Source organism: Phalacrocorax carbo, chromosome 4 (assembly GCF_963921805.1).
Source record: "Phalacrocorax carbo chromosome 4, bPhaCar2.1, whole genome shotgun sequence".
In the NCBI taxonomy this organism is placed as follows: Eukaryota; Metazoa; Chordata; class Aves; order Suliformes; family Phalacrocoracidae; genus Phalacrocorax; species Phalacrocorax carbo.
The window spans coordinates 39,574,699-39,718,877 of record NC_087516.1 but is presented as its reverse complement, the minus strand read 5'-3'; the positions used below and the strand labels follow the sequence as shown (position 1 = coordinate 39,718,877).

General features: G+C 39.0%; 2 protein-coding genes, 2 long non-coding RNA genes and 1 other non-coding gene across 6 annotated transcripts in view; 2 read left to right on the top strand and 3 right to left on the bottom strand.

Annotated features, from left to right (window-relative positions):
- LOC135313266 (uncharacterized) overlaps positions 1-7,692 on the top strand; it is a 14,978-nt gene extending 7,286 nt beyond the window's left edge. Inside the window, exon 3 of the long non-coding RNA XR_010372881.1 lies at positions 6,277-7,692. This is a non-coding gene — a long non-coding RNA (uncharacterized LOC135313266). The remainder of the gene's footprint in view (positions 1-6,276) is intronic.
- Positions 7,693-30,787: 23,095 nt separating this feature from the next.
- Positions 30,788-55,476, top strand: NEIL3 (nei like DNA glycosylase 3). 2 transcript variants are annotated; one of them, XM_064449674.1, is made up of 11 exons: positions 30,788-30,990; positions 34,321-34,436; positions 39,749-39,883; positions 40,980-41,193; positions 42,399-42,473; positions 45,203-45,369; positions 48,385-48,554; positions 51,481-51,883; positions 53,865-54,039; positions 54,856-55,012; positions 55,147-55,476. In XM_064449674.1, exons 1-11 carry the CDS (start codon positions 30,874-30,876, stop codon positions 55,158-55,160), a joined length of 1,743 nt encoding a protein of 580 aa, XP_064305744.1. In that variant the 5' UTR covers positions 30,788-30,873; the 3' UTR covers positions 55,161-55,476. The 2 variants fall into 2 exon arrangements, with proteins under 2 accessions (XP_064305744.1, XP_064305743.1); XM_064449673.1 differs by having other exon boundaries at positions 30,790-30,990; positions 54,856-55,476.
- Positions 55,477-55,514: 38 nt separating this feature from the next.
- LOC135313066 (uncharacterized) lies at positions 55,515-63,445 on the bottom strand. Its single transcript, XR_010372654.1, has 3 exons — positions 58,944-63,445; positions 56,631-56,671; positions 55,515-55,869 (listed from the first exon to the last, which is right to left on the bottom strand). It is a non-coding gene; the product is annotated as an uncharacterized LOC135313066 (long non-coding RNA).
- A 10,029-nt stretch (positions 63,446-73,474) lies between these two features.
- On the bottom strand, positions 73,475-93,576 carry AGA (aspartylglucosaminidase). The gene is made up of 9 exons (XM_064449675.1): positions 93,377-93,576; positions 89,668-89,821; positions 88,929-89,041; positions 82,388-82,500; positions 81,284-81,398; positions 79,163-79,238; positions 78,229-78,336; positions 75,956-76,089; positions 73,475-75,118 (listed from the first exon to the last, which is right to left on the bottom strand). Exons 1-9 carry the CDS (start codon positions 93,525-93,527, stop codon positions 75,018-75,020), a joined length of 1,065 nt encoding a protein of 354 aa, XP_064305745.1. The 5' UTR covers positions 93,528-93,576; the 3' UTR covers positions 73,475-75,017.
- LOC135313321 (small nucleolar RNA U3) lies at positions 90,570-90,779 on the bottom strand. Its single transcript, XR_010372937.1, has one exon. It is a non-coding gene; the product is annotated as a small nucleolar RNA U3 (small nucleolar RNA).
- Positions 93,577-144,179: the final 50,603 nt, after the last annotated feature.

Below are 144,179 nucleotides of genomic sequence, written 5' to 3'. Positions count from 1 at the left end.
CCTGTGGAAATTTCTGTGGAAATGTTGCTAAAGTTTTTACCAACTGGAAATCTCATTATGACAAAAAAGAAAAATTGCAAGACAGCTTTCATTTTTTATTACTCTTTTTGCCTTCCACTTTTTCAATTTACCAACAAAGAAAGCCCACATTTTCTAAGAATACCATTTAACAGGTTACTTTTCTTACAATATTTTTCAGGGATAACATGATACAGGAAAAGTACTGTAATTTTATCCCTAGATTTCTTCCTTTTAGTTGGTGACAAAGATTATGTCCATAATATTCCTGAGGGTCATTCTAGTATAGGCATCCCTACAAGCACCTTTCCATAAAGTGTCCTTCCTGCATTCACACAGGAGACCTAGGATTTGTTCCAGTTCCAACTTTTCTACACCACAGCTATTCTACAACCCTATTATACAGCACTACATGGAGCTCTACCTTACCCCACCAGTGTCTCGTAGCAAAAGTGGTGGAAATCTTGGTCCAGAGCGGTACCTAGCAGCTATCTATACTGCCTCCCAGAGCCCTTCTACATCCTGGAAGCTGACAGCCTTCATGAGGTAGTGTGTCCCATATCTGTCTTCACAGGGCTGGTCTGTTGGAATTTCTACATCAAATAGGACAGTGTTTTCTGTCCCAATCCCAAGGTGACCCATGTCCTGCAGAGGTAAGGCATGTCAGAATGCCTCACATGCAGGCTCTTTCCATAACCTGACAGATTGTACGAGCCTGTGCCTTAAAGAGAATCTACAACCCTAACCCAGCCTCTACAGAGGTTAACAACACAGGGGTGCAGAACAGGCCACCTGCAAGGAACAAGCAGGTCTTCCTGCTTAATCCCTCTTTAGTTTATGTGAGAGGAGAGCAGTAGAATTTGGACACTGAGACACACATTTTATTCTTGCCTAAAGCCAAGAATATGCTTCTCTGTTTCCCAGGCCAAAACATCCTTCCTCAGAGTTTAAAAAGTACAGGACCTTATAACCAGCATCTAAAGAATTGTTTTCCAAGGGCCACAATATACTGCAGTCCTCCAACAAAAATCAGACAAGGAACTGGATGAGGCGACCCCATCTCTCTATTCTCAGATACTCTGAAATTAGGTGACCCAGGAGTACTGGGCTCTTGTTCCCAAAAGATGAAGACACTTTCTCAGACAAGCAACATCAAAAGGGGCCTCTTCAGCCATTGGCAATCAGTGAACAGCATTTGACTTTCAACAACATTGATTCCTACCATTGATTCTCCGTTACTGATGCTGCTGGATCAGTTAAAGCTTCAGATTATGTCTATTACAATAAACACCTACTTGGAGACCCATAAAATATTTTAAAGAAATATGCAAGTGCAGACATCTTTACTGTAAACTTATGTAAACATGTAGTGAATCTACTTCCTAGCAGTTTTAAAACCATTAACATGGCAAAAAATTCTGCTCTCTAAAGCATTTCAAAAGATTTTGCAACAGACTTTCCATTAACAAGAGCTTCATTGATCTTACTGAAATTATCTTAATTTATTTTAGATGTGTGTTAAATCCTTCATGCTCTACAGATTTATTGGGATAACTCAGGGAGAACAGTGATGTGAGAGAAAGCACCTCAAAACACAGCTAGCAGAACTTACTAGAGCTTCCTGTTGAGCAGCCACCTTATTCATCCTTTCATGACTGACAGTAAGTCAGTTCATATATCTATTCTAGCTTATCAAACAAAAAACCCAGCACATTGAATTGTAAAGGATATCGAAGCTTGTAGATATTATACAATATTACTTCATAAGCTATGCTGTATTTGTCAGGCGTCATTTTCCTAAAAAACTGCTGTGTAACTAACAACCTTTAAGAATACTTCTTTGTCTAGCTTGTAGACTGTAAACAACTATAAGATGAATACAATGCCAGGAAGAAAATTGCTACATAAGAGAGGACAGCCACTTTTAAGAAAATCACACCCATAACAGTATTTGTTTTGTTAGGACATGCAGCCTAAGATTCCGGTTCAAGTTTCTCTTTTCCTTGCACAGAACTGTCTGCCACCCTAAGAGCCTATGAAGCATGTTCTCCTCTCTGATTCCCTACAAAAGAAAATGCTTTCACATATCTGAGATAAAAATGATTTTTAAAGTTCCCATATAAGTAACAGGGAAGGAAACCTCATTCTTTCTAGTGTTTGTTTAGCAGCTAGACTTCAAACATTCTCTGAAAAGCAAACAACTCCAGGAAAAGGAAAATTGAAACACAACAAGCACACTGAACAGATGAAAGGTTTTGAACTGCATCTGCAGATTAAATAACAGGTTAACAATGATGGGAACTAAATACATAGCTACAAATCCAAGATAAAGGGAGGAACCAAACTACACAAGGTTCATGACAAGTATTAATTCTTTAACAGATAATTTTGCAGGTTTACTGTTCTTATTTTATACAGCCTAGAATAAGAAATTTCTTCTTTGTGCAATGGGGGATCGGGAAGCTTCAATGTCACACAGAGTTCATTCTTTAAACTTCTGTATATGAAACAAATACCAGCTGAAAACTTCTGCATTTTAAGGAAAATTAATTATCCTGTATCAGATAAATGAGAAAGCCAGCAAATGCCAGGATATTGTTGGGTGCTATTGCTTTAGCCTATAACAAATAATCTTCATCCTGACTCAAAATGTGTCTTTGCCCAGAAATATTTATTGCATTACTATATTGGAAAAACGAAGCAAGAGCTCCCTCTATGTAACGCCGGCTGCATTACTTTGTTGTACTGTGTTATAGATACATTTGTTTTATATTTTACAAGTCTTACTGTGAATGTGAACGATGCATGTAACAAATTGACAAAATTATTTTTAAAAATCAGAGTTCTCAGCACTAGACTGAAATAGTTTTTCCAGTAAAATTATAGAGAATAATTACAGGCTAAAAAATGTAAGAGAGTTGGTAGTAAAGGTCCATTGAAGGTACAGGGCTAGAATTTCAGATAATGCATGCCTAGTTTCTGACACACAAACACTTCTGCTTGAAAGTAAGCTAAACCAGACTAATAAGAAACATCTGAGTTGGCTCATTATTATCACTACAGTCAGATGACAGTAGAATTTAACAGTCTCAGCTGTCTTCCCTGCCTCTCTCTTGAAAGCTTCTGCTCCCACAGCAGGAACAACTCCTGAACCATCACAGATGGTTCACCATCTCACCATACCAAATTATATTGATGCTGCTTAGGATTACTTTAATATCCTGGGCAGTAAACAGCAGTTGTTCAGAACTTGTTTCATGTGTGGTTGCTCCTGCTGCAGAAGCTATAATCTCCAAGAGAATGCCAGGGAGACAAACAGTAATTGCTTCAGCCAGATGAACTGCAATCATTTGCATTTGTAAATTAAAATTCTGAGCACAAAGGTGATTCTTTAGTGATGCATTGTACAAATGGGAACTGTTACAACATTTCCAGCCTATCTTTGCAAGGATATTCCTGCCTTATGTAAACAATTCCTAGAGCTATTTATATTTTTTCACAGAATGTTGGCAGACAACTCTGCAACTAAGGGGAAAAAGTGCCTTTCTTCATGAAAAAGAATCAATAATGCATGATGATAGTGAGCACTGTTAACATATAGTCACTGTAGATATTACTTACTGCCTTGAAGCTGTATAAAATTATTCTGAATTTCACTGCGCTTTCTAAATAAGACAAAGCCATCCCTTACCCATCCTTTCCTTTCAGGAACAAAATTTTTGCCAGCACATTTCAAATTTAAGGTGGGAAATTACCTTCTATCTTAAAGTTTGTCTCAGTTCTATTTTAAATTTAGCAAGCCCTGGGACTGATGTGATTAATGTTGTAGGTAACAAACATGTTAACAGTATGAAAGTCTTACTGTTCATTCTGAGGTTTCCTCCCCTTCTCCTCAGTGGCTAGGCTGACAAAGAAGATGGAGACACCCTTTTTACAAGGAGTCACATGGAGAGGACAAGGGGGAATGGACACAAGTTGCTCTTGGGGAGATTCCGATTGGACACCAGAAGGAAATTTTTCACAGTGAGGACAGTCACCCATTGGAATAATCTCCCCAGGGAAGGGGTTGACTCGGCCACATTGGATACCTTTAAGATTCGGCTGGACAGGGGGCTGGGCCGTCTTGTCTAGACTGTGCTCTTCCTAGAGAGGTTGGACGAGATTATCCCTGAGGTCCCTTCCAACCTGGGATTCTGTGACAAGCATTTTGCACACAGAAAGGAGAACAGTGAACTCTGGTAGCACACTGATTTCAGAAATTTCTTCCTCATACCTAAGGAAAATACAAATTTTCCTTAACTTTGGAATCACTGGTTATTTAGCAGAAATACTTATTGCCTCTACACCAAAATTTAAATCAAAATGCATCACTTTTACCAGAGCAGGCAGTGTTTTGTTGTCAACCTGTGCTGTTGAGACAACTGCAACCTAATTGCTGAAGAGATCCTCCAAGAGTACTCTAAGGGCTTCAGACACAGGGCATCCTAAGGAGACTGCTTCGGGAATCTTAGGAATTAATCATAAGAACAATGGTAACCAGCCTGGATCATTTGATTACAGACTTTTGCCATGCTTGAATTTTGTACATCGTATTCCTCTCCCAAAGAACAGATTGTGAGATGCTTGGCGCTTTTAGAATCTTACCCAGATCTTCACAGCAGCAGTTTATTGCTGTGTCTCTGGTTTATATTCTAGCTTTGTAGAACTGTTTGGTTGACACATCCCCAGTACTGAATGTTGGTTCAATAATTGCTCATCTGAGTAACCCACTGTAACATACTAATGTAGTGGGTTTTCTGGACAACTAGAAATGTGTCATAAGAACTCTGACATTATGGCATGGAAAGTACTTCTTTAGATGGTACTGACAACTACGGAGTTGTAACGCTAATAAATGAGATTTCAAATATAGAGTTGTAAGACAAGGTCCAGTATGATTACAAGACAGGTGGGCATACTCCTGATAACTATAATCTGCCCAGTATTAGTAATTTGCTGGCAATCACAGTACCAGTCCTCTGGCAATTCTGTGTGCATGTTTTCTGGCTGCTTGAGCCTGTACAGTAGTATCTTCACTGCCTTTATGAGACTAATTACACTAAATTTACCTGTGATGTGATCACACAGTTATTTGGGTTGACAGGCCTAATAAAATGACATCAGTCTTTCCAACCAACAGCAGAAACAGCGTGCGGAGGGAGAGCCAACATAGTTGAATCTTCCTTAGCTGCCAGAATGGAGGGAGGTAGACCACTGGCACCTGCTGCCTGCTAGAGGAAGTAGCCTTTCATTCTCAGTAAAAGATTAAGTATTTACTTCAAGGTCTGAAAGTGTACACTGAGAAATTCTATTCAATAATGAAACTTTTAGAAGTATATTGTGTTGATTTATCTTTACTGAAAAAGGACATTTTAATACTGAATTGTATCTTTTGTTAATATTTAAATACGGGTCAGGCAAGACCACTGTGAATTTGCATTCATAATTCCTTTCTGAAAAGATAACTTGACACGCTCTACTTTTTCACTTTGCTGTGTATTCAGCTTTAGTTGCAAAGATCATTTACTGTGCTAATGTCTTTCCCCTTCAAAAATGCCTGTGCATGCCATGTCTCATGATGAATACCCATTTGTAAACAAAATAGTGATTCATTATTATAGCTGAAGGGCATCGTTTCACCTGGATGTATATTCATCATTTCTTAATGCCTCACAGCTTGATGCTTGAAATCTCATCAAGCACTCTGAAAGCTTCATTGACACAGATTTATGATCCAAACAATTAACTTAATAATGGTATCAGTAACTGGAGGTTAGTATCAACAAGAGAAAGAGCGAGCCAAGCTCATGCCTAGTGTATGCCTAATAAAATCAAAGGAGGTACGCTTGGGCTCTATTTATTGCAAACAATATATTTGACCCCTTTTTTCCTTTTCTGAGCTAATTTTATGAGTCTACCTATACTGCATTAAGTACTCTGTGGACAACAAATTGAAGCATTTTTTTAAAGGGGTAGGTACTGTTAAACACTATGAACAACACTCCTTTCTCAGAATAGTTTCAGAAAAGCTAATAATCTGTGAATATTCTGTCAGAACTCAGCTGGAGATAGCCACATCTCAGCTGTTAATTAATACACCTCACCTGAGATATGGAGATGTGGTAACTGCCCATGTACATACTCCTGGTCTGCTCTATTGCATAGTGAAACAGCATTCATTAAAACCCTCTCTCTTTGTTGTTTTTCTCGCTTGTCTAGCTAGAAAAGCTTTCCTGTTTTTCTACTATTGTCTATCCCAATGCATCTCTACATGACCTGGGAATCCACTGATGAATGTATACATCATTTGAATTCAGGCTGAACAAATCATAATTGTCTTAAGGAAGATCTTCTGCTATGGACTTTGATGGATTCTAGAAGATTGCAACCATTACAACCACCTCATTATTATATCCTTTGCTATCAATCTTTCCGCAGTATTAACCTCAGGATTTAAAGAAATCCAAAGTACTAACTCTTAATACTAGGGAACTTAGTTCTTCCCTAGAACTTTGTGATGGTTTAACAGTGAGCCTAATGTCTTGTGCCAACTGATGTAATTGTACCTGGCAAACAGTGCCTAGGAACTGCCAGTTTCAAGCTGGAGACTGACAGATGAATAGCTTTTCTTTCTAAAGAGAGCCAGGTGCTTGGAGTTAGATGTAAAGGGCTTAGGTATTGCCTTGAAGCTAAGCTGTTTCATCCTCTCTTTGATAGTAATAAATGGGAGAAATTCACGAGTCAGAGGACTATAAAACTACTCCAGATCCAAAGATGACACCTGCCACAGTCTGGCTGCCTCTTTTTTAGTTTTTTGGGGTTTTTTTTTAAGTTTTTGTCATTTTTTATAATGTTGATAATTTCTACAGCCTCACCACTCCCTTCATCTACCAGGGTTATTTTAACTCAGATTTGGAACAAATTATTCAGATATTTCATAGCAGCTGATATGTCTTTAATGGTACAGTTAGGGTTCCCATGTTAACACTAATCCTTTTCCACTTGTACATCTGGCACCACAGAAAAAGCGTGAGTGCTTAGCTAAGTAATTTTCCTACCTATAAGAATTCAGGCACAACTACACAGAGACAGCTGCTTGTATTTGCCAGGTCCATTGCATGCATCAGTGACCTTGCAGTTGCAATTTAGTTGCAGGAGCAACGAAACCTTACATGTTAGATATGAAGATACTATTCACTACTTTAGGAATACTGATTTTAGTAGTTATTAACCAAGTAAGATAAGAACTGTGTAACTGTACTAAACTTACTTGTATTAAGATGCTGGGTATGTTCAATATGGGGTTGTTTTGAAAGAAGAAAAAGTCAGATTAAAGTAATTCTAAAAAACCAGATTATTAGAGAAAACACAGCATACAAATAAAGATGATTATAATCTATACGTAGCCAAAAGTATGTATTTGTCTGCTAAAGCCTAGTGTATAAACATAATTACTGAGGAATGAAGGATGGTGACTGGTAAAGAGCAGGGACAAAAAGAGGAAGTATCAGGGAGTTATATACAGCCAGGTCAGCTGGAGGTCTAGTTATGCTCCTGAAGTATGATAAACTGTAGGGAAGACAAGAATGCATAAACATGCATATATTTTAAATTCATTTCTCCAAAGTCTTTCAGTTCTAGATGAAATTCTTTGCTATTGCTCATGATTTCTGAAAAGCAATAAATCTAAGTTGAATCTGAAGAGGTAACTGTGAACATCTATTTATCCTGTTTCATAACATAAGAACAAGGAGCCATTCAAGAAAATGGAAAGAGAACAGGCTTGAAGTTAAAATACTATTATGAAGCACATAATTAATGTGTTGAACTCTCTACCACAACAGTGATGTGATACAGCAGACAGAAAAAGCATACATTTAATGAAAATATCATTACACTAGACAGAATATTAAAATACATTTTCATAGATGTAAAGCAATTAGAATTGCTAGATATATCAGATGTTATGACAAACCAATAAAAGCAATGAAAGGAAAGCAAGATAATACCCTCAAACTTCACTGTTATCACAAATGTTATACAGAACAGATCATGCTCAACTCAAATTCTGATGACTTTAACTTTTATCATGCATCTCTTAGTCAAGATCTCCCCCTCCCTTCATACCTATTCTTTTTCTCAGAAAAATGTGTACATTTGGGTTTTTTCATTCAGTTCTGCTGTGTATATTAGTCTGGTGAAGATTTGTAAGTAGAGAATGGATAAGAAAAAGTGGTGGTTTTGGCAGGCAAAATTAATGATGTTGTGCACAGTCTGTAATGCACAACTGTTCTAAACATCAACAAAGTATTTTCTTCAAATATTGCTTAAATTGGATGAAACAGAAGCATAGTGGCTAAATATTTTGTCCACCAGCATCTGCACATGAATCTTTTCCTTTTGTTTGATGAAAATATGCAGATCCCTATAAAGAAGATTAAGTGTGTATGTACATGTGCCCAGCCCTCGTTCAGCAGATTGGCACAGCCCAAACACCACCAGTCAAGAGGGTATGCTTTACAGGCTTTGCTGTAAAGCATCTCCATTGTCCATAAGGTTTGTGTAGAAAAGTGTAGATTACTTTAAAATGACCTAAACGTAAAGTGGCCTCACATTCGTCACAAAAAAATAGTAAATTATCCATGTATCAAAGTTCTTAAGCCTGAGTTTTCTAGCACTGATACTTTTAAAGACATATCAGGCAATGTGAAAAGGAAATTTCAGCCTCAGCCTAACTGAAAAATCTTTGGGGTTTTTGTGGTTTGTTTTTGTTTTTGTTTTTGTTTTTGTTTTTAAACAGATGCCCCCACTGCACAATCTGTTTCAACTCCGCTGGAGTATTTGATGCTGGCTATTATCAGTTCCTTTAAAATAATAGGCAAAAAGACTACTTGGCTTGGCATACTAATTACTATAACAGGCTACCCTATTTTAACTCTGCAGATTTCTAAGACTAGTGTAGGTGTGATTATCAGCTTCTTAATAGGTGTTCATTAGGCAACCTGTCTTTTCTGTGTACAGAATTAAGAAAAGTGAGTACATGTCATGGTTTAGCCCCAGTCAGCAACCAAGCCCCACACAGCCACTCGCTCACTCCCCCCTGGTGGGACGGGGCAGAGAATCGGAAGAGTAAAAGTGGGAAACTCCTGGGTTGCGATACAGACAGTTTAATAGGTAAAGCAAAAGCTGTGTGTGGAACAAAGCAAAACAAGGACTTCATTCACTGCTTCCCATGGGCAGGCAGGTGTTCAGCCATCTCCAGGAAAGCAGGGCTCCATCACACATAACAGTTACTTGGGAAGACAAACACCATCACTCCAAATGTTCCCTCTCCCTTCTTCTTCCCCAGCTTTATATACTAAGCATGATGTCGTATGGTATGGAATATCCCATTGGTCAGTTTGGGTCACCTGTCCTGGTTGTGTTCCCTCACAGTTTCTTGTGCACCCGGCAGAACACGGGGAGCTGAAAAAGTCCTTGACCAGTGTAAGCGCTACTTAGCAACAACTAAAATATCTCTGCATTATCTCCACTGTTTCCAGCACAAATCCAAAACATAGTCCCATACTAGCGACTATGAAGAAAATTAACTCTATCCCAGCTGAAACCACAACAATGGTACATATACTTTTAGACTAACGCAGTAAAGGACATAGCTACTTCTTCACTAGTAACTAGGTCTTAATTTTAAAAGAGCTAGATGTGTAGCTCACAGATTTGATACACATGCTCAATGATTTATCTCAGCACAAAAATTAAAATTTCCAATATAAGACTATGCAGTTGAAAAGCACTAAATTATTTTATTTTATATATTGTTTCAACTTCTAACAAGAAGCTGGAATTAAAATGCGTGCTATTAGTTTGCATTGAGAATACAGAAAAGACCAGCAGTACAGTTTATAGACACAGAAATAACAAAAACATTGCTAAAGCAATGAGATTTGCCAACTACTAATGAGACACAGGAGAAATTCTTTTAACAGATGTTTCCTACATCAAATAGATACTTAGCCCCCTCTGATTACTATGATCTTGAGAATTCATGACTTGATTCAATGATCAACACCTCTTCGGTAGTCCCATAAAAAGCAAATTCTTGCAATAGGTTTTCCCTCCACACAGCAGCTGGGAAAATATATTTGTGGCCTTGAGTCCCTTAGAAGTTGTATTACAGCATTCTTGTGTTCATGACATAATTAGGGTTCTGTCAGCACATCAGTCATACAGTGATGAATGCACATCGCATTTTCTTTGCCATTTTAAAAGCTACTCTCCTCACAGTGACCAGTGACTACTACAAGCTGTCCTGACCACTTGCTTGCTTATTGAAAATTTCAAGTGCTGTGCTCCAAGATTATTTGTTATTAGTTACTGCAAACTTTCTTTAACAGTTGTTATTTATTATTTTTAAATGCCCCTAGTATACAATGCACTGAATACCATTCCATCTGGATAACTTCTTTCCTTTGCTTTGAGTTTCATCATTAAACATCGTTTAGGCACCTTTCAATAAGAGACAAACTCATTCTAGAGTAGGAATTCACCACCTAAAGTGAGAGCTTCAGCAGCTTGTACCAGGACTGCAATTAACAAGAAAATAATATTTTGAGATAATAGATAAGCCTGGAAATTCAGATGGTCAAATTAATATTGTTTTAACAAAATACCCAGATCTATTTGCTTCATCTTCTTTCATTTGTTTTAGAAGTCTTCAAATCTAGGTCACACTAATAATATTTTATATCTATAATATATGCTTCATCCCAACATACTTGCTCAACTCACAAAATATACATTGCACACATAGCGCCAATGAAGCACACCCATTTTTGCAAAAAAATACCTTCAAACAAATTATAGCAAACAGGCACTGAAAAGAAATTCTTGGCAAGGAGATGTGAGAAACCCCTTGATTTTTTACGTTATTAGAATATTTTTAGAGTTATAATGTAGCTTTTTGTCAAAGTCTATACATCTTCATTTTTCACTGATTTTCACAGCGCAGCTCAATTTAAGTTTGCTGCTGCTTTTCATTTCCTTTAGTATTTATCCTGTTAGTACAAATAATAACTCAGATACCTGGAATGGCATGACTTATTATTGCTATCCAGCACATGTTAAAGTTTCTTATAAATGGGATGGAAATAAGGCATCCTGGGGCAAGACAAATGACACCTTTTAAGAAATATATCTTTATAATAAGTATTTTTAATTCAGTTAAAATTTTGTATTTTAATAGGGTTAAGTCAGGAGTAATAATTCAATTGAAACTAATGGACCTTTTTCAGCACAGAACTGGCATAAGAAAAACAAAATCTTTGATTCTCAATAAATATTTCTTAATAGCAAGTCATCTCATTTGGACTGGAACACAAGAGATAGCATATCACTGAATAACTGGGTAATTCCAGCAACACAGTTTTTATAATTTTATCCTGAACAACAGTGAAATTGAATATCTGAACTTACCCTAGCAACTTAAAACATACACTTCAAAAAATATCACCTTGCCTACTTCTTGCAAATAAATCATAGAGTGCCACCTTGCCTTTGCAGCTCTTACCTTCTCAACTGCTAAAAATTGCTGGCATCATTAACTCACTTCATATTATGCTATTTCTCTTTCTGCCCAGCCTGTCACCACCTCATTTTCTCCTGCATCCCCTGGTTTGACAGATGCACTTGCAGTAATACTTTTCTAGTTTTTGACTTATTCAGATTCTGCTATATTGCCAGCTTCCTCCTGAGAGCGCTGCTGTATCAGGAGCTTGCTTCCAGTGCTGCAACTAGAACTAAAGTAGGCTTCGAAGCACCACAAGAACTGCAATACTCTGTCCTACAGATATGCTATTATTTCCAACTTAACCCACGCTGTGCCAATTTATCCACGATTTACAAAAACAACTGCCTTTTCCTAGGGAAATGCATGCAGCTCACATTATTGTGGCCTAGACAGCTCTGCCTCACTGACATGGGTAAGAAACACACTTTTATTTGTACACAGTCTATACAGAACATTACACATGAAATACAGTCACAACTTCTGAATAATCAAGGAGAGTTGTATATTGTTTGATTTTATATGCCTGATTTTTAGAGCTGCCGATCATAGCTATTCCTTTGTGTACTTTACAAGACCTAGTATAAAATTGGCATATAACAAATAAGAAGTTTCTTTTTTCTTTAAAAAGTAAATTTTAAAACAGAAACTAGATGATAGTGGTGATTGCAGCATGGATAGATTGACATGGAACCCTATCAAAATCATGAAACTGCTCATACAGCATTAATTCAGTAAGGAATGAAAGGGGAATTAATTCCCAAAACACATTATTTCTAGAAAATCTTACAATCAGAAAAGTTTGGTAACATTATTATACCACATGCAATTCTGATTAAGAGATACTTGTAAAAATAAAAAGTAAATAAAACCAACTGAAAAATCTAAAAAATAAAGTAACAAATAGAAGTTGGGGTGTCTGCAGAGGTGTCTATCAAGGGCTATTCTTAGCCCTGTTCACTTCTTAGGTGTTCTTAAAACAGTGTTTTAGGAATGGTCAAAAAACACTGTACTGATAAAATCTACACAGGTAAATGTGCAGGGTAGACAGGATGACTTAAACTTTGCCTAAATATATGCTGCAATGCACACTTTTGATCAAGTAAGAAACCAAAACATACTGTTTCTAGTACCTTATCCCCTTATTCCTGCTAAAAACAAGGAAACCTTGTATCTTATGTAGCTGTTTAATTGTAAAATAAACAGCATTTAAATTTGCAGATTATACAAATGTACATGCAGTCACGATTTGTAAAATGACCCAGATGTGGCTGTGGGCAAAGAGAAACTGTTTTCCTAAATTACTCTTTTTTTCTTAATACCCATCTTTGGTTTTAGTCTGCCTTTCCTTCTAATCTTGCTAGGATCCTAGCATTTTTTCTGTGTAATATCTGCCAATTTAATTAATGGTCTGCCTACTCCCTCTTCCAGATCATTAATGAAGATGTTAAATAAGACCAGTTCTAACACTAATCCCAGGGTGCCTTGGCAGATACCTCTCCTCACAACATAATTCATCATACCCTTTGTTTGGAGATTGTTTGGATGATGCAGCTGATGTAAAAGGAGGCTGCCCACCCGCCTGGCTGTGTTAACCACAGGGAACATATTACACCAATTACAGAAAAATTTCACTGACTTTATTTGCTTCTTGTTGCAAGCCAGAAAATGAAGAGTATCAAGAAGGTTCTAGAGAAGAGCTCTAAACTTTTTGGCTCCTGACACCTGAGAGACTGTTCAGCAACCAGATCACTGTAAATGCTCTAGATGACAGACAATTCATAGAAGCAAATCTCTACTTTTTGAAAAGAAGCATTACTGAATTAGCTGAGATAGATATAAACTCTCTATTAAAAAAAAAAAAGACTAAAAAACTTCAACTTCTAGAAGAAAGCAACCTATTTTTTTCAAAGTGCTCCCAAACCAAAGCATATTAGGCTTAAGGTAATTTATGATAAGTCAGCTTCCTCTGCATCTTTGAAGGCAAAATCTATTTAGCAGTAGCTGAGCTATATTTTAGTTAGTTTGGGCAGACTCTTCTACAGATGGAGGATTCTCAAGATAATTCTTCCCCCAGATAATGATCTAGGTGATGTGTTACCTACATGGTATCGCCAACTTTTTTAGTGGTTTGCATCCCTTCTTCTACCACGGCTTGTTGGTATAGTTTTCTTTTCTGGTAATTCAGCCTACAGATGGTCAAAACAAGGTCTTTCCCCCTTTGAAAAAACAAATATAAAATAAGACATTTAATGGTCACTGTGAGTTTCAATAGTTTTTATTCTATTTGTGTAAATATTTTATATAATCTCTTGTGAGCCATAGTGAAAGCTTCCCTCTCTTACAAAAAGAGTCCAGGGGTCTTCCTTTTCAAGACAGCAGTCTGCTCAAACCCAAGACTACTGTAATTGGTTATGTCTTTGGGCAACTTCTTACTGTGTACTTTCATGATTCAGATATTATTCATGTTGTTTGTAGATTTAAAGCCTAAAAAACTACATCCAGTGTGCTTCTGAAGTCCAGTTAGAGGCTGGTTTTGGTTTATTTTACGCAGTTCTTCCAGGTGTTTTTTTCCTCACCAGATTCTACTTAGTAGTAACCAAGGTTAATCTTTCCCTAGTTACTCCAGTGTCTAAAACATTTTACAGTGCTGACGCTTTTATTCTGTTTTACACATTTTCTCTTCTCCTTAAATCTGACTTAAGATGGGTAGTAGAACAGGCACAGTTCATAACTACTGTCTCAACAACCCTCCTTAGCCTGTGATGGGCCACACTCCATTAATACAAAATTCTCACTGTTTATGAAACCTGCATGAGGGAACTGAAGGCAAAGGTTGAAATATACCATAAAGAGAGTTCAAAATATCCCAAGGCAAAAGGAATAAATCATTCCTAGTACTGCAGTATTGCCAGCCCTTAAATTGAAAAAGGACATCGAAAAGCAAGGTTTTGACCTTTTTGAACTTTCCAGTACTCCTGTGAAACGTCTTCCTCAACAGCTTCTCTCAGGTTATACCCTGCCAAATACCTTGCTGCAAAATCAACATTCTCCCCACTTCACAAATCATAAGGAACTTTATTGCACAGAAGCCCACCTCTTACTGCTGTAGCAGTTTAATCAGTGACCCTTTACTGACAATCCTCTGCCAAAACCTCTTAGATATAGTATTTCATTATCAGAAGAGGAAAAAATATATAAGGCTGAAGCGTGTGTCAAATACGATTTGAAATTCGTTTAAGTAACATGAAGAATTTCACACATTCACAGAATTCAAAAACACAGGGAGAGAAATCTGGCTGATGAACAGCGTGGACCTTAGACTCACAGAAACACCACACAGATTGGAAGAGACCTCTGCTGTTCACCTAGTCCAACGTCTCACTGAAAGCAAAGCAATATTCAAAGTGAGATCAAGTTTCCCAGGGTTTTCCCCAGGAGTATGTGCCACGGGTGGAGATTTCACAAGCACCCTGGACAACCTGCTCCTGTGCTTAACCCCTCTTCACGAATCTCTGTTTTTCTTATAGAGTAAAAATTTCCATTCCTAAATATGTTGCATTGCCTTTTATCCTTTTGCTGTGCATCTCTGAGAAGAGCCTCTACACCCTTAACAACTTGCCCTTTCCTTAAGCAGGTGAAGGCAGCAATCAGAGAAGTGTAGAAAGCCTTGCCCTTCTCTTCTGCTAAGCACGCACTGCTCTCTCAGCTCGTCACTGTCCATCCTGTGCTCCAGCTGCACTTTCGCTAGGTTGTCATGTCTTCCCGCGCTGAGGAACCCAAACCTACACGCAGGCGCCTGGGTGCGGCGCCGCGCGCGCTAACTTGGCGAAGACGCCGCCCGTTGCCCCGGTGGGCGCGCGGCCCCGAGGCGGCCTGGCTGCGGTTAGCGCTCACCGCCGCAAGGGCGCACTGCGGCCTCATCTTCCGTTTGACGGCCGGGCGCCTGCGCAGCCGGCCTGCCGCGCTGCCTCTCCGCCAGCCGCCGCCTCGGCCAGCGCCTGTTGCACGCCGTCATGCCACCCCCGGCAGCTGAACTTTGAAAAAGCAGCATCTTCTTGCTTCTGTAGAAGCTCGGGATTCGTTGTGCCTGAGTTCCCTCATGTCTGCAAAACACACTACATCTACATGCTCTGAAACCCAACAGGTCATTAACCAGTTCTGGTCTCTGAGTCCCACATTTGTTTTCTTTTTGCTTCCTTCTGCTCCTTAGTACTTCTTACCCCTTGAGGGGAGAAAAAAAAAAAAAAAAAAAATCTTAGCTCGTCCTTCTCCCCTTTCCAAAGCTCTCCCTGTCTTGAAAGCCAGGAGCAAAATGAAAACCTCTCAGCTGCAGTACTGATATGCTGCTTCTTTCCAGCCCGGAGGAAAAATCTTTTTCCACTCTCCGCAAGGAAAGGCAGAAATTCATAAAGAGCTAAAGCTTTTTATCCCACTTCAAAACTGTCTCTAGCCTTTACCAAACTCAGCAAGATCTATCCTTTCCTTCCAATCTGTTACCCTTGACTGAGGTCCAAGAATAAAGTAGCTCTTTGGGCCTGTGCTTGTATGGCTTCATCAAGAAGCCAGATGCCATTTTTGGGCAAAATGAGTATTTTAGTAAACAAAAATAGAAATAAAGTTCATAAAAAGGGACATTCACATTACTTTGACTAGCCAGTTTGAGTTCTGTTATTGCATTCTTACACGACTTGCTGAGAGGAGTGCAAGTAATAAATATATGTATGGAAAGCATCCAGTTTTGTTTAATTTACCAGCATTGTTTGAGGAGCTATGAATCATGTCAGAGATTTAAAGGGATTAGTGATAGAGAAGAGTGTAACCTTTCTTCCAATACAACAGCTGTTCCAAAAAATTTCCATAACAACAGTTGCTTTTAATTATATAAAGAACGGCAAAGCCTTTTTAGCTTCCTATCAATAATGCAGCTTTGATTCAAAAGTTGCTAAAGAGATAATCCTCAGCCTTTTTTTGTCAAGGCCAGTTTATGAATAACAATGATTTAAATCCCAATGTCATAATTTTTTTCAAGGGAAGGAAAGAATAGTCTTTATTTCCCTGGAACTGGGACTGAAAAATTACAGACAATGCTTGGAAAACATTATTCTCATAAGAGTCCTTCAAGAAATGCTACTGATGCCTGAACACATCAATTTAAAATAAAAATATCAGAAATACTGCACAGACATGAGAAAAAAATATCCTAAAATATCTAATCCAACACTTCTGACAAGACGAAAACAAAAATCTCTGTATCTAGAATTGGTGTGTTTTACTAAAGAAGGATTATTTTTAGCGATTTTTCAAGGCCCAGAAAAGTCAGTGAAAATTTCATTTCTTTATCTTCCACCCTTCCTGCTTCTCTCTGTGATTGAATACTGGCCTCTGACTGCTTAATGCTTATTCATTCCTCATTTTCTGGGCAGATCACTAGTTTGTGAAGATAATTAGAGACCCCTGCTATTCCTTCTAAGCCTTGAATCTTCAGGCTAATTAAAGTGGAGTGCTGCATACACATATTCAGCTGATAAAGGCTTGCAGCAAGCTACTAGGAATCGTACTATTTGTGTAACAGAGAAGTCAAAACTGGTTGCACCTACTAGGACAGTTTTTGTTATGATCCTCGTTGTTATTTTGCCCAGCAAACCTCATCTTCTGTTATTAGAGCTTCACAGATCTTATAATACTATCTGTGCTTTTAAACAAATATTATGCTAATGTTTTCCAGGACCACATTAAAATACAACATCTAAACCTGAAGGAAAGATACCAAGTTCTTCGTCCCAAGATCATATTTTCCTAAATCCTCTTATTTTTCTTTGAGGTGTTAATCTTAAACGTAAAACGTCCAGGGTAAGAGAATACACCTCAGAGGACTGTACGTATAAATGCAATATTGGCAAGAAGGCTACAAAGAATGTTTCTGCCTCTCTCCAGGTACCAATTTTCTCCTTTTTCCTTTTGTCTGTTTTAGTGTGTAGATAGCCTAGAGGCACTGCTGGACACTTTTTCTTAAATATCTTCATGGCTTTACTTTTTGAATAAACTACTGCAAGTTTTAAATATTTTCCTTCCTCCTCCAGACAAATATACTAACTTCTACTTAATCTGGGAGGAGCCAATATCCATCGTAAAACCAAGGAAAACTACTTGGCACTGAACTGTGTCTCAGGATGCAGTAAAGTTATGCGCACTGTTCGTAAGTTGCTAGGTAGGTCGTCTGTACTTATCCCATGAATATCCACCTTCAGTAAGATCTGCTTTTCCCACCCTGAGGCACTTGCACATTGCTGTCAAACTTATTTCTTCAAATGAAGTTAAACTACGACTATAAATTAGGTTATGCTATTGTGAATGGGTAGAGGGACCTATGCTGATGGATCCAAGTATCTAAAAGCAAGCAGAGGATTTAACTGGGAAGGGAATAAGAGCCTTTAAAGAGCCTATAATTTTCAGTACAAATTTATAAAATAACTTTGGTTTTTTTCAATTAATTTCCAAGCATTTTCTTTCTGATTTTAGGCTGGGTCTTAGGCACCACTTCTCTAATATACTCTATAATTTATGAACTGCCAAATATGTTTTCTCCTTTGTGCATAATATTTTGGAAAGAAACATTCAGGAAAGAAACTTGATATTGCTTAATATGGCTATAGAACTTTGAAACATAATTTGTGTACTACACTGAACATTTCTGAAGGAACACATATATTTTCATATTTGTCTCCGGTTTTGCCTTTTAACACACACGCTTAAAATTATAATACTTAGTCTGTAAGAGTTTGATCTCAGAATTCTGATACTGAGACATAAGTAGTCAAAAAACTAGGGCTTCCCACATTCAACGTCAGTGCTACCTAGCCTTGAACATACCTATGTTACCAGGAAGCTGCTGTAGTTTCTGCTGTAGCCAATTTTCTCCCCTTGGGATGTGCACAAGCATCAAGACTTGACGATACCAGTTTCGTTATACTTCATACGTAGATGGAATTTACTATCTTTACATATCTCGCTTTCAGAGTCTGCTCCAAAAGATGTAGTTCCTTGTAATGTTTACCAGGTCAACTCTTGAACAGAAACATGGTGAGGAGAATATTATATAGTGGTCTCTGCAACCCTCTCTCCTTCTAGCTTAAAATATTTACACAAGGAGTAATGCAGCTAGGTCCAAAACACTCAATCTGATTTGGAGCAGCATATGGACTGTTGATCTCCCGCCACCAAAGGAACTGCCATTATCACTGGGTTATTAGGTACTCTGATGGAGAAAGGAAGAGCAGTCTCTGTAGTAGTAAAGCATTTCCCTTCAGTTAAAAAAAAAATTAATGGGTGTAGATGGATACTGAATACTTAATAACATAATTTAATTACCACACCATTAAGACGCAGATTCACTCCCAACAAGCCAAGATTAAATTCATGCTCTCAAAAGCTCCTGTTACAATTAACAACAAGATCGCAGCCTAAGATCAGAATATTCTTCCAGAGATAGTTAGAGTACAAAATATGAAGTTTGAGGTGGCTATGTTCTGCAGTCAGATACTGAAAATTAGATTTGATAATTCCAGGCTAATCTCAACGACCTTGGCTCCAGTCATTGCTCTCGTTAAAAACGAAGTATGTTATGCAAAGTAAAAGCACTCTGATAAGGGAGACAGTTAGCCTCAGTTCAGTACACAGCTTATTCTAGTCTCCTGCATACTTTCTCAGGAGTTAGACACTCTAGGATCAATTGCTCTCCATTTCCCAGGGGAAGGATGCACCACTGATTAGCCCGGTATCAACAGATTGCTATAGCAGCTTAAGGAAATTGCCACATTCTCTTTTCTGAAAAAAATTGCTTTGCTTGTATATCTAACCAAAGGGAGGTGGTTCACTGCTATAAATCCAGACTGCAGAGGGGCATCGAGGCAACTCCATGGCAATTCCAGACAGTGCCCGCATCAGCGTACAAGTGAATCACGTTCTTAGACATAACCCTTCCCTTACACTGCATAAGGGAAATAGGAGACTGCTTGAAGTTACGCAGCAGGGTATCCAATAGCAGGAACCAGCATTGTTCCCTATGTGGCTAACGGAGAGAAAGACCTAATGAGGTCTCTGCTCTAAATCACTGTCTGGTGAAGTGCCTACCTTTTGCCATTGATTAGATAGGGAGTTCAGAGTTTCCATTACCTTACAGATATAGTATAGTCGATGGACCTCAATTATTACTAAATTTTAGGGAGTATGAATAGATTGCTTCTCTCCTTTTAAGTCTAATTCCCTCTTGTGGATTTAACCCTTTGGTCTGAACAGAAGAAAAATTCAGATTTAAGACAGATTAGTTCCACTTTTTTTTTACCCTAGCAAAGGCCAAAAGATTAATACAGTACAAAGGTCTCTTAGGAAAGAAGTATGATTTTCTGTGTTTGAAAGCAATCCACATCTAATTCCTGACTGAAAATGGCAAAATTACTCTGCTGAAAACTAACATGTTAAACTAGCCACGACTTTCAAAGGTTTTTTTTCACCTCTAGGGAAATCAAGAACTGATAGAGAGATAAGCTATTTTTTCTAAAAGAGTGGTGACTTGTTTACAGCCAGTGACTGACAGGTGAATCTGTCATACGATTAACCAGTACTCAGGAAAATCCTGGTACTATTGTGACAATATTGAAATATCAGTAATTTTTTTTAATATAATTGAACACATAATTAAGTGTTTTGGTTTTGGTTGTTTGTTTTTTTTTCATCCTCTGTCTGTCTTACTCTAACTCATGTCCTGCTTTGGCAACATAAAATACAAGGTATTAAACTTGTAAATAAGAAACTGACTTTCTTGTTTAGTATATGAATTGGAACCCTAGGAATATGCTTATCTATGACCAGTTTTCAATTGGTATAAATTAGGATGGTACCATTACGTTTCAACTATCTCTTTTACTTTCAATCCATTAATCCATTAATTAGAAGTATTTTTAACATATAGTCCATGTTCAGTGAAAACAGTACATAAATTGTAGCATTTTATTGATGCTGCAACAATGAAATAAAAGCAAGAAACTCCCAACCTAAAACTGCTGTTCACCACTTAGCTGATCATTTTATATTGATACTTTACTGCAGTTTCCAAAGAACCTCCTTGGTCTGTATCTTTACGATAACTCCAGCTGTAAAATACAAAGTTACAATAGTATGCTTTCTGTAATGGAAAGTAAGGACTTTCCACCAATAAAAGGAACCCAGAACTGAAGGAATTATTTATTTTGAGATAACTGACAAAATATAATTTAATTAAGTATCCATACCAACTATGCATGAACTTCAAAAATCACTGGCAGACCAGGAATTCATAACCAGAACACATTCTCCGAACAGTGCAACTATTTGGATTAATTACATTAACAGACTTATTTAGACGGATTTGGAAATGTTTTTATGATGTTTAGGAAGGATTTCATTAGGCTTTGTCCTGGTTTTGGCTGGGATAGAGTTAATTTTCTTCTTAGTAGATGGTATACTACTGTGTTCTGGATTTAGTCTGAGAATAATGTTGATAACACACTGGTGTTCTAGTTGTTGCTAAGTAGCGCTTACTCTAAGCCAAGGACTTTTCAGCTTCTCATGCTCTGCCAGCGAGAAGCTGGGAGGGGGCACAGCTGGGACAGCTGACCCCAGCTGACCAAAGGGATATTCCATACCATATGATGTCATGCTCAGCATATAAAGCTGGGGGGAGTTGGCCCAGGGGAAAGGACACTGCTTGGGAACTGGCTGGACATTGGTCAGCAGGTGGTGAGCAATTGCATTGTGCACCACTTATTTTGTATATTCTTTTATCACTATTATTATTATTATATCCCCTTCCTTTTCTGACCTATTAAGCTGTCTTTATCTCAACCCACAAATTTTACTTTTTTTTTTTTCCTGATTCTCTCCCCCATCTCACTGAGGGGGGAAGTGAGCAAATGGCTGTGTGGTGTTTAGCTGCCTGCCAGATTAAATCATGGCAGTCCTTTTGGCACCCAAAATGGGGCATGAAGAGTTGAGATAATGACAGATCTGACCAGAGCATGTTAAAGCAAATTTGTTATAAGCATTCATTATATTGGGGTAATAGTTGCTGGTCACAATGTTGATTTATTTGACCTCAAAGTTGTTGTGCTTGCCTTCAAAATTGTGTTATTTAACATCTTACTTGCAGTACATGTTCCCTGTTGACCTGTTTATCACTGCTGGGAGCTGGATCAAGGTTATCTTTTAGCTGCACTGTGTACCACTGTTTTAAGATATGATAAAATTATTGGTTGTGAGACTAATCTGGTATTTGTACTCAGCATTGCCACCATCTCTGTACCTCGGAAGCCACCCTTGGAAACTATTAGTGATTACACTCTTTACCTTTTCTCCTCAGAGAACCAACTTATGGGGGAGACAGGAGGGACACTTTCCCCCTCTCCTTCACCTTCTCTTTCTCCTTCAGGCTAGTTACAACACCTCTTGAGAATTTTGAATATGCTTGGGATGTTCAGACTAGCATGTTCCTATTGCTACGTCTCCTGAATGTGGTTCAGGTCTTGTTTAGCTTAAATATCATAAAGCGATCTACCCCCATGACAGGCGCTGCAGCTACCCAAAACTTGGCGACAGACACTGTGGCTACCCCAACCCCTGCAACAGACACTGTGGCTGAGCCAGGGAAACAACCCATGCTGGTATCAGTTGCCCCTATACACAAGAAGAAATATACAAGAAAATCAGCTTGTTTAGTAAGGGATGAAGATGAACCACGGCCATCACGAGAACAGGAGGAGGAAGAGGCAGAACCCATAAATGAGATGGTAACCACCCAATCCCTATCCCTGAGTGAGCTGTAAGATATGCGAAAAGATTTCAGCCATTGTCCAGGGGAGCACATTGTCACCTGGCTGCTCCGATGCTGGGATAACAGGGCCAGTAGCCTGGAATTAGAGGGTAGGGAAGCCAAGCAGCTGGAATTCCTTTCTAGGGAAGAGAGCATTGACAAAGTGGTTGGAAAAGGAGCACAAGCCCTCAGCCTCTAGAGGCGATTCCTGTCTGGTGTGAAAGAAAGGTATCCCATCAAGGAAGATGTTATATGTCACCCAGGCAAGTGGATCGCCATGGAGAGTGGTATCCAGTACCTGAGGGAATTAGCCATGCTTGAGGTGATTTATGATGTCCTGAACAACAAGCAGTTATCCAAATATCCAGATAAAGTCAGGACCACATGACCCACATGGTGGAAGTTTATACAGAGCGCACCATCGTCACATGCAAACTCATTGGCAGTAAAGACCTGGAAAGATGAAGAGGAACCAATGGTGGATGAATTGGCTGGCCAACTCCGGCAATACAAAGAAAGTCTCTTTTCCTCCCTACAGGCCTGCAACTCAGCTGTGGAAAAGCTGTCTGAAAAACTGTCCCAGGAGTTCCAGCAATGCAAAGGGGATGTGCCCTACTCTCCACCGGTATGGACCAGTATCTCAGCCATTAGGAGTAAGTGTCCCTGTGTTCAAGAGAGAGGATGTAGTGGGTACACACCACGGACCACCCTGTGGTTTTACCTGCATGACCACAGAGAGGGCATGAGGAAGTGGGATGGAAAATCTACCTCTACCCTAGAGGCACGCATACATGAACTGCAAGAGAAAACAATCACTCTGGGGGGATTCTTCCAGGAAAATTGCTGCTCTAGTTTCCAGGGAGCAGGTCCCCAGACAGAGGTGTAGAAGCGCTGATTTTACTTCCTATCTTAATAAAGGGACTTTTGATATGCATTTACAAGAAGTGAGTAACATATACTATGACCAGGACTAGAGGGGCCCTGTCTCCAGCCAGGTGGAGGAAAGGGACAACCAGGCATACTGGACTATGTGGATTCCATGGCCTGGCACATCAGCCCCACAGAAGTATGTTCTGAGTGGGCACCAGTGCACAGTGCACCCTAATGCCATCAAGCTATACAGGGGCAGAACCCATCAGCATTGCTGGAGTGATGGGGATCCCAAGAGCTAACTGCATTGGAGGCCGAAGTGAGCCTAACCGGGAATGAGTGGCAAAAGCACCCCATCGTGACTGGCCTCGAGGCTCCATGCATCCTTGGCATGGACTACCTCAGGAGAGGGTATTTCAAGGACCAAAAAGGGTACTGGTGGGCTTTTGGTGTAGCTGCCTTGGAGATGGAGGAAATTAAAGAGCTGACCACCTTGCCCAGTCTCTCAAAGGACCCTTCTGTTGTGGGGTTGCTGAAGGTCAAAGAACAACAGGTGCCGATCGCTACCACCACAATGCATCGGCAGCAATATCGCACCAACTGAGACTTCCTGATTCCTATCCATGAGCTCATTCACTGACTGGAGAGCCCAGGAGTGATCAGCAAGGCTCACTCACTCTTTAACAGTCCCATACAGCCAGTGTGAAAGTCTAATGGAGAGTGGAGACTACCAGTAGACATTGTGGCCTGAACAAAGTCACTCCACCAGTGAGTGCTGCTGTGCCAGGCATGCTAGAACTTCAGTACAAACTGGAGTCCAAGGCAGCCAAGTGGTATGCCACAATTGATATCGCTAATGCATTCTTCTCAGTCCCTCTGGCAGCAGAGTGCAGGCCACAGTTTGCTTTCTCTTGATGGGGCGTCCAGTACACCTGGAATTGACTGTCCCAGGGGTGGAAACACAGCCCTACCATTTGCCATGGACTGATCCATAATGCATTGGAACAGGGTGGATCTCTGGAACACCTACAATACATTGATGACATCATCGTGTGGGGCAACACAGCAGAAGAAGTTTTTGAGAAGGGGGAGAAAATAGTCCAAATCCTTCTGAAAGCTGGTTTTCACATAAACCAAAGTAAGCTCAAGAAACCTGCACAGGAGATCCATTTTTTAGGAAAGAAATGGCAAGACGGATGTCATTAGATCCCACTGGATGTGATCAACAAAATAGCAGCCATGTCTCCACCAACTAGCAAAAAGAAAACACAAAACACAAGCATTTTTGGGCGTTGTGGGTTTTTGGAGAATGCATATTCCAAATTACAGTCGGATTGTAAGCCCTCTCTATCAAGTGACCCAGAAGAAGAATGATTTCAAGTGGGGCCCTGAGCAACGACAAGCCTTTGAACAGATCAAACAGAAGATAGTTCATGCAGTAGCTCTTGGGCCAGTCTGGGCAGGACAAGATGTAAAAAATGTACTCTACACCGCAGCCGGGGAGAATGGCCCTACCTGGAGCCTCTGGCAGAAAGCATCAGGGGAGATTCGAGGTCAACCCTTATGGTTTTGGAGTTGGGAATACAGATGGTCCGAAGGCCGCTATACTCCAACTGAAAAAGAGATATTGGCAGCATATGAAGGGGTTTGAGCTGCTTCAGAAGTGGTTGGTACTGAAGCTCAGCTCCTCCTGGTACCCCAACTGCCAGAGCTGGGCTGGATGTTCAAAGGGAGGGTCTTCTCTACACACCATGCAACTGATGCTACATGGAGTAAATGGGTTGCACTGATCACCCAGAGGGCTTGAGTAGGAAACCTCAGTTGCCCAGGAATCTTGGAAGTGATTATGGACTGGCCAGAAGGCAAAGATTTGGGAATATTTCCAGAGGAGGAGGTGACACATGCTGAAGAAGCCCTGCTATCTAACAAACTGCCAGAAAATGAGACGCAATATGCCCTGTTCACTGATGGGTCTTGTCATCTTGCAAGAAAGCATCGGAGTTGGAAGGCTGCTGTATGGAGTCCTACATGACAAGTTGCAGGAACTACTGAAGGGACTGAATCAAGTCAGTTTGCAGAGGTAGAGGCCAGCCAGCTGGCCCTAGACATTGCTGAACAGGTAAAGTGGCCAGTGCTTTATCTCCATACCAACTCCTGGATGGTGGCAAATGCCCTGTGGGGCTGGTTACACCAGTGGAAGCAGAGCAACTGGCAGCACAGAGGCAAACCCATCTGGGCTGCCACACTGTGGCAAGATATTGCTGCCTGGGTAGAGAACCTGGTTGTGAAAGTAGGTGATCACATACCCAAGAATCAGGCCACTGAAGAACATCGGAACAACCAGCAGGTGGATCAGACTGCCAAGATTGAAGTGGCTCAGCTGGATCTGGACTGGCAGCATAAGGGTGAACTAGGTAGAGCTCAGTGGGCCCATGACACCTCAGACCATCAAGGGAGAGATGCAACCTACAGATAGGCTTGTGATCGAGGGGTGGACTTGATCATGGATGCTATTGCACAGGTTATCCATGAATGTGAAGCATGAGCTGCAATCAAGCAAGCCAAGTGGTTAAAGACTCTCTAGTGTAGAGGACAATGGCTGAAATATAAATATTGGGAGGCCTGGCAGAATGACTATATCACACTCACACAAACCTGCCAAGGCAAGTGCCATGTGCTTACAATGGTGGAAGCAACCACTGGCTGGCTGGAAATGTATCCCGTGCCGCATGCCACTGCCTGCAACACTATCCTGGGACTGGAAAAACAAGCTCTATGGAAACATGGCACCTCAGAGAGAACTGAGTCAGTCAACAGGGCTCATTTCCAAAACATGGAAATGGACACCATGGGCCAAAGAGCACGGCATTGAGTGGGTGTATCGCATCCCCTGTCATGCACCAAACTCTGAGAAAATCAGATGATGCAATGGACTGTTAAAGACTCCACTGAGAGCAATGCGGGGTGGGACGTTCAAACATTGGGGTACCGATTTAGCAAAAGCCACCTGGTTAGTCAACACTAGGGGATCTGCCAATTGAGCTGGCCCTGCCCAATCAGAACTCTTACATACTGTGGAAGGGGATAAAATCCCTGTAATGCATGTAAAAAATATGCTGGAGAAGGCGGTCTGCGTTATTCCTGCCTCAGGCAAAGGCAAACCCATTCATGGGAATGCTTTTGCTTGAGGACCTGGATGCACTTGGTGGGTGATGTGGCGGGATGGAGAAGTCTGATGTGTACCTCAAGGGGATTTGATTTTGGGTGAAAATAGCCAGTGAACTGAATGGTATGATGTTAATTGCTATACAATACTGTATATCATCACTTCTATGGTGGACATATGCCATATCAACAGTATTACAGTAAGAATCACCCAGATTAATGAAAAAAGAACTTTGATTAAACCGAGCAAAGTGCAGAGATGATGGAACCAGACAAGTGTAGCAGTGATGGAACCAGAACTGGCTTCAGTGTGAAACAATCCAACACCACACACCATCTCTCCTGCCCTGAAGGATTACTGTGACAGATGGAGCCCAAAGTCATGGACTAAATGAACTCAAAAAACCTTTTATAGGTATGGCCCATGGACTAAGGGAATGATATTTGCCTGTATATATCAACAGACAGGAAAGGTGGTGATGGTTAATTGGCATGTATTAGAAAGCGTGGGACCTGGCAATGACATAGATAGTATAAAATAAGGGGTGGATACTGTCCTGGATTCAGCCGGCATAGAGTTAATTTTCTTCCTAGTAGCTGGCATAGTGCTGTGGTCTGGATTTAGTATGAGAATAATATTGATAACACACTGATGCTCTAGTTGTTGCTAAGTAGTGCTTACACTAGTCAAGGACTTTTCAGCTCCGCATGTTCTGCTAGGTGCACAAGAAGCTGGGAGGGGACACAGCTGGGACAGCTGACCCCAGCTGACCAAAGGGATATTCTATACCATATGACATCATGCTCAGCATATAAACTGGGGGCAGCTGGCCAGGGAGCAGCAACGGCTGCTCGGGGACTGGTTGGGCATCAGTTGGCAGGTCGTGAGCAGTTGCATTGTGCATTATATTTTGTATATTTTTTTATTGCTATTATTATTATTTCCCCTTCCTTTTCTGTCCTATTAAACTGTCTTTATCTCTACCCACAAATTTTACTTTTTTTTCCCGATTCTCTCCCCCATCTCACTGAGGGGAAAAGTGAGCAAATGGCTGCGTGGTATTTAGCTGCCTGCCGGGTTAAACCATAACAGATTACATGATGAGCAATTTTGAGTGTGCTTAACTGTTCACAGTAACTGTCTAGGCAACTATGAAACAGATCAGTCATCCACTGCCTATTAATTCTCATCCAAGATTTTGTCACCATAAAGGGAATGTCTTTGTAGTTCACTGTATACTTCAACCAGCCAGAAGAAAAAAAAACAACTATGCCTTAGTGAGAATCTCAATGCTGACATTGTTCTTTGGACTGTTGGATTAGAAGAACAGGATGTGCTTCTGTTCTGCGTATTTCTGTTCTCTCATGTTGCTTTCAGAGAAATGTAACTTTACTATTTGGTCTAAAATGATATTCCATTTAAATTAGTCTATATTTGCTAGATGATAATATTCCTTGCCAACACCTTTTTTTCAAAGCTTTGTTAATTGCAAATTTAACTTATGTATTTAAACTACACACCAATATTCTAAGACTAACACATTAATCCAAGGGAGAAAATGTGCATAAAACAAAGAGTTCAAGCAATTGGATGCTGGTAGCTCTACTCTTGCATATTAACCACATCAATTTTATGCCAAATGTCCTGCGACATGAACTGGACAACAAAGCAGGGAATTGGGGCTGCTGTATAAATTCTGGAAAATGGAATTTAAAAAAGTATGGTATACTTTTCATAATTCTGGGAAACCTGAAATTTTTGAAAGAAATGTACCTTTTTTTTTCTAATGAGATCACAACTGCAATAATACACCAGCTATGTCAGCAAAAATACAAGTGTCCAGTTCTGAGCACACTGTCCTACTGTATGCTATTACCTGAATGTAAATATTGCAAATGCACAAACAAATGAAGAATTGGTGCCTGAGAACACCACTGAGAAAAATAACAAAGGCAGCTGTGCATACAGCTACAACAACAGGGGACAAATTTATGAGCATATGTAGATTTACTCCATTTCTGGTTTAAAAATAGATTTCAGCTTTCACTGCAGGTGACTTGCCATTATTTGCTACATCAATTATCACAGTACAGCAGAATGCTATGATTTTGTTGCTGTAACAGCAGACAGGAAGTAAAAAATAGTAAAATGTTAAACTTAAGTGAGATTTATTTGCTTGTTTGTTCTTGAAATTTGCACATTTAATTACCAATGGGAGAGATTATTTCTTGTGGACATTGGATTTTTCAAAGTCCATATAAGGTATGAACTATTGATGGAACTACCTGCCAGGAAATGTTATATTCTAATAGAGAACCCTGAAATAAATTTAACGAAAGCTTTTACTTTGTAAGCAATTCATCAGCCTCCTTTTAAAACTTGCATCTTACAAAATATGTTCCCTTGTAGCTTGGGAATTGCAGTGTTGAAACTGAATGGCAACAACTGAGACTTCCTGACTCAAGGAATTACTGTTACAAAAGTATCTAGGATTATTCTGCTTGGAATGCTGTAAAACAGTTATATATTTCTGTCTTTGCTGCACTACTAGATCATTAAAAAAATGTATCAGCAATAATTTTGCCCAGCAAACGTTCTTCATTCAGCTGCTGTCATTCAAGTACTTTTACCTAAAACCCATCCTTATGTAGAGTTCAGCATTGGGCATTTGTATCTAACTCTAAAACTGTCAGACTGGTATCTCTTACAGTGCTATTACCTCTCTTCCCTTTGTTGCAAATGTATTCTTAAACACTTTTCTTAAAGCGAAGAAGCTCCCAAACGTTTATCAACCACCACCAAACACTTTAATATAAAGCTCACCGACAACAGTTTGTACATACCTGGAATTCAACTTTTAGTGGAATAAAAACACATGCAGAAGGTGAGTTACTGCAGAATCTCTAGTTAAAATTTATTTTTTACTTGAGTGGAAAAAGGGGTAGAGAACCTTAAATGGTTACTATGGCAGCTTCTGATACACCTGCAGAATTTGATGTGGAATTGAAAACCTACTCTGCTGTAACACACTACACAAACCATGTACTGAAAAATACCCAGTTATAAATTCCCTTATCATGAAAAATATTTGATAGCCAAGTAACAGGAATTGTTATTGTCTGTACTTTTAAGGTGCTTACATATGAATATAGAAACCTGAGTTATGTATCAATTTCTAACTGCCTTGGAAGAACAGTAAAGGAAGACTCAAGGGCAGCAGAGAAATCAGTTTCACATACCATTTTGGAACACTGGTTGTTTCTGCTCTCTGACTAGTGAGCTTAATTCTCTGGCTAATGATTGCCTTACTGTTTTAATTTAGAATGATCACAGCAAAAACATCACCGTGAAAAAGAAAAAATAACACATTTGCGGCAAAGGGTAGCATACCCTAACTTTAGTAGCAGATCTGAGTTCACAGTTTTATTTCAGCAAACATAATGACTTTAACCTGATTTAGTCACTTCCTTTCAGGAAAAAAAAAATCTTTTAGGAATAAGACACATTTTGACTGAACCCAGATAAAAGACTGGACTGTTTATATAAGAAATAATATTAATTGAGAGATTTTGACCAGTGCAAGTATGCCTCACAAAGCAGACATTAGGAAACAGTGTCTAATGTTGTACCTTCAAACGCAAGTTCCCGCAATTTTCTTAAAAGCTTGTGGAGTTTATTACACCAGTTCTTACTTCAAATGCAGCAGGGAAAGGAGCATTTTCCTTGTTTAAACTTAGACTGACTGCAAAAAACCTATTAAACGTTGACTTTTTAAAGGCTGAAATTAGCTTCCAATTGTGAATTAAGTAAGTCTTTACAGAAGATGTACTTTCAAGGGTGTTTTAGACTATACCAGGAACCCTGTGACAGCTAACTAGGTATTTGAGGGCATGAGAAGTTCACACCTCAGAACAAAATAAAAAGGATATACCGTGTTTTCCCTGAAGGGTCTCACAAAACAAAGCTTTTTGATTAACACTCCGCTCCACGCAGAAGGCAGCCTAAGTTTAAGACACGGGCTGGCCGGACTGGAAAAGAAAGAAGAGCGGGGTTAGGCCGGGCCCGCCCCTCTGGCCTCCTGCAGGCCGGCGGCAGCCGCCCCTCGGCACCCGGGGACCCCTCACCGCGCCCCCGGGCACCCCTCAGCGGGGCCGGCCCCAGGGCGCCCGTCGCGTTTCTTTCCCTCAGTCTCGGCCTGAGCTGCCCCAGGGGCCGCCACGACAGCCCCGCGGTAACGGCCCGGCGCTCACCGAGGCGGCCGGGAGGAGGCGGGGCGGCCCCGGCGCGGCAGCGACCGCCCCCGAGCGAGCGGCGGATTTGAGCCGAGGAGGCGGGCGGGCGCGGAGCGGGTGCCGTCCGATCCCCGCGGCCATGGTGGAGGGCCCCGGCTGCGCGCTCCACGGAGAGCGGCTGCGGGCGCGGGTGCGGCGGGGCCAGGCGGTGCGGAGCGCGCGGGGCAGCGCCCCGCCAGCCGGAGCCGGCGCCGCGGTGAGGGGCCGGGGCCGGGGCCGGGGCCGGGCACGGCAGGGCAGGGTCGGGCAGCCGCCTCTGCTCAGGGGCCCCGCGGGGCGCAGCGCCGGATCCCTGGGTGTGCGCGGTGGTAGCCGCCGCCGGGTTTCGGGGAGAGGAGATTAATCTCGGGGCGCGGGAGGACGCGGGGCTGGCGGGCCGGAGCCCTGAGCGCTCAGCCGGCATGGCCTCCCCGGCCGGCCGGCCGGCCTCCCCCCCCGGGCTGCGGCAGAGGCCCGGCGCCGCGGCTGCCGTCCGCTGGGGCGGGGCCGTGGAGGCTGGTGGTTCTTCCTTTAAACTATAAAATATTCGTGTCATCAACGTAATAAATAAGCCTTAGCTGGTCGGACGTGTAAAGAGGCGCCGAAGCTGTGGAAACATAGGGGTTTGGGGAAATAGGGAAAGCTTTTAGAATCGCTCTTGTTCACTTAAGGTAAATTTTAAAAATCCCATTTAGCTTCAGGAAACCTACAATACAAGGAAGATTATAGTAGCGGTTCCTAATTTTAATTTTTCTGTAACCTCATATGTCTTCTCAAGTCTGAATGAAACATGATGTGAGGAAGGTACACATTGGCCTGCAGAAAAGGAGCTTTTTATTCTCTTTTTAAAAAATTATTTTAATTAGACCAACTACTTGCAGTGTACACAGTACAGTGGCATCTACTCGCAGTGTACACAGTACGTAATTTTTCTACTAGCTTTTAGCCTTTCCGTTGGCAGCATAAAATAATTCACCAGTATAAAACTCTACCGGGGCTCGTGAGACCTTGCGGTAGAAGGAGTTAGGATGTCAGTAAGCAGGCCTAGCTGATGAGCTGTGGAGATACGGTCCTCTGGTTTTGATTACAGAGGTGGCTAGGGTATTTTTCATGCCTGGTTTTGCTCAACTGTGAGAAATTGTGTGTTGCTTATGTCCCAAGTAAGTATATTAGATGCCTACAGACAGAAAGTTGGGGAATTTTCCCTAACCTTCAGTGTATAAAAGGCAGTGTAGGAGGGTTTGTGATTAAGGCTCAATAAGATAGTGCTTCAATGAAAGAACAATTTAAGAATGTGATTCAAGATATGCCTGTTTTAAGATAGGCAGTTAACAGATCAGTCTATAGGTTTGTATCTTTCTGGGCTAAGATTTTTGAGGTAAAGATTTATGTTCCTATGGTTTTAAAAAGAAATTTAATTCCCTCAAATATAGTGACATTCATGACTTTGGCCTGAGGGGACTTTTACTGTACAGACTCTATTCATTGGCAAATGTCCATCATACCCAGCCCAGGGTCTTAGGCTTTTTAGATTACACAGAGGCTGCTAACTATGGCCAGAGCTTTGGCTGCTGCTAAGGACTAAACTGTTTAAGACTTTGTACTGTGATGACTGTGGGGGCTCACCTGATATCAGAGTGGTATGAATTGAACTTAAAATATTTTTTTTAAAAAAGTTAGTTTTTCGTCTTGGTCACTTCTTACTCTTAAACAAACCTGAGTGGCTTAAAAGTAAAATAAGCCTTGTTGCACACCAACTTACTTTAATACTTCTATTGGAAGGGATGAACTGTTTACATGAGAGCAAAATTTTGCTCTCTTTGTACTTTGATAATAGGCAAAGTAAATGATGTTGATGTTACGCAAAAATATTTTTGTTTTTCTACTTGACAGAATAATAACCATAAAACCCTCTAAATGTATATAATTTCAAGTTAATAATACAGTAGGAGACTGCATAGAGAGTAGCTCTGAAATTTCACTAACTAGCTGAATCCTTGATGATTTGCCAGAGTCTCTTTAATGCGTATTTGCTTTGCAATTGAGTGTTGTGATTGAAGCACTGGCATGCATATCTGTGCCTTGCAGTTAGGGCTGTGACGATAGTGAATATAGTGCTTGCTGGTTTCAGCAGGTTCTGGGGAACTGGAGGTGCTAGGCACCTTTACAGGCCTTTTTTTTTTTTTTTTTTACAGGCTGAGAAAAATGGGCTGGCAGAAACTTAAGTTCATCATTTGCATGAGTTGCAGAGTCCTGCACTTAGAATAGAATAATGTCATGCAATGGCACAGGCCTGGCTGCTAGTCAGATGGAAAGTGGCTCCACACAAACGAAGGACCTAGGGTTGTATACCAGCTGAGTCCAGGTCACTAGTGTGCTCTTCCAAGGAAGAGGGCCAGCCACATACTGGGCTGTGCTAACAACAGTGTAGCCAGCAGGCTGAGGAGAGGGATTGTTGCCTCCGTTCAGCTCTTGCAAGGCTGCATTTGGATTACTGTGTCTGGTTTTTGATTCCCCAGTAGGAAAAAGATAACAACATACTGGAGTGAATCACCTGGTATGATTAGCAGGCTGAAGCACGTGATGCACAAGGAGAAGCTGATAGAACTGGGTTTTTATTGCACTCCTCCGCTACCTAAAAGGCAGGTATGGAGGACACAGAGCTGGTCTCTTGTCAGAGGTGCATGGCAGGATAAGAGGCAGCAGATGCAGGTGGCAATAGGAGAAATTCTGATTAGGTATTAGGAAAAATTTTCCATCGTGGCAATAATGAAGCCCTGGAAAAAGGGCCCAGAGAGTTGAGAGTCTCCATCCCTGGAGATACTCTGAAGTTGACTGGACAAGGCCTTCCTGATCTAAGTCAGTCCTGCTTTGAAGCAGGTGTTTGGACCAGATAGCCTGTATTGGTCCCTTCTTATAATTTGAGTAGAGTTTCATGTGCTAAGCAAGAAAAGATTATTGCTTCAATGTCACAGTTATCTTTTTCTTGTCCTCTAGTGGTGTCCCACCTGCTGCTGAATATCTTCTGAGATCAGACTTTCAGCTGGTTAGAAGAGAAATATCTCTCTGGGCTCAGTGGAGGCTTTTCTGTAATACACAATGCCCTGTGTGAAACACAGAAAGCATATTATTAGCTTGTGTAGAAGCTCCATCAAGAGGCATTTGAAGAAGGATATAGGTCAGCAAATTGCAGAATTGACACTGACAGCATTTAATATTCAAAGTGTACCTGTTTAGTTTACATCAGCCTGGAACTCCTATTGTGAATTCATGACTTGAAGGAAAAAGCATAAAATACCTTGATAGAAGAGATGTATTTTTTCAATTCGGAAAAGAATGAATTAAGTTACAACAGCATTAGCAAAAGTGACTGCTTCCTGGGTTAATGGTCTCATTGGTTTTGATAGAGCTGCCTAAGGAGAAAAGGTTTAATATTGTCCAGGTTGGAAAATCAGTTCATACAGCTACTTGCTGTATGTGTACTGATGCTAGAATCAACACAGTATAAATTCTCTTTTAATCTTTGTGTGTGCATACTCATTTTCAGACTGCTGCAAGTGAAGAGAGAACTTCTGGTCACGATTTCCTTGTCGGACATGTTTACAGGGGTGTGGAGACATTGGGAAAGGAACTTTTTATGTATTTTGATCAGAAAGCTTTGAGGTAAGAGGTGAGAAAAAGGCTTCCTATGTGTTCAGCCTGTATGTGTTCTTGGGTCATCTTTTTCTTGCTACTGTCAGTTTCAGAGATTTGAAAGTTAGTGTTACAGAGAAACTTCCCAGCAGCCTCTCTGCAGTGCTGGAAATACTGGATATAGTCACTTATATTTTCAGATCATTTATTACATTATTCTTAGTCTAAGATTCTATGTAAAGATATTTGAAAAGGACAGTTATTCCTTGAAATGCTTTGTTTCACACAGGAAGTTGCATTTTCTAGGGACAAAACTCAGAAGTGCATGCAGTTAGTTACTTAATATCTTCCGTTACAAAGTGTACTTGGAATTTCTTTTAACTTTCCTTAAGAAATTTAGATTGAAATTCTGTACTTAATTTTTAATGATTCAATTGCTCCAATAATATACTCATGTGAAAACAATTGTCAAACTTAAAATATTCTGTGTGTATACATTTACGTTGCCTTTCTTTCTTTCTTTGAACAATATTAACAACTCCTTGGTTTGGAAGTATGGTGTGAAATTTGACAGATGAATGGTTTGGGTATCATAAATGTAACTCTCTACTTTCTAGTGAAACCACATCTAGACAAATGGTAAAACTGGCAAATTGTTGTTTGTTCATGCTTTGCAGAGCTTATTAGGCATTTGTTGGCATGTTTAGGATTTTGTCATATGCTTTAACGCCTTGGACATCTTCTTGTACTGGCCATCAAGGTTGTATTTGGAGTCCAGTTTACTTTTTCTAGTTCAATATGCTTCTGTACTGCAAAGTAAACTAAAAATAAATCTAACCAAGCGCACAGTGTAATGTATTATTAAAGAATCCCCTCTCATTCTTTATTGTAATTAGTATAGAATACAAAAGTAAGGCCCTTATATTTAATAAGTAAGGCTTGCATTTAATGGTTTTCTTTTACCCTTCTACTTGCAATGTAGTTCTAGTCTTTCTAAATCTTTAAAAGGGGAAACAACACCTTTTCTACATTCAGCCTAGTCTTTGTCACCTAGTGACTGATCTTGAACAAAGGTGTAAGGTCATGATTTTTGTTCATTTAAAACTGATAATATCAACAAATACCTTACAGTTCTGTGACATAATATTTTTGTGGCACTGCTGTTATAGGATGGAGATGGAACTCAAAATGCTTGTCTGTGAGTACAACAGTTTACAGTGGTTGCATGCACATACCAGTCTTTACATGACAATCATACAAGTAACCAGTAGGACAGGACTGCATATGTGTTTAAAGCTACCCGTATTTGTGAAGGATAGGATTATGGTCCTAATCAGTTTCTCTTGCTTTGCATTATGCTTTATTAAATAGAAACAGAGAAGAAAAAGTGGTTTTAAAAAAGAAAAAGATAAGTCAGTGATAAAGGAAGGTAAAAAAAAAAAAAGGCAGGGGAGGTGTCTGATACAGATGTTAGCCTTTTTTAAATGGCTGTTGCATGTATTACAAATTGATTGGATAAACAAAGGAGTAAAATATACAATAAGAAAACATTTTTTCAACAGACTGAATTATGTTATCAGAAGAAAAAAAGCTATTATTAAGGAGAGTAAATAAGCATTTTGCAGAAGTTCTCTTCACAGTGAAAGAAAATGTGGCCAAGTTCTAGTATGGAAAATATAATCCTTTGACCCTGAAAGATCTTAAATAGTTCTTAAGCTTTCTCACCAATGCAATAACTTATTGTACTTAATGAAAACAACCTTCGCTTACGGTTTGATAATGAGCTTAAATGTTTCATCAATTTATCAGTTCTTGTAGCTCTCCAAGCTGCACTTATGAAGTCCCTTTAGTCATGTCACTTATTTGATTGGAAACATTGTAGAAGTTATGTACAGGAAAGGTCTCCTCTGCACAGGAGGCAGAAGTTGCTTACTATCTGATAATGAATATCTTTATTTTCTTTTTTTAAAAATGTATGTTGTGTATCTTAAAGATGTTGAGGGGAGGTGGAGGAAGCCTTCAGAAAATGCATCTTCCAGCAGTCTAAGATTGGCTGCCAGGATTGTTACTGGGAGAGGAAATAAGGAATATGCCTTCAGAGGATGTATTATTTCTTTATTGAAGTTAATTCTCAAATATAGGACTTTCTTGTTATGAGGAGGGTTACTGATATACAGATGCTGTAAGTGTACATAGTTTTTCAACATAACAAAACCAGCTTTTCTCATCTGCTAAGATTACCTGTGAAAAGCTGGTAGTCATACTGGAATAATGTTAGTCAGACATGTCTTATGAAAGACTGGGCCATGAAGGGTAATTAACTCATTTTATGCTCCTGGATTTTCTCAAGTGGGGAATGACTGCCTGGTCAGAGAAGATAACCTGGCCATGAAATTGTTTTATTAAGTTTGGCTACTGCTTGCCTGACTCGCAAAGGAGGAGGAGACTTCTGAAGTGTTGCCATGTTGTGGACAGCAATTAGCAAAGAAAGTTCAATTCAGTATATTTGCAATCCACGGTGGGCAGTAGAAACTTTTTTTTTTAAGAGTAGAAATGAGCAATGACACCTTCTGAAGAAATTAGTACTTCTACTTTTTGATGTCTATTTAAACAAGGACACTAAAGTCACTGAAGGAAGTCAAGGTTTTCTGGAAAATCTGAGGATTTATTTTTTTTCAATTTTGCCTTGAAAGTCACTTAAATAATGAAAGTTGAAAAAAAAATCTCTGATTCTCAAGTTGTGCTGGAGAGACTTGCATGGACTGCATGTTTTGCCATAGAAATTATACAGTTATGTGAGAGAGTTTGTCCTGGGTTTAGTTTCTGTGGTATGCTGTTAATGTAAATTTGGAGTGATAAATGGTGTAGAACAGTTTCTGAAAATTGATAATGCACATATGTTTTTGCATAACTGAAAATGGACAAAAATGTTCTTAGGGAAGAGATAATTGTTGACTCCAAATCCCTTAAAGGGAAGACATCCAATGACATCTTAGCCCTTAGAACTTCATAATGTGAATTGTTACTGGTTTTTATATCTCCGATTAATAGTTTGACTGTGTTGATACTACTCTCTTATTTTTATGGGGAAAATGTTTTAAGTAAAAGCAGATCCTTACAATATTGTGTAGCAATAAATCATTCTAAAACCTCACGTTTTTACTTTAAAACAACAAAAAATCATGAGCTCCTTACTACTAGCTATCATTGAATAACAGATCCTAGGTTTAATTAGCGTGGCTTTTCTATTTGTAATTAAAATGAGAAGATTTCTGGTTTGGTCTATTTAGGACATCAAAGGTAATGAAAGACATTGGAGTGAAAATTTATAAATTTCTTAAGGCTTTTGAATGTAAATGTGTAGCGATGACTCAAATATTTTTTTTCTAGTCATGAACTGACAAGTCCCGCTCTACTCAGCGCTTGTCAGGCCACACCTGGAGCACTGTGTACAGTTCTGGTCCCTGCTATACAAAAAGGATGTGGACAGGCTGGAAGGGGTCCAGAGAAGGGCCACCAAGATGATCAAAGGACTGGGAAGCTGCCATACGAGGATAGGCTGGGAGAACTAGGTTTGTTCAGCCTTGAGAAAAGGAGGCTTAGAGGGGATCTCATCACCATGTACCAGTACTTAAGGGGTAGCCACAAAGAAGATGGAGACTCCCTTTTTACACAGAGTCACATGGAGAGGACAAGGGGGAATGGCCACAAGTTGCTCTTGGGGAGATTCCGATTGGACACGAGAGGGAAATTTTTCCCAGTGAGGACAGTCACCCATTGGCATAATCTCCCCAGGGAAGGGGTTGACTCGGCCACATTGGACATTTTCAAGAGTCATCTGGACAGGGTGCTGGGCCATCTTGTCTAGACTGCTCTTCCTAGAGAGGTTGGACGAGATGACCCCAGAGGTCCCTTCCAACCTGTGATTCTGTGAAGTCACGAAGGTAGCTAATAGTTGCAATTCTTAATGTTCCTTTTAAACAGTATATTGGAGCTTGGTAAATGAAACCGTTCACTATTAATGTGAATGCTATTTCTTTACAAAGAATTTTCTGGAAGCATTTACTGCATTACCATTTGGTAGCAAGATGCAAAAGCCTGGTTTATAAAGAAATTTTACTAGGTTTAAGAAGAAATTTGACTAGTTAAGCCTATGCAGTACTATTCATGGCACTTGAGAATTGGAAACGCCTATTGAAAATAAAAGTGGCTGAAATAACTCTCACCTGGACTGACTTGTAAGAAGAGAGTTTTGGAAAGACAGGTTTTTAAAAATTGAAAAAAATTAATGAACAAATGCTATGAGGAAGTTACATGAAGAGCTGACTTTAAGACTATGCTTAATTAAATGTTGTCTTAACCTATCTGTAAATATTTAAAATGCCTGTCCTTCCTTAAATATAACAAAGAGAGGTTAAAAAGAAATATACACCTGATGTTTAATTTCTTTGGTCATTTGTGTAGTTTAATCTGTCAAATCTTTTTGTGTCTACAAGATAATCCACCATTCCTGATGTACAATGTATAGAAGTAGGATGCTCCTGCTATCTTGTGTTTTTTTTAGGATTTGAATGTACCAGCTGGGTTTGTAATAAATAATATGCGTGAGACCATAGTCAAAATTGTCCTTTATTTAAGTATACTGGCTCCCAGTAAAATATGTTATAAAATGTAAGACCTCTTAAACCATAGTGATCTGTAAAAGGAATGCTTGAAAGAGCCTGTTCCACTCCTTTTTCATCTGTGCATTTTTCAGTTTATTTCTCTTATTAATTTTTAATTGACCTGCAGGTTTTGCCTTGGTTGTAGGCAAGGAAAAGCAGAAAACAACATATGGCAGATGTTAATTACTTTGTTATGGCATTATAGGAAGTACCTTTGATATGATAACAGTGTTGGCAATATGGGGACTGAAATCTTTCCTTTCATACCAGGTGAATTCTGCCTTATTTAACAGAAAATTATCTGGCAAAGTAGGCTCATTTCTTTCAGCCTCCCTGAGGACTTAAGAACGTATGTTGGGAAACCAGCATGTCCAGTGCGATACACTGGAAAAGTGAGTTACTTAATGATCAGGTTTGACTTCTGTGTAATGAATTATGAAGACCACTGGAAAACTGCTGTGTTTTGGAGTGGGTTTGACTTGAGGGTTCTTCTCTAGGATTTGAGCATTATGTAAGCAAGTAGTTTGTTGCCGTGTTACTCTTAATGACTAGAATTAATGTACGTACATACTGTCTTGGTTAGTTAAGAATGGTTCATAACTTCAAAAAACAGACTAGTGTAATGCTTGGAAACATTGTTAAGCTAAAATACCCATAAGAACTCTCTTTATCTCTGAGGATTCACTTTGGTATGAACGGTTCCATGCGCATTAATCCTGATGGAAGCAAAGACAGAAATGGAGCACTACCAGTTTTGGAGATACAGCTTACAGAAGATACTGTTTGTTTTTTTGAGGTGACAGTAGAGTACAGGTAAAGCAGAAACTAACCAAATTAAATTCAATTTATTTTATAACTTTCTTTTAGTATAAGCTTTTTATAACATTTTTCTAAGAACATAGTGAAAAATCACACACAAATTGTTAAGTGCTTAGATGCCATCATAGACACAAAGAAACAAATCAAAACTTTCTAAACATATCGTATTTATTGGTATGGTAATTTAGTTTTGTTGCTTTTGTATCAGTTTACATACAGTTAAAGTAGTTCTATGTCATAGTCTCATTAGGTAGTCTCAAGGCTGGGAATGAAAGTGGGATTGAATTCCATCCTTGGATCTGAATGCGGAACCCCATCGCTCCTTTAATTTCCATGCAATTCTCGCTTCCTTAACAAGACTAAGGACCTACAATGATTAGTGGTTTCAGATTTTTATACTCCCAAGGTTGAGTTTTTATTGTTGTTCTCTTTTTGGAAGCAAATTGGTATAATTGTTTTAATTGACATTAAGTGGATGTTTTTGTCCATCAGCATTATAATTCTCACTGCTAATAAAAGTAACATAGCAAGCTTGATTTTAAAGCATTTGAGGCTCTTGAGTGAAGAGGAGCATGTAAATTCAAGTAACACATACGTGCATGTTTAATATTACAAAACAGAAAAGCTTATGTAAGCCTATGATGACTTGTACGGTATTATTTTCAAATTATTATGCTTAACCTAATAAAATCAAGATTTAAGAAAATATATCTTCTATTGTCATGTTGTAACTACTGGACCACGTAACCATACAGTTAGTTATGTTTAGGCCAGACACATGGTCTTTCCATGTCAGAAGTAATTTTAAAGCAAGGACCTGGCAATTCTTTTTCAAACTAATATGAACAAAATGAGGATGATTTATTGTATGTTGGACCAGATGCATGTTCCATATATATATAATTGACCTGTTTTGGGGAAGGGCGGTTAATGTAATTTCTGTGCCTCTTCCTGTCACTGATATTTTCATGGCTTCTGTTACCTGCGTATAATATTCTAATATACTTTCATGTGTTGTTTTTAAACCCATACTACTATACTAGCATATAATTAAAATAAAAATAAATCTTAATATATTTTCCTCTTCCAGAAATGCAGCTGAGAGTGAGCGGAAAGTGAGAATGATGGAAAGCTTGGATGTCTGTTCTCCAAAGTTTAGCTTCTTAAGAGCAGAAAGTGAGATTAAGCAACAGAAAACCCGCATGTTGTGTGATGTGCTACTGGATCAAGCAGTATTACCTGGAGTGGGAAATATCATAAAAAATGAAGCCCTGTTTGACAGTGGTCTTCATCCAGCTCTTACGGTGGGTCAAATGTCTCAAGATTGTTTTTAATGACACCAAAGCATTAAGAATGTAAATTAACATATCTACATCATTTTGACATCATCTTGCCTTTGTTTTATCATCTGTCATTTCTTAAGTTATTCTACGACACTAAATTAAACGTTTTATCATTATAACTGGAGATATTTGTCATGGCATTCCTTGGAAGCTATTGCTGCTACTCCTGCCTCACAGAGTGGACATATTTTGTGGGGCTAAGCCTTCTCTCTTACAACTTGAAACCTCTCCTGAGTAGGGAATTTATTTAACTTTCAAATCCTAACTTTTCTAGCATCCTGTTGGGCTAGCATTAAATTGTTAGCCTATAAATAAAGGAAAGTGAAGTGCTCAGGTTTTCTTTGTTCATTTATTGCCCAAAATAGTTTATGTGGTAGCATTTATTATTTTTCCAGCTGCTGCTTCCACTTCCTGTCCTGCTAGCTGGCATCATTTGCTTTTCTACCATCGTTTACCATACTTTTTTGGTTAGGGTCCTCAAGCATGCGTCTCCAAACTTTGGTTGAAAAGGTGATGTTTGCAAAACAGATTGAGATTACGTAGAATGTAAAGGAGAGCTGGTGAAGACAGTAACTGGAAGGTTCTCTAAATGTAGTATTTCTGAAAGTTCTTCCTAAGTTTAGTCTGGATTGTAAATGTGTCTGCAATATGAGCTGGCAGAGGAAAGAAAAATGTGACTTAAAATTTTGAGTTCTTAAGAAAAACGTGTTTGGTTGATACATCTTCCTAACTGTGATGCCTTTGGCTCAAGTACTCTTCCTGAAGATCTCTCACAGGAAAGAGCCTCTGATGATAGGTAGGTCGTATCGTAATCCACAAGGAAGTTGAGGGGATTAAGAGTTGTTAACTCCACATGATTCCTGTCATCTGGAGCTCTTAGATCAATATAGAGGAAAACAACTGAATTTGTTATCTAATGTTTTATGAGGATGAGGCAAAGTACATTGTTTGGTATTCACACAATGAGTTTGTGTGGTATAGAATGTGAAAATGAACTGTTTTACTGAGATGATAGATATAATGTGAAATCAGAGAATTATCATAACAGGGAACAATGCAATTCCACATCAGCTGAAGGTGTTCTGAGTGCCCCCACGTTATAGGTCTTTCTGCTGTTGTCCCTTAGCATCATAATATTCTAAAAATCATTCTTGTCTTATTTACAGGTTTGCCAACTGACAGATGAACATATACGTCGCTTGGTGAAAATGACACGTGATTTTACCCTGCTTTTTTATAAGGTATTGGCACATGTTTCTGAGAAACCTCCACAACTTGACTCTGGCATGTTAACTGTATGTGATCGTCTGGTGAAAACAGTAAAAAGACGCAAAAGGACAAGTGTTTCCATGAATAGGAATGTTGGTTTGTGTGCTTTTTATTAATTGTGAATTGTCAAATGACGGAAAGGTGGGGCAATCTAGACTGAAAGAATGTGCATAGCCTTGGCTGAGTTGTAGCAGAAGAGTTTGACAGACGCTGCCTGAGGGCCGGTACAGTTTTGATGTGCATGCGCTGTAGTGTCACTCTGAACGCATCAGAACTGATGTAGGTTAAGCACACACTTATATGTAAGATTACGTAAAGGTCACTCTTCCTACTGGGAACTAGAGATTGCCCCAGGAAAGTATGAAGGTGATTCAGGTTGCTTCCTTTACGAAACTTGAAATAGCACGTATATTTATTTGGCTAAATAGACTGTAACTTCTAAAAACTTTTTTTTTCTAACTGAAACAACCTTTTTGGTTGCTGAAGTGAAACAAATTCAAGCTTCTCCCTACTGCCACAACTTCACTAGGATTTCGTTTTTTCCCCTGTCAACTCTATAATTCCTTGTTGCTCTTTAATTTTCAAAAATAGAAAAAGAGAATTTGACCTAATTCTTGTATGTTTTTCTTCTATAAGCTGCATGCAGAGAAATGAACAGCAGCAGTGAAATTCTTGTCTGTTTCTATTGGTACTTACGAAAGGCAAGGAGCTAGTGCTGCTAAAAATTCTTTTTTTTGGTAGGCTAGGAAGAGGGCACCTAACTTCCCTAATACAGTCTTTCAATCATAAAGGCTAAAAATGTAATTTGTTTAATACTCTGTTTACATGTTTGCTTTCCCCCACCCACTGAACAGTAGTTTAGTCTGTTGGCTAGGGAAGTCTCTTCATTCTCCAAACTTCGTAGTGAAGTTTACCAGTAAAGAGATAGCATCCAGTTCTGCAACAACTATAATGCTAGGAGATGTAAATGTGTCACGGGCTTTTAGACTGACCATAAACAAACAAGTTAAACTCTCTGTATCTCAGTTTAGCTATTTTGAAAATTTATAATCTATACGTAGCAGGTATTAACCAGTCAAGTGCTTTTAAAGGGGAGCTAGCCCTCCCCCCAAGTCTCTTTAATATAAAACCATAACAAAACCAGGTTAATAAGAGGGGTAGTGCTTGATCATTTTTTTTTATAGACTCTTATAGAATGTTTGTAGTAATCATACTATATCATTTGTAGTAACACCTTACAGATGCAAACAGGAGGAATCTTTTTTGTATAAATGGTTTTGCTTTTGTCTGGTTTTTAAATAACTGGATGGGAGGAAACTACTAATAAACTATCTATAAACTGTGAGGAGAGATCTTGAGGAGGAAGCAAACTGCTTGTAAATATTCATGCAAATATATATTAGTAATTCCTTTTGATTAAATTACTGGATTGTACCGTCAACAGCATTCTCATTTAGGGAGGCTGACGAATAAGAGCACAGCAGAAGCAAATATACTGTACTGTACTCAAACACACCTGTATTTTGGGAAAACTCCAAGGGTCTTCATGCATTATGGAGCTAGAGCAATTGAACCCTGCCAGAGCTGGGCTGGTATTGCTGGGCCAGCTGTGGTATCGCTTGAACTGTGCCCAAGAAACTGTGATTGTAGTGCGGAAACTCGTGTGACTCTGCAGAGTTGGCTGCATCTCTACTGGGCTTTTCTTGTTTGTTTTTTTTGTTTGTTTTGTTTGATTTTTTGTGTGTGTGTGTCTGTTTGTTTTGTTCTTCTGCCAGTTTTAGCTGGGGTATGTCTATACTGACTCCATGTGAATTGTCTCATGTTATGTGCCTGCTTGTCAGCCCTCTGGAGGCTCTTAAGGTCACTGTGCCCATTGGGCTTGTACTGTACTTATATTAATATGACTTTGGCAAGCTCCTGGCAGGTAGTGCCAGGTGGCTTTTCATGAGCCAACTTGTCTGGCATGGCCAGTGCTTAGATGAAGCTGAGCAGCTCTACCAGGCGCTACTGGACTCCTACAGAATTGCTGGAATATTTCTGCATTGCTCAGTTCTTTAGGTTTTGGGAAGGTTGATTAACCCAGGTTGTGGTATCAGGTCTGAGGTGGCTCTGCAGGTGTTTTTTGGCTCTTTTTGGGGTGAGGGAAGGTGGTGTTGGCATTGTGTCTTCTGTTTTGTTATTTTTGTTTTCTATGCTGCATTGACTGGAGCTCATCAGCTCTTTAAGAACACTCCTGCAGGTGCCAGGACAAAGATGACTGATGCTGAATCAGAGCTAGGTGGCCCAGCTGAACTCAGGGGATACCTAGCATATATTTGCTTATACCATGCTAGTATGTTTGGTTTGTTGTTTTGGTTTTTGGGGTTTTGTTTGGGGTTTTTGGGGGGGGGGGGGGGACAGGGGAGTTTTTTGTTTTGCTTTTTTTTGTTTTCGTTTTGTCATCTTTGTGTCTTTTGTTCCATTATGTGGAGAATTCCAGACAGTGGAATCAGGAATACGTGCTTTAAAGTAAATTCTTTTCATAAAAGAGGATGAAATACAGATGATAGCCCTTATGAGTGTGCCTTAAATATCCTTATGTAGTCATTGAGCTGTCAGTTTACATAGGGGTTTTTATTGTAGCTTCAGTTGAACTGTAGAAGGACTGACATAAAATTTATACTGGGTCTCTAACTTGGGTTTTAAACATGTTCTGTTTTAGTGCTGCAAGACTGGGTCTCCACTGTACAAACACTACAAAGTATACAGGCGCCCAGCCTGTGGTCAGTGCAATGGGAAGATCACTGTGTGTCGTTTAGGAGAGAATAACAGGATGACTTACTTCTGCTCCCAGTGTCAAAAGGCAGATCCCCAGCTTGTCAATGTTAGGTATGATGGTAACTTTATAACACTTCTAAGCACTGGTGTCCTCAAAGTGCTGTTACAGTAAGAGGACCTCACTTCTCAAGTAAAATGGAACCTTGTGCATTTTGTGTCTAAATTCACTTGACTTCGCAAAAGAAAAATTTTTTGGCCACTGGTATTTAAAAATAGTTAAAAGCTTTGACTCTTTGATGCTATTTCTTTCAAAGGCCCCATCTGTTATGAAATTGCTATTACTCTAATCAAATGTGGGAATTATAAAACAATTCACAGTACTCAGAATTATTCAATGCTTTTGGAAAAATTGATGTTATCAATATAATAGGCTTGGATGTTTACACACAACTCAGTTGAGTGGCATAGGGAAGGTAGGAGTTTGTGTGTCTATTTCTTTTCATAATATAGCCCTTCTAGTCCTGAAATATCTGAACAGCTGTGTGTCTATGCAATTTTGTTTTGGCTGCAAAGTTACACTGAGGAAAACAAAAACTTCAGTAAATTCAGAGTGCAGCAAATACTGTAGGGCTTAGGACATTTTTTTTCTTCCTTCTTAACAGATTTGGAAAGCTTTTACTATAGGTGTGCCACAGAGACACTTTCAGTTCTACATAAATTGTGCTAGCAGTAGCTTTCCTCCTTTTATTTTAGAAAAGTACAAAATGCATTTGATATCAAAAAGGGTCAAAAGGTAAAAGTTCCAAAAGCACCTTATTCAGACTCTTACATACCTAAGTTGTTATTGAAAGTTTTTGTCTGAGGTTTCAGAATCTTGTGTTTTTATACTGAGCTCTGTCAATCTGATAAAAGATACTGCTTCACTTTGCAAACTTTGCCTTCATTAGTGTATGTGTTTATATATATATATATTTATAAGATTTACAGAACACACAAATCCCTCTCCCACCTCCAACCGTCTTCCAAGATTCAGATGGCTGAAGGGATTTTGGTTAAAGCTTAAATATCACCTTTGAGTACAGATGAAATATAGAAAATTCCAGCATAGAAGATAAATATTTCACATGCTGATAACCCCAATCTGCTGTATTTTCAGAAAGTAATAATGAGAAATATTTTGCAGAAGGGTAGGAAGACAGCAGTGTTCTGTTAAGTCAGATAACTAGAAAATGATGCAGGGGAAACAAAAAAAAAAAATCTTTCTCTCTGTTCTAGAACAAGTAGTGGTTTGGTTTTCTGTTGTTATGCTTTGCTTTGCCTTTTTTTTTTTTCTTTCAAAAAACCCAAATAATTAAACAGTGGTATATTTCAGTGGAAAACGTGGTAATGGTAGCTATAAAATAAAAGGTTTTCTTGTGCTGTTTTCATCCTAATGGTGGGTCTCTGTGTTCTACTGCTCTGTTTTCTATTATGCAGTAACTATTACCATATAAAAGTATGTTTAGTTCAGGCGGTTTATCTGCCATTCCAAGCTTTTCATGTTTGAAGACTGAAAGGAGCCCCTGTGATCAGACTGACTTGCTACAGATCATAAACTGTAGAATTTAACCCAGTGGTTCTTGGGTCAAGTCAAGTAGCTTATGATTTTACTCAACTGAAAAAATGAAGGAAATACCCATTATAAGCTACCTCATCAAATTCAAATGTACCTTCAATCTTTAAAATACTTTTTTTTTTCCACCACATTTCATGTTCCAAAATGGAGGGGAAGGGGAGGAGGGACAGACGACATGATGGATGGACCTGGGAGGTGACACAGAATGAAACTCCAAAGCGTGACATGCTGAATATATGTAGTCTAGTAATGCATCTTTGATAGCTGAGTAGAACAACTGATCTAATGATGTGAAAACATGCATTTTTAACACTTCCAATTTGGCTCTTTTGTTATCTAGCCACAGTATTTTGACGAATGATACTGTAATGTCTGTTCTACCTCTTGGCAGCACAGGATCTCTGGTATCTCAGGAGTTCTCATTATCCTCCTTAGGTTTTGCTGTTGTAGAAGAGATGTGGTAGGTAGTGGGTATCCCTAGCATCATCTTAGAAATCTAGCCTGTTAAGGAGAATGATAATGATGAATAAGTGATAGGAGTGTCACGACAGTCCTGAAGTGCAGCAAAAACTACGGAGAAAAGCACTTGATGACTTATCAACCATAGTACTTAAAAATTTGCATACATATCTTACTGAACAGGTAAGTTCAAGTTATATTTAACATGCTAACAGTGTTTGGATACTATGACAAAATTAGACCTTGGTAACACGTGGCCGTAAGATGGTAACTATGTTTCTGAATCAGTGTATCAACACAGGAGGTAGAATTTACAGGAAAATAAATAAAATTAAATCTATAGAGGTATCTGGAGTACAGCTTTGGCTCAGAAGTCGCAGCTAGGACACTTCTGAACTCTTTCTGATGAGGAGAAAAGACAGCACCAAAAAAACCCCCAACCCTAAATTCTGAACTGGCTCCTAAATGTTAAAAGGCTTTCCAGGAAAAGGTGACGCACAAGAAAGACTTTCCAACTTGTAAGGTTTTAAGTTCAGTTGGCTGTTACAATCACAAACTGGTCTAATGGGTACCATTTAAATGAGAGCAAAACAATTTGTTTGCTAGATTGTGTGACTTCTGAACAGTTCTACATCCAATAATGCATTTGTTTGTAAGCGTGTTGTACAAGGGATGGGGGAAAAGTACTGAAACAGTCTCCCTTTCTTGCCAAGTTTCTTGCTGCAGTACTTGAAAATGGTAGGGAATTTGAGAGAGGCTGAGGCCTCTGGGCTGGGCTGGAGAGTACATCAGTTAATTATTAACTTTCTGTCCATTTTCTTATAAATATTTTTATTTGTATTACTTGTGCAGCTTTGGGAAAGATTTGCCCTTGAGGTAAAGAAAAAAAAATAATCAAACTCTACCCATGACATGTTGTCCAAGCTATGATAGGCAGGCGAAACACCATGTGCTACTTGTTCCCTAGCCCTGTGCCTCCCTGCGCATAGCAGTGCAAGGCAATTTGTAGAAGAAACGTCACAAAAGACTAACATCATTCTTTTGTTTCACAGCAAACTGCCAACTCGAAATAGCCTAATTGGCTGGGCATGTGGCAGGGGGTCATGTTCTAACGAACATGTAGCTCAGAAATCTGAAGAGGAGTGGACGTGTATGCGCTGTACCCTAATAAACAAGCCTTCTGCTGGAATTTGTGATGCCTGTTTGACTTCAAGGCCTGAAGGTATTGAAAGGTTGTCTGTAACCTGTACTGGGAAAGGGGGGAGCATTGTGGTTTTGATTTCTAGTCTTTAGAACTATAGATCTGTTTCATTGTGAATTGTATTTATATAACTTTAGCTAACTTAAAGTCAACATATGTCTGATACAGGAAATCACCAGGGAGCAGAAAAGTAATTGTCATTCTTTCATGTGAACAAAAGCAGTGTATTTTGATACCCTTTCCAAAAGGATGTCAGCTTTCTCAGGGGCTAGGATTTATCCTCCAAGTTCAGAGTAAGGATGATTCTGGATTTTTTATACAAATTTGTTGTTTGTCTTTTATTGGAACTTTTAATGCTGAATCTAGATCTGGTGGGCAGAAGCAGCTGTGAATGAGACCTAGAAAGGGACAGGAAGAGGGAAAGAGTAACATGCTAGCTCCTCTCCAGATTTCTGTATAGAAATTTAGATATTAAGAAGGGATGAGTGAGGTAATGGACACGCTTTCTACTGAGACCTGTTTTCTGTGTGAAGAGGAGCTTTGTATTCTTTTTCACTTTCTGTAGAAAAAATGAGTAAATTATTCTGTGGAAGTATTTACAGGAAGTTATTTGGATCGAGACTGTTGCGCAGAAACATTTTGAATGGCTATCTATATTCCAAGAAACAAAGACTAGAGGTATGCACGTGTGTGCCTTTTTAGGGATAAAGCTAATTCTATAATAATTCCATATTGAAACTTCTCTACCTCAAAATCAAATTCTCCACTTATTTCACTTTGTGTAACGAATTATTCAGTGAAGTGGCTGAAATCTCTGTACTACAACTTATTTTTCTAGATCCAGTGAGCTGAAAGAAAGAAAATATATTTGTAAACAATAGAGGCTTTCTGTATCTGACAAGAATTGGATGGTTTTTTAGGCTCCAGGACCTATTGTTAAAAGTTCACTGAATTTAACTATATGGCTCAAAGTATATAAGCTGAAATTGGAGTTACAGATCACATTCCCATAGCTTTTGATGGTACTCTGAGCAGTACTTACCAAAGTGCCCCCAAATTCCCAGCCTCAGAAGTGACCATGGTACCGACCTTGGTTCTTACAAAATAAGTTCCAATGCTTTTTTTAAAGTATTGCTTCATTCTAGTTATTCCTTTTAGAAATGGAGTGATGTGTGTGAAACTCTTGTCTCGCACTAAAGTCCATTTCTTCAGGCCAGGAATCGATAAAAGTATGTCTTTGTGCCTTATGTGACACTTGTTGCCAGCAGAGGCTAATCTTACTACTTTTCCTGCAAAGCCAGCACCAGAAACCTGAAAGTTTAACCTGTCCACAGACTCAGGTTTACCAACCAACATTTATTCTGGAATTAATACTGTCAGCTGGACCTTAAAGTATATAATGGCATGTGTACAAATGCTTTATTTTAAGCATTGTAACAAAATCTTGTTCCTTCTCCTGTACTTCTGAGTTTCACTTGCTTAGCTATAGGCTATTACTGAAAACAGGCCTAGAATTTGAAGATGTGTGAGACTTGGTGGAATACTGTTACAAACATTCTTTTCAAAAAATAAGACTTACTTTTGCATCATAGGAGTGGTATTTGAGATTTTTCTTAAACATGGTTTTGCTTACCTCCCCCTTCTCATACTTTAAGATTCCTTGCCTTCTCACTGTTCATTTTGTCTTTCATGTTGTTTCTAAAATTAACTACTGTCAGCAGAAACGCTTGAATTTTTGAGGACAATACTTGGTACGTAAAGCTAGCTGCTGGCCGTACAGCTAAAATAATTCAGTCTGTAGACAGAGATAACTGTTTACCGTTACATCTCAATTTCCTTGCTCCTTTGCTAAGTACAAAGCCAAGCTCCTATTCTTTCTTAAACAAATCTGAATGCACTGGAATGTTTCACTGTGCAGCAGTGGCAAAATGGAAGGAGCCTGGAAACAAGTATTGTTGAGAGTAAACTGTAGGGATTCCCATGTTGTTTCTGAGTGAGAATGCTTTTGGAGAGAGTGCCCTTGTGCATGCCTTGTCTGCCCCTTTTTCTTCTTTGTTTTTCCTCTCTCCCCCTCCCCTGAATTCCCTCTTCCTTGTACAGAGGGGAAGATGGAGGAGGGAGACACTCGCTGGAGATGGTGGAAAAGAAAGGACTTTGTTCTTGAACACTATGGCTTCACAGCTGCTTAACAAAGATAGCACACATAGGGACTCACCCTTTTTCCGGGAAGGATTACCTACAGACTCCTTATTTATTAAGCTGGCATTAATAAATGCTGCCCACTTTTTTGGAATTATCACTGGCCACTAGGCGGGCCTCTGATTCTGTGAAGAATCATATTGCTGTTCATGTCAGGAAATAAATGCAAAGTAAATGTCTGAACTGCTTGCTTCTGAAGCCTCTTGCAGTAAGGGATTGTTAAGTTTGGATGTGCACCGTGTTTTGGAAGGGATGGCAACCCTGAAAGCACTAGAAAACCCAACAAATAAATATTTCTTTTTCTGCCAATAGTAAGACAATACTTTAAAAGTGGATAATGTATTGCTGCTGGAGGTACCATACCCTGCCATCTCCCAGTGCTGGGGTTATAAAAGGTTACTTTGAAAATTGTAAATATTTTAATCCCTGTGTTTGGGCCAAATTCAATTCTGTATGGTTAATTCTCCAATAGCTTTCATTTACAGAGTACTATTTACCTCTGGTCATATTCAAGCCATAGTAATGTTATCTTGAAACACATGTTGTACGTGACTCCAAAGGTGCATGAGCTTTTTTCTTGTAAGAAATTTCATACCATATCTAATCCGTGACAGGTTTTGAGACCTTTGAAGATGGTATGGTAAATTTACTCTTTCACTCCCTGTATGATGACTTATGAATACAGATCAGAAATATGATATATCACTCTACGCAGACATATTATAACCAATAACTTGTTTTTCCTTAGTTCCAAAGACAAAGAATGTTGAAGATTCCGCAGCCGTTAACATAAACTTAATGAAGTATCCTTGTAATGATTTCAGAAAACCAAGCACAGAAATAAAGATCAATAGGAAAGCTGCCTTTGGAACTACAACTCTTGTCTTAACAGATCTTGGTAACAAAAGTGTTTTGAGAAATGATACCCCGATATCCGACGGACACTCTCAGTGTGTTGCTCCAAAAAGCAACTTTAATCAAATCCAAAACAATGCCTACCAGTCAGGGGGAAGCAGAGACAAGGATTGCTCAACACACGTAACTGCTATGGCTTTGTCCTCCTGTCAGCAACCTCTCACTTTCAAACACATACAAAAGAAACAGAAAACTGATCACCTCCCCTCTGTTTGCCAATATAATATAGCGGTCAGGTATGTATTCTAAAATGTAAACAAGTCTCTTTATAATCCCATAAACCAACTTTATCCCTGAAGATTAATGGAATGCTGTGCTGTTGGGTTCAGACAGTGTTGTCTGTGGATTTCTGCCAGAGGTAACTTATTCTTGGGTAGCTAAAAGTACACTCAGATTTCAGAAGCACTGAGTGACCTAGGCTGTCACCAGAGGAGTCCTGGCTTTGGCACCTGGCCGGCACTGTTAACAGCTGTTAACTAAACAGCTGTTCAGGGTTCTGCTATTCCCATGGAACAGGACAGTATAGCTCTAATAGGTCAATGAGCACAGGTCTACCTAAGGAATTGTATGATCTTAGCACTGTGGTTGCTATCTGCTTAGAGAGATCTTGAAGTCATTGTGAAAGATGACAAAGGGAAGTACCTGAATTAATATATTCTGATTGAAGTTATTTGTCAACTAGCAGTTTTCAACATTCTTCCATGATATGAAGCTCTGTACAGGTACCTTGATGAACCTCCCGTCACTATTTTCTCTTAACTTTCCTCCCCATCCTATATGTAACTACTTCAACATGCTACCTGTCCTGAATTTTTATTTACACAGCCCTATTCAAGCACACCCATTGCCTAGTTAAAGAGAAATGTGAGAACGTGTTAGGGTTGTTAAGGAAAAGTTGGGCAGACATACACAACAGTAATGGTAGTGCAAGGTAGATGTCACTTACAGTGGTAAATTATGCAGGGTGAATGTGAAAGATATTAATGATATGCTGCAGAGTTCTTGATCATGTGTCTGTCCTGAAACACAGAAATTATTTCTTGCATTACTGAAGGACCAGTTTTGAAACAGGATCTCAGTGGCTAGCCAGGCTACTTTTTCCTTGCTGTCTCAGTAGAGGACTGCAGAGAACTGAGGATGTAGGCAGGATAATTGAGAATACGGAGGAGTGCAAAGAAGAAATAGAATCATAGAATTGTTTAGGTTGGAAAAGACCTTTAAGATCATCAAGTCCATCTGTTAACCTAGCACTGCCAGTTCACCACTAAACCATGTCCCTCAATCGTGATAACACGTTGTTATAGCAAGTCATCAACCTAAATATTTTTTAAAAAAACCTAGAAAACCAACAGAAAACAAACCCAAACACTTCGTCACAAAAAGCAACAAAAAATTGGGTATTTTTCTTTTGTTTTAATGAGGTGTTGGAAGAAAACTGCTGATGTCTGCAGGACTGCACTCTTCCAGACATAAAAGAGAACATAAAATTCTTAAGCTGATAACAAGAATGAATTAATCTCTTCTTTTTTCACTATGATTTCATCGCTGCTTTTCTGCTCTACAAATGTGTTAGATACATTTCAGAGCATTAATCTTTTTCATGTTACCATTTTTAAATAAAGCCTTGTTTATTGCATTCATATAATCTCTGACTATCTCAGTCATGAGGAAGAAAGAAAGAAACTTTACCCCATTCAGAGAACACAGTTCCACGCCCTCAGCTGGATTACTTCTTGTCTGGATACAATTTGGAGCATTACTCTCAACTTTTTACTAAATAGGGTGGGAGGCTTTTCTGTGAAGCATGTAAATACCTTCAGCCTGGAGTAATTACTTGGTATTGGTCTTTTTCCCACTGAGAGTAGAATACTGTTTTAGAGTATGTTGGAATTTGGTGTGGGCAGTATGATAGCAGTGGTAATATTTATTTTGTTTTGCAGATTAATCTGAGTACTTTGAAATAATGTAAAACACAGGCTAATGCTGGGGGAAACTGGTATAATACCAGCAAGAAAAGCACACAGCTTTGTTTGTTCACTACTAGCAGTCATTCAGCTTCAAAGGTGCGATAGGGTGCGCGAGAGGAGTTCGTTCTCCGGCTGTTACTGTGTGTAGAAGTATGGAGTGAGTCGTAATGGTACGAGAAAGCTCTTTGGCTGTGGTGTTGGTAACCCCGTTAACGTTATGCAGGAGTAATTTTGTAACCTGTCATTACAGCAAACCTCAAGCTCACAAGGCAGATGATATTCACACGTTAAGCATGGGCCATCCTCGCTGCAGTAAACACAGCCGTCCCTGCAGCCTCAGGGTTGTGAGAAAGGATGGAGAAAACAAGGGCAGGCAGTTTTTTACCTGTCCTCTACCCAGAGAAACTCAGTGTGACTACTTTCAAGTATGTATAAGACTTAAGGGCCTGTTTTCTAATAAGCATTTGTTCCTGCAGCCTCTTTGCCCCTAGTAATCTGTAATTATGGACAGATATGATCCATTTAAAGTTTAAAGTAATTTTAAATAACTTTGCACACTGAATGGAAACTAAGATTGTAGTAGTTAAACTTACAGTTGTAGTTACTCCTCTTACTGCTGAGAAGGCACCTGCTTGTGCAAATGCTCTTAATCTGCTTATGTGTGATGTAAAACAGATTCACAGCAGAAATGTTGGTTTGAAGGGACTCATACAAGTCATTTAGTTCAGCCTCTTGCTTGAAGAAGGACTATGGCAAACTCTACCTCTAGACAGTAGCTGTGTTTGTGTCTAGCCAAAATCTTGAGAACCTCCAAGGATGAGGATTCTGTATCTGCCCGGGCAGCTGCTCCCACTGCTGCACTAGCACCTAACCTGACATTCCTGGCCGTTGCTCCTTGCTAGGAGTGTACGTGACTGAGAAACGTTTGACTCTGTCACCTACCATTAGGTGTACTCAATAGATGTACTCAAGACAGTGCTGACTATAGTGCCTTAATTGAAGAAAACTATGTGTGGACATCAATTAAAGTTATACTAGTTAAAATGCATGCAGTTGCAATTAATGTTAAAGAAAAATCTAAAATCAGTGATCGCAAAAGAGATCAAACTCTTTTAACTAGTAGGAAGAGTTTCTTATAGGGCCTCCCCTATAGATCTGTTTCTATTGCTCATTTTAAAATAAGGAATTCAATAGCCATCACGTATGCTAAAACCGTGCCTAAAACCTGTTTCTTTTGGCAGTGGGCTGACCTGAATTTTCCATTTTGTAACCACGGCAAGCGATGTGTGATGAAGACTGTGTTGAAGATTGGTCCCAATAACGGAAAGACCTTTTTTGTGTGCCCTCTCGGGAAGGAGAAACAGTGTGGCTTTTTCCAATGGGCAGAAAACGGGCTGGGTATGCAGGTTATTCCTTGACGTTTTTGTTCTAGTTATCTGCTCCTCAGGATGTCTTAAGTGCATACAACTTACCTAGTCATTTCTGTTTTGTTTTGTCTTTTTTCCCTGTTCACTGGTTAATCACTACAGTAGCTCCAACAAGGTGAAGAACTGCAGATCCATAAAGAGTAATTTTACATAGTCCTATAAAAATTAAACGCTGCTTGTGTGTTGTATACTATTTTGAAATAAACATCTAGCTTGCAGTATATTGTGCCATACTGTATACTGTTACATTTCTAACAAAAAAATTGAACTGTTTTCTTTTATTCATGTAAATGTCACTCAAGTTTGACAACACTGCACGCTTTCAAGGATATATGATTGATAAGAATGGATAACTTAATCTAAATCAGTATTTTAAATTGGTAGAGTATTTCATAAATGTAAACATGTATTTAATAAAAAGTGAATAAAAAGTCAGTACACTTTTTTTGATACCACTTTATGCTTTATTTCCTCAGAGCTTAATCTGAAACAGTAACGGAGTGTACTCTTTGGATGTTACCATAGTTGAGTGTGTGACCTTGCTTAGATGTGGAAAACAAAGACAAAAACTGCCCTAAAATTAATAGCATGGCTCTGCAGTTTTCTTAATCACATATTTTAAGTCCAGGTCTTAATGTTTTATTCTAGTTGCTGCTGAACTTTTTCCCCTAATCCACGTGTAATTCATAATAAAACCATACATCTTATGTGGTGAAAACTCAGTTTCCATTTGCTTCTCTTACCACTATCTGACAAAGCAAGGGGGAAAGGAGTAGAATATGCTAAGCTATCACATGTGAAGTAAAGCAGGAACGGAGTTCTTCAAATCTGTGGAAGTAGATGAAACTAATGAAGATATGGCCATAGCTTCACAACTTGTTCAGCTAACAATCAGTTTTTAAAGAAAGTAATGGGAAGTAGCATTGCTTCCCACCAAAAAAAATGTGTGAGATGAAACAGGTTTAAAAGCTTCTGTGAATGGTCCTTCAGCCTGTGTAAATACTTGAGAATTAATTGTGTCACTTCTGAGAGCTGACTCCCTCCTTTTTTTTTTTTTTTTTTTTTTTTTTTTTTTAGCGGGAAGGACTACCTAATTTTCCTGAGAAAGCTGTGGAACTTCAGTCCAATTTAAATCTTCCATGCCATGGTGCAAGTGAAACCAATTAATGCTTGCCCAAACCAACACAAATTCAGAGGCTTTTTTCTTCCTCTTTTCAGAAGTGTTTGATACCTTTCAAATCTTTTAAAACTTGGCTTACATGAAAGAAATATTTTCTAATTAGATTCTAGAAACTATAATCCTTATGTTGCTCATTGGACTCTTTCCAAATAATACACATCTTTCATGAAGCCAGTTTTTTAAAATGGAGTACAGAACTCCACCTGAGAACAAAACAAGCTACTTCACGTGGTGAAGGCTGACTTACCATTGCCATCTTTTTATACGATGCTTGTTACAATGATATGGCACTGCTAGCTTGTGCTCATACATCTAAATCTTTAAAAATGCTATCTAACCAGTTCGTCACTTGCATTTGTACAATTGATTACTATGATAAAGTATCTGATTATTTTTAAATTGTACATACTTTTGGATGTTTTGCACAGGGATAAATCTTCAGTATTTCACCTAAACATGAAAAAATCAAAAAGAAATACAACCATTTTTGATCACTTGCAGTCAACAAATGTTAGGATCTCACTGAAGCTGGATGTTAAATGACTTTTTCAAACTTTGACACTTCAAAGATAACAGCTGGGCTGTTATGTCTTTTTTTTAATCTTAGACAAGATGTGAGTATCTGTTTACATGTAACACAAGTTTTGAAGGATTAACTGCTTTTATTAGCTACTGCACCTTCCTTTTTCTGTTCTTCTATTTCTAGAACATGTAACTTCTTTAAAAAAAGCATGTAATCAATATGGAAAGTTAACCTGGAGAGTGGAGCAGTGCTGTCTAAGGTGCATTTACCCTCTGAGGATGCAAAATCCAAGTTCTTTATTGAAATGAGTAGTACATCCCGCTTAAACTAAGGACTAAACTAAGGGAAAGTGTTTAAAATAAAATATTTTGGTCTGGTTATTGCTTTATCTGTTCAACAAGTCATTTCTCCCAAAGCGTAAAAATTTAAAAAACATGAGAAATAACCTACATTAAAAATCTTACTATTACTATAGTAGAAGTTTCATCTCAAATAAAAGCTGTGTTTTGTTTTTAAAGTTACTTTTTGTATTAACTAATTCCTTTCTAAGTACTTTCAGCCTAACTACAAATGTTAGCATGCAATAACTTGTATTTATCATCTCAAACGTAATGTAATGGTCTAGCATAGCGTACCCCGCTGAAGTAACCAAAGCTGGCTGCAGGTAAGTAGCTGTAACAGCTGTACTTCACTATTTACCAGTGAGATTGCAAATTAGAGATTTTATAAAGTCTCTGATTATGCATGAAGTTGCAATAAAACCGGTTAAGAATTCTGAGCATCTAAGTCTCTCTAAAGGTGTTTCAGAATGATTGTATCACTGATTGATGATATCAGTGTTTTGGACAAACAGTTGTTTCAGGAGATGGATATTTAGCTCAAGTTCAAGCAAGAGATGTCATCTAGCAGATAAAATGTAAAATGTTTGAGAGGAATTCTGAAATGTGTAAAAATAAATTTAGGTTGTTTAAACAGGAACTAAGGCAGGAGCCACAGGGCAAGGTATGGCTATTAAAGGAGTGCAACGTGAAAGTTTTCTTTATGGAGAAATATTTATTTAATAAACAATGCTTTCAATTTAGAGATTAGATTACCACCTAACACTCAGTTTTGGGACTAGTACCTCTTCCCTAAACCTCATGGAAGTAGGGTATGCTAATATCAAGAGGAACTTATCTGCTCTTTTACATTGCTACGGCTATTATGCTATACATTAAATAACAAGATTATAAATTATTTAATTCTAATCTTATGTCTCCCTTACAAATACCACCCATTTAAGCTATAAACCTCAAAAGTTTGTGGAGTGTGTTCCCTTGGGCATCTCTTTAGAAGGAGTCATATATTTATATGAGCCTAAATTTGCTTATGATACATCCTGGTTGTATAACATCACAAAGTGAGAAAAGGCAGAAATGGAAATAACAAAGGCCACAGATGCCCTGAGCTCATCAGAGTGAACTAGCACATGGGGGAATCTGACGTGTCTCCACTCCAGTGAAGTAAGAGACTAAGCAAGAGATGGGGAATTCTAATTCACCAGCTGCCTCTGCATAACTTTATGCTTTTGCAAACACTGCTTTTTAAATTATTTTAACTTCTTTTGTTTTCTCTTCCTCATGGAGAGGACAGCACTATGTAACTTCTTTAACAAGTCGTGGCCGATAGCTGGTTACACAGGGTTTTGATGAAGAAAAAAAAAAAAAGGCTGGCAAGAAAATTTATCTTGGAATAGATCCCCCCTCTCAACCTTTCAAAAAGATTCTGCAACCAAAGCTGCAAAACAGTGGATAGTTCTTGAAAGGATCTCCTGTGTTTGCTCAAGACAAAAGTCCTGATTTTTGGCTTTTGTCCTAATAGTTTACAAATGTGTTTATTTTTTCACACTGATTCATCTATTACAGTGCAAGTGATGGAACACTTATTTCAGATTCATATCTGGCTTACGCATTTTAATGGTTTGTGTTGCGTGCCATCAACTGCGCAGACTAAAGAGAATAACAACGCCTAAGTTAAAAGAGGGAACTGTCTACCCTGAACATTTTCTGTCATTTATATTCCTCATAAAATCCAATGTAAATAGCTTTTCAAAAATACAGTCCTTTTTAAAGACCTTAGGGTTCTGACAGAGAGTTGTTGCTTTAACCTGTACCCATACACAGCTAAGAGAAATGGGGTGTCTTGCCGGGGTCTACTTACAGGAAGCTGTTAGGACTGACAGGCTCACAAGCTCCTTTGACTGGATGCATTCTGAACAAGGTGGTGATGGCAGCGGTTCTGTAATAATGTCTTCCAGTATAGCTGACTTCTAAGTACTCTTAAAATTTTTAGAAAGCTATTGTTAAACATTAACATTACGAAGTGATAGCATGACTCATAACAGAAACTTGTCTTTAACCTTATGATGAAAACACTTTTTCTGGCTTTATATACCACAAAGCAAATCTCATAAAGCTCTCTGAGCTGAGATGCTGCAAAATGCAGTTTTTTAGAGGATCAAATCAAGGTCACGCAAATTGTGAAGTAAAAATTTTAAACCTAGAAAAAGCTAATGCCATACCCAATTTCTGCTTTATGGTAGCACTTTAGTTACTATTGGAGTTTAAGTAAGTTTAGGCAGTGTGTATCTTTCACTTTCACAGTAACGTGTATTTTCCAATTTGTGACACGCCGGTTAGAATCAACAGATTTTTATGCCAGTTTTCATGCCTTTATGCCCTTATTTAAAGTACTTCTATAACCAGCTATTTGTTACAGACAGACATTCTTAATCTATACGTACGTGCACAACTACCATTTAATGGCAGTACGAATTCTGCAAATAGATTGAGGGCTGAAGCAATGGTCTTATATTAGTGGTCCACTGAGGGAGAAATAAATTTACACCGAAAATTAAATTTGGAGACATGACTATGTCACAGATCTTTACTGTAAAGACTACAGATCTTTAGAATTACAACTATTTCTGCATCCACCTTCCTGTGTAAAATGGTGCTAGTTCTCACTTGCTTTTCTGGAATGGAAAACGTAAGTAAGAGTGTTTTAGCTTGATGGGGGAAGGGGACTTTCAAAGAAGTGCAAGATGCCATCCTTTCCTTAGTGTCTGTATGACTGTTCAGCATTAGTGGCCAAATATCTTTCACAAGGAATCAAAAGGTATTGCAGTCTTTCATGGCCTTCACAGCAACTGTAGGCCGTGTTTCTCTGAACAAAATCTCGAGGAGCCTGAAAACTCTTTTCAACATTTTTCTTGTACCTTTGTGCACTGGGCAGTTTCCTTGCTGTCAGCTACACTTGTGTTGACATTTGCTGATGACAGCTGGAGTTCAGCATCTGCTGTAACTTAATATGCTGCGTGTCTGTCTTTTTATTCCTCTAATGCCTGAAAGATTGTTTATGATCTCCAATTTTTACTTGAATATTCAAAACATACATTCAAAATCCATTTACAAAAGTGTGGAAATGTGCTATACTTCATTTTAATGGAACAACAAAATAAAATCCAATCCAAGGAGAGAACCCAATGATAAAACTATTTTCCAGCTAAAAGCGTATTAAAAATGCAACAAGCGCACTTACGAGTGAGTAGAATTAAAGCATACACAGGATTGTCTAAACATAGTCAGTGCCTCAGTCATTTAGCTTATTGAACTGCCATTCCTATACAAAGTGCAGGTCCCTGCAGAGTTCGTATGCTTTACGGTTTTTATTATAAAATCAACTTCAAACATGACTGTCATGTGAAAAGGTCCTAACAACCCTAGCCTTCTTTCAGTACTAAGGTTTCAGGTGATGCCTCAACTGAGAGTTGGCCAAAAAAGACCTCTCGCTGATGAGCAGCAGAACCCAGCTTAAAGATGGGATGAAACCGTGTAGTTCAGAACACTGAAGGGAAAAGTGAAGCCAGGGTTCCTCTGTTTTGGCAGGAGAAGGCCCATTCAACTGGCTTGGCTACAAATAGAGCTGAAACTTAAGCCCTTCCTTCAGCTATCAGCTTCAGCTCTGTGGTCTTTCACACCAACCTGTGTTATCTCCATCTATATTTTAGATCAGCTGAACAAATTAACTGCAATCCAAATGCTCTGTGCTCAGATTAAATGGGCTTTAATCTCAGATTATGAGTATATCCAACTGCACTTTTCACTAGATTAAAAACTGGCCTATGCATAAATTTTGCCGACAGGTCTGTGCTCCTGGCTGATCCCAGCCAGCTCCAAAAATTCAGTACTTGAAGTGGGCCTTGCCATGCAGCTTGAACATCACATCTTTGGATAAGAACTCACCTGTATTCCACTAGTTTATAGTTTATGCAGAGCAAAAGCGGATTTTGAAGCAATCTGCATACATGTCATGCACTAGGCAGCAACTTGAATAGGAGCCGCCCTCACATTTTGATCATAGGATCCAGAAAGACAGATGAGGTAAAAGTTCATGATCACTGCAAATGAAAAATTTGTTTCTATATATTGCACTTTTGACAGAATCATATTCCTTAGAGGGATCTATTCACATATACCTGAATCTAGAAAGGATTACAGTAATCATGTAGCCTACCCTTCCGCAGAAGTCAGGTGGATTTGTTATGCTCCTTTAATCAGTTTAAGTGTATTGATGTCCACTCATCTTCCTCCAGATGCAATTAATCTAAAATTCTTTGTGGATATTTCCTTCAAACATAACTTCTCTCATTCTGGCCCAGGAAATACTTGATCATAGTGACAGTTATGATTTGACATGCAAAAAAACCCCTCATAATTTATTAAAGGTCAGGATACTGTAATATGGAAAAGGAAAAAAAAAACCACTTGAACTGGGCAAACTGGGAAATGTATTTTAATCTTTATCCGGAGAACACAATGCAGCACCACACAGGGATAACGAGCTTTGGCACCCCCAGCCCAGTTAGGCAGCATTTGCGAGGCGCTTTTGCTCCAGCTAGGCGACTCTGTTGAAGAGCAGAATATAGCCCCAAGCTAATATTATTTCAAACATACGGCAGTGTCCATTAAGAACAACTGGAGAAAAAAAACCCCAATGTATAGGCTCTCATAAAAATAATTCAGACTACATTTCTCAGGGTCTAAATAATTCTATACCAGAAAAAAACCTAAGGTTTTAACCAAAAAGAAACAAGTTGGATTAAAAATTAAGCACGTATTTAATAAAATATTAATAAGTTCTAGAACTTCAGGATGATCTTAAACATAAAAATGAAAGCTTTGAAATGTCTTTAGAAAAACACTAAAGTTACAAAATATAAATGGAAGCTTAAATTTAGATTTCCATTTTAAATCTAGACTACATTTGAAGAGCAAGCGTACAATATAAAATCTAAGCTCATCACTACAGCAGTACTGCAGAGTCTATGGAAGTGAACACACCATTTAGTGAAAGTTCCACTCAGAAGGCAAAGGTGGTGGGTTCTACTTAGGGACAGCCTTTCCACATGAAGTGGTCTTGAAGATAAAGGTGTAACTTTATTGTAACTAAGAAATAACATTTAAGCAAATACTGGGCTTTGTAGTTGAACAGTATAAAAGTAAAAAATGCACTCAATATGAGAATGCACAAGCAATGTACAAAATCCATTTGTACACAGAAGAAACTAGAAAAATAACGGACTTACCGTTATTGGCTTTCTTTACGTTACCATACATGTGGAGAGCAACGTCTTGTTTAATAAAAACGGCATGAGAAATATGCAGCTTCAGCCTGTTTGCTGAAACGGCCAAGGATGATGGATCAAAAAAAGGACACGTACAGAGCAAGCTCTGCATGTTCCAGCGGTTTGCAAACAACAGGTGGCTGGCTAAATTCCGGAGATAAGGAGCTGAGAAACAAGAGTCAAGCTCCTGCCAGAAGCAACCGAAGATAAAAGCATCAAGCCATACCGGGAACATGAATCGGGTGGTGACTGGGGAGTGAAGGGGCCTCCCCTTCACTGAAATGCTATATATAATTAGAGAATTTTATAATAAAGTGATTCTGTGCCTACACCCTGCAGAGTCCGTGTCCATCATACACCACACATATACATAGAATATATAGTTTATCCTTTGCTTTCTCTGCTGGCTCTTGTTATTTGCACTCCTCAGCTCCTCTCCAAAGTTCAGTCATTACCTCGTATTGTAACACTACACATCATCACGCAGAAACGTGTGCGGTGTCTCATGTTACACTTCATCGTCACAGGAAAAATAGGATGTGCTTATTTTTAATCAGTCTAAAATAGGCTAATAGGACAAAGCTTTACAAATACAAAATAACTGCTTTTATACAAAAGCAGCCTTTCAGCAAATACTTGTCTTAAACACAGGAACTCACTCCATGTAGATCAGAACAGAAATTTTTACTATTATAGTAGCGCAACTTCTCAAAGTTGTATTTCAATAAAACTGAATTCTTTAATTTAAAAAAAGTGATTTGTTTTTCCCATAAATTACTCAGGATGACTATAAGTACGTTAATCCAGTATCAGATTCTAGAAGTAGCAGCAACAAAATACAGGAAGTTCACAATAAGAACAGGTTTCAGAAAGTTACCTTAGAAACTTTTGTATCTCTGTCAGAGATACGCAACCACTCAAAAGGAATTAGAAATCAAAAAAGTACATAATCACACCAGGAAAAGGGTTTCCTTTTTCGCTAGAAATGTATTAAACATGTCGTCCTGATGCTGGCTGCGAAAGGTTCTTGGACTCCCCCAGAGATCAATACTGACAAAGATCAGCTGTTTAAAGCAAGGTGTAACTGTTCAAAGTATCCCTCGAAGGCCTGACTTTGCCTGTTTGTACACAGCGATGCAGAATGAGCCATAAGCATAAAAGAAATCCTATACACTTGCCATGGAACTATTCAGGTATGCAGATACTACAGTAACTACAGAAGGTTCAGCTATTTATATTTTGCTAATTATAATTTGCCTTGATGGACAGGAATTATGTAGTTATGGGTTAAAATAGAAAGAGTAAAGCAGTTATGGGACAAAACGGAAGGTGGAATTCAGGCGGGGGAAAATAAAACCCTGAAACCGTAGTGCACACAAAGGCGGGGAAGAAGGTGGTTTAGTTACTAACCTAACACTAACTTTGTTTAGCAAATCCCAGCTCACTATGTGATTGTATGGATGTAGTTTGAATGTAATAAATCAGGTGCTGCAGTACTGAACGCAGCCCCTGATAACAATAATCAACTGCAATTCAAGCAACTTTTTTTGCCCCTCGCGGCTCCACACAATCTAGGTTTGGCTGTTCCCTAGTATACGTTCATTTCAAATTCAGTTTAAAGCCTCTGATTCATTGCACAAGATGGATTAACTTTAATTTATTGTTATATCAATACATGAAGCACATGAAAATATTAAAGCACTTGAACTTTGTTACTTAAAACTCCAGAAGCCAGATAAAGCCCGTCTTACATATAGCCATTTAGCTGTATCTGTTGTAAAGTCTCTTCAGAATAACACGGTACGCAGGACTGACAGCTTTGGTGGTAATAAATACTGGAAAAGGCCATTCCTGAGATAGCACTATTAATCAAGCCACCCTCGGCTATTTTGTCAAAAATACTAGTCATTGTGTTAATTGCAAGGTTTTGGGTGACAATCAGCTAGCAGGCTCTGCTGATTGAGATGAATCCCTTAATGACAGCTTAGGTGATTATATTCAATCTATATTTGCAGATTGCTTAGGCTGCTTGATTGAAGAAATTACTGATGAAAAACTTGTAACTGAGGTTGGGATTGTTTCTTAGGAACAAGAATGACACTGGGCAGAAAACAGAATCTGCAGCGCTCAGCTTTTGCTCCTCCTCTGGCGGTCGGTCCTGCAGGCTCAGCCACCAACCGGCAGCAGGCTGCGGGGCTGCCCACGCCGAGTGAGCCGAGAACCGTTCATACTAGCTGTTCAGTGCTAAAAGGGCACAGCTGCACCAGCTCTGAAAATGAAAGGCACACCCAACTAACTCCCGCTGCTTTTAAGATCGGGTTCTTTAGAATGTTTATCTTGCTTTGTCGTGCTTTCTTGAAAGCAGCGAACTTAGGGAATACTGTTCATATCCAGTTAATATATTGTTTCCTAGATGTTGCAAGTAGTAGAAAGCTTTTGCATTGGAATTAAACAGTAAGGTCAACAGGAGTGACCTGCAAATGCCCTTTATGCCCATTCACACCTATTTTTTTGCCATAATGATAAATATATTATAATAATGATAATTTATTCTACCCGAATTTCTTCATGGGCCTGCCAACTACCCCTAATTGGGCAGTTTAATTAATTCTACTCTGGCACATGAACAATTAAAGAAATTTTTTTTTAATATTAGCTACTTTTTGAACTGATAAAACCATGTTTTTTCTAGAACTTTTGGAAGAGTCCCCAAATAAAGGTTGAGTTTAAGGCAGCCGAGATTCTGGAAAATATTTATTCAGACTGCAGAAGAAAACAGAATTCCCCCTTACTCCCTGCAATAAGAATTAATGAATGCAGCTCTTACAGTTATAAAATATCATGAAACATATATACACCCTGCGTACTTGGCCATACGATTAACGTATATGGCAATTACGATCTCTCACCTAAACCAGCGTGCAGCACATCTACTTTCCTCTTCAGGCTGTAACACTGCTTTATCAGGTAGCCTATTCTGAGGCATCGCATCTGAACACAGGTCCTGCTAAACCCTTTAGGTAAGGCTGAAGTAAACATTCTTGGATGTAAGGAAGATTTACTCTTCGCTCATTAACTACTCAGATTACAATGATATCTATTCAATTGTTCTCCCACGGATAGGCTGCTAACATTGCCAGAACTTCACTAAAAACACTGAAATTTGTCAACAGCATAAAAGGAAGAGATTTGTATTGTTCTCCACACAGCGGGGATGACACTGTGACTGCATAAAGGGAAGGGTTGTGCCTAGTGTGGTCATCTCATGTATTTGGTTTGACAATAAAATCTACTCAACTGCATTTCATAGGTATGAGAGAATGCCTAGCTTGTAACTGTGGTGCTTCAGCATGAGATAGGTATGTTGTCAGTCATTCACTGTTAAGTCATGTGCCTTTATAACATTCTTGGGAACAGACACTTACTACTGTGGAAATTTAATAGATGGGAACTTAAGGAACCTCACTGGTAGAAGGTTCTTGATGTCAGAAATCTACATTTGTTCCTTACTCACCAGAATGTTGCGCTTGATATCTTGCTGCTAGTGAACTGCTCAGGAACTTAGTCCATTTTCTGAGCTCTGCTGGTATTCAAGAAATGCTTACCAGATGCTTGGTACCATGTACTACCTGACCAATACTGGCAGAGGAACAGACATACGTCAGGATGTGTATCCTCATGGAATCTTACTTCCACCTTTCTAGAGTAGCAGATCTTTATGTGATATCTTCCTCACCATCTCATGTTTCTTACTGAAACAGTTTCACCTTGTATAAATGAATTGCTACATATTATAGGAGAAAAAAGAGGAAAAGGTTCTTTGGCCTCAGAGTCCTAGGATAGGTAGGTAGGTTACTATTTGAACATAGACTCTGTTGTTTCCTAAATAGCAGCAGTCGTCAGAACAAGCGAGTGCAAGAAGCTACAGATGCACAAATTCACTCTAGCCATCTGCTGAGCAGCACTCCGTGTGCCAGCATCCTCATCGGATCAGGCCCTCCAGTCAGAAGAATAAGAGAATGACCAGAACCCGACAGCTTGTTAGCTTCCTAACATTAGGAGTTACTGGTTTTATGCATCCCTGCTAACTGAAGCACATACAGGAGATGGGGGATACAAGTTAGAAAGCAGCACCTGAGACAAAGTACTGAGGTCCCCATAAAGGTTAAAACATTGGGCTCTGGTGCCTACATCCCCTGCAAAGGCCCTTCCCAAGAAAAGGCAACTTTTCCCTTTCAAAGGATGGAGCACTCTAATCTTTGCATGCAGAGACTAAAGGCTTCAGTAGTTCTGTATTGTTCAGTGATTTTGGTATTCACTGTGAGAAATGCTTTAGAGGCACTTAGATGAGATGGTCTATTATATAACCAGATTGCCTCGACTTCTAGTATGCATTTTAAGTTCTTCCCAAAAGCTAAGTCTGGAAAAATCACAGCTACAAAGTAGAACATCATGGTTAAGTAGGACACTGATTGGCATACCATGAATAGCTAAGACTGACCAAAGGTACGTAAGCGACAATTATAAATGCCAGTTGGAATATTTATCTGGCACTAGCAGTTACATTTGTCATAGTGAGGCACTACATTATTGTTATACAAGTACAACTTTATGCAAGATCAAACTTCTATTCTCAACTCTGAAAGAGACTTGATTTTTCAAATTAAGTTACAGGGTTATAGCTCTATTCTTAAACGTGATTGGAGATGTTATTTTAGCTCTGCTGAGTGTATTGGCACTTGTCTCTTGCCTAAACCTCTTTGTGATTCAGTAACCAGACATCCTTGTGACAGAAAACCCTGGGAGCCCAATACAGTAGTCTGTCCAAAACAGTGGTGTTAACACAAAGCACATTTCACAGCAACTTCCAACTAAATAGCCAGCCCAGGAGTCCGAATTCATGGTGCTCACATTTTCAGAAAGCACTGTAGTTAACAGCAGTTGCTCTGAAGTATGAGACCTAAGTTGGAAAGCCTCCTCAGTCAGAAGTTCAAATTCACATTTTATCAAAGAGAAGTCCATCAGAAAAAGATTGTATGGAGACCCTGTGCTTTGCCATCCTGAAGATGGGAAACCTATGGCAAATTAATATTTACATGACCGAACAGAGAATATGGGGAAGATAATAGCCTGTTGATGAGAATACTCCTGGAAGTAGCGGGAGTCCTGGATTCAACTCCTGACTTCTCATGTCTCTTGCTGAATTTTACTGGGGAGAAATAGTAGGATGGGCATCTCGCTTGGGGGTGAATCATGAAACCTGCAGAGAGACACCTTACTTCAGTCTGCAGGAAAATTTTGAAGAGTCTGGTTTTGCCAATCTAAGTAGGTGCTGTCACCAGCTGGATAAATTTCCTGTGCTCCTCAGTGCCCTATTACATATTCCTGTGGTCTACCTTGTCTTGGTATAAGCAGCTGGGTGGTTGTATGGTAAAACAGAACAGCTTGCTTACTCACACTCTGAAAAACAGATAAAAAGATTAGTTTTCAGCCAGACCCGCAAGCTGATCCATCTTGCGGAGCTGCACACTCACCAGAACCAACTGCGTAACTGAAGAGAGAACACATACTGGAGGACGCAGGTAGTAACACCCCTTTCGGGGCCACAAAACCATTATCCAGCTGAAACCATAACCCAGAGATGGACAAAGCTTAAAACAACCTTGTCTTCTGCACTTCACTATTGGCTAATTGTTCCTTGTTCAGTACAGTTGCTTTTGTGGATTTTATTACCACTGCTGTAACTATGAGCCTAGGAGCTCAATTCACAGGAATAAGGATGCCATTATATACATACCTGAGGGCTCTGATGCATACTCTCCCAGCAAACAGCTGCAGCCAAATTGCCCTGGAGCTGTTTGTTAGTGCTCTTTGATCAGAACCCCGCAGCAGAGCCAGTGGAATGGGGTGCACGCATCTGCTATTCTCAGTGCAAAGTGGAGATGGAGGTCAGAGATGTTAAACTGCTGGATCTGGCAGGAAGCTGTTTGGGCGAATGCACACACTCTGGTCTGCCAGTCCCGGTACAGGCACAGTAACCTCCAGCAAAGAGATACAGTGGGCAGGGAGGAGAAGTAGCACTGCAGAAATCAGTTACAGGCTGTTAACATCCTTAAGCCCACGTGGAAAAGTGATGTTACCCCCTAAAAACCCATTTTGTGGGGCTAGCACTTTTGCTAAGCAGTAACAAAAATTGTCCTAACTCCTGCAGATGAGTGAGATCACAGGACTTTTCACGTGGACGGATTCATAAGAATGGGTAAAGACTGAATTTAAATAGTTACAGTTTGTTAACACTGCAGCTACTCCAATGTATTTTCCACTTTATAACATACAAATTAGTCTTCAGTAACAACTAAATTAGCAAAACACACTTGACTGCATATGAATTAGACCTGTTTATAATACTTTTTACATTCACCCTTTTAATCTATAATGCTTTACTTAATTTATTACTATAAATCCATCAGAAAAAAAAATCTTGCATAGATAAAGAATTGATTATGCAACAGAAGTAGGAAACGGCCAGTTCTATGTTGCTCCTCCATGCTCAGGAAAAATATTGCTGAAATTCAGCTGAAAATATGCTGCAGATAAAAACATTAATTTATGAGAGGTTTCAGTTCCTTTGCATTTCTCTATGTATTAGCATGCCATTCCAATCTTCATCCTCACAGATGATCTATGATAATTTGCCTCGTAGTTTTTCTTGTAACAATGAATATCCAGTAGTATTAAGCTAGCAGCAGAACCATTTTTATTTTCAAATAGCCTGTCACATTGTATTTAATAAATAACCACATATACTATCAAGCATCTACTTACGAACAATAAGCATTCATGATCTGGCTAAGTATAGTCCTACATCTGTAGTGCTGTGATACTGGAATCTACTGTAATACTGCTTCTCAGTTTGAGTACCTCCTCCCTCAACCCTCAGAAATGTAACTTCTGTAGCCAGCATTTAAATCACTAACCTGCTATTAGTTAACTCAGGAGAATACAGTATTTATTATTTTTTGTACTTACAAACACAGAAAAACCTGTAAGTCCCTCCTCTCCCCCCTGCCCCCAAAACAGCAGACAGTAGGCTTCTCAAGCATCAAGAAAAATGACTAACTGCTTGAGGAATTATGTCACCTTTAAGAAGCCTTAAGATCCAGTACTTGGATCCTCCCCACCAACTACTGCTTGGTAAAATAACAGTACAATACAATAATAATACATCACGCACAAAGTAAACATCGGAAAGAAAGTTAATCAACAGTTGAACCTGGATGGGTATAGTCAGAATGTGTCAAGAAAGCTGTTACAATGACACAGGTCTGCTGTTAGCAACAAGAAAGCAAATTAATATGGAGAAAATGTGTACAAAAACAAACTACACATTTAAAGAAAGTATAAAGTACCATTAATGGCAGGAGAACAGGGAAAAAATCCCACCAGTATTCTTCTGATTTCAGAGGTGGGAGGTAGGAAAAGGAGCATGCCTATACATGCCAGAAGGCTTTAGACAAACCAGAGCGTACTTTAAAAATTGCCGTAGTTGGTGGCAAGCAATAGATCTATTTCGTCCGGAGTAGATTTTGTGAAATTCCTGTGAAATGGCTTCAGCAGTATGTGCTACTAGCCCTTAGCAAAAGTCATCCTAAAATCTACTTTAGGCCTCAGATGAAATTACTTTTGCATGGGACAGAAGCGAGGGGCAAGAAGGGGTGCAGGAGAACTTGGGTGATAAGTGAAAACAGCTTGCCTTAAAAACCTTTTTTATCCTGCAGAGCTGAAGAGAATGCAGTTTGTCAAGATCCTGTGCAGCAACAGAGAACCTATACAGCAATTTAAGTGAAGGCTATGAGTAAAATGAATGTGCTAACATCACCTGTGGAAATTAACATGAAGGCATCATTTTTCAGACTTTCAAACAATAAAACATCCAGATCCTAAAATTCTATGTGAGAGAAATTACTTAGCTTATATTTCCCATTTCAGTTTTGCAATTACAAGCTGATCTAATATTACGGTTGCTTAATACAATATTATGAAATACGACGGTAACATGTAAATGCCTATATGTAAATATGTAATTTCAGTAGGAAAAAAATTTACAAAAATCTGTCAGTCTTTGACAAAAAGCTCATCTCTCACTAAGACCATATACATTGCGAATTCAAGCTACTAAACCTTCAACAGAGAAGTATCTTAAACATTTTGATCTTATAACAATGAAAACAAAAAATTAAAGTGTCAGAGTATCACACTGCTTTTTTCCTGTTCGGTTACCCTGACGTTCTACAAAGACTAAATACAGTCTGCAAGTGCAGTCAGAAGATGAGACTTAAGTGTATGCTCTTTCACAAAAGCCTTTCTCCTGTCGGGAGGGTTAGGTTCTATAACAATCTCTGTATGCTTCTCTTGGAAAAGTAACAGTTCCAGGTTCTTCCCACCTGTACATAAGAATATTCAAATAAACCAAGGCCACTGGTTTTCTCGCTAAACTGAATTTCTTATTCCTTAGGCTCTTTAAATTACAAATACTAAGAAAGTAGAAATATAAAATGCAACCCGATTTCTCAGCTACCTTCAAGTGGCAGACCTCACTGCTTTTTATATTTTACACAACACCAGCAGTCAAAATAATAATCAGCAACAAACAGAATTAGAACTGAAATGTATTTCAGAGTCGGCCTGGAAAGTATGCAAAGGGTGAAAACAAGAAATTTCCCATTCATCCAAAACATGGAAGTTTTTTCCACACAGATCTCTGAAATCACCATTTCTAACAATAAAACCCCGAGTTTTACAACACAATTGTTTCCGTAAACCTCTACCTGGGAAAGTATCATAAAAAACTTTTCTTTCAGAGATTCTTCCCTACCTGACTAGAGAAAAAAACCACCAGTAACAGGAATTCCCTGAACTACGGGCACACTTTGAAGTCGCTATTGCTTTTATTTCACAGACCACCACTTGTCACTGTAAACATATTAGCTAATTGCACCAAGAGAGCTTTGTACCAGCAGGTGCATTTACCTACGTTGATTCCAACTGTCAGGGGAAAAAACATAAGAAGAAAATGAAAACACAGCAAATATTGTTACATGCACAAACATCTAAAAACGTCTGCTGCCTGACACAGCAGCTCAGTAATACCAAAGATAATAATAAAACCCTGAGATTCTGCCACACTTGCTCCATGGACATTTCAGTAATGTTCGTTTGCTGTAAATTTAATGGAACTTAGGGGAAGGAATGAAGAGACTCCCCCAGTGAAAGTGTCTGTAGTTCAGTGCTTAACATATAATACACTACTTGTATATTAGAGCAAAAAAAAATTAACTGTATCGGTGATGCTTCCTCACACACAGAGACTACAGATAACAGAACTGAAATCCTACACATATTCTGTTTCAAAACAAGGATGAACAGAGTAGTTAATGAGCTACAACAGTCATGCAATAACTAAACCCAAACAAAAAAATGCTACAAGAAGAATTTCTAAGTTAAAAAGCAATCAGCACCACTGTCATTTTCACCCTGTGAAAAGATAATAGATACACTCCAGTTTATGTAGTATTACTTGCAGATTCCATTTGAAAGACCAACCTTGAATTCTCTGAAAATCTGAATTATTCCTGACTGAGGCAGTTACAGATGAAGGACGTATTTCAGTGGTAACCTACAAAGAGTGAAATGCCAGGGAAGGTTTCTTCAATAAATGCATACGAAACATTGTCAGGGTTCATATAAAATTTCTTTATTAATGAACAATTCAGTGGCATGCAAAAATATGGCATAGTTGGCTTTATTAGTCAGACCACTTAGCTAAGATTCTTTTTCTGTCTACATTGGATGAAGCCATAATTTGATAAGAAGTTTTAGAAATAGGAAGAAGCAGGCTAGCTAGAAGCTAATGAACTTAAAACACAGTTGGACTTAAAAAACCCCCGACAACTTCACAGACAGGATGCGTTAACTGTACCACTAACTTCCAAATACTCATATTCTGTGTAGATTTTTCTGTTTTGTAGTAAAAGTTCAAGAATTAAAACTTAAAAATACAAAATTCCTTGAAATCAGAAACAGTAAGATTTAGGGTTTGTTTTTGGCTTTTTTTTCAACCACAGCAGAAACTGTCAGAGTTTTTGCTTACTTTTGGCAAACGTTTGTACTTGTAAAAAGCTTTCTTAAAAAATCTCATGTGTCTGCTAAGTATAAGAGAACAGCACTACTACTAACAATCTTTAAAGAACACCACTGTAAATCTTATAATATACTGTCAAATTAACAATATATTAAAATAGTTTACACAAACTAACCCATTTATGATAACTAATTCAGAATGAAAAAGCAACTTAAATTATTAAACCACAGGTTTATACATAGTACATAGGTCTCATGGAGACAAGACAAGTTCATGTATAGATGAGCTGACTACGCAGGAAGTAACTTAGTGACGTCAGGTGCACGTGACCTTTCAGCATGGGCACTCATAGCCCCTAAAGGCATACATTAGCTACCAGAGCGGCATAAGCATGCTAGAAAACAAGCCATGGGTGTTCCCAACCTCTCTCAAAAATGAATGCTGGTGGATTCAGCTGCAGCAGTTTGAGACGCTACCACTCAGCTGCCAGTACTGAACCACCTATGTTCACAATCCACCATGCTATCTCCGAAGTAACGACCATTGGGATTTTATTATCTACTTGCACTCGACTGCCTGAGTTATCTGAAGATACAGCAGTCATGGCAGAAGGGTTGTAGGTAGGACAGGTAGAAAACTTATCTTAAAGCACTACAGATATATTCAGTAAGAGCTTCTTTGACTAAAGCTTGTTGTGGCCTACAGTGAACTCTATGCTACAAGATGCTCTAAAGATCCAGTGACAGAAATGAATCACCAAATAAATTACTTTGTTGATGAAGGTCAACAGCAGACCATGAAAAATGGCTATTCTAGTTTAAACTAGTTTTTTTTCCAACTTTCAAAGATTTCAAAGGCAGCAATCATTCTAAAGCACAGTACACAAGCATCTTAAAAACCTTACTTATAAATGACACATTAAGGTGTGCTTTTATTACCCAATTATTTTATTCAAGTAGACAAAGAATAATTAGTGTTTATTACAAGACATGCTCATTTTACTTGCTCCCCCCTTTTAACTTTTCCTAGCTCAAGATTAGCAAAGATGCAATCAAACGATCAGCAAGCCACCAAGTTAAGAAAATGATCAAACAGGTCTTCAAATACCCATGGAACAATCCTCAAGATGCTGAAGTTCTATTACAATTGAATCCTGGTATCTCTGGGCACAGAAAGAGAAAGTGACAAACCAGCTTCATCAGCTGTAGGTAACTGTCATGCTCTAGGTATGCAACTGCTCCTTTGCAGGGGTAGGTGTGCTATAGGAAAGGGCAAGTGCACAGCACATTAGTGACAAGGAAATCACTGTGATTAAGATTCATAACTTCCACTGCAAAGAAAAAGGTGACAGGAAGATTTCCACCTGTCTTCACATCCAGTTAGAGTCAACGCAATACTTCTTGAAGGCTTGTACTACCAGGAGCATTTGGACGTCCTCTCCATTATAACGTATTCTCAGCTCTTGTGAAACATGTTGTGTCTACAAGGAGGTGCCCCTTATCTCTTAATTAAAGCTCTGAAATCTGCTCCACTACTCTTCAACCCTCCTTCCTTGGTTGTCAGCATTTGCATGCAATTTTCTTTTCAAGGGAAAAGAAAACCTGGACTAAATCTTAGAACAACTATTAAATATTCTCAAAGTAAGTCTCGCGTGTAGAGGCAGACCCCCTCCCGCTCCCTGCCCTTTATCCAGATTTCTGCCAAATATGTTTTTAAATAGCAAAGTGAAGGTCCAGTTCAATGTTTGCTATTCCTTACTTTTCACTACTTAGTTCTTATGAAAAAAAGACTATTAACAGCCATTAGACACTTGGTCTCTTTGCATGCATATGAGCACCTGTCCACTTTATGAGCTCTCTTTGAGAGTTTCTTTTCTAGTGACCAAAGCTCTACTTTCCCCAAAAAGCAGGTGAAACTTGGCATTACTCAGAAGTAAATACACAACAGAGAACTTTTTGTGGTACTTAGAACCACAGTTTGATTCTCAGGTTTGCAAAAGTTTAAAAATCGAGTTGGGATGTAAGGTAATGCCTACTAAATTAATGACTTGAGAGACCTCAGTAGTGAAACACATCAATTTCAGCCATTTCACTTTGATGTAGAGTTTTAAACAGAGATGAATTGCTTATGCTAACTGTGAAACTGTCAGTGGTAACTATAATTTTGCAGCTATGATTGCTTCCCTCAAACTACATAGAATCAGTTTTTTAAACTTTGCTTTAGATTATAGTACCAGTCTACAATCATTCCAAGATAATTCCATTAGGAGACTACAAATTTAGCTGTTGTGCTACACAGAGCCATAATATAGCAGAAGATAGTAAAAACAGTGAGGTAGCAGCTGTACCATCAACATACTTTTGTTCCTGTTCACATGATTATACAACAGTGAAAATAAACAACCCTTTTAAAAAGTAACACCTGGGGAGCCTCAGCACTTTCCTCCTCTAAGTTTAGACAAAAGAAATTAAATGCAATCTACTACTTGCTCCGTTGGCTGACTTAGCAAGGGGCTAGAAACCATGAAGTGAAACTGAGTGAATCCTGGAATTTTATTACATGCAGCACCTAGGAAAGAAGGAAAACAAGAAGTATAATTTGCTACATTTAGGATTAGTGTCTTTGTCATTGTACTTCATCATCTAAAGACCCAGCTAGTAATTCTACTACAATGGTGTAATTATTCTTTTACAATCTGTTTAACCCAAGACATTTTGAAAGTGTTTAATTTTTAAGTAAAAATACAGTGCTACTGACTGCTGTAGTGTAATTAATGCCCTTATAATACAATTCAAAACATAAGTTAGGAAAATCTCTTTCTCTCTCTTTTTCAATCCTGATTAACTTAATGAGTTCCTCCAACACTAATCTCTTAAACACAGAACTATGGGAAATAAGAGATCAAAGAACAGCAATAAGCAGTCTAACTAAATAAGCCACGTTGATTAGCAAATTGTATTTCCTACTGATCTAAGAGTTCACTAATGAGATGCCTGGCACAATGACTGATCTTGGATTGCTTTGAACTATGCTTAACGTTTGCATTCCCTCTGTCTTCTGCTGTATCTAGGGAAGGCATAAGCCTCCTCGTTTAAAACCTTCAAATTAATCATACACAGTCCAGAAAAACATATGAAGGTTGTAAATATTTTTTATTTTTACTAAGACTTGCATAAATTTTGTGAAACTCTAAGACATCAAAATGCAGAGGACGAATGAAAATATCCCAATTCTGCACTAGGACACAGCTGCCCTGCTAACCAGCATTTGATGCTATGAGTGGCCAGTATTGCTACAATGTTCAAAAAATAGTTAAAGACTTCTGCTTTAAAACCCACCTTCGGTTCTGTACTTCTGTGACCTAGTTAGAGTCAACAGGCTTTGTCTGTTAAGCAAAGTACATACCATAACTTCCAGTTGTATTGGCACATATAACAGCGCCAAAGAACTTTGGAGCGTATTTCTGGATTCTGGAAATAACTTTCTGACAGGCTACTGTTGGATCTGTTCCCATCCTCATATACTCCACAGCTTGATAACTAAAAAAAACCAATCCCACACCCAGACAGTTAGTCATACTCGGGTTATATATTCTAAAACATCATTGAGACACCTTGATTTCATTGAATAATGGAAACACGTGACAAATAACCTTTACTCAAACATCCTACTGGCAATTATTACTAAAGTTCTACATGAAAAGTAGTTAGAAACAGGACTAAAACAGACTGCAAGATGTCACCTAGGCCATCTATCATTCTAAGGCAGGACCAAGTCTGGGATAACTCTCTGATCATTTGCAGGAGGAGAGGCTAAGCAACAGATGAGTTAAAGAACTGCAAAGAAGCAGATAAAGAGTTAGTGGCTTTCATTTTTTCATCACATGATTAAGTTCGACATTAAAAGTTATTACTAGTTTTCAGAAAGGACAATGTCAAGATAATTTTTTGAAGAAAATTGACAGTGATATTACATTATTGATAAATTATTGATTTCAGTAAGCATTAAAAAATGTTTCTGAAAACTTAAGTTTCTGGAAACCTCAAAGTTGACACATTTTCTTTATTTCATGAATATGAAGGAAGAATGTTTTGATCAAGACCCTGAGCCACTTTCAAATTTTTTGCAAGCCAATTTAAAAATAAAATCTCACTCTAAATGAAAGAGTAATCAAAACCAAACTCCTTTGTATCTACAGTATCATTAGACAAATGACTACATGGGCACTGCTTGAGATGAATCAGTTGCATTTCCAAAATGCCCTGAGAGGCAAAAAAATTACTTCTGTTGTCATTTTCTTTTAGAACCTGAGGATTAAAAGATAACACATAATATAACTTACAAGCAAACAACATCAGATTTTGTTTTGATGAAATGCATATACCAAGACCAACGCATTCACTAAGTCTCACCTGTAGATAACATCTATAGTTAACACTATCAAAGTACTGCAGAAGAGAGCTTTCCTTGCATTTTGAGACTCCCTATTATCTTTGATTTATTCTAACAATCAAATAGGTTCAAGTAATATAAAGATAACTATCTGAATATAAAGCTATATTTCACAGGGGTCTCTTCGCTAATCAAAAAACTCAGCAAGATGTTACTATCTCAGAGAAAGTGGACAGAAAATATTAGCAATTTTTGCCCTTTATTTGACACTTCCTTCACTTCTGGCAGGTCAATTCTGTTCTTTGTTTTCATGTGGGAACATCTAAATAACATGGAATTAGGAAAGACCTGTATCTACAAGACACCTGTGATTAACCATCTAGTCCAAGATGTTTTCTAAAACCTGTTGGTGCCAACACAGAAAGTTTTCAGCATTACAGCCAAATCTTTCAGGCTGCTAAACTAAGCTTTTATTGATTAACCTCATAGTGGCGCTCAACTCACTACTACTGTTGGTATCTGATACCTCAGGATAATTCATGGAGTTGTCAATTGCCTTTTATTCAAGACTGGCTTGGAACAGCTTGAAACTCGTTGAGGACATCTGTAAATATGCAACAGCTAGTAAGCATTTATAACTGCCTAAGTTTCAGAAAAAGCGCCTGAGTAATATGAAGGCCACTGCTATATATTCCTTCAAGCATCAGTGCCCATTATGTTCAGCATGGACTTCCATAACTCATTCCTGCTGAGACTGACCTAGAAGAACGGCTGTGAAGACTCAGTGGTGAAAACAGCCATATTTTACGCAGGGCATGCAACCGTGACAACAGCACTAAAACACCTCTTCCAGTTTCAAATTAGATACAATTACAGAGGATTGTTACAGTGACACCTCCCCACCCTCCTGAGTAATCGGAGACTCACCCCTCATCCTTGCTACAATTTATAACGCTTATTTCCCACACAACAAAGCACTTTGGTAGAGAAAGCTAATCAGTTCTGTTAAAAACTACGCAGGCTGGGAACATACTCATTACCTGCTGCCTGTTTGCTCACAGCTTGGCAGTATTAAGGCACCTGTCATCAAGATATTTAAGAAGTCACTTCTTTTAAGACAGATCATAAGGATGACTTGATTCTGTTACTGTTCTTTCCCCTTCCATTCCTTCCTCTACTCCCACTTCAGCAGCCAGTAAATCAGACTGCCTTTTTAAACAATTACTTCATTCGCTGAGTTCACATTTTGCCAGAGAATGGTAGCAAAGTCTGCCCTAAGGACAAACCTGGGTAAGAAGCGCATCATGATGTCGCCATCCCCAGTAGCTGCAGCTCCTCCAGCAGTACTATCCGCATAGGATCCTGCTCCAGCTATCGGAGAATCTCCTACACGGCTGTAATGAACAATAGAAAAAAAACCAAAAACTGGAAACTACAGGAAACTATAATCTACTAATTCCAGTGGGATTGCATTAATGTAATAGCTCTTGGCCTGATACTAGCAAGTTCTTATGAGCTGGGCACACTTTTAACTTTGTCGCCCTTAGTGCTTCCAGCTGGGTTAGTGGCTAAACCCACAGGAGATCAGAACCGGTGAAGAGGTCACTCCACTGCAGTCAGAAGTCTTGTCTTAAAACTACTCATAAAAAGTGATCTGTGATAACCTGATTGACCTGAGGCTTAATCCACCTCCAGTGCACAACTGTTTGTTATTATACTGACTATAATTAGGGCAGTAACGTTTAGCCAGTGGGCGACAGTATGCAGCTGGGGACATCAGTATGTTCAATAACTTGTTGCCAAATCCAGAAGTTGCCTGACTTGGTTGACAGACAAGATTCCTAACTGGGTAGAAAAAAAGTCTCAAAGACAAAATACAGGCCTGGGCCTATATGTACATTTCTCTGGAGACTCTGTACCTCTCCGAAATGCTTATTTGTCTCTGGTCCTTGCCTTACAAGTTGCCTCACAACTGCGCAAGTTGTTTCGGTCTGTATCTGTATGGTGAATTAAGCAAGCTGAAAAACAAGCATTCCCTCAAACCCACACAAGTCTTCTTGTACCTGCACCAGTTTTTCAATATTAAGATTCAGGGCAGCGCCTGGAAATAAGCAAGGCCATTTTGTGATTGTAGCAGTCTAAAACATATAACCTTTAGATAAACTTAACATAGGAAATGAGGTGGGAAAAAAGCTTTTTTGTAATACCAGAGACACTAACCCTGGAATTTTGTGGACTGCACCATTAGTAGATGTCCCAGACACAACGGTTCCACTCCCACCGATTACAACCATACCTAAAATTTTCAACAGGTAAGAAACATATTCAGAAACACTCCTAACAAATTTATTAAATTGACACTATGGTTATCAAACAGAACACAAACACCTATTCAAATTACTGATATCCTGAAATACAGAACAGTTGTACTCTTAAAGAAACCAAGTTCTTTTTAAAACACATTTGGAAACTCTTTTGGATGTATTAAAAGACAGCAAAAAGGAATCTAAAACAGTGAGTGCCACACCGTTCAGAGCTGTACGTTACTGCTGCACAGCAGTCACTGTCTCCTGATAAGCACTTATTTTAACCAGTAGAGAACAAGTACCAGGTGTCACCACATCCTGCACCAGTACCATCAGAACAATGAAGTTTGGAAATTATAAATGGTGCTTGAGGGAGATGAAAAAAAAAAAAAGTCAGAAGGATGAACTTAAATTTGGCAGAAGGTGAAATACTATCTACCAAAGTGACAAGAATTACATGACAGGCAATGAAATGTGTGGATGAGCCTACCCCTTGCTAATTTTGTGCTCATAAGGAAGCCACTGCCTCATATTAAGGAAGCTTAGATTGCCACTTGGAACAGGATTTGGGATCAGCTGCTTCTCCATAAAGAAAGACTTCACCTCTCTAAAAGAGGGCAGAAATTGCTGCTGGCATCAAACTCCAGTATGAAGTGAGAGCCGAGAAGCAGAATTCAAAGAGCTGAATTCTAGTTCCCTGGCCTCACTAAGCAGTACCTCCTCCTCACAGAAAAGTTTCCTGACCAGTAGAAGCTAAAAGCATAGAGGCACTGACTCTATGGCCACCATTAGCCTCTGCAAAAAGACTGGAGGGACATCAGTTCCTACGAACTTCCTAAATGCTTTCCTGTATGAAGACTCTTCTCAAAATGTTAGTCAAGGAGACATTTTATATATAGAACAACAGGCTGGGAGAACTTGGAGGTACAAATATAAGCATGATCATTTACTAAAAAAAGCTTAGGCTACTTAATGATACAATTCCTGAATTGTATTTAGCAGATGCCCCTCTTATCCTGGTACTCCACAATTTCTGAGTTTTCTAGCACACACTAAAGGCTGTATATTCCAGTAAAGAAAGCTACCTACCAATTTAAGAATTTGGTAGGTTGCCTGACTTCTGTAGAACATTAATTGGTAATTAGTAGGGTGGATTGGAAGCCAAGAAGAAAGATTCACACTTGAAACAACTTGTGAATTTTTGGTATTGCAAATACTGTTGGGCCAAAAGGTCTGAATTGCTAAACTGAGAAAAATCCAGACTAAACCAAAAAGTGCAAGTTTCAAGACTACTAAGTATAAAGCTTTGAAAGACATGAATCTGTAACTGCTAAAGTCCTTTGATCTGCTCATTAATCAGCTTATAGGCTTAGCAACTAACAAACCTCAATCAGTAAACTCTTAGAAGTTTTTGGGACTACTACTGCTAACCTGTTTTAAGCATAGTAGTTCCTGTAGAAATTTATTGATTTAGCCAAAAGCCAGAATAGAAGAAAAATTAAAGCAAGCTTTATTTTATAAGTTTAAGGACTGTTTGACAAACATTGCTTTTGGTTGGCAATGGGACTAACTGTTTACTCATTTCTTGCACCACTGCAAAGCCTTTTAAGTTGGTTTGACAGCTATAGGGGAGTCTTGATCGAAGTTAACCATAACCAAGATAAAAATAATTATTTTTAATCTTGATCAGTTTTCTAAGCATCCATAGCTGCCCAAGCAATTATGCCAAGGTATCTCAGGGAAAAGCAGTAAGGGAATGAACAAATAGCTAAAGGCAAAAAATGAAGGAAGTAGCTGTGCAGCCAGTGCACTGAAAAGACAAAAAAAACCAACCCCACAACACCAAAAAAAACCCCAAACAAAACCAAATCCTACTTTCAGGCACTCCATCCTAACACGTGAGTAACAGAATCTTGAAAACTCTATAAATAGGAAATAATGCCTATATGAAATACTTTGCTTTAAACTCAGCATGATTTAGTCTGTAGGGGAATGAGAAAAAAAAATCAATACCGGAGTTACCAAAAGTCATTACCAATAGTATCGTGATTATGAACGCTTCTTTGTGAGATGGTCTGTTCTTCTTTACAAGTCACTTTTTCAGGCCTTTTGTATGGTCCACAGGATTTTGAAGAGTCTGGTACCACATTCTGTAATTATTTTGTGATTTGCAGGAATAATATATTATGCTTCATTACAGACAAATTTCAAAATACTACAATCAATACCTATAATCTACTAGACAGGTATTAGATGCCCAATACTTAAATTTTACAGTGGTACTGAAATCCTGCAAGTTGTTTCGCTTAAAGAATAAAGACTGACTTCTGGTATTACATGGTAAAAAAGTGTTTCCTACTAGAAAGTTATGTTGTTCAAATTAAAGATCCCCTTTGCTCAGTTGACTGGTAAAACAAACAAAAAACAAAAGCTCATTCTTCAGCAAAATTAAGATAATTTTCAAGCTAAAAAACAAGCCAGATGAACTGTGCTTGTTTTACTAATGTCAAATTATTGTCAAGTCAGTATCATAGCCAAGATATTTTCTGAACTGAACAACAAAATATGTATAGAATTAAAATGGTTCAACAATGCAGCATTTCATATCCAAGAAACAATGAAGATACTGTATAAACATGTAGAAATCTGCAACACCAATCCCAAAACAAAGCAAAAAACCCCCCCAAAACCAACAAACCAACCTCACCACAACAGGCAAGCTTAACAGACAGCTGCACTAATCTGATGTGTTCACAGGTCTGCATAAAGCCTCTCTAACTATTTAAGAATCTTAATTGCTACTGTAATAATTTCTTTCAGAAATTTATACATGCACAGCTTTGTTTAGTTTGAGAAGTCCTGTCCAAATTTAGAGCTCAAAAAACAAAAATCATTCGCTCACCAAAACGCTACAGCAGCAAGGTCAAAACCAGCAGGATCTATGAAATAAGAGCTACACAAAAACTCTTGCCAAGTCTACCAAATGCTTGGTAAATCCAAATTTGTTCTGTTTAATAAGCAAAACTTTTTTTTCTTCAACTGTAAAGCACAACTTCAATATCAGCTGAAAGGAAGAGGCAATGCTGCATTACTGACTTTCTAAACCCCCCCTTCATTCACCACCACCACTACACTGTACCTTCCAGTAGTTTGGCTGACAGCTTTGATTAAGCCACTCTGAATACAGCGAAAGAGATTTTTGGGTAGTTAAATCTTCATATGGAAAACCCATTCTTACAGCAAACAGGGAGGCTTGAAAAACAACAAAATGAAAACCATTAATTTCTTCACATTTTTATATATTTTTTGATCATACATTCATGTAATGTTATCTAGAAATCAAGAAATTCTACACTCTCTATGGATATGAGAAACATGTCTTCAGGGAATAGTATCGGCCATTACAGTGATGTACAACTGCAGTAACAAACTTTCCCTTTACTGGAAATATCAAATTTCCTCAATTCACTGTAACTATGTCAACACATGCAAGTTTTACCATTGAAAGAGAAAGAAATTCAAATCTGCTTATCAACTGGACACAAATAACCTGGAGCAAGAGCGGCCTCGGCTGTGTATGTCACAGAAATATTTAAATAAATGATACAAATAATCATATATTTTCCTTAAAAAGCTAGTCTCTTATGAAATGTAAGTAACATAGCAGCACAACATTTGTCACTAAAACACTGATACTTGCAGAAATCAGTCCACCAGCTTACATCATATTACACTTCTTCCTTGCAGCCTTAAAAGTGACTGCTTCCTTGTTTTGAAAATTAATATAGTATGTGTCCAGGGAGCAAAAGAAATACCAACAGAAGCAATGAACGAATGCTGCACTTTAAGAATGGCTTTTATAGTTAGGGAAAGGGAAAAGTAGAGAAATTAACTGTTCTTTCATTTTTTATTCGTAGATACCTTTGATATTACCTAGTACCACATACTGTTGCTAGATTCAGATGCTTGAACAATTTATATTACATATCCTTGATAATAATGTCACTACAAGACACAGCTGAACAAACGTCTCCAGTCCAAGAATTAAGGAAAGCCTTCAATTATTTCTGGATCTCTTTTCTGTGTTTTTCTTAAAAATTGACCCCATTAAAGGCTCTTTGCACTCAGAGCAAAAGAAAACTGGCAGCTTCAATTAAACGGATATTTATTTTCCCATTTCTGGAACAAACAGCCAGGTTGGTTTGATTGGGTGGTTGTTTTTTTTTAAGGTAAACATGCACAAGCACAATTTTATCAGTCATTCCTTCATGACTTTTGAAGCCTTATTTCTATTCCAGGAAGCAGAGTTGGTCATTTTTACTCTGAACTTTTTATTTGGATTATTTGTCTAAGTATTGCTAGGACAAAAAGGGAAAAAGGTCAGGCACACTGCAACTATGAAACTTTCCTGGCTGTTGGAGACAAACCTGGAAATTTCTTGGCAGGTGATAACCAAAATTATTCTTTTTTTTTTCCTCACTTGTAATCATTCTGCATTGAATGTCCCTCACCAGACTCAGTTCTACGTTGGTATACACAGCCTTTCTTGCCGGTTTTCTATGGCCTTTCCTAAAGAAATTAGGCAATGAATGGAGAAAGCAGCTCTTTTAACAGTGCAAGAACTCATCAGTATGGTTATCTGTATCTGTTCAGCAAAAGCTACACCAACACATTTTTATATACACCACTGTCATTATAAGCCTTAGCTGTAAAAACACACCAGTTTTGGTTATATTCCGGCTTACATCTACAACAGCAAAAGATGACATCAGGTTTGACTTGCATGAGCTTTGTTTTTTCCAAGACAGATTTTCTCACCACCACACTGTCATCCTCTTCACTGAGTATGGCTCACACTTTCATCATAGCTTGCTACTAGCTAAAAACTGTTCACACATGAGTCTCAGGATCAGCTTCCTCATGTGATACAACGATTTCACTTCCCCAATGTGAATCACTCTCAAAGCTTCTTTTTGCATGGTTTTTGGGGGGCAAAATAATGCAATTTATTAAATTTTGGCTTACTGGGTGAAAATGCTGCAACAATATGACTTCAGACTTTAAATACCAAATTTGAATGATTTTGTTCACTGAATAATTATTTCAGTGTTCACAGCCTCTAACTCAGCCTTTCATCTTCTAGAACCTACTGACTCACACTATCAGACATTTTTCTTTTTTATTTACTAGTCAATGAAAATACCAAAAAAGAAGTAACTTCAAAAAGAGATAAAAGCACAGGTACAGACATTCTTTGAAGTTAAAAGACTAGCAATTCTTTTAGTTTTACCAATAATCAGCGGCACAGCTGTTTTAAACAACACGTGCTGGAGGGACAACACAGCAGGGCATAAGCAATCCCTGAGGTTTCTGAAGAGCACTGATGACAGCTTTCTGACACAAGTGACAGAATTGCCAGTGAGGAGAGCTGCTCTGCTGGACCTCATACTTACAAACAAGGAAGGGCTTGTCGGGGTGCGAAGGTCAAAGGCAGACTTTGCTCTGCCAAGCATGATATGGTGGGGTTCAGGCTCCTGAGAGAAGGGAGCAGGGCAAAAAAGCAAGATCAGAAGCCTGGACTTCAGGGGAACAGAATCTGGCCTCTGCAGCGATCTGCCTGAAAGACTCCCATTGGACATGGCCCTGGAGAGAAGAGAGGACCAAGAAAGCTGATTGATACTCAAGGATCTCCTCCTCCAAGCTCAAGAGCAGTCTATCCCAATGAGCAGGAAGTCAGGCAGAAATGCCAGGAGGCTGGCATGGATGAACAAGGAGTTCCTGGTAAACTCAAAAATAAAAAGTATACAGAAAGTGAAAGCAGGGACAGGTAATCTGGGAGGAATACAGAGACTGTCAGAGCATGCATAAATGAGGTTAGGAAAGCCAAAGCCCACCTGAAGTCGAATCTGGTGAGGGATGTCAAAAGCAACAAGGGCTTCTGTAAGCACCTTAATAGCAAAATGCAGATTAGGGAAAATGTGGGCAGCTGTGGACGGGGGCCAGGGCCCTGATGACACAGGGCATGGAAAAGGACAAGCTACTGAACGCCCCATTCACCTCATTCTTTACTAGTAAGGCCAGCCTTCAAAAATCCAAGGTCCTGCAGATCAGGGGGAAAGTCTGGAGTAAGGAACACTTACCCTTGGTGGAAGAGGATCAGGTTAGGGAATACTTCAGCAACTTGCACATACACAAATCCATGTTCTGAAAGACCTAGTGGCTGTCACCACAAGGCCACTCCTGTTTATCTTCAAACTATCACGGTGACTGGGAGAAGTGCCCAAAGACTGGAGAAAAGCAACAGCCACTCCTGTCTTCAAAAAGGGCAAGAAGTAGGATCCATGGAACTACAGCCTCAACTTGATCACTGAGGTGATCAAACAACTAACCCTGGAAACCATTTCCAAGCACATGAATGACAAGAAGATGAATGGGAGTAGTCAGCATGGCTTCACAAAAGGGAAGTCATGCTTGATCAGCCTGATAACCATCTATGACAAAACAATTGGCTTCATAGATGAGGGGAGAACAGTGGATATTGTCTACCTTGACTTCCATAAGGCTTTGACATTGTCTTCTGTAAGATCCTCATACAGAAGCTGATGTATTATTAGTTGGATGAGCAGTGATGTGGACTGAAAACTGGCTGAAGGGCTTAGCTCAGAGGATTCTGATCAGTGGTATCAAGTCTAGCTGGAGCCAGTAACTAGCAGTGTACTCCTGGGGTCAATATGGGGTCCAATACTGTTCAACATCTTCATTAATGTCCTGGATGATGGGGCAGAGTGTATGTACCCTCAGCAAATTTTGCAGATGTTACGGAACTGGGAGGAGTCGCTTAAACATCAGGGGGTTATGCTGGCATCCAGAGTAACCTTGACAGGCTGGAGAAATGGGCTGATAGGCATCTCATGCAGCTCAGGAAAGAAAATGCAAAGCCCTGCAGCTGGGGAGGAACCACCCCATGCACCAATACATGCTGGAACCACCCAGTGGTAAGCAGCTTTGCAGGAAAAGACATGGTTCCAGTGGGCAGCAAGCTGAATGTCAGCCTGCAACGTGCCCTTGCAGCAAAAGCAGCGAACAGTACATGCTGGGATCCAGCATTAGGAGAAGTGTTGCCAGCAGGTCAAGGGAGGTGATCCTTCCCCTCTGCTCAACACTGGGGAGGTCACCCCCAGAGTAGTGGGTCCACTTCTGGGCTCCCTTGTACAAGAGAGGCACGGACATACTGGACACAGCCCAGCAAAGGGCCACAAAGGTGGTGGCGATCAAGGGACTGCAGCATCTCTCCTGCGGGGAAAGGCTGAGAGAGCTGGGACTGTTCAGCCTGGAGAAGAAAAGGCTCAAGGGAATCTCATCAATGCATATAAATACCTGAAGGGAGAGGGTAAAGAAGACAGAGCCAGGACCTTTTCAGTGGTGCTCAGTGACACGACAAGAGGCAATGGCCACAAACGGAAACACACAAGGTTCCCTCCGACCAGCAGGAAACACTTTTTCACTCTGAGGGTGATTGAGCGCTGGCACAGGCTGTGCACAGACAGATTGTGGGGTCTCCATTCCTGGAGATATAGAAAAGCCATCTGGACATGGTCCTGGGCTACCAGCTCTGGGTGGCCCTACTTGAGCAGGGGAGTTGAACCAGAAGACCTCAAGTCCCTGCCGACCTCAACCATTCTATGAATCTGTAAGACATCTTCTTCCGCAAGTCCTCTATGTACCAGAGGTTCTAAAATACCTAAACTTCAATTGTTTGTGTCAAAGTAAACAGAACTGTGAAGACTATTCAGGTGCCATGGCACTCTAACAGATTCCATCCATGTTCTTAACACTGAAAACAAACATTTGATTTACTTTCATTAGAACTTTAGTGTCAGGAACTATGTACCGCTCACATACTTTAAAATTATCAACTAACTAAAAGTAATGCGTGCCACAGCTTGCCTCCTCTCCAGTGCCAACCACTCATGGAAAGGACATTTTAGAAGACAGGCAATCTCTTCTGGATTATATCAATAAATATATTCAAATAAAAGTGCACTTTAGTTATGAGGAAAAAAATAACTAATAACCTCAGCAATTTTGCATCTTGAATAAAAAAAGCCTGCAGAGATCATATACGTTTGTATGAAAAAGTTTTACTACTCTAGCTAGCTTTTCTGGTGAAATAAACTGTCATTTACCTCACATGCTGATTTGAAGGTTCAAATGTATTCCTCTGAAGCTATAGCTCTATTTTCTCTTTATCAGTCTTCACCTGGTAATGACAACTTTGGTTTCCTTTATCCAAGTTCCTATTTTCACAGAAAATACATTTCTTCACAAGAAATATTATTCTTTCTGAATTTGTTCACTACTTTGATTCATTCACTAACATTTATCACCATCTCCAATTTTTACTCAGATACATCCCATCTTTCTTTTGCCATTACTGCTAAAAATCTCTTCTGAGGAAGTTCTCACTGACAGCAAGGACTCAGCATAACAGCCTCATCCACATGACCCCATGATGCAAAGAGCTATCTTCTTATGCTGGAAACATATTTTTAAATGAGCACTGTAATTCTTCCATTTTTTCATCTTCCTTATCTTTTCTGCTCGTTCTACCAATCAAAAATATTTTGATAACTACCAGTGATGGGGAAAGGAGTATTACGAGTATTTCTTCCTCCTCTATTTAACACCTGACCAATTCCTTTTTCAGCATCACCTGTGAAATCTCTCTTACCAAAGCCACTAACCTAATCATGGCTGACTGCTAGAATTAAGTAGAATCTGCAAATCTATCTCTCTCTTTTCAGGCCTTCTGTCAAATGCTGTCCTCACTTCCCTCTATTGCCCTATTTTACTCTATCAAAAAACTGCTGTTACACTTATTTCTCTATCATTCTGTACACATTAATTCCTTCAAGAATATTTTATCTTTTCTTATCAGTTTCAAAGCACTTGACTCACCCTTAATGTTCAGATGTCAATTTCCACACCTATCTCCACATTTTAGAAGTGGCACATACATTTTAGAAGTCCTTAACTGTGAGCCAAGTAACCTTCCACCCACTACTCCCTAGAATGTACATCATTTTTGAAACCACTATTATTGTAAGAGCAGCAGCTCATATTTTAAAAACTCAACTATTCCTCCAGTTTGCTATCACTTTTTTGTTGTGCCTAGGAGTACAGCCCCTAATCTAATGTTTTACATTCAAGTTCTAATTTTTTTTTACTTATGACATACTAGAATCGTGCTCAATACACACAAAAATAGTAAAATGTAACTTTAGTGTCTATTAATTCTGTCATTCCTTAGAAAAATTTATTCCACAGTTTTAAATGAAATGTTTACATCTAACAGCTTCTATAGTGTCTTATATCAAATCATCTTTGATACCTTTGATATCAGCAATATTAGAAATGCCTTGGGATTACAAGTTAATATTTACAGTTAAATTTATGGAAAGACCATAAATTGTATTTTTCTTTTCACGTCCAAATAATGAACTAAAACCTAATTCATACACACATAATAAGAGAGTAAATACTTCTGAATTATTTGACTGGATTCATTTGATTGTCAGGGAATCCTTCTACCTATATTACCAAGATTAATATATGGCAATTTTAACAGGAAGCATTTTAAAAAGAGGGTACGACTTGGAAACAGTTAAAGGAATAATTACCTGACTCTCCCACTAATAATGTATGCTTAGTGTATTCAATGACCTTTCGTGCTACACCAATTGCATTTTTTATGTGTCTGAGATCTGCAACTGCCCCAACTTCCATAGTGTTGCTGGAAACAAGAAATAGTTAAAATTTATTACAAAACCAAGAATAATTGTACAATTTTTATTAGACAAAATCTGTTCTTATCTAAATTAGAAAGCTTGCTCCTTTAACTTATTGCTTTATTTGTTCTATGCCATAGACGGCATCACACTAGTAGGGAAGAGCTTCATACATATATTGCTTCCTTTCACAGGCATGGGGATGTTTAAGTAACAATAACTCCATCCACAGTAATATTTTCAGTAGAGTAACCATTTTGTTACATAAACTCATAACATGAACCACAAAATTCCAACTACTTTTTAATCAGGACAGCTTTAAAGTATAAAAGACAATAGCTCCAGAAGTGGATTATTTATGGAATGAATGCAAAGGGAAAGCTTATAACACTACAAACCATCTGCTTTGCAACTGCTATATCTAGAGCTGGATCACTGTACTGCATGTAAAGATTCAAAACAGACATGCTTAGCTACTCTTGCACCAATTAGACAAGCATTTTTCCTAGTTACACAAGTTAACATATAAGTTGTCCCACAGTCAGCCCTAAACCAACAATAACTCCATAACAACCCTTACATTAAAGCATGGTAAAAATTACAGGCATCATTCTTCCTATAGTTTTCTTACCCATCCATAATCATTGCGTCCAGGGTTGTTTCTCCACTTTCATCTGGGCTTCCTCCATATCCCACACTCCCATCGCACTGGTCAATCTCACACTGACCACAGCCTCTCTCAACCGCATCCAGCTCAGAACCTCCCAACTGCAATACTCGCCAAGCTGCAATCAACACAAATAATTAAATGTCAGCAGTGAACACAGTCTCCACTACTGCTTTAAGGAATGTTTTAAAGATGGACATGAAGAATCATGTGCTGGTTTTGGCTACGATAGAGTTAATTTTCTTCACAGTAGCTAGTATGGGGCTATGGTTTGGATTTGTGCTGAAAACAGTATTGATAACACAGGGATGGTTTCGTTACTGCTGAGCAGCACTTACACAGAGTCGAGGCCTTTTCTGCTCCTCACCCCACCCCACCAGCGAGTGGGCTGAGGGGGCACAAGAAGCTGGGAGGGGACACAGCTGGGACAGCTGACCCCAACTGACCAGAGGGATATCCCATACCATATGACGTCATGCTCAGCATATAAGGCTGGAGAAAGGAGAAGGAAGTGGGGGAAGACATTCAGAGTGATGGTGTTTTGTCCTCCCAAGTCACCATTATGCATGATGGAGCCCTGCTTTCCTGGAGATGGCTGAACACCTGCCTGCCCATGGGAAGTAGTGAATATATTCCTTGTTTGCTCTGCTTGTGTGCGTGGCTTTTGCTTTCCCTATTAAACTGTCTTTATCTCAACCTGTGAGTTTTCTCACTTTTACTCTTCGTTTTCTCCCCCATCCCATTGTGGGGGGAGCGAGTGAGTGAGCAGCTGTGTGGTACCTATTTACCGGCTGGGGTTAAACCACGACAGTCCTTTTTGGTGCCCAATATGGGGCCTCTTCATCTTTCCAAAGAAAGGGCCACAAACCACTCAGCCTGTGCTCTCTCCTTCCCAGCCCCTGGAGGGCCAGGAACAGTCACCAATGGTGGGCAGCTCCTGCCCAGGCAGCACCGCCCGCCTGCTTCAAGCTCAGGAGAGAACACCCCACTCCTGTTCATGGCTTGTGATGCTGTACAGGTGCAATCATCCTGCTCTAGTGACCTACTACAGAAATGACCTATGAAAGTATAGTCCTCAAATAAAAAATACAAAAAGTAAGCTATAACTTATAGGTGAAATAAAATCAAAATATAGGCTTATTCAAAAGAATATAAAGCATTACTTTTTAAAATGTTTTTTTTTCTTGCACATCTGATTAGTTTTTGACAGGGAAATTAAGCTTTTTTTCTGACGGGGAAGATGTTATTTACTAACAATCATCACAACTTCTATGTATTAAATAACCTCTGCCCAGAACAAACCATTACTTTATCAATGTTTATTTGAAGCCTTTTGGAAGGGAGGGAGAAGGGGAAGGAAAACTTTTATGTCAGGGAAAAAACAGTTGTAACAAGCAGCCCTCAAAAACTTCATATGGAATACTAAGTGTCCAGCTGCAGAATAAAAAGATCTAAACCATACAGTGATCTAAAAGATCTAAACCTACATCAGTAACTACACAAGAACAAAAAGAAAGTGGAAGCAATATACAAGGAATTACAGTTTCCACATTCTCCTGTTCAACCCTTAGTCTTCTATTCTTTATTATCTAGCTGATGATGCAGTTTTGCAAGACGTTGCAGACGTGCCAAATTACACAACTTGAATAAACTGGGCCTGAAGGCTTTGCGCATATGACATTGCACAAAGTTGGACCTCAGGCAAAATTTCCCAAGATGTCTGAGCTTGCTGCCATTGACAGCTGCAATCTGCTTCTTCCTCCTGTGCTGGCTCTGGTGCTCCATCATCTGCCAGACCCAGCAGAGGGGAGGCAGCAAAAGTAATACAGCCCAGCTCTTTTGCAGAAGTATTACACTGTCTCAACCATCTCAAGAAGCCTCATCTGCAGAAGTGCTGTATGCAACTGCATGAAACAGCCTGCATCAAGGAAAAAGTAAGGCTTAATACTTAGCATGCAACTCCTCATATACTTGTCTTTATTATAATATTCAGTGTGAGGAGTACTGCTCCAATTCCTATTACCTTGATTGCTGTGAGTAGCCTTAGCACAAGATTTCAAAAGCTGCAAAGCAAGGGCCTTGCAGTTTTCATCCAGTATTTCACTTCTGAACTATACAAGGCTTTATAGGTAACCTATTTCTCTATCAAGGCTTCCCTAATATGAAGTTATGTACAACCCAACTATGCTAAAATAGCATACAAGCCTTTTAAAATCATAGAATGTCCTGAGTTGGAAGGGACCCACAAGGATCATCAAGTCCAACTCCTGTCCCTGCAAAGGACAAACCCAAAATTCACACCATGTCTCTGAGGGTGTTGTCCAAGCGCTTCTTAAATATTGTCAGGCTTGGTGCCATGACTGCCTCCCTGGGGAGCCTGTTCCAGTGCTCCAACACCCTCTGGGTGAAGAACCTTTTCCTAAAATACAACCTGACCCTCCCCTGGCACATCTTCCTGCCATTCCCTTGGGCCCTGTCATCGGTCACCAGAGAGAAGAGACCAGCGGCGCCTGCCCCTCCTCCTCCCCTTGTGAGGAAGCTGCAGACAGAGATGAGGTCTGCCCTCAGTCTCCTCTTCTCCAGGCTGAATAAACCAAGTGACTTTAGCTGCTTCTCATACAGTTTCTCCTCTAAACCCTTCACCAACTTCATGGCCCTCCTCTGGACACTCTCTAGTAGCTTTATATCCTTAATGCACTGTGGTGCCCAAAACCACACCCAGCACTCGAGGTGAGGCCGCACCAGCGCGGAGCAGAGCGGGACAATCCCCTCCCTCGACCAGCTGCAATGCAGTGCCGGATGCCCCCCAGGACTCGGTTGGCCCTCTTGGATGCCAGGGCACACTGGTGGCTCATGTTCAACTTGCTGTCAGTGAGAACCCCCAGGTCCCTCTCTGCAGAGCTGCTCTCCAGCCCCTCACTCCCCAGTGTGTACATACATCCACTGCAGAGTAGAGCGTCAGTATCCTCATCTAATTTATGTCACCATAGGAAAACCTGCTTTGACTGTCAATAGCACAGAACAACACAGAACTCTAAGAACATAATATTCAAAGCTATCTAAACCTTTGGGGGCAAGAAAGAATCTTGGAAGGGCACCATTAAAAACAAGTCACCATTGCAAACAGCCACAAGAGTAAACCACATTGCTGGCGGAAGAGTGTTTTTAATCTAGCTTTTCCACAGCTCATACCCTCCGCCCCCTTTCTTTTTAAACGCATTTTACCCCAACCTTTAAAATGAAACCATTTGCTTGCAGCTTCCCGGGGAGCGGCGGAGCGCCACCGACGCGAACACAAGCTCAGGGGCTCGGCCGCTTTCCGCACAGGGGTAACCCGGCACCCCGACGGCCGGCCCGGGCCCCAGCCCCCCGAGGCCGGAGCGCCGGGGCGCGCTGGGAGCCGTGAGGGGAGCAGGCGGGCGGGGGGAGCCGGGCCCGCCGCAGCCACAGCCCGCTAACGGGAGCAGGCTCACGACCCGCTTCTTTTTGCCACACGTACGCGTGGTCACGCCTAAGAGAATGACTTTCTTTTTAAGGCAGCACCAACATTCAGAGCCCCCCCCCCCCCGCCGGCCCCTCAGCCGCGGGGAGAGGGGGGCGCAGCAGGAGAAGCACCGAGCGAGGGAGCGATCGGCACCGCCCGCCCCACCCGGCCCAGTCCCCGCCGGAGCACCTGTCTCCGCGGCCTTCCTAAACGCCCAGGTGTTGATGACTACGGGCAGGGCAGGGGCTGAGGCGGCGCCCGCCGGCTGCAGCACGACGAGCAAGAGAAGCGCCACCAGTCCCAGCCACCAGCGCCCGCCGCGCGCCGCCCCCGCCGCCATGGCCACCCGGCCCAGTGCCCACAGTGTCGCCACAGCGGCGCATGCGCAGGCGGCCCGGCCGCGGCGGAGCGATACGGCCGCCGGCCGTTGGAGAGCGGAGCTGCGGAGGATGGTCACCCCTGTGGGTGGCGCGACGGCCGGCGCTTCACTCTGCAGGCACTGGGCCCTGGCAGAGGCCTATGGGGAGAGGGATGGTTTTGTGCCAACAAAACCTAAATGCCTCCCAGCAAAGGCCAAGCCCCAATGCAGATTAAAATACAATTTACATCTGTTGTATGCCCGGTTGTGTGTTAAAGCCAGCCTCCTTGTGTGGAGGTCACAACCGCTCCATGAAATGACCGGTGCGGGAGTGCCAGGGATGAGCTCTGCGGGCCATGGGGCGGTGCGGTGGTGGGGCAGGGCTGTGCGGTGGTGGGGACAGACGTGGCTGTGCAGTGGGGGTGTGGGGATGGGGCTGTGCGGTGGGTGCCGGCAGAGACCCTGAGCCAGTCTGGCCCTGCGACAGCAGTGCCCTGGGCCGGGGCTGCACTAGATAAAGCGTGTTCAAAGGCAATCATGGTGTATGCTCATGAGATTCACGTGCAGCATCATTCCGTGCCACCTTGTTAATACGTATGGTTCTGTCAAAAGTGTCATAATGGCACAGAGACGTTTCTGGAAAGGGTGCGTTTTGATATCTACTACAGCAAATAGCTTACAGAAGAATTTGTAAAAAGCCTTGCTTTATAGAAATCATAAACCACAACAATTTCTTAATTCTGCCCCTGCCGTTCAAGCTTTTCATTATAAATGATTAGCAATAGTTTAAAGCTATTTGACACATTGCCATAGTGGTCCGGCTGTTTTCAGGTCTGTAGGCTCACCTGCTGTCAGTGTAATGCACCGATCTGTGTTCAGGGCTGATTACGATCATCAACCAGCTATTACATCTGAACAAGGTTAAAAAAAGGTGGCTTCTGCTTCTACCAGGGGAATTGGATATAAACGGTACTCTTTTTTTTTGTTGGTTGGGGGTTTTTGTTTGTTTATTTATTTATTTATTTTTCCAGTTTTTCAGCTCATTGTCATTACTCCTTTTCAATATATGATGGGGCAAATTCAATTACACTTTACAAGCAATGTCGCTGGTCTTGTATTTGTGATAAGAAGAGATTTTGGACCTCATGTGCGACAAACTCAAGCTTGTAGGCATGCATAAATTGTAAGCGTACCTAAGCTGATTTAAAAAGCCTGAAGCAACATTATTTTTATTATAACAAACTGATGCACAGGCTTTGGAATTAAAGGTTGTCACAAAAGGAACATATTATCCTTTACTACTGAAGTCACAAAATAATAAAATGCAGTATTGAGTCTGACTTTAGTAATAGCATGGCCTTGGCTTCAGCCAGTTCCCAAAAGCAAAACTACAAGTAGTCTAGAGAAACCTTAACTCAGGTAAATACTGTTAGCTGATTTATTTCTGATGTTACTATTCTTATTTCTGTCACGTATTTCTGTGTAAAGCTGTTTAGGGAAGGGAAAAGGGCCAAAATACAGATCTGCATTTATGTTAGCTGAAGGAAAACAGAGGAAAATATTTTCAGGAAAGTAATTTAGTAATAAGTGAACAGGAAAATATAATGAAACATGTTCCTAAAATTGATACATTGACAATATTTTTGAAATATTATTTTCTTTTAGGCAGACAAAATCGACTGTTATGAAAGAAAAACACTTTGGTATGGGTGTCATTCAAATAAAAGTATTGACTGTGATGGTTGCATCTGCAGGCTGTGCCTGCACAGCTGTAGAGAGAATATTTTGTACGACTTGAAACAGCATAACATTATGCTTTGGGGCCCATGTAGAAACTCAGTTGGTTTGATTTCTGTGGTATGTTTTCTAACTGGCATTCAAATGTGAATGACTTCCTGCTAGAAATAAATGCAATAATGAATCCATGCTTTGCTGTATACAGTGTTATTTAAGGTTGTACATTTTTATGCTAATTGTGAAAAAATTCACAAAGCAAACACTGCTCTCAGACACAGTGTGTAGAATCAACAGCCAGGTCGATAAAACTCAGGTTTTACATGCTGAAAGCTAAGGAGAGTTTGAGTAGTATCTGCCCAAAACGACTCTGTAAGTCAGTTCTGCTGCACCTTCCGGGCTCTTGATTTGCCTTCTGCCTCTGATAAAGTATTTTAAAATTGGTCTTTGAATTTACAACTTGTTTGTATTTTCATAAAAATTAGCTGTTGTTTTATATCAGTTCTTCCTACATCAGCAGTGAAAATGCACCTTCATGTTTGTCCCCCAAACTTACTGTTATCTTAGAGACCGTACCTAAGATAAGTGGTGATACTGGTAGACTTTTCTCTGCAGCTAAAAAGCAAATCAGTGTTTCCAGAAACAGATTTTTTCTTCAAATGCGTAATATTGAAAGAATATTCTAGAGAAAGACTTGTATGGACGAGGATTACTGGAAGGATCTACAACAGACAACACTGTGACTGAATGGCACTGAGTAATTAATGAAGAACACAGGAGGAAATTCACCTCTTTCCCTGAGAGTCTATTCCTACAGTGACCAGATTCTGACCTCAATTATATCTGTGTGACCTTATCTAGCACCATCTGTTCAAAAATGCATGCCTAACTCCTTTTTGCTGTCTCAAAATTTCCCTAAGTGTGCCTTGAAATCTAATTAAGTTTTGTAGTTATATCTGTAATTTGTTTATATTTTTATCTTGATTTTACTTACACTTTCTAATATTAACATACACAAACACAAAAAGCAAATCTGAGAATAATTTTCTTAATAAAAATAATCAACTGTTTGATTAGCATTTGCTATGGAAACTTACTTAAGTGTGATTATTGGGTTTTTTTTGACACCTAGGATTTTGAATCCATCATGCTTCTAATTGAAATGCATTTTTAAATGACCCTGGGTTGTCATTCTCGATTTTGAGTAGATTTGTGGAAGCACTGTACTCTCATTTTTTTTAATTTTTTTTTTTTCCTTTTGATCCCTTTTGTGGATTCTTACGAAACATATGTTCTCACATTCACTGAATGACACTGGAAAAGATGAAAAAATCTACTCATGCTGAATGTCTCCATCATCTACCCCTTCAATCTAGGAAAGACCCTTATGCTCTCTCTCATGCTTGAGAAGAGCTATCTATAAGCATTTTCAAAGCTACTTAGTTATCCTCACCTGAATTCTCCATAAAACAGCATCAGTGTGAGGTCTGTCAAAATGTGTAATATTTAGATCACATGATTATCCAGACCTCTGCTTCATGTCTTCTCCAATAATCTTTCTCCATGTGTTATGTGTTCTCTTTTACTTGTAATGTAAGGTCTTTTGGGTATGGGTTATCATTTTATTTTAAGTCTGTACAGCATATAGCACCAGTGCATCCCAGGTTAGCGCTCCCTGATCCTTGACAATATGTTTATGACAATTAATATATATCATGAGAAAAAAACCCAGATGCTAATGATAACCAAGGAGCCATCACTAATAACTAAAAAATATGTCATGTTTCCATTGCTAAATTTGCTTTTGTTACCACTTTTTAAAATGAGATTGCTAAGTTACAGTAGCTTACTTTCTTACTTTGTAACCTCAAAACAATTATTACATGTCAGAGGATAGGATGTTCTTGCAGTATTATTTTGGCCTGTTGTAGCATTCTGTCTCAAAACAAGTTAAGTGTAATATATTTCCTATTTGTAATTGCTATACTGGTCCACTGCAGTAATAAAGTTGTCATATGGAACATGTAATGGACCACTTTGCATTGTTGGAACTGCTTTTTTTTATTGCAACTTCTTGCAACATTATGATGTCTTCATAAATGTGATCCATGGCAAAAATAAAGTTGTTAGACAAATACAGCAAGTTACTCTTCACTTCTCCCAAGTCTGAAAGTTATCTTGACATTGTTAAATGAGCATACTTAAAGTTTTCAATGTTGAAAGGAAGGTAACCAGAAACTTGTATTACACAAATATTATTTCAGAAATACGGCAACTTACAGTGCCTACATCTGTTTCAAGTGATTTGGGTATGCCTACCAAGACTTAAACAGGATCCTCACTGAGTTAGGATTATCCTAGGCTAGAGGGCATATCGACACATGCAGCACTGTGATGTTTTCATGGTTAGAACACCCCAAAGCAATAAGTAATTGCTTTGGGAGGTAATTTACAGTGTGTAAGCCCCAACTTTGAAAATATAATTGTGTGATATCTGTGCATAGTGCTCTGCCCAAGTTGTTTCCTCTTAGTCTTCATTAGGACACATGAATACCATTCTGTGTTTCTTCATGTATAGTTAGTCTGTGCAAACCAAGCCCCTTGTTTTATACTGGCTTCTGTGTCTCAAACTCAAGTTCATCCAAATAAAGCTTGCTGAAGTATCACAGCTCCATAGTGTTCAGTGTGGAGAGATCGTGGAAAAACTTTGAAGACAGATTTTAAGAATAGGGCTCAGAAGTGGTAAAGAGCTAGTTCCTACTCCATGATGTCTGAACTGGATGTATCCACAGCTCTGCAGAGTTTCTAAACCACTGAAGAAGTGTACAAATCAGGTCAAAGTAGTTTTGAAAATCTGTTTCAACAATGTGCCAACCATTCAATTACTGTCCTTTGCAAGTTCCACTGGACTCTGATACTAACCACAGGAGTTATTAAGTGGGAAATACATCTTTTTTGGCTTCAGACTGACAAACTAGAGCCTCGAACAAAAACCCTCTTGATAGCATTTTACCAACTATATTTTAAGATGAAATGGCTGAGATACAAAGCACAGAAATACAAAGATATGAGCCACCACTACATTTTTAAGTTCATTTTTGTGCCAGAAGTTGACCTTCTGTACTGATTAAATCATAGAATATGTTGCCTATAGACAAGGGGGCAAGCCATCGGTTAAGCAGCAGGCGTGAGTTTGAATTTACTTACTTTGTGAGGATTTAGTCTGATTATTTGAGTATAATCATCTCAACCTTTCCTGGTCGCACCAGTGCAACATGACAGAAAGCAAAGGAGTAGATTGAAACAACAGCAGAATTTTGCTTCAGATTTTTTGTATTTTCGTTCTACATAAATATTTCTCGAATTCTAAAAGCTTTTACTTGAGAGAAGGGAGTTTCATGCATTTGTACTCATCTTTGATTTTCACTTCTGGAATAATGTTACGAGTTAGACTCGTCACACACCCTAGATAAATCTCAGTAAAATATACCTTTTCCTATGTTTTCTTCTCTCCAGGGTTGTGATTTTACAATTACTTTTGAGATTTAGATTTTAGAGTAATGTTGAAGGGGGAGGCTATGTTGCTTTTGTAGCATAAATACAAATTAAATTCTGAATAAATAACAGTTAACGTGAACTTTCAGACCCTTACTGCTGTGAATGGTCCCATTGGCTTTATTGGAGGAGTATCTGGTAAATGGCTACTCCCTCATCAGCAGGACTAGTTCACTTATTAGGCAATTGCCTGGAGCTCTGTGCCATGCAGGGACACGGCTAGCTAACTTAGGTGGTCATTTGAGAAAAAAGGGACACATACCTAACCTTCTGACTTGGGGCTCACTTAGTCTGCAACAGCACATATAATGGTGTGCAAGATAGCAGATACTGAGTTCATTTATGATAGTCTGTTGTCATCTTTACATTGTCTTGACTTTCATAAACACATTCATATATATCTTTTCAGAAAAACATTTTCTAATATATTCAACAAAAATATCACTGAGCTAAAATTGTTAAAATTGGTCAAGTCCAGTGTCTTTACTGTCTGTTCGTTTTCCCAATAGCCTTCTAGCTACCCTTTATTAAGAAGCAAATCTTATTTTGCTCCAAAATTTGAAGTTTGACAACCTTGTCAGTCACTATAACAATAACGTCACTTAGACTTAATTTAAAGGAACTGTAAGACTTGGTGAGAAGCTGCATAATGTCATACTGAAACTGTGGTTTTACTGTACAGACCTTCATCTAATTTTCACTTAAAATATATATGTGCATAAACACTACACATTTCTTATTGAGAGGAACTATGTTAACAGCTTTACCCCTGTTTATCCAAACATTTGCTGTATTATATATTCTACCATGTGTTCTTTGCGTTCATATATATTAAGGTCAGCTGAGTAGCTTAGGGAATATCTGTTGAACTATAGTATGGATAACCATACGGTACCTGGCTCTAGCTGACTATATTTCAGCTGGAGGTTCAAATTTATAATCACAATTAATACAAATACAGGTGTGTCTCTTATTCTACCAGAATTACTCCATTAGCTTCTTTCAGTGAAATCTGTTTTAAGACTTATAGGTGGTGTATTGCTGCTTGGATTAACCCTTGTACCATGTGGTGGGTTGACCCTGGCTGGGCACCAGTTGTCTGACAAAGCTGCTCTATCACTCCCCTCCTCAGCTGGACAGGTGAGAGAAGATCTAATGAAAGGCTCATGGGTTGAGATAGGGACAGGGATGGATCATTCACCAGTTACCATCATGGGCAGAACAGACTTGACTTGGGGAAATTAGTTTAATTTATTACTAATCAAATCAGAGTAGGGTAATGAGAAAAGCAAATCTTAAAAACACCTTCCTGCCACTCCTCCCTTCTTCTTGGGCTTAACTTCAGTCCCGATTTTCTCTACCCCCTCCTCCACAGGGAGGCAGGGAATGGGGGTTGCAGTCAGTTCATCACACATTGTCTCTGCTGCTCCTTCTCCCTCAGGGAGAGGACTCCCCACACTCTTCCCCTGCTTCAGCGTGGGTCCCCCATGGGGTCACAAGTGCTGCCAGCAAACCTGCTCCAGCCTGGGCTCCTCTCTCCATGGGGCCACAGGTCCTGCCAGGAGCCTGCTCTAGCGTGGCCTTCCCATGGGGTCACAGCCCCCTTTGGGCATCCACCTTCTCTGGTGTGGGGTCCTCCATGGGCTGCAGGTGGATGGATACCTGCTGCACTGTTAGCCTCCCTGGGCTGCAGGGGGACAGCCTGCCTCACCATGGTGTTCTCCAGGGGCTGTAGGGGAATCTCTGCTCCAGCACCTGGAGCACCTCCTCCCCCTCCTTCTTCACTGACCTTGGTGTCTGCAGGGCTGTTTCTCTCACATATTCTCAGTCCTCTCTTCAGCTGCAGTTGCACAGTAATTTTTTCCCCTCCTTTTTAAGTACATTATCCCCAAGGCGCTACCACCGTGGCTGATGGGCTCAGCTTTGGCCAGCTGCAGGTCCATCTTGGAGGCGGCTGGCATTGGCTCCATCAGACTTAGGGGAAGCTTCCAGTTTCTTCTCACAGAAGCCACCCCTGTAGCCTCCCTGATACCAAAATCTTGCCACACAAACCCAGTAGGGGTTAGAGAGAGTACCATATGGCATTTCAAATACATTATAAATTTCAGTAGAGTCATAGACCTAGCCTAGATCCATGAAACTATTTGAAGCTCCTGACTCCTGCTTAGGTTCCCAAACTGCCAACTGCATGAAACTACAGACACAATAGGCGGTAGGCATCCAAAACACTTTGCAAGTGTTGCCTGGCCTATGGCTAGTTTCTGAACAACTGACTTAAAGCTGACTTAAATCTCAAGATGTTTCTTTGAAATATAATCCCCTGAACAGACAGCAGTGAACTAAATGACATGGTGCTTAGGGACATGGTTTAGTGGTGAACTTGATAGTGTTAGGTTAATGGTTGGACTTGATGATCTTAAGGGTCTTTTCCAACCTAAATGATTCTATGATTCTATGATTCTAAACTGAACAGCTTGGACTTAGATCTAGAGCTACCTGGACACACTGGGTCTAGTTCTACACCTTCTACTTTTGAGAGATATGCAAAATGACCTGCAGCCCATGCCTCTTTCACATCAGTAAGACCCACATGTTAAGTATGTTCAGAGGACTCTGTCTCCTGGCATCCACCGGTGACTGCACAGCTACAGATCATCTCTAGGGAAGACAAATGAAAACCTGAGATTTAGTGTGGCTCTGAGAGTCAATAAGAAAGAGCAGCACACATCAGAGAAGACAGAGAATGATCAGAACTATATAGAATGGGGTGTGGGTGACTGAAGTACCTCCACCCTGCTTCTTATGAGCTTAGTATTCTTCATTTCTACCTACCAAAGTAATCTTAAATGAACTTCTTTGAAATACTTTTTCTTTTCTATTGTGTGTGCCTTTCTTTTCTATGTCTATTTGAAACAATATTATCTCTGCAAAAAGTGTGTCTAACAATCTTTTGTACACTGTTGAGGAATTGCATACATTGCTATTGAAATAATAATAATAAAACATAGTTTCTTCAGAAAAACCCAGACATGACAACTAAAATGTTTTTGAAAATGTATCCGTTTAATGTATTTTCATCAAACCAGAAGTTACTGGGAATATGGCAGCTGGGAGGAGGAGCAGGGAATCCTGAGGAGTTGCCCTTGCTGTGTGTTCTAACAAATTGAACAAAATGTGGCTGATTTTTCCATAAAATTTATGTTGTTAATTTCTTTCTCAAATTGTAAGAGTTTTCAATAAACAGTGAATTTGAAGTTTTGACTTAATCCATAAGTGATACATTATTTAATGATTTTTGTCCTAAAGGCCTATCCCAGCAAATAGTATTTAAGATGAAACTACTTACAGACTTTGAGAGAAAATACATCTTATTATTTGTTTAGAAATCTTTTCTAACATTTGTTAATTTCAGTAATCCTTGAATTGGAAATATGATCATGGCTAAGTAATGTACCACCTGGGAGCTGCATTAATCAGTGAAACCATTCTGGGAACAAAGATGGTTGCTGTCATCTGAGCTATAACTGAAACATTGCCATCACTTTTCTCTAAAGTGATTTCTAAAATTGTGTATTATGTTTTATTCATTGTTCTTATCAGAGTTTGCTCCAATCAAACATGCATTCTAATAGTGTATAATTTCCTATCAGATGTATGAATTGTGTTTACTTTGGGAAAAAAAAAAAAGCGTGCAGAATCAAGGGCTGCGTTATTTTCTAATACCAAAAATACCATCCAGTGCTTTGTTAAAAATGGCTCCACCGATGTATGATAATGGTGGGCCACTCTTTCAGGTGCTTACTCTGGCAAAGGATTTGCCTCCTTTGAACAATGGCTGGTGTCAATTCAATTTACAATATTTATCACCTCAGCAGTTTCAGTTTTCTTTCTTGTAATGTATGTATTCAAGGTTGAGCTGTTACTATTTTTATCATTCCATTTCTGTATTAATTCCCAAAACTGTTCTGTGTACTGCAATACTGTTGTATGGTCTGTGACACTTTAGTTCTACAGAAGTATATAAAAATGCACAGAGACTAAATCTGTTCAACACTTTGAAGTAAAATCTAGAATATTAATCAGGTATTAAATAGCTCAGATAACATGAAATGAGTAAGTCTGTAGTTTCAAAAGTTTGTCATGTTTCCTTTCTGCAATTTATTTTTTGTTCATTAAAAGATATCCCAACAAAAGTGTCTTCTTTGACTAGTATTTACTCCTAGAACTATACAAGCATTAGTTATAAGCAGTGCCTCTGCTTGTGTTTAAAGAACTTACATTCATTAACTTCACACATATTTGGCTTTGAAGTAGCAAATACAGACTCCTGCTAGTCTACAGACAGTATGAAATTATGATTCTATCTACAGTCTATAAGAACTAGCAGATGAAAGAGCATGTTATTTTAGTGTCTCCAGGTTTCAGTCAAGGAGAAGAACATATTAGAAATCAATCCATGTAACAAACATAATACCCAAAAGCTGAAAAATATATCTAAAAGATATAATGAAATTCCCTTGAAAACCAGACGGGACATGGAAATTCCTCTCCATTCGACATTGTAAGATATGTGCGTGGACTTTCAAGCAGCATTTTTCATTGTTTAACTTGTGAAACATAAGTGGCGTCTGGTTCCATGCACTGTATATATTTGACTGCATTCTGATTATTTTATAGTAACAAGAATGAACCCAACTGAGGAAGTAAACCGCTGAGAATGACCCTTGATCAGCAAATGACTTAGTAATTAGGTACACAGCTGGATCAGCTGCATTTGTCTCTGTTGTCCACTACTGTTCTAGAGAGCAATAAAGATTATAAATAAATATATGTATGCAAGCAAACAGACTTTGAAGCCAAAAATTTAGAAATTATAGGTTACCACTTAATTGCACCCTAATATCTGCATGTATCCACTTAAAAGGAAGGACATTATTGCAAGGAACTTCTTCCATTTCCAGCTGATAGTGAAGCATACTTTGCTTTTTACTACTCCAGAAATGTGAAATCTTTATTACAAACTCAATGATACTAGAAAAAAAAATCTGGGCTGACATTTATGCCATGAATAATTTACATTTGTTTCGTGTTTATTAGGAATTGTATTTTTGTATGGATGTATCCTTCTATTTAGAGAAACTCACAAAATGTGCCAACAGCTATAGCATTAAATTAGTCTCTCAATATAATGATCCAGAGTTTTCCAAACAGGCAATCCCTGTCGGGTAATTCTTTTTGTCATCTTTTGCTTAGGAACTGGATGTTTCCTGTAGGAAAAAATAATGACAAACTAGTCCTTAAACTTCTCAGTTCTTGACCTTACATGCTCAGTGGAAAGTGGTGTTGAGGAAGACACCATCTGAAACAACTCTGTTGACAGTCAGAATGATTGAGTACATTCAAAAGTTTTCAGTACAGCACTGTCTTATGCCTTCATAATCTCTGATCAGCACATTTTCATCTTGTCTGCTCTTTTCTGGCATTGCCGTGTCCCATGTCAGTCCTTAAACTGCCTTGAGCATGACATAAAAGCTCGTATGGTGGTTGTCAAGACATCACTTGCAATTTGTCAGTCCAGGAGCTCCACCAGAGATCTTTTATCCCCACACCCTGTCTTAGAAACCATGGCAAATCTTTTGGTAGGCCAGCTTGTTGGTAGCAGAGTCCAAGTAAACCAGCACATTCTGACGAGTGCTACATTTTTATCTAAGCAGAATTTTGGAGTGCCTCATCACTCTGAACAAATCAGATTTAATGTCACCTAGGCGTAGGTGGTTTGATGATGACAGACAGCACCATATAAGGTTTCTATTCTTCCTTGACATTGGTGGCAGCGTATATATATTTCACACGGTAAAACTTACATCCATCAAAGTGGATACATTGCAAATAGACTCATAATTATGCATATGTGCATTGTCATTAGGCAGGGCATTGTACACATGCACAAACATGCACCCAGGCACGAGGGGTAAGAGAGTCAGCGAACACCTGCTTACATACCGCATGACTATCACAATGGAGCCAGACATGAATTTTCAGGATACCCGTTTTAGTTGTGCTAAAGTAGTGCTGTACACTTCATTTTAGTTGAATTTCCGAATTAATTCACTAGGTGGCAATGTAGTATCTAATTTGTAGCAAATTTACAGCAGCGCTGTACTGATCAGGAATAACTGCACTGGAGGAATGTTTTACACTGGATTGCAGTAAAGAAATGTTGATTAATTCGTAGTCCTACCTTTTTATTTTATGCTCATAAGAATTCATACTCTATCTACAACTTAAGTAGAAAATACCTGAGGTTGTAGTAGATTGCAAAGCCTGTAAGAGGCACATGAGGTATTTAGAGGTAGCTCGGGAGAACCAGCAGACCGCGTCGTATCTAGTACTTATGCCTGAAGCGTCAGGAATGGAGCGTTGGTGCCAAAAGGAGCACATGCAGCTCAGTCACCTCGGTGGGAAGAGCTAATTTCAGTCAGTGAGAAAAGCCTGGTTACAGTCAGGAATTAGAGATATTTTATTAGAACGGGTTTCTGAAGTATATCTGCTTTGGTTGTATCAGAGCTCTAGGCACTGATGTAAAGACTGGTTCAGAACAGAAGAAGAATGTGGACAGCTACATCTACGAGTTCCTTGGTTTTCCTCTTTTCTCACAACACTGATGCTTTAGAAAGTGCCCAGAGGAGTCTCAAGAGACATGGGCTAGAGACAGGAGGAGCGCCAGCCCAGTGAAGCTGGCGAGAGCTGGCAGCTCTCTCCTGGAGACCTGCAGCAGAACAAGGTCTGCACTGCAGGGCCAGAAGATGACACTGTGGAGGTGGAGACCACCAGCAGGGTCAGTTGCAATTCCCCTTTTAAGTTTCACTCTCCATGCAATAGATATGCTGCCTGTATGATTTGATCACTTCAATATTAAATCTTCCTTTTGTAGACATAAAATATGAGGTGTTAAAATACAGATACTGTATTATATAGAACTAAGATGTTCTTTTTCTCATCTGCATTGTGAAATAATGAAATAGTTTCTATCGGGCAGATTGAATCTTTGCTGTTTTTCAGAATGACCTCATGCAAGGCTAACTGTCTGCCCAGTTCTCTGTAGGCAGCCTTTTGCTTTCTCAAATTTCATTACGTGACTTGACTGGTTAATTTGTTGTCTTTTAAGCTGTCCATACTTTTTACTCTAGGGCACTAGGCAATGTTTATATTTAGAAGTTTTTGCTGCCATGGTGCTTTATAACATTGATGGGTTGGTTTGTCTGACCTGGCACTCTTTTGTCCTGAGCCCTTTCTGTCAAATTGTCTCAATTATCTCTCCATTCCTTTGATAGATTGTACCCCTGTTGTAATTGTCAAGTAGACAATAATTATTTGGGACATTTAATTATTTTCAGACTGGGCTTGTTATATATCTCTGAGTTTCTGATGCTTATGATTTGTTTTGTTAGGGGACCAGGTAAAAAGTAGCTATTGGCTATTATTAAAATGCAGTTCAGGAGGATTTGAAGTATATATTTGCAGGAGGATTTGCGGTATATTTTATGTTTCTTTTTGCTGTCCGTATTAAAAGTAAACAAATCCCCACATCGTCAGAAGTCTTTTGCAACCAGAGGTGACTCTCACCCACCCGCTAACCTTGCGGATAGTGGGGTCCAACCCCACCAGAACATTATGAACCCTGCTAAAAACTTTCTTTGCTCCTCTGTTTTAATAGGGATGTGCAGCGGCAACATAATGCAACAGGAGTTTAAGAACAACATAGGTTGTTTATTATCAGGGTAAAACTAATAAACCGAGAATATTTACCTATTAACTACTGGAAAGCAGAAAAAAGTGGCCAGTCACCTGTAAAAAGACTGCAAAACAACTCTTTTTGTTAGAACTCTGAACAGACTTTTTGTGTTGTCTGAGTTGCTACAGGCTCTTCAAGTATCAAGATGACCAGTGAAGTTCCTAACATGTAACAGCTTGTTAAAATACATGATAAATTTCCATCTTTACATGTATATATATGATAAAGTGTGAATGGACAGTTTTAGGACACTCCTGAGCCTGCCCCATAGCCCCGAGTGAGGTCTCTGATGACTTACATGCATGCAAACACAGATACACATGCAGCTGCGCACAAGCCCACTAGAAGTTTTTCTGTTGAGATTCCCACCAGCCAACAAGCTTTAAAGCTGCCACTACTTGCAACATCTGTGAAATATGTTTTTGGCTTACAGGGTCTTCTTTATATCCCACGCTATCTCCTCCAAACTGTAGTGACTGTGGCCTTGGTTCTGCAGCAATATTTTTATATATTTACTTAATATAAAGCCTACACCATGACACCATCAATCATTATTGTATTGTGAGCCTTGCAATATTTGTTGTTTCTCTTAAAAGCTCACTTTGTGAATCATGTCATCAGGAATCTCAGCATTCAGCTAAACAAAAATATGAATTTTTATCTTCCTAATAAGAGGGAGAAGTCTGAAACTATGAATACACCAAAAGGCTTTTAAAGACAGTAGGTAAAAGAGAAAGATAAATTTATTTAAAGATTATTATGATCTTTTAGAAAAGCATTCTGTTTTGGGCTGGGTGTGATTGTTGAATCCTGGATATTCAGGAGACAGGCAAAACTGCTTTTAAGCAGAGGAAAAGCATTAAAAAATTCTAGCAGGGAAAATTATCCAGTGCATTGTTCATTTCAGTGAAGATGACTTTCTAAGTTGCTGGTACAAAACCAGCTGCTTTTTGGTAATGATAGAATTAGTGCCCTGTACAAACAAAACGTATGCCCCTAAGAACGACTAGCACTCCTAGAATATAGTGGCAATGGTATTTACATTATGCATACTGGGGAGTGAAACTGGTCAGAGGCTACTGCCAGGATTCTCAGGGCTTTTGAACATTGATAACAGAAGTTCTTGATGAAGTGTGTAACTGGTAATACTAAACAATAACTACTGCTTGTTTTTTATACATTTGGATCCATATTTATTGAGCTGAGCTGAGCTGTTGTTACATTCTGCCAGCTTTATGAATTTGCAGAAGAGATGAAGTAGAATGGAAAAAAAAAAAGCTGACTTGAGTCAAAGATACAGAAGAAGAAGGGAAGCTACAAAATTAACAGTTCTGAATTTATCTTAACTAGTTCTGTTAGAGGAAAACATATCATGCTGGATCTGACAGCCCAAGGGAGGATAGGGTACAGTAGTGCCCCTAGATCCAACAAGCAGTGAGTCTCAAAATGTCTCCCCAATATGCACAAGCACACACAGCACCTGGATACGCCACATCCCTGTGTATATACATGGCTGGCCACACAGACCACAGACAGAGAGAGCACTCACATGAACACAGACAGCACCAGTGGCTTCGTCCTGCTCCCCTCTCTGGCTGAGCAGAGTAGAGGTTCATTGGAATATATATATATGAGCAGTGTGGATCTCTCCAGTAGCAAGGCTCAGATGCTCAGCCTGCCCAGTAGCTGCTCCTGGATCCCAGTCTCTCCAGTTGCGAGGACCTGGACATAGAAGCTCCCAAGGCTGCAACCCTGCTCCAGTTCACAGAATCACAGAGCGGTTGAGGTTAGGAGGGACCTCTGCAGGTTTAGTCCAACCTCCTTGCCTAAGCACGGCCACCCAGAGCTGGTAGCCCAGGACCATGTCCAGATGGCTTTTCTATATCTCCAGGAATGGAGACCCCACAATCTGTCTGTGCACAGCCTGTGCCAGCGCTCAATCACCCTCAGAGTGAAAAAGTGTTTCCTGCTGGTCGGAGGGAACCTTGTGTGTTTCCGTTTGTGGCCATTGCCTCTTGTCGTGTCACTGAGCACCACTGAAAAGGTCCTGGCTCTGTCTTCTTTACCCTCTCCCTTCAGGTATTTATATGCATTGATGAGATTCCCTTGAGCCTTTTCTTCTCCAGGCTGAACAGTCCCAGCTCTCTCAGCCTTTCCCCGCAGGAGAGATGCTGCAGTCCCTTGATCGCCACCACCTTTGTGGCCCTTTGCTGGGCTGTGTCCAGTATGTCCGTGCCTCTCTTGTACAAGGGAGCCCAGAAGTGGACCCACTACTCTGGGGGTGACCTCCCCAGTGTTGAGCAGAGGGGAAGGATCACCTCCCTTGACCTGCTGGCAACACTTCTCCTAATGCTGGATCCCAGCATGTACTGTTCGCTGCTTTTGCTGCAAGGGCACGTTGCAGGCTGACATTCAGCTTGCTGCCCACTGGAACCATGTCTTTTCCTGCAAAGCTGCTTTCCAAAATGTTCTTCCCTGCATGCAGGATTGCAGCACCAAACAGAGGTGTGTCCTACACACCTACACTGACCCCCTCTTAGTCTGAAAGGTGATCCAGGGAGCTGCTGCCAATGACTTGCTTTGGTGGGTTTCATGCCTGGCTACTGGGCTGAGGGTCTCCTGGGAGAGAGTACCCTCAGCCCTTTTTCCTGCGATATTCTGATAAAAAGAAATAAGAAGGGTGTGCTCATTTTTAGCTTTGTCGGCATAGCTTGGTAACTGGTAACTGTAGCTCTGAATATGTGGGGTTTTTTGATACTGTAAGTACCACCAAAATTATTTGCAAAGCATACCCCTTATAAAATGACAAGATGCATTAGAGGTGTTTCAATATTAACCCTGTCTCTTCTAACCTAAACAATTTATGAAGCTAAAGTTTTCATTATTTTATTGACAAATTTGAATTTCTATTCTGTAGCATATTGGATTTATTTGGAGAATTGTTGGAAAATACCCCAAGAAAGTACAGAACTGTAGTGTTTTATAAAATAATATAGAGGGGATGTTCACTCGTCTGAATGCTTTTGAAAATGTGACCCAATATACTTGCAAGAAATTCCAAGTAGAAGGTCAAAAAGGGCCAAATCTTGAGGTCCCTACTCTGCTTTTATTTGGGATTTACTCTGATAAAGCTCTTACTCACTCCTGTGTGGGTTTTGCCTGAACAAGCACTGTGCAAGACTTACAATGCCAGGACTTAGTCCACAAAAATTATTAGCTCAGGTCACAGCCTAGGCTTTCTTATACAATTTATCTGTCACTTACTTATGTTATAAAAGTGCAGAGGTGATAAAGAAGTCATCTCTCAGGTCATATAGCAGTTCAAACTGCTGTGTCTCTGATTAAGCATTGTAGACAAAAGGGGATAATAAGATCCAGGGGAAGACAAGAAAAGTAGAAGTAAAAAGCTTGCACAGCTATTGGAAAGAAAACTTACATTATTTTGCTACAGACTCAATAGGGGCATCTGATCCTCACTTCTTATGAAGTGTAGTTCTGACTGCCCAAAATTGCTTTAAACATGAAAAAGATGAGACCACTGTGCTTAATAATGCTGTTAACACTGTGTCTGAAGAATTGTTCCTTCACTGTGCCGCACATAAATACTGCTTGGTCTTCATCTGTGCAAAATGTAGAGGTAAACTTTAACTGAGGGCTTTTCTTTTGGGATCGTGTGCATTCAGGGGGAACAAAACCCCTATTATCAACCTAGAAATACAACAAGTTTGAGAGCGTTGTGGCATAGAGATACTGAAACGTTAATTCATGCTTCTGTGACATCTTGGCTAGATTACTGTAATTCCCTGCTTGCAGGTCTCACTCAGCTCTCCTTTCACAAAACAAGAACTTGTACAATAATGCAACCACTGAGATTTTAAACATGCACAATAGCTGGCCATCGTATGTCTCTGTGCTGAGATCTCAGTGCTGCCTGCCATTAGGTACTGGATCGATTTGAAGATCCTGGTGATGTGTTTTAAAACACCACATGTATCCAAATGAGTTTTTGGTTCCCTATTGTCCAGGCCCAATTTTACTCTAGTGTAAAAATGTTGGGCTTTCATTTGTTCAGGGCAAGAGTTACAAATCACTGTGTCCCATAGCTTTTTCATGCAGCTATGGAATGCACTTTGCCAGAACAGATTTGGAGTGTCACTCTTGTCATTGACTTGAGGTCAAGACTGTGGTGGATTGCTTAACTTTTCTTTTTGTCACCAGCATCTCTGTTTGTGTCAGGATATGTTTAATAGAACATCCTAAGGCTTCCTTTTTTTTTTTTTTTTAACTGTTTCAGAGTTGCAGCATCCCTGTACTTTACAAGAGGGCTTTTCAAATGCCAGCAATAGTGTTGGCATTTCTGATTTTTTAAAAGCCACAAGAAGGTATTTATAGAAAGAGATTTAATGAGACAAGAGAAGTATTTCTGTCAAAAGGATACACCTACCTTACATACACTTTTTGTATATCACAGATAGGATAGGAAAGACATCTTTAGTTACGCAGCTGTGCTTTTTCTTCCTTCTATATTTTGGAATAGGATAGAAACCAATTTGTTTATATTGATTGTGTACTTCACACAAATGCCTACAGAATTTGCTGTGCAAACAAGACCTTTTTATCTAAAACAGTTTGTAAAAATGATTTTGCTTTCAAAATTATTATGCAGGTTTATTGGCTGCTATAGTTCTGTCTTTTTTCTGTCCTTATCCTTCCCTCTTTTGACCATTATATGCTGTTCATGCTATGTATATATTTGCATCTTTACTACTGAGCATACGTTTTGAACCATAATGTTTCTACTGCTAAGCACGATTAGTGGAAAACATAATCTGCACATTTAGGCTTCATGAAATGCATGATCAAAAGAAAAAGAAAAAAAAAAAAAGAACAGAAGTCCTGTATCCACACTGGTTTCTGGTCATGTAAATCCTATTTAGTGTCTTACTTTCCATTGAGATGAATGCGTATAGGCAGCTTGACACCTAAATAACCTATGGATTGGTCCCTAAGTGCTTTATCATTCTGTCATCTTTGCTCACAGCCAGGGTATTGTATACTACTTTTCTGTTATTCTCTAGCATTTAACTTTCAATATAGGTATTCTATTACATGCATATGTAATACCCATTTCAAAGCCAGGATGATACATACCCTTTTTATTTAGCCCATCCTTTAGTTTCTTCTTGTCGGTTCCAGTTTTGAAGATTGTGACAATAAAAAAATGTTATCCTCCAGCATAGCATATATCATCTACAGTAGGTGAAGAAAGGCCAGAGTATTAAACTTCCGCCCAAGTTCAATATACTGTTATTAGCAGACCTGCTGAAGTTTGCAGCTTCCAAGTCTAAAGCCCTTGGTTTCTCAGTTAAGAAACAAGGATGTCTTAAAAGGCTAGGCCATACCTTATGTCCCCAAAGACTAACGAGCTTATGCTTCTGTGGAAGTTTTTTTGATAAAAAAAAACCTTATCACCATTATAGACTTAAAGGTTTCCTGTCTCATGACACCTTCATGGATTCTTGTGCTTTACATCTCCAGTGGTACTAAGCAGGGTTGGATTTCACAAGGTGTTAGGTCTTGCTGTCATTTGGAGACATTTTACTGCTAACAGTCCTGTTGGATCTTAAGCAGTTTGGTGAAACTTTCTTTTCCACATAAAGTGTAATGTCTTTCTTTACTGATATTCTTGTTTGACCCTGAATGTAAGGGAGGATGTATCATCTTCCTTGCTGTGCCTGTTCATTTCTGCACTGCCTAAAGACGCATTCAAAGCTTCTCCAGCAGTTAAATTTTCTTTTCTGTGTTTGCCTCTGTGTCTGTATTCAAGGCCAAATTCAGACATGGTGCATGTTACTTAGAACAATTCAAAAGGTCCCCTTAGATTCTGCCAGATCTATTTATACCATCTCTATCAGTGTATAACATAATCTGTAATTTACATACCAAGGAATTGCAAGAGGATTTCGATTTAAATAACAGAGACTCTCCTTTCATTTACACCTACTCATGAGTCCTTATTATGAAAGCTGTAGCGAGTTAGATTGACATTCGATGAACAAAGGGCAATTGTCTTCAACAGAAAAGAACAATAGTGCTCCAGTAGTTTTTTGAAGCATATTTTCGCTCTTATCATTGTCATTTTCATCTTCCTGGGTTTGGTGAATCCAACGTTTCATCCAGTGAATTAATATTGATCCCTGCCAGTCAGTATTTTGCAGCTGTGTGGAGGAGAAGAAAAAAACCTCTTCTTATTTCTTTCACTCTTGTGGCGTTGCCTGAATATATTTCTGTGTGGTTGGTGTGTGGATTTTGAATGGGTTTTAGAGTGTCTCTAGTTTAGACCATTCCAGCTTTTTCTCCTGCTAGCCTGCTTTGCTTGGTGTAATGCTATGGTGAGTACAGAAATACCCCTGGTCAGGGAGACTCTGGGAGTCCAGGAGTTAAGGTATGGGGACAGCCAACGATCATGGTGCTGAGCCAGCTTGTCAGAATCATGACCTGGATTTTTACTTTTTATTTTAAGTGTATGATAAAACCTAGCTAAATTCCTAAGTGTTTGTGTGCTAAACGTCTTTCGTACATCTTTCTCTTTCAGTTAAGACATAATTACATTGTGAGACAGTACTTAGAATAGCCATGTATTGGGCTGCATTTCCTATGTTTTTTGTCAGCCGGTCCAAGCGTGTATCCCTTCTGAGAGGCAAAATATGAGGCGGTAGGTTTACAGACTGAGGGGGAGATAGGGGAAAAGAAGGGGAAACTCATATGATATTATTTCCCCTCACCAACAACTCTGGAAATCAGTAGTAATGCTACATTCTGTCTGTTCCTCACCTCCCAGATTATGCATGTGTTTTTGAAGAGTTGTTTAAAGGGCAAGGCTATCTGGCATTAGGTGCTGTCTATTAGAGAGGAAAGGATTTCCACTCATTTCCCTCTGCTTTGTGGGTTTCTGTCATTCTTAGCTTATGTTATACCACATTGCCTCTGTAGATTAGGTGAGTTAGAAAAGTATTAGATAACACAAATGTTGTCCTACTCAAATTAGATGTTAACTGGAGCTGTTCTTCTGATGTTTGACTTAGCAATTTTCAGCTCTGCTCTGCTGACTCTGTTAGTGAACTGAGAACAGGTCTGTATTATGGATGCTGAGAGTATTAAGGCTTCTCAGTAATGCAGGTAGGCTCCGACTAACCAAAACATTTCCTTCACATTTGTGGACTTCACAGTGTCTGTAAAGAAAAAAATTCTCAATGATAATGATTTTTTTTTCTAGAATCCTTTGTGCAGCCTCAAACCATCAGTTTTTCTCAGAAAAGTTAGAGTCCATTTTTGACTCTAGTCAAAAATGTTCATCTTTTTAAAACTTGTATCTTGCAGATTGGTTTTTTTCTGAAACCACCCTATCTTTTTATCATATTGATGTTTCATGGCAAAAAGTTGCATCCCGGATTTGAATGATATACTTCGGCTTCTCTGCGAGCTCTGAGTTTGTAGCTGTTTGCAAACTACATGCCCTCTGTTATGCAAAACTGACAATTGAAGATTCCTATGAAATACTGTACAAAAAGCCCTAATCATAACAACAAACATCCAGAAAAGCTACATGTTCTTTCCAAACTTAGTATTGGATGTTGAAGCAAAGGCAAAATCTCAAACATCTGTATTTCAGTTGCTAAAAACAAATTGCACTTCTTCAAGTTCAGGCAAGCTTGTGGTAGTAGTTAGGTTAGTCCCCGACATCTCTTTGCTGTAATTAACATGGTTTCTTACTAGGTAGATTGAACAGGCAGGCTAGCACTGCAGTGGCCATCTTGCTGCATGTAAACAGTGTGTCTTCTGAGTTTATTAAATCTATGGTTTCATATGCCACAGTAAAAAAAGGTGAATGTCTGATTTACCTTTCAGTCATGTCAAAATCAATTTCTTGTGCAAAATATGGTTTGAATGGGACTCAAAACACATACCGTCTTTTTAAATATCTCTGAGCCCATATTTGCATCCCACTGTGTATCTTCTGCAGTACTCTGAACAAACTTGCCGCCTGTTAGCTTTGAAGGGAGCGAAAAGCACTCATTACCATGCAGGATCAGGCCCTTTATGTTTAGAAATAAAAAATTATGTATCTTACCATTAAGGAATGCCTTACACAATGAAAGGGATAAACTCACCATGAAGCTACTTTTGTGCTCCTAATGACTATGTGAAAAAATCTACAGGGATAAAAAGAAAATGATGTAAATACAGCAGTGCCCCACCACCTTTCAAAGGCAATATCAAATCATCCATAAAATTCTGTGAAAACAAACATCCAACTAATCCAGAAATGAAAGAGCCCAGATTATTTGTTTAAAAAAAAAATAAAAATGAATAGACCTGTTCTTATTTGGATGATAAGCATTAAAGATTATCTCCAATAATTAAGGGTTTGGGGTGTTGCTGTACTCTTGGAACTAAACCTTTTAAATAACTTCCCAGTTTCCAGACCACTAAATCTTTGAAAAGTTAATTTTTGTTATCTCCAAATACAGGAAGCTTAGCACAACAATGGCAGTTCAAAGCCGCCCAGGTAAAGAGCCTTCAAAGAGTCATTCGCAATACAAATTCATAAAAGTCAACAGTTTAGACTACTCAATTGCTTTTAAGATTTTCATCAAATACATCTCAGCGGTTGAAACTTACCACTGATGCCTCCCAACTGAGTTAAAGTCAGAAAACACTGACAATGTTACCTTTATTTTTCTGTGGTTTTTAGGCAGTGAGAGGTAGCAACTGAACTTTGCCTCAATTTACTTTGTATCTTATCTTTACAGAACTGACTGAAAGTAAGTGCGCAAGTTAAATACTCTGGTACAAAAAATATTACATTTCATGCTGTTATTGAGGTTTTAAAACACTAATTAATAGTAAGTGAATTGCTTAAATCAGGATATATAAATGTTGGCTGCTCTGTGTGATTAAACTTCTTTTAAATACAGATAGGTGCTCCCAAAGTTCTTTCAATCTAATAAAGGTAACCTATTCTAAGATCAAGATTATTTTAGAAGACATTCAGCATTTTGAGGACATTCTAGGCTTTCATAAAAATATTAATAAGCTCCTCATCAATGTGACAATAGCGTGATTTTTCTGTAAACTGTAGTAGAAATTTTTCTTTAAATGCTACAGGACTGCATCCTAATTTTACTGCTTCATTGTGTGATATCCTGGCAGAATCCAAAATTAACTGTATTACCAGAGAAGTGAGATTAGCTACTCTGTATCTGAGCAACATCGTCTCTGTTGGGCAAGATTTTCAAAGCAGTTTGGTGAATCGTGACATATTTTAAAGATTTTTTTTTTCTTATTTGGAAAAGGTAAAATATTATAACTTAACTCTGATGCAGTACCTCATCCTCACAATAGCGGTGTGGTTGTCTCTTCCTGTGTGAAAATTTTGTGCTCACACAAAAGTTTCTGTATCCAAATACGTTTATATATATGTCTGTATCTGTTTATATGGCTGTCTACATATGACTGCAGTGTCAAATAGATCCCAATAACTCAATAACTCATGCAAGAGTATAGTCTGTTCCTGTGAGATACTTGGATTTGCTTAATAAAGAGTAGGTCTGTGCCTTAGAATATCAGTATAATAGTATGTAGAAAGTATAATAGCAACAGAGTAGTCATGAAATGAAAATAAGATAGCTTTTTTTTTTAAAAAAAAATCTGATTATAAAGAGTAAAAATAGTATTTATCCAAACCTTTGAACCTCTTGGTTATAGGAGACTGTGGAAAGAGGCTTTCTCATGAGCTCTTGTTTTCTCTCTGATTCCACCAGAAGAAAAAAAAAAAAGCAAACCCCAAAAACCCCCAAAAAACCCACAAACATTTAAAATATTGCTTTTTTATTATTGTTTTGGAACTCCTTCCAGGCAGGTCAAAAGTATAGTGATATAATTAAAGGACATCATTTTTTTCTTTTGCTTAACAGTCAATCATGATGTTCAACTTGGGTTCAGACCCTCTTCTGTTTAGCCTTGAGGAGACAGGATTTTCTGTGCAAGTCCATAATCCATAGGAACATTTCCCAGATATTCTCACTCCGATGATGCAGAGGGGATTGTTTACATCTGGAGTTTTCTTCTACTTGTAGAAATGGCAATGTAGCTTTCTTTTCAGGTGTACTTCTTTCTAACATGTTTCTAAATGGCTAGCACTCGAGGGATGCCTTGGTGGATTGGCTGGAAGTAGCTGATGTTCCCATCTGGTGAAAATAAGGAGTGTAATTACTGCGCTTTTTTTGTTGTTATTGTTAGTTTTCTCGTTTTTTTAGGGAGAGGGAGCTGGTAGAAAGACCTCTCATTATTATGCTTTTCTGGCTACCTTGGCATCTGCTTTCTTGCCATAAAACCAGACCTTTCTCCTGCTGGCTCACTGCAGTTCCTTTGTCAAGTGAACTCTGGCGCTGTTGATTCACCTCTAACAATATTGCAGCATATCCAGATGACTTTCATTGTTCAGTCATTTCATCATGGGATTTTTACTAGAAAAAAGCATATCAACCAACCAACCTGCCAGTTAAAAACCAGTAACTTTAATAATTGAACCTGAATAATTTACCAACCAAAATTCCAATCCTGCAAACACACTGAAGTGAGTCTTTGCTGCTTGTATAGTTGGCCCCATAAAACTCATCAGAGTATTTGCATTAGTGTGGACAAGGTGAGACCCAGAGTTGGTCAAGTAGTCATTAAAAGATAGAAATCATAATGAAATCACTTGAGGTTTGAGTGAGAGAAAGAAAGATTTAGAAAATAAATAAATAAACATAAGATTTCAATTAGGATTTCAGCCATCAGGAGTGAAAAGAACAATGTGCTGGGATATACCAGGGATTTGCTCTCGGGGATTCGCGCTGAACCTATATAACACTGTAGTAATGAAAAGCTGTATATCAGAACATGAACTGACTTCCTGTCAGTCAAAACATTTCCTCTAGCTATCAGTGCAAATAAGAGAAGAATCTGGACTTCATATATGTTGTATTAAAATTCTTATCAGGAGGTGTCTATGCAAAGTCAAAACCAATATTGTTTCAGGTTTTTTCTTCTGGTGCTTTTTGTTTGTTTTCTTGGTTGGTTGGGTTTTTTTTGTTTGTTTTCTTGTTTTTTGTTTTTCCTGCTTTCTCTCTCCACTCCCTTCCTCCCCTTACAGATACAGCCACCATATACTCAGTTTGACTTGGCCTCTGGCTTTATCAGCCTGGTTAAGAAACAGAGTTTTTAAAATTCTGAAATGAAAAGGGTACGTAGAAGAAATTTTTCAGAATCACCTGATTCTTTTAATACTTAATGGGATTTTCTTGGAAAACGGGAAATTCCACAGGGAATTCCTTCTCCAAATCATTAGGTACACAGATACTTTCACAGATATGCCCCTTTTTGAAGCTGATGTTCAAAACTGACTCGGGAACATATGTATTACTGAAAGGTGGTGGAAGAACAATCCAATTGTACTGGACGTGGGGAAGGCAGTGAGGCAGGGTAAGCTACCCTGAATTCAGATAGAAACTGAGGAAACTTTGGATTAAGCATGAGGGGAAATGAGAAACCCAAACCTAAACCCTTTCTTTATGTAATTGCTCTACAGCCTACCTTGCTTTTGCTATCAATGATAAAAACGTTCTCTTCCCTCAGGTGATTACTTAGGAGAAACTGAGCTCTATTATTCCACGCAATTACCTCTGAACATACCTGGGCTCTTTTACTCCGTTTCTGAGATTCACATCTCTGAGACAATTGCTCCATTTATCCTGAGTACTACTTCTCTCCCCATTTCCTCAAAGCCTGTTCCCACGCTGCCTCTGCCTCTGCTCCAGCTACCTGCCTCTCTGTTTCTTTGGAGTACTGGCTAGCCAGGAAAGGGGGGAAAGGAGACAATTATATCTGCTTTAGTCTCAACTACAAAATAAGCTCCACCAAAATAAAATTATGCTCTCAGCAGACTGTATAGGTATTTCAAATATCATGGCATATAAGTTCTCTGTGCTCCTTGATTTAATTTTTACTGGCTTCATCCAGTGAAGGTAGATTCAAATTCTGCTCTAAAATTGCTGTAAACTGCTCTGATGGAAAGTTTGAAAATTACATTGCAACTTAGAATAAATAATAAAACAGAAAAATTACTGAATTGGGAAGTAATGATGCAATCAGTTCAGCAGCTCCACTTCAGCCACTATAATACTGCTTATTTTATGTATTTAATATTGTCCTACCTTTCCCATTCTTCTTGTGTATCACATGTTATCTGGATGTTTCTGTCAACAGCCCTTCATAAATACAACTGATAATGTTTCATACCACAAGGGCACTTATGCAGACATCATTTGTATCACTTTTTGCCCAATTAATGTGTCCAAGCTTTCTTTTGTAGCAATAAGGCCTAGAAACACTCAAGGAAATTTTACTGAGAAGTGTTTCAATACCTTTCACCACAGATTCAACTGTACAGGAGAGTATCCATGTGTGCAAACCCACTCGTTTTAAAGGAAAATTGTGGGTCAGGATGTGTTGTATGAAAACAAAACAGATAGGGAAAAGAGGACTCTGGTTTCTTGGTAGCAGCTGCGTATTTTGGAAAATGGTTGAGGGATTTGAAAATAACTTTCTTCATGTAAAATTACCAGCAGGTAAGAAATATATAATGAAAAAAGATTTTATCAGTGAGCTTAGATGAATGAAATAGGATTTGAACATAATTCTAAACGAAAAAAAAGAAAATAAAATGTGTAAAAGGTGGAAATCAGAATGGTGTTTTGCTATCCCATATACTTAAAAAAACACGTTTAGAGCCAGGCCCATGACATTAATTGTAACTTGAGATATCATTACAATCGATGATGAGTTTTCATTGCAAGGCTTAGATTTCCAGAATTCCTTTAGAAAACTCCCGGTACAGCTCACATGTTTAATGCAGACTATTCTATATTTTTAAATGTACTTAAATGTATGTATTTTATATTCTTATAAACTTTAATGTATTTTAAATGTATTAATGTATTTTAAATGTATGCACTTTATATTTTTAAATACATATATATTTTTTTTATATATGAATATATGTAGATATAAGTGTATACCCCATATATGTATATGCTATTTTTCTTGGAAACTATGCATGTTTTCCAGATACCACAGCTTTTTTGCTATTCTAGATAGTCTCCCTAAACAATGCATTTGGAGATAGTCAGCGTTCTTGTCCTTGAGAGCTGAACATTTTGCATGTTCTAGTCAAGTGCATCCTTCCAAACCTGACAAGGTCATGGACATTGTCAGAAACAGAGACCCAAAACAAGGAATACAAGATTAACAATAGACAGTTTTAAATGATAGCAGATTAATTTCTTTAGCCTGAACAACATTGTCACTTGCAATTAATTTTAACTCTGAGCTCAGAAGAGTATGTAATGGATACTTTGAAAATGAAAACCTGAATCAAGCAGCAAGTAGGGACTACTTATACTTTTAAATTCTATTTCTACATTATATTGTTATATTAGATTCTGAGTTTTCTAAATACTATACGTGTCATGGAAACTAGATAGATTAGGATGCTAGAGGGATCTCTCAGAAATGTACTTTAATATCACCGTTTCTTATTACTTTATTTTCACCATCATAAATATTTTGCTTTGGTACCTATTATGTTGGTTACTGTAGAAAAATTACAATGTGTGGTTCTTTAGCATTTGGTTTTTTTCTTAGCTTCTTTTGCTGAGTCCTCTGACTTGGGGGGGATTTTCCTTACTGTATACTACTAATATAAGGAGTATGCTATCTTCTTCCTGAATTCCTCCTTTTAGTCACTTCTACCTTCCTCAGTGGTTGTTCTCATTGAAGAATCTTCTCAATTGCAAATTTCTTGAAGGCCAACAACTATTAAAACAGCCATTTTTATGTTTTCAGATGAACTGAAATCCTTAGGTGTATCTGGCTCTTCTGTATTCACGTATATCCTTCAGAATACTCTCCATCTTTTGCATTAAGGGCAGGTGGACACATTTTTCTCTTTTGCCACCTGGCTAGCAAAGGTTAGAGTTCAACTTGTCCCAAATCAGCTTATCCTTCTACGGGGTAGTCAAAGCCCACTTACAAACACTCTGCTGCAGTTTTACATTTTTGCCTCCCACCAGCATTCAAACCTGGGTGAATGTCTTTCTCTGTCAAAGCAGCAGTGGGAGGTGAAAATGAAAGTCCTTTTTTTCTTTCCCTGAGAAATTGGACTGCAAAAAGCTGTCAGTTTAAAAATGACATAGTGGCACAGCATTTCTATAAGGTGGCTCCTTTCATTTTTGACTCCTGCTGTCTCTCTGACAGTTGAAGTTGCAGCAGGAGGTAAAAACTAAAATGAGCACTGCTGGCATTTGCCCTCGAGCACAAAATTAATAATGGAAGAAACAGGACGACATCCAAAAACACCTCGTATCAGATGTCAGCCAATGAGGTTTCAACACTTCTACAATAAGGTGACCAGAACGATGCCCATTATTCCAAATATGATCTTATTCTCTATTACTTACCTAGTGCTGGATCTATTTCTCCATTTTATATTTGATTGCCCGCTTTGTGGGCTATAGAATATTTTAAATTCTATTAAGCCATATGCTATGAATTTATAATTTTTCCCCCTCTGCACCCTAGATCTGGTCAAAATTTTATGGATGTTGTCTTTTCTCAAGCTTTATATGTCTCAGCCTTTCTACATAAAGGTTTCACTTCCAAATCAGTGTTTGAAATATCCTACTGCGTTCTATCCCTATACATGAACAAAATTCAGAATGTATTAAATGGATAGATTTTAGGGTAAACAGTCACAGGATCAAAAAGCTGAGTTGGTTTTTATTCTTGAAAATTCAAGAGCTGAACATTTGCTACCATCATTAAGGAAAAAATGAGTCATTATTAGGTGGCTGAGAGAAGGAAGAAGATTCAAAATCCTTCATGCAGGATAGGGGTCTTTCTTCTTTCTTAAAAGACACAGTGGTGTGTGCAAAAGTTATAAAAATTAACATAAGTAGGCATAAACGGTGTGTTAGAAATGGAGTACAAGTGTCGTTCCTTCTGAGATGATTCAGTCATTTTCTGATTTTAGCAGCATTTTGGTGGTATTTGCTATTCATCCACTGTTCAGGAGAGCTAATATTTCAGGGTTGAGACTGTTGACTTACTGGGACATGACATTCCTACTGCACACGAAGTCACGCCATGTCATTAGGTTCTTCTGCAGAGCTTAGCTTTGAGGGTAACTTGTGTTGGCAGCATGCCTAACTTTTCTTAACATAAATTATTTACACTTTTCTGTATTATATACATTTCCTGCTACCTTTTCACTCCCAGCTTTGCTACTGCTTTTATTGGCATACATTTCTGTTTTGCAGAGATGAAGAAAGGGGACAAACTTTCAGCAAACCAGTGATGTGGATAATTCTCAAGTGCTGACAAATACACAAAATAAACACATTGTAAAGAAAGCATTTTATTTCTTCATGTGAAGTTGCTTTCAGGCATTACACCAGTCATCTAGCCCACAGCTTAAAACAGCTTTCATCTATTATTAGCGAATAAGAATGACTCAAATGCTTCAGCTGAACCCATTGATCTTATTGATTTCAGCATCTGTTAATGACAAAGAGAAGCTGGACTGGATAAACACTTCTAGTTCGTTACAATTACCTTTAGTGATTCCTTCTTCAATTCCTAAGAATATTTTTTTTAATGTTTTAACCTCCTGTGCAATTTAACTTTCATTCTGATTTTTCCCTTGAGGCCTGTTTGCAAACTTAATTCTATAATCCTTCTTTAATATTTTTTATTATTATTATTTTCAGCTACTTTTTGTGCTTGCTTGCTTATCAGTCTAGTTTTCTCTAAAAGTTCATTCATTGTGGGAAAAGCCACAGAACAGTTGGGCATATATTAATTATTTGGCATTCTCCATTTCCCCCCTATACCCTTCCACTCTATTGCTCTATCCCATCCACTTCCCCCTGCATTTTCCATGTTCTTCCAAGATTTATTCCGATTAGTTGTAGCCTCTTGATGTCCACCTAAGTATGTTTACCATCCTACTCACAAATGTAAATTGTTTATGATTACTGTTGTCTAGCTAATCCTCCACCCTCACTGTAGGGATTAAGCATGTCTCTGCTTTTCAAAATGTAACCATACATTACCTCCTTCCCCATTTCCTCTTTCACATTTTGTGTGCATTGTATTACTGTTTCAGGTTTTTATTCCAGTTTGTTTTCCCTGATTTTTCCTTCTGCTTAATGTTCTCCACTTCATGGTTTGGGTAGCTACTTGAAATCTGCATTGCCTGTAGGGGTTTTACCTTTTAACAACCCTTTTACACATATTCTATATTGTCATATCTTGTTACTTGTCTATTAATATTTAGCTTCCTTTTGTAAAACTGAATTTCAGTTGATGATTTTGCACACAGATATAATCTTTTTTTCTCTCGTAAATGCTTTGTAACATCACTCACTTGAATTACTCATGTCAGATCTCAACTTGCTTCCATCAGTGGGAGGAGACTAGGACTCCTATCTTAGATCAGATTCTTCTGGTTTTCTTCATACAGAGTTTCCTTCATCTTCATATTGAACTTGAGGAAAGTTAGCAGGATTTGGTTCTCTGTCATTATGTACAATTGCTCTGTTTTATTGCCTTTCTTCAAACTGCTTATTAACCTCACAATACTTCTGTCTTTTGTCAACTTTTGAATTAATCCACTACCTAAATATTCCCTTTTCATGCACATACAGATGTCCATAGTTCTAACTTTTGAGACTTTCTTGTACACAGACTTTAAAATATCCTTCCTCTGGAATTCTTATTCCAATCTAGGGGTTTGTTTTATCTGTAGAAGTAGATGTTTCCAAAGTTTCTGCTGTCAGCTTTCGTAGAGTTTGTAGAAATGTTTTATCAGTATGTAAAGGAATTAATTTCTCTGAATTCAGAGTAAAAGAATTAGGCTAGTTAGAGAAAATTTACCCTTTTCCCTTTTCTCTTTGAACTCCCCCTCCACACACCACACTTTTTTTTTTTTTTTCTTAACTAGTACAATATTTGTGTGTACAGGGATCTGTTGTCTTCTTTACTGTTTTGATTCATTTTAGCATTACTTTATATAGCATGATAGGCATATAAAATGCAGTAAGGAGGGATTATCCCAGGTGAGCTAAGATGGATGATAACACAGCTGAGCCGTCTTAGACCATGTATTGTCAGGTGTCTGCTGATAAAGATCTACTTTTTCCCTTGGTCTGCAGAGCTGGCTACCAGCACAAATACTTTTTATTTTTCACTGTATGGCATAGGACAGGAAAAGAATTTGGTGCTAAGGGAGTTCCTTGCTGTGGTTCAAAGTCTGTGATTTCTTGAACACCATCTGCACTGTTTCCCAGCTGGTATGTCGCTGGTAGACACAACAGTTCCTTGTGGACAAGAGACTTGACAAGGTGGTGTTCCTCTCTTGTCATTGCGGTGATCTAAAGGGCACAGAGTGCTGCTCTTCACCAGGAACCTGTGGGTCTCCTCAAACTGCAGAGATCCCTGACCTGCATAATCCTGCTCATCAGGCTCCTGCTGGATGAGATGTTGGTGCTTTGTACTCAAGAGCAAATAGACAGGAGCTCAGCGAAAGATGAGGAAAAAAACCCCAACAATACTCAGAGTTGCTTAGTTCATACGTCTGGTTAGCACAGAACATCTGTGGAAGGAACTGGCTTTCTTCTCCTCAAAAATATGTTTCCCTGACAACTCTGCAGAGGCACAGACACCATGAAATCAGCTGGTTGCTTATTTTTCTGAAAAAGCAGCACAAATCCTATGAGTTATGCTTCAGAGTCTGGCACCCCAATACCCAGCTTACAGGAGAGGCAACAGAACCAATTCCCACCAACAGTGCAATATGCTGATTTAATTTAATTGGATTTTAATGCCTGCCCTGCATTACCTTTCCCTATTGTACCTTGTTTGCTTGCCTGTAACTCATGTACAGAGTTTAAAAATCCCTAGTGTACGGTTAGTCCTGCTCACCTCAACAGGGATGAAACACACAAACAGCAGGGCACCCACTCCATTTGTAGCGTATAACTGACTAGCCAGGGTTTTCTCCAAGTGAATAATAACACTGGAGCCTGAAGTGCCTGTCCAGCAATACTTTAAGAAATGCCTTTTTCTTTTTTTTAATTATTAAAAAAAATGCCATCCTCTGCCTCCCCTGAATATCCAAAAAACTGAAGTGCCCAGAATCATGAGGTATTTCTGAAAAATCCTGCCCAGTTACCATGTTAGGTACACAGAATACGCTGTAAATCCCAACTCTGTTTTTAACGAGGAACAGCATCATGGTTAGAATAAACACCTGGTAGCTGAGTAGACAACTGATGACAGCAGTTTCTCTTAAACAATCCCATTTACAATAAAGTTTAAATGACCTACTTGTAAATTTTTAATTTGTGTGTATATATATATGTATTTTTAGATATTATTTTAATCTAAAAAAATTAACATGTAAGATGTCTTCTGTGGGAAGAATAATGTACTGTGGTACATCACAAAAACTGATGCTTTGGCAGTTCCTCCCTACATGAACACACTGCCCTGTTTCTTGAAATATATTGTTGAACTAATGAGCCTGAGTATGTTAAAAGTTAGGCATTAGTCTCATAATTCTGAATATACCAAATGCTGGTGGAATGTCTCTATTGCCAGTCTCTTTCAAAGTGACCATCACAAAACCCCAAATACATTAATGTTCCATAACCAATCCTCTGGTTTGAGATATTGTTATTCCTGGTTGATAACATGTTTTTTACCCAAGGGATATACTGATTAACACCAGTTGAGCATAATTAGTATCTCATAAGCTTTAATAAGTTAGTGTGCTTTAACAGGGTACTGTGTAGCATTGATCATATTTACAGGTGCAGATTTTATTGCATATGTCAAAAGAATCTGGATAAATTTTTAGTAGTAGAAAATTATGGGAGAATAACATCTGAAATAAGTAAGGGTTTTCTAACTAGTAGATTGCTTTTTACTTAGGAAAGGTGAAAGGGGACATTAGAGAGAAAAAAAGGACAAAAATGTTTCTGAATTTAAAAAAATTAGTATTACATTTGTGCTTACTGAATCAGTCACTTTGCAGACACAGGGCGTCAATGAGTTCACACTGAAGGAAACGTACTTTATGAAGTGACTGTTACACTACACCTTAAGAGAGATGTGTTTTCTTTTTGGTAATTATAATACATGTATTCAGATGGCAACTCTTGTCCTTCCTAATGCTGCTAAAAGAATATTTCCAAATAAACCTTGCATTGAACTGAACAGCTGGAGTAATGCCATTCATGAGGACTTTGTAAATACACTTCATTTTCCTATCTTGTAATGAATTGCACTTTTTTTCAGCTGTGGCAAATGGAAGACAAAGAGTCTTGTCTCTTTGTAGTATATATAATTTCACCTCATAGACTTTTTTCTTCTTCTTTTCACTTTTTCTGTTTGAAGTCTGGAAAGCTTTTTTTTCCCCCCTTCAGGCTTTACAATGCTGAAGTCCTTGGGGATAAATTAAGCACTCTGCCACTAGTTTCAATTTTAGCACCTTGTCACAAAAAAACGCAGGTTCTGTAGGCAAGATAGAGCTCACAAGAAATACTTACCCAGTAAAGTCACAAACATTAGCCATGGCAAAGCTCTGCCAGACTGCCTTTCACCTTGCCGCCAGAAGGCAGTAGGGGCCAGGGCTATGGCTCTTCCTGTGCTGGATGGGCTACTCGCCTACATCCGAGAGACCAAAATATGCTTCAGGAAAGGGATGGCCACGGGAAAGAAAATTGCCATGAAGGAGCTACATTTGACAGATTCTCTAATATGTGTTAAAGCAATATTATTTTAGCTGCCCGTCATAGTTACTGAGAAGAGGGGAGTGAAGGAACAAAGTGAAGGAACAAAGTGTACCACGAGTGTGGTACAAGTGGAGGGAAAGGGGGTGTATCACAGTGAGGGCTGGCTGTCTCTCCATCCCCTTTCCTCCTTGAATTACTGAAACTAGAGTATGGCCCAGGACTTGGGAAAGATTCAGATCTTGTGACTTCCCATCCCCTGCCAGCAGCTGGAGAGAGCTGCAGTGATCTGGAAGCTTAATGTATGGGGACTCTTAACTTAGCCTTCTGAGATGCAGATTTCAGATCCTGGTATCTAGGGTTTAAACTCTGAATGAGCCTTTGAAGACACCCTGCTAGGTGTTGCAGCTGGCAAAATGCCATGGTGCAGAACATAGCCTGCAGCAGAGAGGCTGGTTTCACCTAGCCAAGCCATGGCAATAGCAGCTGTGACGGAGAAGGCTGCTACACGCTCGGCAGCTGAGTTTGAGGTGGTGAGGACTAGGATGAAAAGAGACACAAAAGTAACCACACTTTGGTTCTACCTGAATCATGAAGAAACTGGGATGAGTCAGGAATGTCTTGGGAATGCCAGATTTGGTCCTTAGCAAGCTGGACAATCAATCACTGCCCAGAGCTGTCATTAATCCATTCTGCTCAGGGTTGGTAACTTTAATTCATTATCTCAAGAGGTCTTTCTCTCTTTTCACATAAAAAGTGTTTGTGGTATAGACACTACAACTCTGCAGAGCCTTCATGTCAGTCAGAATAGATTGAGATTGCTGTGCCAGGCTGTCATGGGCTACGTAAAATGAACTTAAAAAGCAGGTCACCATAAGCAACTCAGCTGCTGGTAGGCAGATTCTCTGTAGATTCTTTGAGGCATATGTTGGAAAAGGGTTTACCTGTCGGTATTATGAATAGTGGAATTGAAAGAAGTTATTCCAAGAACAATGCACCAGGAATAACTTTTTGTTGTTGTTGTTGTTAAATGTAGCATATGCCTTAGATCAATGAGTTCTCTCATGATGTAGGAGTTACTTGGTGAAATTCTACAGCTTGTACAATAAAGGAGGCTGACGTGACTAGGCGGTGATAATAGTCCATTCTGACCTTAAAACTTATGCATTTAGGAAGCATCTTTTTCACTCTGAGAGATACAAGGCTATATTTAAAAAAAGAATCTACAAGGCTGTGTATGCCTTTCTGAAAGTATCTTGCCATTTTTCATTTTCTCCCCGTTAGTAAGGCTGATGGTCAATCCATTATAATTTCTACTTTGTTACTATTAATGTTAAAAGTCTGATTTTGGTATATTAGATACATTTATTTATGTTTTATATATGGCTATATGCCTGTCAAACACTGAATATGACAGGCAAACAAGTAGAGAAAGTAAAGCAAAAATCATGTCCTTTCTTTTGCTATTCCTGTTAACACTGATGGATATTTTGGAGACTCAGAAACCTAAAATAGATCTTCACAGATTGTGCTAGCCACCTACTTTGCTTGATTCCCTGAACCTCAGTTCAGTAGGCTTTCTTCCACTGATTCACTGCTCTTTGGATCAGCCCCATATTGCATTTTATGGCTGCCAGCTAAGTAATGTTGGGGTACACTGGGGTCCAAGAGAAGAGTGAAGTGTTCAGATAGGCCTTACAAATGGAGTCGAAACAAAGGAAGGAAAGTAAAAGTTTGCTTCAGAGGAGAAAGGCAGTAAGACTGCCTCCCTTTTGGGGATTAGTACCTAGCAGTCTGTAAATTGGCTTGCATCAGCCAAGTACAGAACAAAATGTACTGCACAGAAGAGCAGCTATTATGTACAGTAGCCACTTCACTGATTGCAATCAATGTCACAAATTAGAGTGATTTCCTGGCTCGAGATGTGTCAGAGCTAAAGTTTGTGTTCTGAGTCATGCTGCCTGGACACCCATTCTAGGCGTTCTGTCTTACCCTCAGCAATTTTTACTTTTTGTCTTTCATTTTTTGCAAATGGATCTGTGTTTGCTTTTACTATGTAAGCGTGGACTGCTCATAGTTGCTTCTAAGTGGTATTCTATATTAAAAAGAAGCTCCCATCGTTGCTTCTTTAGCTTATATTGAAAGATATCTTTTTTTCCCCCCAGCAGCAGAATTTCCGTTTAGAAGTGGCAGGTCTTTGTCAACATTATCCAGAAGTTGGAGCTGAAATTTTAATACTCCCTTGTGCTCGCCTCTTGTTGCCTTATTTGTTTTCCAAATGCCTGATGATGTCTTTTCCGTTCCAGTCAAATGTTGTCCTAATATTCATGCCATGCTATGAACACCCCTTCTGCTGCATCCATTTGATTAAATCCAATTGTAAAAGCAATTTTTTGCACACTGGTTCGCTTATAGTTTTTATATTTTGCCAGGTAGGACTTCAGCATTCGCACGAGGACAAACACACAGCTTCTCTCTGCACTGAAATAATATGTTGTAATTCAAAACATTTGGTCTATACAGGGAGATTAGTGAGGAGCTGCTTTTTTGTAGCTTGCAGCAATGCACTGTTTTAGTGGATTAAGAGCATTCACATCCTGGTACACAGAAAGTTCATGCTTCAGCTCACCTGTTACTCAATAATTTGTATAAGAGATCCCTCACATTTCTTAATGGTGAAGAAGTAAATGAATGGCAACTAAACCTTCGGATCAAAAGGCAACAAAGGGAGGCTATTAGTTCTTTGAATTAAAAGGTCAGCACTTTGGTGTTGGTTTAACTGCAATTGAAGTAAGCGGAGGTTGGCGAGGTATGTAAATGACATAATGAATTTCCTCATCATTTAGGTATCATTAGGTGTGGGTCTGTCTGCACTGCATAGTTAACTTGAGTGCTTGCTTGCCTTAGCTTTTCTCCCGAAGTCATGTCTTCCACTTTTAAGGATGCTTACTGTAGGTGTGGGAATACTCGAGAGCTTTGAGCTCATTTTCACTAGACCTGAATGTGCCTCCTTGGAACGAGAATGCATAAATCATCCTCCTGATGACAGATTTTTCCCTGCTTTCCATACTAATTAATATATTCTGAAAGTCATGAACTTCCTTTGCAGTTCACTGCAGAGCTTTCTAGAGTAATCACCACATTATAAAGCAAAGAGCCATGGGGGACAGCCTAGAACATTTAGTGGGGCATATGGAGGAGTGTTGCACCAATAGGGGAGGGTTATCTCCTTGGTATTATAGCAACTGTTGCTCTAATGAAAGGCAAGTCTGTAGGTATGCTTCCCAGACTAGCTCCAGAGCCGCTCGTATATCTTCTCAATGGCTGGTAGCACATTCTCAAGATCCTAGCTTGGGTAGCAGATGCCTAGCTGGCTTCAGTGCTGTGCTTTTGCAATGCTTTCACTTCTTGTCCTGAATGTGGCTGGGCCGGGCAGAGAGATGGCTGGGCACTCTCCCTGCTGCAGCAGAGTGTGTGCTGAGCTGAGCCGAGCATTCAGCTGTGGCTGCCGCAACCTGGGTACCTGCACTAATTCTGCCGTGAAGACCTAACCATGTAATGCCATTGGCATCGATGGGAATAGGCTCTAGTCTCTTTACTTATCCACTGGATAAGTTTAATGATACTTTTTCTCCTAGCCGTGCTATTACCTTTTACAGAAGTTCATTGTGGTTATAGGTCTTCATCTCCCTTGGCTGGGTTTGTATTTTTTTTCAGTGGCATGATCTCTAATGTCACAGATATTATAGGTACATTTAGTTGAACTCTAAGAGCTAAAAAACTGATCCATTGATTAAGAATGTTGTATTTCATTTGCTAAGAGGAAGTTGCAGCATCATAGGACTCCATTGTTTGGTCCAGAAGTCCTTTCTCATGTTCTCTAACCCGTGAATAAGATTTTTAGGAACATTTGACATATAAACCATTTTCCCCAATATAACTTGAATCAAAGTTTAATAATACTACCAGTTGTTGGCTGAATTCCTCAACCCCTACCACTTAGCATGTAAGTGAGAAGAAAAATTAAAAAGCAGTGCATAAGGGAGAGCCAGGTCATTGCTCCTAATACAAAGATTTGGAAATTAACTATTCAAACAGCTGCCACTGGCCACAGGAAAGCAGAATGATTACATTTTGTGCACTTGCACTCCTACCTCTCTTGAGCTCTTGATTTCTGAAGGATTCTGTGGATCTGGGAATCTACTAACGAGAATGAAAAAGGAATGGACTTGGAGTAATACCTTATACTGTCTTCTGGTAGAATGTGGTCATTTCCTGAAGCAGATTAAAAGAGAGGATTAACAGCACATGGCTCAGGGCAATTAAATGGTATGGTGATGTGGATCAAAATCCAGAATACCATTTTAAGAGCTCTTAAAACTAGAGGAGGGTGGGAAAAGGGTGAAGTGAGATGAGATGCAGAATGAAGCCCCAAATAAAAACCATAACAAGAAGTATGTGAGGAGCATCTCTTTTATTTCTTCCTTACAAGGTTTAGAATTGTCTTCCTCACTGGTAAAGACTTGCCTACCTTGTTATTGACAGACAATAGCTAGCAATAGTGCAACTCTTTAGCCTTACATGAATTTTGGAGTGACTTTTGTCTCAATACAGGTGTCCACGGAGGACCACACTTGCTCTAGAGAGGGTTTTTACAATTTCCAAACAGAGACAAGATCCAAATTCCGATTTGTGGCTTGATCATATTTTCCTGCCTCTCTGTTTCCTGGTGTACAGGGAAGATTATTAGGCAACAGATAGCTGTACTCAGAAATGAAGAAGTAAAATAAGAATATCACTGCTTTTAAAGAGGTGTTTCTGAGCTTGTGGATAAGGCTGTAATTGCATAGGGAAGTTTCCTTTGCATCTTCTGTCATCCTTCTTGTTAGATTAGTTTATCAAGAGCTGTAATCAAATATAATGAGAATATACAATCAGTGTGGCTTTTAAGAGCTGGAGTTACCCAGTCATCCACATAATTTCCAGCTTGAATACTCTGTTAGGAAATCAAAGGCCAAACAGGGAAGAATATTTCAACATTGGATCAGTAGCCAAGCAGGAGAAAATATTTAAACTAGGAGGATGTGTGCCCTCATTCCAAGGGCACAGGTGGGACTGCATAATCTGATTCCACAGTTTTGTGCGAAAAGGTGGGAAAGCTTCGAATGGGAAAATATTTCTAATTTACTTTCCGATGACAGATGAAAGCAATGTTATATGATATAAGACCATAAAGATAGCATGACTTTGCACCCCCGGTGGAGTTCGTAGACAGTTCTATGCTTTATACTGCGTAGCCTGGGTCTGCCTATCTTATTTCTGACTGCAGTGTGATAAGTTTGATCTCTTTTTATTACCATTTTAGTTTACTTTTCCTTTTTGTTTCAGTCACCCTCTAGCATATTGTCTGCCCTTTTTTTCCACATTGTGACACATACTTTCTGGTATTTAAATTATTGCTGAAAAATCTTCTGGCATAAAATCTGCATTTATTTAGTTTGGGCAGGCATATTCATCTCTATAAGAAGTCTCAGGAATGCAAGCCCCACTTTGATTTTGATCTTTGCCTCATTCCCTCTGCTTAATATTTTTGTGTATATATGTTCTTTTTCCCCTGATCCATTTAGTGAATAAAGTGAGCGTTCTCTTGTATCAGAGGAATGTCTTTGACCTTTAGAAATGCAAAATTAGAAGAATCTAGGGAAATATAGCATGTACATATAATAAAAAAATACTGCAATGAGTTAGTGAATATCTTTTATATCTCTATCAAGGAAATCCTGAACTGAGATAATGACTGAAAAGTTCACAAACACAGAATCTGCAGTGTGCATGGGGTTTTAAATACCTGCTTCAGCTCTCTGCCATGTGTTTGATTTAGACACATGATGGGATTTATTTAAAAGGACACAATCAACTTGAAAATAACAGTGCTGTCTGAAAAATTGTTACTGAGTGTAATTATAAGTAACAACTAAGATTACTATAATTGAAAAAAGTTAATGAAAAAAATCTCTACTTTGTTGATTGGTTTACTTTGTGCATTTGACAGCCCTCTGTAATAATTATAATACCTACCTTTTATACAGCACTTTTCATCAGTAGACCACAGAAGCTTTACAAAAATATGGTCCATTTCCCTCTGTGTATAGGCAGTTTCTCCGTTCCCTCCACAGTTAGTCAATTTCTTCCTGTCTCAAAGACTTTTATAAACATCTGCTCAGAATCAAGAAAAAAATCCAAAGCATTTTATGAAACGACAGATGCGTTATTTTAAAAAAGATCACTATCAGCTGAGTTTAATTAGCCACATTATAAAGAAAAGGTTGAAAATATCTTTCAGATTGTAAAATTGGAACAAGAAGTTGATAATGTAGTATCTTAATATTTTAGAATGTGTCTCAGATTTCTAATGTTCTTAAGTTATTTCCTGAATTCTATTAAACTCATTTAGCATTGTATTAGGTATTCAAGAGGAGAATGTCACAAAGTACTATCAAAATTATCATATGCATATTAGAATTGAATTGACTGGGCATCCTTTATGCTCATAAAGACAAAGACACCTAGAAACAAAGGCTTTTCTTTCCCAGTCTCATGAAAACAGGTGTTTTCTTTCTTGTTTATCTCCATATTTCTTGATTTAGAATCCTGAGTTCTTAATTGTTTGCTGCTATTGTGTTCAAAACCTTGCATTTCCAACTTGCCATGAGAAAATGTCTCGACACTTGAATGCAAAGTTTGTGAAGATTGTTGCCTTTGTGGAAGAATGCACATTAAATGCCTCTGAGCTGTTCAAGTGGTGAAATAAATATATGGAACAATGTTTGGTACCTTTTGCTTTTGAAAAGACTTTAGATCTCATAACTATACTCTCTTAAAAGCTTTTGCCGTACACTCAGCAGCGTGTTCTGCTTTTTTGTTAGATTCATCTTTTTGGCCTACTTTTCAAACTATATTTTAACTGGAACTCAAACTCTTTTCCCTTTCCTTCTATTTGCTGAAGCTAGCAATCCCATGCTGAGTAAATAATCTATAGTCCATGATCTACTATCCTATCAGCCTTGTTATCCTGGCTCCAAACCCCAAAATGTTGGATATCTAGCTGGTAAGTATTCCCAGGAAGGCTTCCTAATGACCTTCCCCACTGGTTACTATCATCATTGCTTATACACAGATAGAAATACCTTGTAATACATTGACTATATTTGGAAAAATTAATTGGGAGTTCTTATGGTGTTTTTGTTAGGAAAAGTGACATTTTTGAAGTTAAGAAAAATATCCCAATTCACTGTCTTTCATTAGGTATAACAAAACATTGCTAGAGAAAATATACTCCCAGATGTAATGGTACTTCATTCTCTTGCAATAAAAGTAGCTTGGGATCCAAATCAATCAGCAGATGAGATTATTGCAGTCATTTGGCTGCGCTGCCATTTTAAAAATGTTTTTGACTGCATTTATAAAGCATTTAATATATGCTTAAGTGTAATGCAAACATACCATTCCTTATTAAATTATAGAACATAATGAAAAAATGGTTTATACATACATTAAATATCAAGAGGATGGAAATGACTCTCTATAATTGATAAAATGTATTTCAGCTCAGCTGGGAAACCTATGTATAAAACCTTATACCTTAGTCATCTAATTTTAAAAAATCATGAACTTCTGAAGGAAAGAACCTTTACCTGTTCTAGCTACCTTCTATCTGGGCTAGATAGAGGAGTTTATAACTTGTCCACTAAGGGTTTAACAAAATATCTTTCTTCAAGTGTAAGACTGGGTGGTGCAGTTATTTAGTATTTTGTGTCATCTCTGGATAAGTACAGAAACAAGAAGACCCTTAATATGCAGGAGGAAATGAAGAAAACCAAATAGTTCTGCATTGCTGACTGTCCAAGTGTGCAGGTGCAAACAAGCTTTCCAAAACGAGTGCACACTTATGTCTAGGTCAGCCATAAAGCTAGAGCTTAAGTGTGTCTTTAATGATACACAAGATGCAGGTGCAGATTCTGGCTTTTATGAATAGCTCCTATTTTTTGAACCTTCTGCAAATAAAGGTTTCCGTTTCCTCTGTTGCTGTTTTTCAGGTTCCCTTTTCTTATTAGTCAGGAGACTAGAAAACACTAGAAAAGGTCTTTTATACACAAATTGCCTAACTAATTACACTGCAAACTATGCAGCTATGGCAGCTGATAGATTGATTTCACCTGAGAGTTATGAATTCCATGTTTAAAGCTGGAAACTGTGATAGGTAGAAGTCCTAAGGAAAGGTAAACATCTCAGTAGAATTTGCTGAAACGAGTCCCCCAGAGGGCTACTGTGATACACTGGAAGGGGTTTCCCAAGCACCAGGACCAAGGTGAAGTGGCACACCGAGGTGCCATCTGGCACACTCCATTTGCAATGTGGATGTTGGGTCCTACAGCAGTGAGCTCTTTACATGTGCATGATGGATGCCTTGGACCATGAATAGCTGCAAACCTCATAGTGACCAAAATGCAATGTGGATGTATGGTTGTAGAATAACAACATCATTGCAAATTAGATGGCCACCCTTCCCTCTTTGCACTGCCTCATTCCGTAATGTGAGAACTCCTTGCTCTCAAGGGGGAGAATGTCAAAAATTCTTGCCCGCACCAATATCCGTCTGCCTCTGACTCCTTCAAACATGTATCACCTACAGAAGCATGAGAAAGGAGCAAGAACTGTGCCTCCAATAAAACCACAGGGACTTTCTTTGTGCAAAACAATTATGGTAAGAACTCATTAATCCCTCATATACAGGAAAGCTGATCAGGATCTGACCATAACCTTGACCTCACCTGTGAGAAGTGCAGCACAGAGGACAATAGATGAGAGTAAGCAATCAGCTAGGTCAGAGTAGGTCTATAAACATAAATGTTATATTCAATAGGGAACGTGTCCTTGTGAAGTTCTATTTTTGTAATGCTGGACTGAAATGAGCCGCAATTATTTTGGCAGGATGTTCAGAGAAATCCTTTCAAAGAAATCATTTGCTGAATGTGATGAGATTTTTTTTTAAGAGAGCTTTTCAGATTTCTTTTTTTTTTTTACATTGCTGAAAAGACTCACTCTAGCAAATGAGTAATTGGCAGAACATGGAATATGTAACATGCTGTGTGAGAACTGGATTCATTCAAATGATCAGTTGTCAGAAATTAGTTCCTATACCAGGGACCTTACAACTGAGAATGTAATGAGATAAATCTAGCCTGGTTAACTTGGGTTCTCTGTGCTGCGTAAGTGAGGAGAGACAGCACGTTTTAAGTTATTCAGTTGCACATTGTTCTGACTTAAGTGTTCTTAAGTAGCAGACATGTACTGAGATTGTAAATATGATTTGGGGTACTGTGTGTTTTGAGGGCTAGTCTCTGAGGTTAGCATCTCTTAGACTACTTGTGTTTAAGAATTCAAGGAACTCAGAATGATAACTTACAGAAAATTGCTAGCCTCTTCTGAAAAAAAAAATTATAGGATCTAGGGAAAAGGAGCTACATACCCTTAAAATTAAAATAATTGCAACAGTATAATCATGCTTAGTGGAAGGTTTTCAGACAGTTCTTAAAAGAAATTATGCCTGATCACACTTTTCTAAGAGCTACTGCAAAACTTATTATTTAAAACTGAGAAAACTGATTTCTAAAGTAAGTCACTGATAAAAGAGTTGGTGTTGCAGATGAGAACAAAACTCAGAGTGTGAAGGCTCTATTGCCTTGCAGTTGCCAAGTGAGTACAAAAGGCAGATGAAACACTACAGTTCAGGCTAGTAGCAATTCACAATCTCTTTGCACAGGATTTTGTTATGTTACTGGGCTAAAGGCATCAGAAAATCTACTTTTCTCTTTTTCTCAGAGTTTTCATTCTTTGTTTTACTTTTGTGAAGGTTTTTGTTTTCAGCCCTGAATGCAAAGCCCAGATAAGGACTTACTTTCTTTTTTTCTGGGATTGCTTTCATCCAACAGAATATTGGTTCCAGTTTATTATTTCCTTGGCAAAGAAGTATGTCATGACATTTTTGTCTTTCCAAAATTCCACCTTCTCAATAAACATTCTGCATCCTGATTCTCAAAAGAGGGGATATTACTTTAATGTTATCTTTATAAGTCTGAAGTGGGCAGCATCAGAAGATCAAAAAAAATCAAAGTTAGATTAGTGTTTCCTGAAATTCACTAACAATTCCAAATGCGAGACTGCAATTTAATGATACATTTCAGTAAGATAGATTCCATCTCTAGAAATGGAAATAAGAATTTAATCCTTTATCCCAAAGTACCATTCTTTCACATTCACCATTTAGTATTCAAGTTTCTAGCTTCAGGGTCACCCATTTAAAAAGAAGGTTTTCCTGGCCTACTTTCTGATAGGCAAACCTTTAAATTTGAAAGAGGTGACTGGGAGCACTCTTATAGCAGGTACCTACTACATAGGTTTCTACTTTATTTTCTTTCTTTCTAAGGTGTAAATTCATCCAAGATTTTCCTTTCTCTTACTGTTCAGAAAGAAATGTACTTATGACCAGTATGTATGCTTATATGTAAGGAGGAAGTATGACAACAGGGAGGGAAGTGAGAGTTGCAAAATGTTATTAATTTAAGAAACAGTAGTTAGTTTAGTAGAGTAAAATTTTTCCTATGGTTTTTAGTGTCTGTCAGAGAGGCAAGCAGACCTGGATATAATGTATATGAAACAAAGTTCTGTGTGAGTTCTGCTGGTATCAATGTGTGTAAGCTGTCAATGTTCTCAGAGTTAAGAAAAACAAATCAGTACAATAAATCAAAAAACAGTGGTTGGTGTATGATGACAGTGACTAATGTGTGGGTATTTTGATTAATAGAATTTCAGTCTATGTACACATGCTCTTACACACACTCATGCACTTCTCTGGCATGAGAAATGCTTTCGCATCTTTGCTCTCAGCCTGAACCGTTGTGCATATGTTATACAGCCATCTATTTTTACGCTCTCATCTATGGAGTTCATGAACATTATGAATGTGGGTAATAAAGTGAAGGCTCCTTGTTTTAAGGTAAGAGTTGATGAGGTGTTTTAGCTGTTCTTGATTGCATGCATCATGCAGATGAAGATGTCCGTTATAAATGCAGATAATCAAATCTTACAGTCAGAAATCTAAACTGTTTGAATACGTAGAAGGTAGACAACTCTTTCTACAATGCTTTTTTTTTTAACAGCTGGGATTTGTAATGAATGTGATGACCAGTGTATGATCAGGTAATTTTATACTTCTAGTGAACGGTGAGGTTCACTGAAGTTAGTTTAATTTAAACAGTTAAAGCAGAAACTATATTTTCTGCAAGGAAGGTGACTGTAAGGAACAATGAAGTGTCGATTGCTTTCAACAAAAGGTGGTCTACTTTTGAGGTATGTAGAATTCATGGGTGATAATAAGAATACTTGTATTGTTCGCACATAAAAAGTAGAAGGTAAATGTCTTTATTGAATATCCCCCATTTACTTGTTTACAATATCTTTTCAAGTAATACTATATTCTCTTTTTACAGAAAAACTGAGGTTTAAGGTTCACTTACAACAATTGGGTTCTGATACTGTTTTTACTTTAGTTTTATACTTTTGTTGTTTTGGTATTTGTAGTGGACTTTTATTGGAAATTTACATTTGTGTGACTAGAGAATCAAGTCCACTACATTTCATTATAGGCTTCAGAAAACTGTGTTAAGCAGAGTAGGGATATAATCCCCTACCTTTTCTGGATGAGATAGGAAGATGACTTGAAAGGTTTTCCTTTTCATCAAACTAATTTCCCAGAGTGTCTTAAGACTTTGAAACCCTACCTCTATGTATCTATTTCTGGACTACTTGAAATATAACACCAGATATATTAGTAAAATCCAGTTTAGAAGACCTGCATGTTTGGGATGCGATAAGTTTTTCCTTCTCATGAACTTTAAAGCACTATCACTTGTTTGGTATGAAAAGGATGATGAAACTTGACCCAGCTGGATGATACGCTGTTCCCAGTGCATCCCACACAATGTATTCAGCAGCCTATACAGTCAAATGTGAATTCAAACAATCACTCAGGTATTTGCAGACCACTTCTCAAGCAAATCCACAATGGATACTGTAAATTATGGAATTATTTGAGAGGAAGGGAAACAGTGGTAAGGACATAAGATGGATAGTCTGGCTTATTTTTGTGTAGCTGATCTAGAGTGCTCTTCTCTGTACTGTGAGGATAATAATCTGCTGGAAGAAGGTTTAGTAGCTGGGGGAAGAATAGAAGGGAAGGCTGAAAGACCTCTGATGCCCTCTATTTGGGAATAAATAATACCATTTCTTCTGTCTTTCCCTAGTCTTTTTTGTTCATTTGTCTGAGACAGCTGGGAAGGTCAATGTAGCGTGACTACTTTACCTTCCATGTTTTGAAACAAAGCTATGGTTTGGCAGTGTGGCCACAGTTCATCAGTTGAACAAAATTGGTCTGTGGTGCCTGACTATTCGTGCTCTGAGCAACTCCATTTTCAGTTGATCTGGTTTTGTGTCTAATACAAACTTTTCTTCTCAGAAGGCATGATGGGTTTTCTTCAAAGAAAATGTGAAGACATGGTTTACCTCATACAGTGGTGCAGTTTAGTTTGATCATAGAACTGGTTTAGGATCATCTCAGATGAAGAGCTCATACTTTGCTGTGTGTTAGGAGAGGTTACACAGAAGTTCCAGGTGTGATAATTAATCTATTGGTTAAGAAATACTTAATACTTTCCAACATGGACTGGATTTTTTTTCTGTTTATCTCCTTGAGCTGCATAAGGTGAAATTCGTGTCATCCCACAGTTTTGTTGTTGCAGCATAGCCCCACTAACAACCTGGTGGTTCCTTCTGAGCTTCTTGCTTTCTCAGTATTTCTTAGGAAATTAACATATTTTTCTCTGTAAGCAGGTGTGAGGCTGCAAGTTACAGAGATTGCAGCCTCCTCATGAGGAATAGATTTCCTCTTGCAAGAAAGGACACATTTGATTCATGTTAACATGTGGGAGAGCCAGGCAAGTATAATGTCAGTGCATTTAAATGAAGATGGTTTGTGGTAGTTCATTAACAATATAAAATGGTTAGTGTAAAAAAAACTCGGATTCTGTGCATTTCTTTTGTGTGAAGATTAGGCTCACCCTGATCTACAGCTACAGCTCACCAGATCCTGCTGTATCCATAGCTCCCATTCATACAAGGGCTGTTAACTTAATTCACACCAGTCTGCACGGGAACAACAGGCAGTCCGATGTTGTCAGGGCTTGCAGGTCACGAGACCTGTGCTGAATCTTAAGGCACAGGCTGTTCATACTCTACTCCTACGTGAGAAGACAAAACTCCGTGCTGTAGCCAAGATGCCTTTAGTCATACATGTTGCAGAAATCACATTTGCTTCAGCCAAGCCTTGGTGATGCTGGCATTAAAGAATTAACAAAAGTAAAAAACAGCAGATAGAAAGCTTCAGTTCAGCCCCAAACAATAATGCACTAGAGAATCAGAAGGTCATGATAAACCTGAAGGTGTCCACCAAAAGAGTGTGGTGCAACATCATTTTCCACCATGCTCAGTGCTGCAAAATCAGAGAAGTTTAAAAAACAAAAGAAAAAGCTGCAGCATAAGTCCCATGCAGTACTTCATCTACTTCAGTTCAGAAAACAGTACAGTGGATTTCCAACAAATAAATTCTACTGAAACAGAAATACAGCAGTCAAATGTCCTCATAATGCTAGGAAACAGAATGAAAGTTCAACTAATAAAGTAGTGGCCTGAGGTCATTTTTCTCAGGTGAAGAAGAAGAAGCTGGTTTATGTTGTGGTAAAGCCAGGGTTTTTTTTGTTTGTTTTGTTGTTTTTTTTTTCCCTAAACTTCTATAATTGAACTTCTTAGTCTTCACTTGAGTCATAAAAAAAGAAGAGAAACAACAACCAAAAAAGTGTCTCCTCCTTTAGTTTAGAAAGACTCTAAAATGCAGGATAACATTATTCCAGATATATCCTGAAGATGGCACAAGAGGCACATGTTGCTGTATGGTTTGCTTAAGGGCATACTGTAAGATGAGAGAATTTTTGCTAAAATATGAATCCTTTGGAGGAGCTCTTTAAAAAACAGAAGGAAAAGAGAAATTTAAACCTTTTAAAGTGCAGTCTATCAATAAAGTTATTTTACAGATGGAACACAGGCTGTTAATTTCATGCTTCCTAAAAGATTAATATAAACAAGTGGGCAGACAGGTACCTGTCGTGGTCAGGTGTTACTGGCAAGAATGAGTTTAATTTGTGTGATTAGTGTTTCTTGATACATTTCCTTTCTAATTGTAAAACAACTGATAACCTCATCTGTTATCTCCAGCATTATATATAATCTATATTTAAATGCCAATTTTTATGAGGCCCATTTTGACTTTGGGAGAGACAAGATTACTTGCACAATCTCTATTTTATTAAAATATATGAATTATTATGGGACATTTTTATTAAAAAAGAAAATACTGAGTGTCAAGTTGTATTAGTGAATGAATAAATCTTTATTATAGATGAATTAACCATAAATACACTCTCCACAACACTCTTAGGCACCCTAATAATGTGGAGTTTATGAAACATGGGGGTAATTTCACAGATGTACTATAGCTAAGGGTGATTCAACTTGCTATATCCAAGTATATATGCTATGCTTGGATTTTCAAAATGTGTTTAACAAAGGCCCTGTGCTGAAAGCACATATGGAATCAAAGCTGTCCCTCTGGCAAGACAGAAGAGTCCTTCTGTGGATTGCTACCCGAAAGATAAACAAGAGGGTAGGACTAAATGAGCTATTCTGCAGTGGTAAAGGTTATCAGTGGAGACCCACAGGAGCCTTTACCAACACCTTTGCTATTTCATGTGTCCATAAACAATGAAGAAAAGGAGAAGGAAGTGAGTTGAAAAAATTTACTGGCAAGACTACAATATGTAAGGCAAAAAAAATGAAAGGCAGTGCCAGAAAGCTGCAGAGGGATCCCCCTGTATTAAGGTATTAAGTGACTGAAGAGTAAAAGGATAGTTGAAGTCCAATATAGATAGTTACATGTAATGTGATTTACATGGGGAAAACTAACTGCAGCTATATGTGCACAATGATGTTGGGTTTTACAGTAGCTGCTACCACTCAGAAAGGAGGTATAGTCAGTATCTCCAGTGTGCCAAAATTGCAAAACACTGATTTTTACCATCATCTTCATTAGAGGTTGATAACAAGCAAGACTGGGGCCACATACACAAAGGAATAAGCAACTGAAAGAAGAGCCATCCTGAAGACAAGCCTGTCACATATGAGATGTTTTCTCAGCTGCCATCTACTGTGGCAGTTGCATGAATTCCTACGACTGGAATCCATCTAACTTCAGTAATACAAATACGGAGTATCTAGTTTAAATATTTTTATTTTGTCTCCTTTTATAGCCAATGTAGACAGCCATGCTTTTCCAGAACATGATTAATTCTATTCCAACAGATGTCTAATGTAGATGAAATGAAGGGCTCTTCATCTCTGCATAGACTGCATAGGGAACCTAGACGTACTGTAACCTACTGCTACACTGAGTGTCTAACACTTACAGAGCTACAAATGAAATTAATCTCACTCAAGTGTCTAAGCTCATTCTGATAGTCTTCAGATACCCAGCCTCAGAGCTGCCCAGAGGCAGCTCAGTCCCATTATAGCAGAGACCCATAAACACCTCTCTCTCTCCCCCCCTCCCCACCCCCACCCCCTTCCCCACCTACCTTCCTCTGTGCTAAAAAGTACTGTCCTACTTGTTCCTGCCTGTGTACTGCAAATCTCTGAGCCTTTCTTCATGTTCTCACAGTTGATTGGGATTATGTTGTCAGGTTAGTGAAATGATTCCGCTCAAAATTCAACCCTTGGGGTGGTGGTTGTTGTTGTTCTTCTGTGGAAATAATGTAATTGTTTTATAGCAGTGTGGCCTCACAGTAACATTGCCCCACACCTGAGGATGTGTGAGTGTGGGAGAGCATGAATGGGGGAAGAAGAGAGCATAGGAACTTTGGTTGGCTTCCTCTCTGAAGCCAACGTACTGTAGACTCTTGACAGCAATGAGCAGTGCGTAAGTGCCTTTCTGGTGCTTAATCCCAAGCAGGGCATTCTCAGTGGAGTCTCTTTTAATCTCTGTTCTAGGAGCTTTTTCTCTTTGTGTAAATATTCATGGGAGCAGTGACTGAAATGCAGGTTTCCCAGGAGAAAGTAGTACCCATAAGACTCTTGAATCCTTCTCACTCTGCAGGCTCATATATTTATTTCTGTACTTTAAATGCAGTGAAACAGCTTCAGAAAGGGAGGTTGAGTGGTCTCATTTACAGGGCATCTTCTTGTTTCAGAAAAAGGGAAAGGTGGTTACTTCTTTTCATCCATGTCAGTGATATGCCTGCTCATTGCAGGAGGGATGGACTAGATGACCTTTAAAGATCCTTTCCGACCCAAACTATCCTATGATTCTATGACTCTATTTCAATGTATGCCTTTTATAGTCTATATGAATTCTGTAACCTTCAGGCACTGGATGGCAGTGCCTGTATTCCACCTATTCTAAATTTTTGGAAGAGCCATGTCTTTGTCTTAGGGCATTTGATCCAAGAAAGATTACTGGCAGTGGAAGGTAAATGGGAAAAAGGTTTTATTCCACCATTTTTTTTAAGAGCTTGTCCTCCTTCTGCAGCTCCTTGGCATTTAATGTGAGCTAGTATAAGCAGCCCTCTTTCCAGTGCAAAAGTTCTGATGAGTATCTCTCTCCACAGAGCTATTTCTCCCTCTGCTTTATATTTTTCTCAGCCAGAGTGCCTGACTGAGGGCTGTGAACTCTCCCAGACAGTAAGCATTTGAAAAAGAGTTGACAAGTTTCCATGAGGTAGCCAGAGCTGGAGGGGAAACGTGACTCCAAGTGGAAGAAATCCACAGGGGACAATAAGGCTGTGAGAGCCACCCAGAGCCAGACTCTGACGGGGTGCTGCTCCCTGCAGGCTGTCTGTATAGTGCCCTTCCATGTTTCCTGTCTACTGCCCACTTTGCACAGTTCTGCAGGCCAGATTTCTCCTTGGCTAGGTTTTTTTAGGGCTTTGGGACTGTTGTCACAGTTTTTGGATATAAACGTGGACGTACCGACAGCATACCTCATGCTAGGACTAAGGGTGAGGGTCTTGGCTAAAATACAGCTCACGAGCAAATGAAGGAGGGCCAGGCTTTATTTTGTTTCCAACAATATATTGATGGGTTTTACCTTTTCTGCTCTATTATTAAGGATTTTACCATCTCCACGTTATTCTATCCCATTGCCAGGATTTCTTCGGTTCCTCTGAAGGTGACTGGAGCAAAGCTGTCTGCTTTTCACAGGAATGAACTATGACTGCCCATATGGACAACTAGGGTGCTCCAGCTGCGTGTGGGTATAATTTCCAGCTGTGGGGTGGTAGTAAACAGCTGGGGGGTGGTAGTTTCTCAAACTGCTGCAGCTACATACACAATATATATCTATGCCCTAAGGATTTTCAGTAAACTAACTGTATTATTTGCACTATTTAGAGCATTTCTTATTTCAAATGTACAAAGTAAAAGCCATTACAG

Excerpts from the sequence above, each read along its gene's own strand:
- NEIL3 (XM_064449673.1), top strand. The coding sequence starts at position 30,874 with ATGGTGGAGGGCCCCGGCTGCGCGCTCCACGGAGAGCGGCTGCGGGCG. Across the intron at positions 42,474-45,202 it reads TTACCCTGCTTTTTTATAAG|TGCTGCAAGACTGGGTCTCC; the intron begins GTATTGGCACAT and ends GTTCTGTTTTAG. Across the intron at positions 51,884-53,864 it reads CAATATAATATAGCGGTCAG|CAAACCTCAAGCTCACAAGG; the intron begins GTATGTATTCTA and ends CTGTCATTACAG.
- AGA (XM_064449675.1), bottom strand. The coding sequence starts at position 93,527 with ATGGCGGCGGGGGCGGCGCGCGGCGGGCGCTGGTGGCTGGGACTGGTG. Across the intron at positions 82,501-88,928 it reads ATTATTAGTGGGAGAGTCAG|CCTCCCTGTTTGCTGTAAGA; the intron begins GTAATTATTCCT and ends TTGTTTTTCAAG. Across the intron at positions 76,090-78,228 it reads ATGATGCGCTTCTTACCCAG|TTATCAAGCTGTGGAGTATA; the intron begins GTTTGTCCTTAG and ends GGTTTTTTTTAG.